The following is a 141,184-nucleotide window of genomic DNA, read 5'->3' on the forward strand; positions in this document are numbered from 1 at the left end:
ATAGATTCTTTGCGCAAGCATGCCAACAAATGTTAGCGTATGTCGGGTGAGCCTATAGACAGATACCCATAGCAATGCATACAAAGATATGAGGTTAGCAGCTACCCAACCCAATGTCCATGAAGGCAATTATCGAGCAGTTAAAAGATAGTTGTAAGAGCATCTCATATTTTCAAAGGACACTACAACTTTTCTATGAAAGATTTCTGAATTTGAATCAGCTGACCCACTTAGCCCCAGGTGAATCTGACCCTGCTTGCGCACAAATTCTTTTATAATTTCATTTTTATATGATAATTAATTGGGGATTTTGTAGTGAAACTAGACTATGGTAGGGAACAGGGGATATAACTGTGTATGAATACAAGTAGGAATCTTAGGCGGCCTTGACAGCTCCCACACCAATTTTTTTTAAATTTGAGCAACAAAATTGGGGTGGCCCATCAACCACACCATTGAGTAGGTGGACCACTCGCACAGTAAAGTGTGGGTCACAGTTTATATGGTCCATCCAGATGCTCCACTTCCATAATCCAACTCTCGTCTCCCATGAAAGCTTTTTCTTATAAAACTCCTCTTCATCTTTTATGTACCTGGAATTTAGGGTAGTTATTTCTAATTTTCTACGATCTCGTTTTCTCTTTCTGTATTCTTTTTCAGTTATTTCTTTTGTCAACCTCGCCTTTGATTTATTTGAATCGAGTGGTAAAAGAAATAAAAAAGAAGAAGAAGAGCTTAGAGTGAAAAAAATGTGAGTGTGTAGAATCACTTCCATGTAATAGATAATGCTTGTGTCTCCCATGGAGGAACTTACTTGTCCCCCTCACTTATGATTAACGAACTTTTATTGCTCGAACATCATAATCTCATCTGTTCATTCTTTTTATCAACATTTAAAGATCATATATCATTCTCTTTATCATCATCTAACGATCATATCTGCAAAAAAATCGTCCAATTTAGATATGTTTAGTCATTTATACGTGTTAAACCAATAAATGATTTTGATAACAAACAACATTCTCACTATGAAATGTCCATTTCTTTTATATATATGGATGAGCTTCTATCTATATATGAGACCAGACTTTCTAGCTAGATTAGGGTTTCTTTCTTTCTGAGTAGTCTTTATACGTTCCAACGGTGAGAGAAACAAATCTAATGCATGCAACTGTAAACTTCAAATAATCCTTTAAGTGTATCTGACGTGTTGGAAGCCTACCTAGGTTCTTCCAATCAATATTGATCCATGGGTTCCAAGCCCCGTTGCAAGCCTGAATACCAGAGGAGGAGAAGTGCATCAAATAATTGATACGATTACATGATTATAAATTCTAAATTTGTCAAATATATAAATTCTTTAGTGTGATATATGTATTATATATTTGTTTATAAATAAAAACTAAATAAAATTAAACAACAGCTAATTTTAGTTTCTTGGTAGAAACTTAATACTGTTACAATTGTCAAACTTTGTTTCAGAACTTGATTACGAGTGTCACTTTTCCTTTATTACTGTCTTTTATTTTTTCGACCAAAAGGACAATGTTAATCTAATTATCCCACAAAACTAAATAAAGATGATAAATTCAAATTTCATGACTCCATCCACCTTAATTAGAACATTATTTAGAAAAAAAAAAGAATGGAACTGTTATTAACACTCCAAAAATTTCATTTTACACTCCTCACAAGTGTATTTTTCTTTCTATTTATAAAAAGTTTGGAGTGTCAAATGAGATTTTTGGAGTGCTAATAACAATTCCCAAAAAGAATACCAAAATATATATTATATATGCACCAGAACTCCTAACTAATTCTGAAATCGAACATTTCAAAATTGACGACTTAGAAAAATTAGGTAGCATCCGCATCCATGTATATTTATTGAAATATAGATTATATGATGGTCCTGTGGGCATCATGTACATAACTTGCGTGGCTATAAAGATATCACTAATCATATAATTTTCACAAAGTATTTTGCTTAAAATTTTAAATTAATCATTTATACAAGGGACCCTATGCCTAACATACTGCCGATTGGGCATTCCAAATGATAGTTCTTACTCCAAAGGACTGGTGTCAGAATTCGTGTAGCCAGACAATTTTCCAGTGTGCCGGAAATATGGTCCGGCACACCAAGTGTCATAAAATTGATGGAATTTTTTTTTTGTTTCTAACTACTTGATTATTACATTTGGTATATCGGTAGAATTCTCGTTACATCGAAAAATCTCTCATTGCTTGGTTTTTGCGTTCTTTTGCGTGGATTGATTAACAATTGTAATTTGTAAATGGCGATGATGGACCCTCTCAGCTGCTAGATCTAGACTCGAAAGCGATCAACTTTGCATTTAGTGAAGGAAAAAAAATTATCCTCAAATGTGGACTGTTGACAAAGATGTATACATGCCATCATATCGCCCCAAAACTATATATATATATAATATTTTCCTACGGTACCTAGGGGTAGAATTTGACTATATATGCATGCATGTGGTTTTAGTTACAACACGGGTGGTAAATGATGAATTATCATGCATGTCTAATTCTGTTCACACTTTCTTTTGGCTAGCAAAACATAATAAAAAAACTGTGACCTGCTTATGCGATTTGCTGTTCAATTTTCAAGCTTTATTTTCCAGATCTATTTAATTTCCCTTGTTATTATCGTACGTGCATGCATGTTTGTCAATCGTAGTGTTTCAGATCACGGTTAAGCATCGATCTCTAATTTGAAAGATCGAAAGAATAATTAGCAACATTCGAGACATCTGTGATATTCCTTTGGTTCTTTCTTTTGGCAACCAAAGGTTAATTCTCGTACGAGTTTTAGGCTTTTTGCTTACAAGGCTAAGAATCCTATGATTAACAGCACTTAAGAAAGCAAATAAGAGAGAGAGAGAGAGAGAGAGAGAGAGAGAGAGAGAGGGAATCGACAGGAATTTAGGGTTTGTGATGGTAATGATGGTGGTTTGAGAGTGTTTGAAAATGTGGGACAGTATAAGCATGGCCCCTTCTTCTTTTGCTTTTGTTGCCTGCCTGCCTGCTATGCCGATCTGCTCTTTCACCCTCTCCTCCTTTAACTTTCTGCTCCTTCCATTTCTTTGGCTTTTAATAAAATTCCCCACAAGCTCCCACGCTCAACCCACGAACACATAATGTATAATTAATAATAATAATATTCTGGAAACCCTTTCATTTTTAGGCTCCTATCTGCTACCACTTGATTTACAACTCCAAGATTTAAAACGCATGTATATATGTACTTCATATGATAACTATATTATACGGTTAAAGCATTAACCGGTTAGTAAAGTTATATGACGTTATCTGTCATCTACTTTCACAATGTGATGATAAGGATTATCGTTAAAAATTTGCCTGAATTGAAAGTCGTTAGAAGTTTAATTGTTGTCATGAACTATAAGATAAGTGAATGCACTTGGTCAAGTTTCAACTTTCATGCGCAGGGCGCACTGATTCGTAGACGGTGAGCCTGCCTGCCCAAATTCAGATATCTTTCTTTGACTACTTGAACCGAAAGCAAAGAGGAAGCGGTTTTTGGTTATATGTTTACATTTCTTTCACGCATGCATATTGCATGATATATAACGTTACTGCTTTTTTTTTTTGAAAAAAAAAAAAAGTTTTAAGTTCTACCATAAATTCAATTGGCAATATGAGGAGTAGCCGAATTACTTATAAGCACATACAAGGTCCCTTTCTTTCTCCATTGTGAGATTCATACTCTCAACACTCCCGCATGTGTGGTAAATTTTCAAACCTAGCACGTGGTCACGCGGACAACACAAATCAAGTGACGTAGAGCACGTGTATCCATTGGGGTTCACACATGAGACAACTTTCTCTGATACCATAAAGAAATTTAAGATTCCACCATAAAAGCAATATGGGAATTATCTCAATTACTTATAAGCCCATGCAAGGTCCCATTTTATTCGATGTGAGATTGATACTCTCAACAGAACATTATTAATTTTTAGACTAATCACATCCATTGGCCAAAAAAGAAAATATGGAAGAAGATATCCTCTCCGGATCCACTTTGTGGAATCCTAGAGATCCCCATATCCAAGTCGTTCATCGTACATCGTGTGATTAGTTTTCATCATATACTATTTGTTTTTAATTTTAAATAAAAAAAATCAAATGATTTATGACCGCATTATACACGATGAATAGTTAATATGCGGGGATCTCTAGGATCCACATAAAGTGAATCCGAATGGGATCCAATTCCAGAAAATATGGCGGCACCTAACCAAAATTAAGCAGAAATCAATTTAACTTAGACCTTAGGCCATCTCCAACCGAAGGGTCCAGAGGGCCAGAGGGCTCTGGAATCTGGGAGGGCCCCATGGGATCAGAGAGGGCTGGAGGGCTGGAGGGTTGGCTATTTTTTTTTTAATGATTTCCTATTGGTGTCGGTTATAGCCGACAACATTAAAGATATTCTTTTTTTTTAATAGTTCTACTATTAGTGTCGGTTATAACCGACACTAATAGTTTGAAATGTTTTTTAATATAACGGCTAGTAGCCGTTGTATTATTAGGCCTCTTTTTTTTTCTTTTTTTTTTAATGAATGTAAACTTCTTTTTTTCCCCCTTTTTTTTCCTTTTCATATGAATCAAATTTTGTTTCATATTTTTTTTCCTATAACTTTTATTTCACAAAATTTGTTTCATATTTTTTTTCAATTCTATTTTTTTCGTATAACTTCCTAGGCCATTTATACAACATTAAATTGTAGTTTTTAAATAATAAATTATGTTTGGCCCTCAGTTGGAGACGGTTTTTTGTGACAGGGCTAAAACGAGCCATTTGGCCCTCTGGCCCTCTGGCCCTCGGTTGGAGACGGAGGCAAATATGGCCATGTACTGTTCATTAAAATATTAATATCTTGGGGAATCTTGGAGGGCTAGAGGGCTCAAACGAGCCCTCTGGCCAGCCTTCGGTTGGAGATGGCCTTAGTGGCAAAGTCATTAGTCAGCATCAAATACAACTCCAACCGACCATGAATTTGCTAAAATTGTGGATAAAGGAAAAGAAATTTCAAAGGATTATAACGGGGACATTATTAGGTATCCAACCAAAATAAAAAAGTCAAAAGGTCACCAATTAATAATAATTATACAATTCACCAGCAGCCTCTACTCTACTTATCTCTCTTATAAGGAAGGGGATCCTCTCTGAATTCTTTCCACCAAATCCACCAAATCACTTAATCCGGACCTTTGAAATTTGATCAAACGGTTAAAGTTATTATAACTTTTAAATGGGCTCCCTGTTTATAGCCGTTGGATCAAATTTCAAGGGTCTGAATTGATTGATTTGGTGGAAGGGATCCGGAGATGATCTATTTCCCTCTTATAAATTAGATAATACATGATTTACAAATCCCAAGCAACAGAGAATATTCAGTAAGACAACATGGTCGGAGAATATTCAATAAATAGCTTGACTAACCACTCTCGTAAGTTGTAATCGAGAATAACTTTCTTGAAACTAATATATAGTCCTAATGACATTACTGACGACAATCATAGTTGTCGTGTGATAATTGCTCAAAAGTGTATGTCTAATGCGCTTTGATTATACCCGTTACATGTTTTTCTAAAGTAATTTATCAAATTTGTGCTTTATCATGTATAACCGGTCAAATAGGTTTTATATCTAATTTGTTTTAATTTTTTACTGATGTTATATTAATGTTCATGTGCAAGACTATGAGAATGTTGCAAGGCAATTAAAGGGTGAGACATAAGACAATAAATTGGTGATTAACTCTATGTCAATTACCGAAAAGAAATGAAGAAAGGAGAAGGCAAAGAAGAAGAAAAAGAAACGAATAGCCATTACCATTTCAATATGGTATTAAGGCTTCTCAATGACCATTATTTAGAGGGTTATGAGGATTGGTGTCATAGCCTCGTACTAGGTAGGGATGAGAATATACATTTAAGGATCACTCCCCTGGGCGATGTGGGATGTTACAATCCACTCTCCTTAAGGGGCCCGACGACCTCGTCGGCACACCACGGCTAGGGTTAGGCTCTGATACTAATTTGTCACATCCCAGCCCGGGGTCCACCACATCCCCGGCTCACTCCACCACCATAGCACGATATTGTCCGCTTTGGGCCCCGACCATGCCCTCACGGTTTTGTTTCTGGGAACTTACGAGCAACTTCTCAATAGGTTACCCATCATGGGAGTGTTCTGGCCCCCTACTTGCTTAACTTCGGAGTTCCTACGGAACCCGAAGCCAGTGAGCTCCTCGTGCTAGGTAGAGATAGAAATATACATTTAAGGATCACTCCCCTGGGCAATGTGAAATGTTACAATTGGCATTCACATATTAATAATGGGTTGATGAATGACCATTATTCAAGAAGAATATGAAGGGAGGTTGGCTACGGCAGCAGCTTATATAATCTCATTTTGATTGTTTTCCAAAGGTGGTTGGCTCTTTCATAATTTTAGACCTTTCTTTTTCTATTTAGTTTATGGAGAACTAATCTCCTAGCTAAGGTTAGGGGGAAAACCTATATTACGATTATGTAGTTTTATTATTTCGATTCTATTTCAGAGTTTCAATGTCAATTTTACATTGTGGATTTTCAATGAAATTTCTTATTTATTCTATTTTCGGATTGATGAATGCTGGTTATGATTCATAAGTTTAATCATGTTTTTCTTATAGTTTTGTTTCACATCATGCTTTTAGTGAATTGAATAAATTAGTAGATTGGTATGATTTCGACGGAGTAATTTGTTAATATTTTGTTGCCGTAGGTACAAAATATATTTGGGATTATTTCTATAAGATATTGAATGGGCGTTTTGTTTTGAATATCTACAATGAAAATCACATTTCAAGAGGTTTTATATGAGGAAAACTTAATTGCTATATTTTTCGGTTGAGATCACTTGTTGTTGGTATCTTAGTCGAGTTATAAAAAGGAATCAAAATAGTGAAATTGCATAGTTGTATGCGGGTGGAACCCTGATGCTTTAGTGTTTTTATTTGTTGAACTTTTCTTCTATAAGTTACATCTCATTTGATATTGTTCTTTGTTTCAGTCTTGATAATTCTGCATTATTTTTCAACGTTCTCTGAGGAATACGACACTCGAACTTCGAGTTTATACTGCTACGCGACACCTGCACTTGAGTTTAGCAAGCAAATTTTTGACGCCGTTGCCGGGGATCGAACCCGGGTCACATGCGTGACAGGCGAGAATACTTACCACCATACTACAACAACAAAAGATAATACAGTATATATCTGTTAAATAATTATCACGTGGTGTCACCAGTTGCAAAAGATAATACATCCTCGTAAAGAGTGAGAGTTCATACATTTTAAGTTGTATCAACTTACAGCCGGATTGTACAGTCTCATGTATAATGGAACCCGTTCCCTTGTGAGAGTAAAAAATAATAAAGACACATGAGAAAAAGAGAGCTCCAAAAATACATTAACCTTTTCTTTTGATTTAAAGAAAATTACATGAATTTCTAAAATGTGTCAACTAATTATTACATTCTTCACTATTTACGGTGTTTATGTTCATGCCCAACACCGTCCATTCCCAAAAACCAAATACCAAAAACCCATATGTGCTATGCTCACCAAATACACCAAAACCAACTTCACTGCGTTGCGTGGATTAACACTATTTCAGATGATCAAACCATGTGTCCTCACAGAAGGCCAGTGCTTCCAAATGGATTGCTAGATTGCGGATGTGGAGCAGGACTTGCAGGAAATGTCCCAAACCCAGTAGTATCCCCGAAAGGATTTGTTGCACCCATCATCACATTCGGCTGTGGCTGCTGGTAGGTAGGTTGGAAAGGACCAAAGGGGTTGGACTGCTGCTGGGCCATTGACGCGATTTGAACTGCGGGTGGCGGAGCAATATTGTTTGAAAAAGCAAATGGGTCTTGGACCTCAAATGGATTTGGGGCTGGAGCTCCATAGACAGGCTGCTGAGACGCCCTATATGCTCCTTCATCGTATAAGCTGTTCAGAGTAAGTGAGTCTAACCCACCAGCCTGACAAGAACCAAAAACATGTATCAATCAAATTGCAAGCCACTAGCAGAAGGACAAAAATCCTACAAGGTGATGTATAAACCGAAGCCCAGTAATATCTTTGCATATTATGGAAGCAAATCAAATATAGAGAGAAAAATCGTTACTTCATACTGTTGGGGACGTGTACTTAATAGTAAAATGGTCATCGACAACAGGAATAGTAAACAATAAAAACTATAAATTCTGAAAGCATGGGATGGGCCTACCAATTGCCTCTCATTAGGTGCTGAAATGTCGGTACTTGGAGTGGAGACCAGGGCAAGTTCCCATCCAGTAGGATCAAAACCATTTGCTTGGGCTGCACCAGAATTGAATGTTGGGGCTGCATCTGCAAATAAAAGCAGAAGAGATTTAAGAGTAATGGAACTATGGAAGTCAGAAAATGCCAAATAATAAATAAATAATATAACAGAATGGTACCAGCTTCAGATGTAATTATAGCTAGAGCTAAAGCATTTCTGTCCTCAATCGCAGATACATCAGCTGCGCTATAATCCAATCCCTGAATCCACAGAAGGAGATTGGTTGGGGTGAAAAAAAATGGAAATCAGTGACACTGAGAGAATGTGTAGAATAAAAGAAACAAAAAGAGAGTGAAAATTCATAGAAAGCAGAACTGATAATCTACCAGTAAATCTCCAGTGGCCATGCTACTTTGAGGAGGTGGAGGTGGCGGTGGCAGAGGAGCTTCCGCCTCAACATTAGACACAGGCACAATGTCTAAAGCTGGTGGCTCAGATTCATCACCGGATAACTTTGCGTCTTCTGAGGGTTCTTCTGGTCTATATGTCAAAAGCTGTTCACAATGAGCAGATATAAATTATCTATACTAGTTTTTACAAAATAAAATTCCATTGGTAAAGAACTTAACTGATCAAAACTCAAAACACTTCGAAAATTCCATAACAAAAATAGAAAAAGAATAAGCACCAACCAATGTCTCATTTGGAACAGTTACAGCCCGAGGTGCCTCACTTATATACTCTTCCATCGTTATGAGGAAGGATTGCGGAGGCTGAAAAAGTTAAAATAAAGTACTTAGCATAAGCTGAGAAAACGGCAAGAAAGGAATATAAATAAATGCACTGGAAACCTATAAGACCTCTCTCAAGACTGGAAACTGGAAATTCCTAGCAAGTTCCAATCCTTTGCAAACATCATAAAAATCAGAAAGACCTGCAGCCTGCAGCGAATACCAAGATATCTTTAGCAGAGCAGCAAACTTAAACTAATAACTGATGCTATAGCAGTCAACTCATGAGAACCCAAAATGATTGCGGATGTCTACCTGCTGACCAGCTCGTTTATAAACATCAAGGGCTTTAACTGCTTCATGTCTTGGCATCTCAAAAAACTGCAGCAAAAACGGATTTGAGAAACATATAGCCATTGGTAACAAAGTATTAGCTTGAATGATATAATATATTTACCTTATCAACAAGATTTATGATTCCATCATTAATGGAACAATAAATTTTAAAGCTCTCTTTCAATACCTGAAAGTAGAGACTCAAAAGGTCAGATATGAAATATAGCCTTTATCTGTTATTTGCTAAACTGACTTTAATAGTATAAGGATTAAAGCTTGCTTTCAGCACTTGATACTCCATTTCTAATTTAAACAACATTGTCATATGTGAGAGAAAACAAAACTAAAATGAAGACGTGGGACATACCAGGGCCAGAGCATACTGTATAACGTAATTGATGGAAGCTGCTCCTTCTGGCTGCAAATTTAGAAGCAAAATCAATCATTTTGCACAAATGTATAAAAACGTTGTAATATTCTCTCTATATATAACTTTACAGAGATATAATAATGTATCACGAAATGAATATTTCATAATTTATACACATGTTTGAGTGCAACAGATAAACCACAAGTTCCAAATATGTTACCCGGCAACCAATAAGACGATACAGAAGCTGCTGTAAGGCAGGCAACTGCTCCAACAGTTCTTCACTATCCAGTTCTCGGGTTCTACTATATCCCTGTTAGTAGTTAAACACATGAAAGAAAAGATTGTGACTCCTCATAAAATAATAACTTATGTTTGAGGAAAAAGAAAGCATCTTTATCACCAAACCCTAACTAGTAATGAACCATGAAGATTTGGTAAAGTACCTTCTCCTGGCCCTGGGCAGGCCTTGGAAGACGTTCAGCTTCAATGTCATACTTCAGAACCCTAAAGCATTCGAGCCGTTCCTCCAAAAACAATGCATAAGTACGCACCCAGGCAGAGCAATCCCAAGCTGAGAAGAGGAAAAGGCAAACAGAAGGGAATATTATTTATCTTTATGTTACAGATGTGTTTGTTTTTCTTCAATTTTGAGTTCAAAATCAATGTCATAATTTCAATCAACTAATAGCTAGTAATGACAATTGACATGCAAAAGAAGAGAGAGAATTCAAGAGATTTAAGGCATTTGAAATTCACCAATGGGGCTGGATTCGTCTTTGAAATTAGAAAGCTGGAGAATTCGTCCCCTCTGCGAGAAATTTAGAAGTTCTTCTCTGAAAGTAGGATCGCCCTCCCTCAAGGTCCTATGGATAACTATCAATGTTTTTAAAGCTACCTGCCAATCTCAAACGCGAAAATAATACAATCTAAGTTTAACAGAAATCAAAAAATATGTGTACATATTACATACGCATATTAATCCATAAGAAAAATAATGAGCCATATACAGCCAAAAAGAAAACAATCAATTAAGTGTTGCATCATACAACGTAAACTGAGACAAAATTGAACCAGACCAGTAGAAGATCACTGATTTCACTTCAAAATAGTTAAAAACACATAAACTTACTTTGTTTGGGCATCAAAAGAAATCCTTTGCACAAAAAGATCAAAAAGCGGTATCTAGTGGAACAAATCGAAAAATGAAGAACATTTACGTAGGAACCTAATGTCAGTATTTCACTGTACTGTTATTGAGTAACACCACAATACTTTGAGTGATTAACTTAGACACATTTACGCAGTTTATTAAAGCAACCAACTGTATTTCCAAGCAAACTCAAATGATATAGTAGGCATGGTAAACAACAATATTAAGCAAACCCCACTTGAAATTCAAGGGAAATAGGTACAAATTAAGTCCAATAACCATCCAATACAAAATCGAAATTAAAATGTATGGCATTGCAAATTTGCAATTGAATGGGGAAGCACGGCATACCGTCCAATTATGGGTCTTGCTTAATCTTCTTGAAAGAGCATGAATGCAATAAGCAACATCCGCCCGCGGTCGCATTGACGATGTGGCAATCAGAATCTCTGCATCCAACAAAACAGCCCCAAATGTAAAAATCACATCTTTGGATCAAAATCCAACCACCCATTTGATAAAACAACGGATCTGAAAAATCTGAAAAATTAGAAACTGACTTCTGAGGTGTCTCTCTTTGGGCGGGCACTCGACGTGGTTGGTGGCTTTGACTATCGCAACATCCAAATCCTATTCTTAGAAAACAAACCCAAATCCAAAAATCAAAATCCAATTCCTCGGATTACCAAAATCTAATCTTTATGTTTTTGCTTCTATTTAATTAAATCAACGGAGATTAAAGAAAAGGAAAGGAATTGGCACCGCGTAATCGCTGTTGACGTGGGCAAGGCCGACTTTGGTGGAGTCTTTGAGAGCGCCGTAGGCTTTCCTCCACGTCTGAAGCGTCCCCATTTCTCTCTGCTGCTTCTTCTTCTGGACCACCCCAATTCCTCCACCGCTCAGATCGCTCTCTCTCTCTCTCTCTCACTACCACTTTCTCTCTCTAGAATAAGACACAGTGACCTGGCTTGCAGACCTTGTTTCTCTCTCTTCTCTCTCTGTGGCTCCGATGGGTTGGAGGAAGAGAGAGGAAAGCGAAGGACTTTGAAGAAATTATGCGAAGAGAAAAGAAAGAGAAGAACTCAAGAACGACAGGCTGCGAAGCAGAAACAATGAAACGGTGTCGTTGTGAATTCGATTTTCCGTTTTTATTTCATTTTTTCCTGAGGTGAGGAGTCACTTTTATTTTTTATTTTTTAATTTTTTTGCTCGAATTTAATTATTATTTATTGGTTGGAAATTATGAAATTATGACCTGCTTTTGGTGTGCGTCATATCACACATATAATATGATTAGTGTCCCGCGTTCACCACCATTACAAGCAAGGAACATATCCTCCTCCGAGTCTCGTAGGACACGGTCACAAAACTACCTAATTCCACCATATATCGTAAAGAATACTTCGTTTTGAGAATTTATGAATATCAAATTCATATTAATCATAAGATTATACTATTGTTTACCTCCTTAATTCCATAATCACGATGATTTTCTTTATTTTAAACTGTGCTACTTCATTAAGTTGTCAAATATTTTAAGATTTTAGATTCTAAACTAATATGATCGTATCACTGATATGAATTTGATCCTTACAAAAGAACTTTATACTATTGTTTTCCTCCTTAATTCCATAATCATGATGGTTTTCTTCATTTTAAGCTGTGCTGCTTCATTAAGTTGTCAAATATTTTAAGATTTTAGATTCTAAACTAATATGATCGTATCATTGATATGAATTTGATCCTTACAAAAGAACTTTATACTGTTGTTTTCCTCCTTAATTCCATAATCACGATGGTTTTCTTCATTTTAAGCTGTGCTGCTTTATTAAGTTGTCAAATATTTTAAGATTTTAGATTCTAAACTAATATGATCGTATCACTGATATGAATTTGATCCTTACAAAAGAACTTTATACTATTGTTTTCCTCCTTAATTCCATAATCACGATGGTTTTCTTCATTTTAAGCTGTGCTACTTCATTAAGTTGTCAAATATTTTAAGATTTTAGATTCTAAACTAATATGATCGTATTACTAATATGAATTTGATCCTTACAGATGAAGAACTTTATACTCTTGTTTTCCTCCTTAATTCCATAATCACGATGGTTTTCTTCATTTTAAGTTGTGATGCTTCATTAAGTTGTCAAATATTTTAATATTTTAGATTCTAAACTAATATGATCGTATCATTGATATGAATTTGATCCTTACAGATGAAGAACTTAAGAAAGTAGAACTGTGTAAAGAACTTTATTAAAAAAAATAGATATTCGTATACTGCACGTTCAGTTTAATAGACTTTTGGGCTTCGTTTCCAAAGATTCTGCATCCAGAAGTTTAGGACTGTTGAACAGAAAATTATCCAGTAAACAAAAAAATATTTGACCAAAAAAGTACTCAGGCAACAAGTTGATTTTTTCTATGTCAAAAGAAGAAGAAATGTTAATAACTGTATTAGGTATAAGCGTGTCCTGCCGCTTGCATCCAAATCCGAATATTTCTTTCCGTAAATTGAAGCAGTTTAGAATATCGCATTGTAAAATACAGAGCGAGAGCAATTGTAATGGAAGTAGAATTTAAGTGACAAGTTTACATGATGAGGTCATCAAGAAGTGGAGAGTTGAGCTTGATGGCCCCAGCGGCCACTAAGAGTGAGAAACTCCAGATTGGTAGTAACCAGAAGAACACAAACTTGAGAACGTTTTTGCCTGCAGCAGCAAGCAAACACACAAAAACCAATACACATATAAGTTCATCAATGATTTACAAGGTTGCAGCTAGCAGCAAATCATGCACAAATCAACAAGCAATCACATTGTATCAATCAGGACCTGAAGTTTATCAATGGCGGGCGGGATTCATGAATTCAGGACAATAATAACAATAATAATCAAGCCTTGTTCCACTAAGTGAGATCGGTTGTATGCATACACTGCATTTGATTTTGCGCCTCTACTAGTTATATCGGCAGATAAAATATAGTTCACTCTAATTGATAGATAGATGCATTTGGTAATTCACATCACATCCTTCATTTTGTGATGGCTATCTATTTTTCGACAGAAACAAACTGAAAGAAAACGAATATTACCATTTAAACGGAAACTCTTTTCAGTTTTATCGGTCACCCACTCTCCGGCCTCGCGGAGCTTCTTCTCCACCGGCCCTTCAAACTTGCTAGGAAAGTTCATCATAGACATGTCGAATTTCGCATTCTTCTGTTCTTCCAAGTCCCTGAATGTGGTACCACACAAGCCATATCAGGTTTATCAACTATTGACAAGAAAATGGAATTCGAAGAACGCAGCGGAAGTTAAACAAACAAAACATTGTAACCTTAAAACCAGCTAAAAAAATGGATAGCAAGTCGAGAAATTCAGCGAAGTACATATATGAACAAGACCAGTAGTACAACTGTCACATACTTTGGGTTTGCATCGCGGAACCTTCCGCCGCCAATGGCTCGTTCGATTTCAATGACAGAAGGCTGCCTCGGCTTGCGTTGTAGCTGGTTTTGCTGCTTCTTTCTTAGAATCGTTGGTGTATTGTTTCTGCTGGGAAGAGGAGGTTTGGTGGTATTGGATTGGAGAGATGGCGGCGGTGGTGGCCGCGGTGAATCGTTGTTGTCGCTGGAAAGAGAAGCATGGGCAAGGTTTTTGGTTAGGGAAAGGCAAGAGGATAAGCTACACATGGTGGGTGGTGGTGGAGCGTCTCAAATACTGTCTATTCTGCAGTTGGACGGTTACAAGTTAAAAAGTTGGCCGGGTCCAACTGATAAATATCTACAGAAAACTAAAATAATGTAGCAAGAAAACAATCCACAGTTTTACGAAAAGACCGACGAAATTTCATCTCGTGGTCATCTCGGGACAGAACTAAACAGGGTAGTGCAGAACGAGAAAAATGATGTCAAAAAATTATTTCCCATTTAACCACCAAAATTTTTACATTCCTGTGCTTGTACAGAAGGGCAAGGAGCTTGATTACAATCCGTACATATACTAACGGCATCAGCTGCCCCAGTACAAAAGTATGCTCTCCACGGGAGTTACCTCGCCCTTCAATTTAAGGGTAGATTCGTAGCTTTAAGTATGGCAAAAATGGAAAAATTATCTCATAACCATAAGGTTTGGCACCGTCTCCTTATGTAGGTAGAGTCCTCAGCAAATGAAGTGACCGGTTCCACTGTGGTCTTTGTGATAGGACAATTCTCCTCAAAACGGGAACTGCGCCGGCAACTACAATTGCTGAATGATTCTCACTGTCCATGCTCAGATTATACAGTATCGCCAAGCTTGCTTCAATGGCCCTCTCACTCCCTTCTTCAATCAGTTTGACCAACAGAAATATGCCTCCTTCGGAAGCAATGGCTCGAGTGGAATCAACCACCCCTTCAGAGATTATTCTGTTGAGTTCTACAACTGCAGCTTCCTTTTCTTCTGGAACGAATGAGGTTTTTAGCTGCTCCATGAGTCTTGGAATGGTCTGGTGGAGAGTTACTTCCATGTTGATTGGGTCCTCGAATTCTAGTCTGGGACGAGAAAGAGAACCAAGTTTCACCAAACAAGCAGCAAACCAATCTTTGTTGTGAAGGGGGATATTAGACTTCAGGATATCATCTACCGATAAAAAATGGAAGTAGAAGTCTCACCAATTTTGGTATAACACCTGCTTCAACCATAATGCTGTGACTAAAGTGACTTAATGCCAAATTTGCCAACACCCCTCCAGCTGCTTCCTTCACCTTTATGTCCTCATCATCCACGGACTTAACAAGTAATGGCAACACATCACTGTTTGCAATTTTCTCTCTGAACTTCTCATCAACGGACAAGTTCCACAAAGTACATATAGCTTGCTCCTTCACCTGCAGAAATGTTATAACAACCTACCTCACTTTTCTACATCAAGAAAAATGTGGAAAGCGATTCCACGAGCGAGATACCCATCCTATACCTCAGGATTCAAAGACGGTCGATTTAGCAAATCCGTTATCTCTTCAGTTGCTCCACTCTGTCTGTGCCAGCACATCTCTATACAAATTAACAAGGGATATCGATCTTAAAAGTCCAGCGGCAGCTTCACACGCAGAACTGGATTCCGACCTCAGCAAGTTTACAATCAGGTTTATGCAGCCAGGAAACTGCATAATGGCATCAACATATTGCTTCCCTCCAAGTGAGTATTTCCAGAGTGCCACTATAGCCTGCTCTCTATCAAGGGAATCATTGGCCAGACCGAGCATCCGAATAAACAAGCCGACATACCCGTCACCCAAAGAACTACTCTTTATCTCTTTAGTGTCCTACAAATCAAAAGTGGCGAGAATCAGATTATCAAAGTCCACATTTCATCCTCATGAAATATAATTTTGCGGGTTTTAATCCTTATGAAATATAATCTTCTGGGATGAATCTTAATGAAACATATTAACGACCAAAAAAGATTAATTCTTGATAATAAATGGACGAAATTGAAAACTTACAGTGGGTGGTTTATACTGTTGTGGGGTGGCATCAGCCGCACCGCCGCCGTCGCTACCGTTGACCCTTGTGAGAAATTGGCGGGGGGAGAATGATTTGAGCTTGAGGCATTGGGAACGAATTGAATGGAAGAATAGTGCTTTCCTTCTGTTTCTGGGTCTGGTGGGTTTAGCTGCAATGACTTCCATGTGGGTGTTTGAGATGCAGGGTGAGGACTGGTGGAGATGAGGCGGTTTCATCGTTAACGGCGGTTGGACTGCCGAGGCCAACATTTTTACCTGATTGAGGCAGAAATTGGAAAGTTGCAGAGTTGCAGTGAGCTTTTGGGGTTTAGAAGAAGCTTTTCCAGTTGTGGGTTCTATTCAAGACTCGATCTTTAAGAGTAAGACTGTCTGGGGTTTTGGGGTTTTTTTGTTTTTTTTTTGTTTTCTTTTCTGTTTTTTATATTCATTTCTCGTGGTAAAAGTAGAGCGAAGATTCTCGTTAGATTCTTTTTGTGAAGATTTTAAAGATCTTTCAATTACTTCTGTTTATCGTATATCATCGTACGATGTTCGATAAACAGATGTAATTGAAGGATCTCTATATCATCACAAAAAGAATCTAGCAAAGATTATCCTGGTTAAAAGTATAAATTATAAGTTTGATAATAAATTATTATTTATCATGTATTTTAACTTCATTCGTCAATAAATGCCATGCATTTTCTGCCAAGAAACTCAGACCTTAGGGATAAGAAAACAGAAAAACAAAGAAAGAGAGCTCTAAAATGAGCTGCTCATTCAGCTTCCAAATTCCTCCGGCGCTGCCTTCTCTCAGCCGTTCCCGGCGTTCTTCTTCTCTTCCAGTCACTTCCCAACACAGACATGCCATCAATGTCAAGCCTGAAAAGGTACAAGCTTTCTTTCTCAATCTCCAATTTCCATTCTAAAAAAATTATCCAGATCGTTAAAAGGATCCGAACTTTTGCCTTTTCAGATCAGTCAAAAGCCAACCGACTATTCCACCTGAAGAAATCTAGCTTGGCAATTCAAGTTGGAGAAGGTTTGGCCACTGTAAGCCACTCATCATCTCTGCTTCTCCTAATCTTGCTTATCCTTTAAACTTCAAAAGTATTTCCGTTCATAGAAACGCTTTTTGAAGAAGCATTCCCAACTGTAAATCTGGGAAGCATTTGGATTTTTTATATAAACTTGAATGTGTTTTTAATAAAAGCACTTTTAACGTATGTGCATGTGAGCGTAAGTGTTTTCTAAATAAGCGTTTCCAAATGGGCCTAATCATGAACTGTCTTAGCAGATTGAGCAGCCTGCGTTTGCTGTCACTGGTATAAACTACGAGGAAGATTTGACATGGGTTTTAATACAGTCAGGAGTTGTTGCCTTCGGTACTTCCATATCATGCCAGTAAGGACACGTCTCCTTATTTTTGTACTTTCTTTATGACATGCCACGGAGGTTTAAAGAAAAGCACTTTTGTGTGATTGCAGCCAATCATCATGAACTGGCTTCGGATTAGGTGGTACAAGAGAAATCTCCTAGAGATGTACTTTCAGTTCATGTTTTGTCTTCTTGTTCTTCCCTGCGCAAGTGCCCCTTTTTTAATCATCTCATTTGGTTTCTTCTTGATTATCCTAAACAAACCACCAAAATTTGGGGAAGTGATTCCGCACACTTCTGCTTATTTCTCGTCTTCGAAATGAAATCAAAAGTGAGTCGAAAAACAAAATGCTGAAAGAAAAATGAATTGTACGGAAATCATTTCTCCAAATTTGAGTTATTGAAAAGCAGACGTGGATGTGCTCCCTTATAAAAGCCGGACGTTCCTGACCAAATAAAAGCCGGGTTTCTAAAGTACCCATTTGCAGAACCTGAAGAGTCCTCATAGAAAATGCAGATCCTCTATAAGCTTCGCTTCTTGTAGTACATATGTATTTCCAAACGCTGCGGCGGATGCAGCTGAACATTTACAATGTTATACCTCAATGACACATTTGATACATATGAACTTAAATCCAGAACTCTAATGAATATGATGAAGAATCAAACCTTAAATTCAAAATTCCTTTTCAAATGAAACACTAATCCGAGAATACATGTTTCTATCGGTCTCTGACTTCTCATAAACATATTGCTGGTATTTGTAGATGTTAGCGGTGAATAACTTAAAACGGATCTAAATAAACATGAAAGCTGAACCGAAAACAAAAAACTCAAACCAAATCAAACCTTCAAGCAAGTATTGACCTTCAACTACGTCTAGTTCTGTATCCCGTCGGGATAAAAGTATAAATAGAGCTTCCTGTTCGTCGCCACCTTATTCTGGAGTAAATTAGCAGAACTTTTCTTCATCATACTCTATTTTGTAAGAGAAATAAAAGTCGGTACTTTGCACCATCGGCTTCTAAACCAGCTTCGCTCATCCAGCTAAGGAAAGATTCTCGGAACTGGAAATCACAGTTCATTCGAAGAAAGAGCTGATAGTCAAGCTGACAGTCGCTGTTAGTTTTTTCAACTCCGATTCCCAAGACTCTACGTTTGGGGACATGACAGCAGCACCAACAGCCAAGGCAACAACAGCAAGGGCCACAGTTTTCTTGCACCCGCTTCCCCGTGATATCTTCCCCAATAATGTCTTACAATACTTGTCTGCTTCCTTGTTGAGCTTTTCTTGGCGTGCATCCTCTGCCTCACCAGCCAATGCCTTCTCATTCTACAAGCATACAACAAGTTATAGTTTGCCCATAGCTAAATCATCTATAAGTTTTGGTAAGATAATGAAATCCAAAAAAAAAAATGTTACCTTGCGACTAAAACTTTTAAGAGCTTCCCTCATAGGATCAAAAGGAGAGAGATTTGCAGAATGTTCTTTCCATTGGTTAGAAAGTTTCTTCAGAACAGCAACACTCGCTTCTAAGTTTTCCTCATAAACCTTGTCCTGTTACCATTCGATGCACAGCACAGAAATCAGATTGATATATTCACTAACGGTGCAGTTTCAAACCCCAAAGATGAATGCAACGATGCTAATGAGAAGTAGAATATCTCACCCACTGCTTAAAGCAATCAGCATGTTGGGTCAAACACCAAATGAAAATTCCAGCTGCTTCATCAGATAGCTCTGGTATACCTGCGAGAGACAGAATTATCTCAATCCCATTTTATGAACCTACGATTTCTCCCTACTTAGGAAACAAAAACTTCAATACAAAGGAAGTCAAAACAAATTTACGTACTTTCTCCTGCAGCTTTGACAGCAAAACTCAACATCTGCTGTGAAACTTGTTTCATTGCTTTGCTTCCAGGGGCGCCAGCTAGAGCGACCGCTTTTAGGGTTGGATATATAGCCTCAAACCTTTCGGTAGCCTGTAAAAATATCGTGCTTAAGTACAGTGCAATAAAATAAATTAAGTGAATCTTCCCTTAAAACTAATTACCTTTACTCTAGCTGAATGTGCAGGAAAGGTAACTCCCATAAGTGTCTCCAATGCAGAAGGTGGCACCAAACGCTCCCCCTTCCTAACAGCACTATTTACTAAAATAGTACGAGCTTTGGGCATAGACAGAATTCTGCAACCAAAGTAACAAATTTCAGTGTTGAAGAATGTAAAGGCAACCAAAAATGTTCGAAGCGATAACCATCTTTTAATACCTCTCCACTAGCTGCAAAACAAGGTCTCGGGACTGTGGATTACTACTTTTTCCACAGACTAAAGGCAACACATTGCGTGCCCATGCATGCAACGCAACAGCGAGGTCCCCTTGACTAGCCTAAACAAGACATATTTGACATCGATTAAATTTAACATTAACATAAGAACTAATGTTCTTTTTTCCATGAAGAAAGATCGTTAAAACCAGTATTATATAGTTAACCACTTACTTGAACTATCATCCATATAGTTACTGGAAGCTTATCTTGTCCTTGATACTTTGAATTTTCTCTCAGTGTTGGCAATATACTAATCAAGACATCGGGTCTTCTTCGCAATACCATTGCTACAACCACAAATATTGCAACCTGAGATTTCAACAAAGTTCAAGTTTTTATCAGCAGTCAACAAGTACGTATTTGTGAAGGTACAATCGCAGATTGTACCTTAACATTCAGTGATTGTACCTTAACATTAACACTGAATTTATCAACCAATTCCTGGACAAGTAAAAGATGAAAGTGAGGAGAGGGGAAATACCTGAGATTTTGAAGACACATTCTGCACAGCCTTCTTGCCCTTCGTGCCAGAAACTTGGCTCGCTAGGTCTGCAAGAATGCTTTCTAAGGACCATAATATAAAAGACCCAAGGGCCTCAATGGAACGCTGGTTGATCCAGTCAACTGATGTCTTATAAACAGTTTCAGAAATATGAGAAAGGGGGATCTGTTAAAGAAAACAGCACTAAGTGATTAGGTCGTCCAGGAGCATGCACACTCAAATTGCTTCCACCAATAAGTTAATAAGCCCCATAAAATAGAGGTCACAAGCCAGAGACTAATTATCTATCTTGCAAATATCAACCTTATCATCACATGTATGTATATTAGAATAAAACGTTCTTTCAACAAATTATAACATTATCCACCAACCGATTCACCTTTGAGGCCATAAATACCACCTCTACCATTACCAGAAATAATACGCACAATTGTTTTCGGTAAGAAGTGAAATTATATTCAGAAGGAAGTATGCTGAAAATCGTAGGAACGATACGAAGAAACCCCAAAAACAACAGACAAACAGCTTTATTCGACTATATATCCAAAGAGAAAAGCTTTCCACGGAATTTTGATATCATTAATATAAATGCCATTAGTAATATTGAACAGAAAAAAGCCATTATGCACAATGGTAATGGTTCACAAGCAATTCAACCCCGAAAACAGATATTCGACTTTGTAATCAATGCATCAGGTATATAAATGAATAAATTTCAAAACTTACATCGGCAAGCTTGGCCACCGATGACTCCTTGAACATCTTCACCCATGGAAACTGAGAGGCAGACACCGCAGAGAATGCGCGGCCGAAATAGTCCGCAAAACGCATCAGCTGTATGTCCTCCTTCGACTCGTATGAAGCCTATTGCAATTCACAATCCCCAAATTAATTCAAAATTTTGGAAATTTAAATCGCATTCAATTGAAAACGAATAGATCAAGCTAGATCAGAGCATAAAACTCACCGAAATGTCAATGAGGAATGCCTCGAGATCGTTTGTCTCGTCGATCTTAGCGGCCGCCTCAGCCACCGTGACCTTAGGCTTCTTCGGCTTCTTAGGCTTGGATTTCTTCGCCTCCTCGGTCTTCACGTTCTGCGCCGCAGCTTCGTCATCGCTATTATCCCCATCCTCGTCGTCAGACCTGAGCTTCGATCTCGCCGGAGCAACATCGTCAAGGTCGACATTGGCCCTCTGAGCTTCGAGAATCCGCCGGCGCCGGTCCTCCGACTGTTTCTCCAGCGATCGGAAAACGCCGTTTCCGTTGGCGTTCGCGACGCCGGGGACCAGCTTGTTCTGATTGTTAATTGTTTCCGCGGTCGATTCCTTCTTCTTCCTCGGGCGCTTCGCGGTGACCTTCTGCCAACCGTGGTCGTTGTTGGTGGTGGTATGATGGGTACTGTAATCATTGACGGCGGTGGATGCGGCGTCGTAATGGTCGCCGTTCCCGATTGATTCGAAAGCTGCAGCTTGATCTTCTTCCATGATTTGATTTGGTTGTCGGTGTTGAATTTTCTCGGGAAAATTGACAGAAAGAAATCGGAACTGAGAAAATCGAGAGAGAGACGGAGAGAGGAATTGAAGTTCGGTTGGTGGTAGTGAATTTAAGGGCGTTGACTGGATGAATCTGACCCTTGTTTTATAAAGGAATTACATCATTACCAACCGTTTGGATTTTGTATTACCAATTTGAAAATAACCAGTAAATTATAAATCAATTAGTCCTAATCTTATTATTTGTCGGATCAAATTATCCCTAATCCGAAATTAATAAGAATTTGCATACCATACGAACTCTTGTTTGCAGTTGAAATTTTATGAGTTGTATGGTTTAATAATTTTTTTAAGTAAAACATATCTACGTAAATTACTTCCACGAAGTGTTCTTTTGAATGACAAAATCAAAGACGAATGGTAGTTTTCTGGTAAAGTATTTTTATCTTTTTGTACTGGTGAAATGATTTACATTACACAATTTTATATTTTTTAGCTGTAAGATTAAATCAACGAAAAAGATGAATTTATTGAAATAAACATAAATATGCGGAAAAAAAATAGGATTGTAATTGTGTAAGATGATTATTTTAGCAATATTGGGAAATGAAGGTGTTGTGCTGTCTCACTGTATGTAATTGATGGACGGTCCATGGCACAGTGCGATGCAATGCTTGTGGAGTAATTCATCATCTCTGAGTGACAGACCGTCACGTGACTAATTTGGAAATAAAACAATTTTCCAATTAAATGGAAATATGGGTTGGTATGCTAATTTTGGGTGGCGAGAATGACCGGAATGCTCGTAGCTTGTGACGTTCAGGAGTTCAAATGATCAAACTGAAGGGACTAGTGTGGGTCAAGTCAGTCTTTTAGTCAGATTGAACTATACCTTGGCCAGATCAAATTACGCCTCAGTCAGATCAGACTACACATTAGGGGGTGGGCACGGTGCCGTTCCACCCCTAAATCGGAACTGAAATCTCAAAATAGTAACGGTTTGGTTCGGTGTGGTTTCATTTAAATTTATTACTAGAACTGTACGGTTCGGTCTATACCGGTTTCGATTCAGTTATTGCCAGTTTACAGTTCTGAATACTAAATTATTTGAACACCAAATCATCATGTATTCAAATACATCTTCTAAAACTGATTCTATAAAGTTGCACCAAATCCAACACCAGTGACCACTTGCAAGTTCCAACATAACATTACCTACAAGAAGTAATCATTGGAATTGATATTTACCCCAAGACAATAAGACCCAAAAGTGAAAATGACAGCATTCGCATCCTTCACCATCTGATCCGTGTAGCTTCTTTGACTTGTCAATTGCTTCATGTTCACCCAGCCCTTCACAATCTACATAAAAAACAACTCAGTATTACCAATTACCTCATTAAACGAAAGTACCATCCAACCAAAGGGAAATGCAAGACTTCAAATCTATGGCGTGTAAATGACGACGATAATGATAAACATAAGCTAGGAGTCCCAAACGAAGAGACTTATTTTATTTTAGGTCACAGTTACACACAATTAACAGTAAGCACAAAACAACACCACATTGATAATGCTTTAAACCAACCCGCCAATTGCAATAAAATTTTACGTAATTTCCAATACCAGCAAATTACTAATTTTTCTCACATCCGACAATAGAACAGTGAACTATATATCTATACCTAATCAATGCGGCCAAGAACCTCTTCTCTCTTCACAACCTCGTCTTTGTTATCATAAAGTCCCGAATCAATCAAGAACTACCAAAATCAATACAAAACAGTCAACTATATATCTACCAAAATCATAAAGCCCCGAATCAATCAAGAACTACCAAGATCGATCGAGTCTAGAAACTTAGCATCATCAAACTTTGTCATAAGATAATTGGACACTAATACACAACATAAATTCCTAATTGATTCAACCTTTGATTCTGCTACATCACTACTTAACTAACAAAACATATGAAGCTCGAAATAAAACAGCAGTCAGAAAACAACAAATTGCAAACGAGCAAGTTCGCAATCAAAAACAGGGAAACTTATGTAATCCAAGGAGGGAGTACAGAGGACGAAGAGTCGTGAGTTGTCACGGATAAGGGATGACGATGGTCGTCGTAGAGAGCTAAGGTCATCTCTAACCGAGGGCTGGCCAGAGGGCTCGTTTTAGCCCTCTGGCCCTCCAAGATTCCCCAATATATTAATATTTTAATGAACAGTACAGGGCCATATTTGCCTCCATCTCCAACTGAGGGCCAAATGGCCAGATGACTCATTTTAGCCCTGTCACAAAAAACTGTCTCCAACGAGGGCCAAAGGGCCAAACATAATTTACTATTTAAAAACTACAATTTAAATTCAAATCCAACGGCTAAGTGACGTCAACTAGTCGTTGGTAGCTGACATCATGCTGACGTCAATAGCCATTGGATTTGAATTTTTTTTTTGCTATAAATAGGGTGGATATTGGGCTATAATTCACACAACTTTGAATTCAATCTATTTCAATTCAATCTCTTGCAATTCAATCTCTTTCAATTCAAGTTTGCAATGAATTCCAACTTTGGATCTTCATCCAATTCCAATTGGGGGTCCTCATCCAATTCCAAATTAGAAGCAAAATGGGCGCAAATGAGGCGAGAAGATTAGGAGTCTAATGAAGAAGTTCAAGTAAGGTGCAACAAACAAAACATGGCAGCAGTCATGGCTGCGGCCATGGTGTGTCAGCCAACTGAGGAACAACCTCAATAGGGTGGCTCTGTTGCTGGTTGCTCTTACAAACCACGAAACAGAGCGATGGCGCATGCCAATATGATGAACAACTACTTCAACCCCAACTCAATGTACACATAAGAGGATTTCAGACGTCGCTTCCGGATGAGGCATCATGTCTTTGAGCGTTTACTTCGTGATGTCCAGCAGGTCAATCCATACTTTCGACAGAAGCGGGACAGAGCAGGCCGCCCTGGTTTCTCACCTCATCAGAAGGTTACTGTTGCACTCCGAATGATGGCCTATGGCTCCTCAGCTGATTCGATGGATGAAACCCATAGTATGTATGAGTCTACATGCCTTAATACTCTTGAAGAATTTTGTAACACAATTGTTCAAGTTTACAAAGACGAGTACCTCCGAGAGCCAAATCAAGAAGATCTGAATCGGCTCCTTCGTAAAGCTGAAGACCGTGGGTTTATGGGCATGATAGGGTCATTAGACTGCATGCATTGGGATTGGAAGAACTGTCCCACCGGATGGCAATGAGGCTTTAGCAGAAGGTCGAGAAAGCCAACTGTTGTGTTAGAGGCAGTTGCCTCATATGACACATGGATCTGGCATGCTTTCTTTGGAGTCCCTGGATCCCAAAATGACATTACAATTCTGGGGCGTTCACCCCTCTTCAATAACTTGACGGAAGGTAAAGCACCTCAACTTGACTACTACATCAACGACTGTGAATACAGTATGGGGTATTACTTGGCAAATGACATCTACCCAAAGTGGGCGACACTTGTCCAAGCAATTCCAAACCCTAGGAATGACGCAGAAAAGTTGTTACCTTACACCAAGAGGCATACCAGAAAGATGTTGAGAGAGCTTTCGGTATTCTACAAGCACGGTGGAAGATCATCAGCGAACCGGCAAGAGGGTGGAGTCGAGAAAATTTGAACTCCATCATGATGTCTTGCATCATATTACACAATATGATAGTGGAGGATAAGCGAGATGGGTATATTGATGGAGAGTCCGATGACGACCAAGAAGATCCAAATAAGTTAAGAATGGCTCTAGCAAAAATATATGATGGGCCTAATTTGCCTTTCAATCCAAGAACTTGTAGTATCTCTATAAATGAGTACATGAGGCGCTATAGAATGATACGTTCTCATGCCACAAATAAGTACCTACAACAGGATCTTGTTGCACATCTTTGGGCCAAAAGAAGCATGGAGTAGGCTTTTAAGTTTTATGTTGTTAAATGTTTTTAAAAATGTTGTTTAAGTTTCATGTTGTTAAATGTTTTTTTATGTTGTGTAATTTGTATGTTGGTTAATGTTATTTAATGTTGTTTCATATTGTTTAATATTGTTTCATGTTACTTAATTTAATTTAATGTTGTATAAATGGCCTAGGAAGTTATAGGAAAAAAATAGAATTGAAAAAAAATATGAAACAAATTTTGTGAAATAGAAGTTATAGGAAAAAAAATGGAATTTAAAAAAATATGAAACAAATTTTGTAAAATAGAAGTTATATGAAAAAAATATGAATCAAATTTTGTAAAATAGAAGTTATAGGAAAAAATAGAATTTAAAAAAAAATTGAAACAAATTTTGTGAAATAGAAGTTATAGGAAAAAAATGGAATTTAAAAAAAATATGAAACAAATTTTGTGAAATAGAAGTTATAGGAAAAAAAAAATAGAATTTAAAAAAAAATTGAAACAAATTTTGTAAAATAGAATTGAAAAAAAATATGAAACAAAATTTGATTCATATGAAAAGGAAAAAAAGGGAAAAAAAGAAGTTTAAATTCATATAAAAAAAAGTTAATACAACGGCTACTAGTCATTATATTCAAAAAATTTCAAACTATTAGTGTCGGTTATAACCGATACTAATAGTAATTAACAAAAAAATTTGCCTTTGAATAACTATTAATGTCGGTTATAACCGACATTATTAAAAAATCTTTCTTTAATGATGTCGGTTATAACCGACAGCAATGGGAAAACTATAAAAAAAAAAAATAGCCAGCTCGAGGCTGGCTGGCTGGCCAAAAGCAACCAGCCCTTTGGCCCTTTGAAATTCCGTGGGGCCCTCCCAGATTCCCGAGCCCTCTGGCCTAGCTCTTGGTTGGAGACGATTTTAGGGCTATTTTCAGCCCTCTGGACCCTTCGGTTAGAGATGACCTAAGGTTGTGGGCTACCTGAGGAATCGTAGAAATTCTAGATGAAAGGCTGTGAGTAGGTAGTTGGCTGTGTGAAATGGGGGGTCTGATGTGAGGCCGTGAGACGTGAGTGAGGTGAGAGTGAGGTGGGTGAACCCTAATTGGGATGAGATATCTTGCTTTTCTTTAGTGAAACTAATTTTTTAGCCTATTATACCATGACATGTGTGTGTGTGTGTCTATATATATATATATATAATTTATTTATTTATTATTAATAAAACGGTTTGGTTCGGTTCCGATCGGTTCTTGTTCATTCGAAACCGGTTTGAACGGTCCGGTTCGGTTTTTGACTCAAAGTTGACTTTTTCAGTCAACACGGTTCATTTCAGTTTTTTTCCATACGGTTCAATGCGATTTTGCAGTTTGGCAGTTTTTATGCCCACCCCTACTACACATCATTCAAATCAGGCTTCGCCTTAGTCAAATCAAACTACTCAGGCTAGTCATACGAAGTCAAAATACCAAGCGAAGTCCGACATATTAGGCTGGAGTCCATTAAAGATGTTACTTGTCTCCAAAGTGAGGAACACTTAATTCAAGTCAAATTAGGATATTTTGGGGATTCAACGTAATCATAATCTCCTGATTTAATTGGAAATGCTCTCTCAATATATCTATAAATACTCCAACCTAGTATTTATCAGGGATCTCTGAGATCTTCTCTCTGAGTCTCTCATGGTGGATATACAATTCATATTCTCTACGCCTAACATAGGCTCACATATTATCTCTACACATTGTTCGTATACGCGTAGACATAGAAAAACATTTCTTACATGCCTAAGCCAATGCACCTTCGTCAAGAATGCATTATAATAAGGGAACTTTAACAAAAAGCTCCTGGTACTGTTCATTTTAACAAAAAATCACATTTTTACACTAAAAAGTCAATCATGGTAGTATTCACTTTACCCTTTATTTTGTCATTATATTTAAAACTCAAAATTTTCAAGCACTTTTTATTAGTTTTCCTTTATAATAATTGGAGTTTTAACGAAACACTCTTGGTATTGTTCACTTTTAACGAAAAATGACATTTTTACCTTTCTTGGTACTATTCACTTACACCTTTATTTGTTTTTTTTTCATTAAGACTAAAGTTTTTGATGATTTTTCGTTAGTTTTCCTTATAATATATTGCACATCATACATACTCATTCTCTATATATTGCACATCATACATACTCATTCTCTATATATTGCACATCATACATACTCATTCTCTATAATTACATCGGTGATTTGATTCTCTATCATCAGATACAGTTCGATTTGAATTCAATCACACACCCTCCAATCAATCCCATTCTCTCCTCGTTGGAGTTCTAAGTGATTCTAATTGGATTTTGCCTCCGCCTCCAAATGTGAGCGCATCTACTATTCTAAAAATGAACAACTTCTTAAATAGATTTAACTTATTTATTAATATTATCACACGTGGATGAGTGACGTAATATGACTACAGTACCTTAATACCCCATAACTTCTCAGAATTAACGAAGATTTTAAGGGATATGTGTTCGGTGTGATCAAATTGCGGAAGGTGATCAATTTGTAATGAATTTGGTGTATATATGTCGATTTTATCTTGGTAATTAATTTGCCAACAATAGCCGAATTTTGGAAAGTTGGATTGATGAAATGGGGGACAACCTTAGCTTAAGAGCCAAAACGGGTGGATACCCTCGCAAAGCAACTCTTGATTGACAACAATTAGGTAATCTTCCCTTTTTTGGTTATTGATTTACTAATTTTTGGACAAAATTTGTAAAATAGAATAAAAAAAGATATAACAATTTTAATTGAATAAAGTGCATCAATAACAAACAACACAAGTTAGAACTCCTAATTTGAGTTCAACTCTCACGAATGTATTTTTTGAGATCACCGACTCGACCAAATAATGAGTGGTCTGAAGTTACTGTATGCATATAAAAGTCGGAATCGGAGACTTTGAGTTGCTGTGCGACTTTGTTGTGTGCTATATGCTATGGCGGAATTGCGGGTTCGATGTTGTTTTTACTTGTGTTGTCCTCCTTTGTTGTTGTCGTTCGTTTTTAATAACTAAATTATTCATCTTTCGTTAGCAATGCAGCTCTCTGTTTAGTTGGTGAAAAATCGGGGAGAAATTGTTTGAATCAGTTGGTTTATATTATTTTCAGCTTTTAGGGTTTAGGGTTTAAGGTTTAGGAAAATGCTTGGTTGAACTAAGCCAAATTGTTGCCCTGCCCATTTGAGCTACAATTTATTCGTTTTTCGCCCCAACGCTGTGAATACGAAACAAGGCATTGCCGGTATCAGCTTCTGACTTTTTCTCCATTTGCTCGTCACGTCGCTTACGTTGTCTCCATCTGCATGGACAACCACCGAAAGCACGGACCTCCCAAAAAGTTCACCACCTACCTCCACAGGTCTTACCACGTACATGGGCATATAATTACTCCTGTTATGCTTTTTAGCTAATGGTTGAGTAAAGAAAACTTCGGAAGCCAAGAAAGAACAGTCCGAGTCTTCTGATGAAGAAGAGTTTGATGTGAGCAAATTCTTCTTGTACTATTTTTCCGTGATAATGGATGGGAAATTCTCGTAGTGCCCATTATTCATACTGTACGTGAATACGAGGATAACTGAAATACAAAAGTGATTACTCACTCATATCGTAACGTTTAGTATTTTTATTCTTATCTTGGAAGGGAACCGTCCAAGCAGATTTTGCTTTCTTTGATCCAAAACCTGATGACTGTCATGGAGTGAAGCCCTTGCTTCAGACATACCTCGATGATAGGCAAAGGCATAGTCCTTGTGGTGGTTAGCTTGCTACGCGATCTAGCGGTGCCATTTCGGTATAAATATCTAAAGAATAGGATTTGAGTGGTTTTGCAGACTTAATATTGGAACAGACCACTGTAGTCTGTAGGAACTGTTGTTAAAATAGAGGCTGATGAAGATAATGGAGTTTTCGCTCTTGCTACTGCCCTTAACTTGGAAAGATATAAGGCAAGTGATCCATATCTTGTATTCCAGTTATTCTGATATCGTTCTGCCATTTATCCATAGATTGGCGTGTTCTTATCTTTACATAGCTTTTTCTTTTTTTTATCTTATACAGTGAAAATTTATCTTTTTGCTCTTCCTCTTCCTACTATTTGGATCCTTCATTGTGTTTATTTGATTCTTATTGGGGCCATAAATGTATCACGGAGGTTAAGGAGTTTCTCCTTAAAGTTGTCAAGAGAAGGATGTGAAAGATGACCTGAGATCGCATTTGGGAAAGGAAGCAAAGAGTGTGGGTCATTTGGTCTCTCAACGGCTGACGAATTTGCCACTGCAGCTCTTGCCACCTCTTTATGATGCGGTCTTTGATGAAGTCTCTTGGGATACAGAAGATGACGTTAGATTCAATGATATGGGACTGATAACTTGTGTCTAATTTCATACATGCTCGGAACAAATTCTTCTACATAACTAACATTTATTGTTTCACCTTTTGTAGCCAGCTCCGGTATTTCTCTCGCTTACATCTATTTATTTTGTTTCTGATGCAAAATTACAGCTAAGGAATGCACACCAGAAAAAGGGTGTGAGTCAGTGACGAGGCAATAATATTTATAAAGCCAGAAGATGACATCTTTCACAAGGTACTGATCATTTGACATAAGCACTGTTCCATGTTTCTTGCGTTTCATTCGCTTACTGTTTTCTTAAATGCATTTCAGCTGAGCTCTTGGTCCTTCGAATTTCCTTTGCACACTGAGCAGCCAACTCTTGAGGCAAGTAGTAGTATTGGCAACCTGTTCTGATTTTTGAAATAGATTCCTATTCATCGTAAAACCAATCCACTAACGCTTTCACTAGCTCACCACTAAAGAAAGGGATTGGACATTTCAAAATATATTCTGAAGTTACGGAAGATATCCCACGGCCAGTTAATCCAATGAAGGGGAAGGGAATGAGCTGGTGGAGAGAATGCCCTTAGCTATTTCATCTGTTACCCTCTTGCTGAAATAACCGGTCATACTGAATGTCTAAGCGCCGTTCTTGTTCGAGAATCAACTGTGATGCAATTGAATCACCAAGCGCTCGATCAAGGACTGGTGGATAATGGACCAACTCAACTTACTTGTTGACATGATGGCGGACATTTCAAAATATATTCTGAAGTTACCATACGATATGTAACGAGGATCGGAAAGAAAAGGAGGAAAACTACCTCGTTGCTATTATGTCCACACTTCGCTCAAATGGGTCTTGGCATTTCACGACACCTATACTAAAGTACCTTATTCTGTAGACATTCAAACTCTACCGCAAATATGTCTAGCTATTGGTGGTGCAATTAAGGTTGATTGCGTGGTTGCATTGTAGCTAAGAAACTATCAGCGAATGGGGTTAGTCATGGATGTTAAAGCAGACCAGATCCCAACGTTCCGACAACAGTTAAAATCTGTAGTAGATGAATCATGATTCTAACCGAAAGGTTAAGCAAATTCTTTAAGTAAGTGCCTTATTTATCATCTCTAAACTCGTCTTTAACGGATGCATGGTTACTGAGATCATCCTAACTGCATTATGTCGTTGCATGTGTTGCAGGTGCCAAATTTTGATGTCTTTCCGCGGGTGCCTGAGACAGTTCCTCGCCAGGTTTATCAAGAAAAGGTGAAGCAATGAAAGGTAGACATGCATTGAGGAACTTGTCATAGACTTATCTTCGAGATTCTGTATGAATCGAAAAGGAAATGGCAAAACTACGAAACCATCTGCATTTTCTTGGAAGTGGAACTTAGGTATAAGGCCAAAGATGAGCACCATTTTCCTACAAGTATTGTGTTAGTTTAAAATCTATTGGCGATAAGAACAATATACATGGATTGTTTTGTCTGAAGTTCTATCCACATAGATAGCACATAATTACATACACAATGTAGTCGATGCCTTCTGACCGAAAAAAAAAAAAAAAAAAAAACCCCTTACTCAATTATTTTTTCAAATTTAATTTAATTTTTGATATTATTATTCGAAGCTAGATTAAGAAGTTGAATATGGTTTGAACTCGGAATACAGTGAATGAATGATGGATAAAGATTAAGTAAAAAGTTTATTAACTAAAAATAGAAAGCACCCTCATCAATTATGAGCACTCGAATGCAATAATTTATTTTGAAAAGGGTAGTGCTTCACATGGATGCTCAATTGATTTTAGTGTATGATATTGTATACATGAGTACTCATCAAATGATTAAAACTTTATGTTATGTCATTGGTTTAATGAATAACGTATGTAATCATAAAATGATTTTTTTTTCTTCTTACTTTCGTCTTGTTTTTTATGTAAACAGAAAAAAAATGTACTTAAGGAATCGATCCTTAATTTTCACATTTACTTGCAAAGTTAACTCAAATGGTCAACGCTTAGTGTATACGACAATTTGTGTCAATCAGTAAGTCGAATTGAGACCTCAAATTAAATAGTGACAATTATCACTAGGTCAAATGCTTGATACTATTTTACGAGCATAACTTATATGAATTCAGTGTAAATTATCTTATTATTAAAAAAAAAAACAAGTCTAAATAAATTATAATTTTACAATCAATAATTGAGTTTTCTCTGCTGTGCCTGCATTATTTGGGCATATGTGTCGTCCCTTCTTCTTGTTTTTTGGCCGTAATTCAATCCATGCGTTTCTTACTCAATAATTGACCACTGGCAGTTGAAGGAATTCATAATTTTCTTTGCTGGGCCTCTTAATTTTCTGAAGTTTATACTTATTGGAGTGATAATTTAATGTAATTAAACAACATTTTTTAACAAAGAGACTTAAATTTGAATCTTGAGACATGGCACACTGTCTTAGCCCAACTTATCTACGCTCAGATCTTCACGTATCACAAGATTTAAGTTTTCGTCTTTCTTAATCGTAGTTTTAATAACCAAAATCACCCATAAATGATAAAACATCTCACATTGACGCAAAAACTAGTTTCCAGATGATTGAAACTTTGTCATCTCTAATAAAACCAAGGCAAAGAAAAACGAAAGATTTGGATCAGTACACATTTATGAGAAATTTTTCATTGTGACCGGAACACAAGAGGTACACCACGTGTTTTTACATAAGTGTTGAAATTTTTTATTTTTTAAGTTATTAACTTTTTAACACACATATCCTATTATTTGTATAATGACACGTCATATATCAACCTGTGTATCAATCACATTAAAAAATATCTCCACATTTATTGGACCTCATTGGCTGCACGATTTCAAAGCTCAACAGCATTTTAGTGATCTGGCTTAAGCATTATTAAGTGTTATTAATTCTAAAGTAACCATAATTTTACCTAAATTTATGTTCCATACATCTGATTGTATCCGATTTGGCCACATTAATTATGAAAATTAATAGAAATTTTTAGTGTGTCGGGGGGGGGGGGAACACCAAGTGATAATACAATTGGTTAGAAATTTTTTTTTCTCCAAGTTTTCAACCATTTGTATTATTATACCAAGTGTAATCGAACCGTATTTTCGGCAAATTGAACAATATTTAGTTAATTAATAGCAAACCATGACCATAATTAAGATATGCATTAACTTTCCAACGCGGCAATCACTTATCTTAATCCGCGTAATCTCATCATGTTTACATCTTAATTCACTTAATTAAGTGCACATCAAGCCACCAAGACAATAATCAACAGCTTTAATAATAATACTTAATGGACGTGTCCTTGTTAAATGAACAGTGCTCTCTTCCTTTGACCTTTAGCTTAGTAAAAGTAAATCCCTGTAATCAACTAATCTTTTAACTCCAATGACATCACGTGTCTTTTCTTTTTGATGTAACAATTGCAAGTTGCAACTAGAGAGAAAGTCCTAAGCAAAAGATAAACGATTAAGCGAGTTGGGCTACATATCATAATTTAATCGTCAAAATGGTAGGGTAATTTATCATTTTTCTACACAAAGTGATTAGAAAAACCATACCCTAATAGAATGCTCCATGCCTGCTTAAACAGAATGATCAAAATGATAACAATACCCTCAATTTAATAGTTTAAACATTCTACACAACGAAATAGAAAAACCAAAACGATAAAAGTACTCTAAATTTAATAAATAATGGATTCAAATACTTTTGACAAAAGTTGCAAGTATTTTTGTCGATTTATCATCATATAATGGAAGCCTTTCACAAGAGGATCAAAATGATTGATAGTTGACAAACTTAAAGATCACTTCTATTAATTTTAAATCTCATGAACTAAAATGAGAATTTATATATACATGGCTTTCATGGTTTCTATCAGTTTGATTTTCTTTTGACTTGTTCTGTTGAAACGTCAAAGTAGTAAAAAAGTAAGCCCAAAAATTACTTTCTTAATAAGAACATCATATCTAAGATGGGAGGATCCTTGGACCAAGGAAATTTTGAAACTGCCCCCAAATCACGTGCCTGTAGAAGTAAAAACGAATCAAAGGCAGCAGGGGATCACTAGAATAATACGAGGCTGCAGAGCCTGTGATCACTTTTTTATTTTATTTTGCTCAATAAATAAATAAAAATAAAAATTAATAAAAATGATTTGAAAATTTTAAGTTTTAACGATAAAAATAAAATAAAAAATAAAATGAATAATATTAGGATTGAGTTTTTAATGTACAAAAAATTTGATTTTTCGTTAAAATAAACAGTATCAGAAGTTTTTCGTTAAAATTTTTTAAATAAAAAAAAAAGTAAAATAATGTTGTTTAAGTTTATCTTTTTGTGTTTGAGGTTGTTGTTTGCCCGCGTACTTCATTGGAGCTCGCGCCCCCGTCACGGAGCACCTTTTTTTAATATTTATTTTTCTAATTTTATATTTATTTCAACATTCAAAAAATAAGAAAAAATGAGAAAATTAAAATATTATAACTGGCAAAGAGGGCTAGCTGGTAGTGGTGGTAGTGAAAAACCAAGCGAACGCCCTCCTTCTTCCCCAATCCCCAATGCTCAGATTCCTCACCCATTCCTAGCGCTCTTTCATTTCCGAGCCCTCCATTTCTCGACTCGGAATTTGTTGCAAACCCAATTCAACAAAATTGGAAATTGATTCAGAAAAATGAAAGGGGAGCATCAGATTCATCAGCTGAATCAGTATCCGCTGCCGCAGCAGCATCCAGACCCGTCCATGGCTTCCGCCTCTGCCGGGGGCGGCTTCGGCAAGGCCAAGATGTGGGAGGACGAATCCCAGAGAATGGACGGCGGGATGGACGAGCTTCTGGCGGTGTTGGGGTACAAGGTTCGGTCTTCGGACATGGCGGATGTTGCTCAGAAGCTTGAGCAGCTTGAAGAATTTATGGGTTGTGCTCAGGAAGATGGACTCTCTCAGCTCGCTTCTGACACCGTTCACTATAACCCGTCGGATCTGTCGACGTGGCTCGAGACCATGATCTCCGAGATTAACGTCCCGCCGCCTAATTTCGATCCTTTAATGGGCGGCGCCGTCGCTGGGATACAGCTTAGTCAGCAGCAAGTCCAGCTCGTTGACGACCCGTTTTTAGCTCCGGCGGAGTCGTCCATCACCACTGTCGATTTCCCAGATCATCGGAAGAGCAAATCCATGAGCACATCACCCACCCAAAATGTATTCGAAGACTGCAACTCTTCTTCCAGCTACTACGACTTCAAATCCATCCCCGGAAACGCCGTGTTCACCAAAACCCGCCTCGATTCTTCCTCGCGGGAGCCCAAGCGTCTCAAATCCTCATCCGGGTCTTCTCCCTCTGACCTCCTCTTCAACCGCCCCGCCGCCTCCTCCCTTCCACAACCACAACAACCCATCTCCCTCCCCGCCCCCGCCGAGTCATCATCAACCCGCCCAGCCCTCCTGGTTGACTCCCAGGAAAACGGAGTCCGACTCGTCCACGGCCTCATGGCCTGCGCGGAAGCCGTCCAGCAGAACAACTTCAACCTTGCCAAAGCCCTGGTGACCCAGATCGGCTACCTGGCAGGTTCACAAGCAGGTGCCATGCGTAAAGTCGCCACCTTCTTCGCCGAAGCCCTGGCCCATCGAATCTTCAGAGTCTACCCTCAGCCGCCGATCGACCACTCCTTCTCCGACATGCTGCAGATGCACTTCTACGAGACCTGCCCCTACCTGAAATTCGCCCACTTCACCGCCAATCAAGCCATCCTCGAATCCCTACAAGGCAAAACCAGAGTCCACGTCATCGATTTCTCCATGAACCAGGGGATGCAGTGGCCCGCTCTGATGCAGGCGTTGGCGCTCCGACCCGGCGGCCCGCCCGCTTTTCGGCTCACGGGTATAGGGCCGCCGGCTTCGGATAACTCCGACCACCTTCAGGAAGTGGGATGGAAACTCGCCCAATTGGCTGAAACCATCCACGTTGAGTTTGAATACAGAGGATTTGTGGCAAACAGCTTGGCCGATCTGGACGCTTCGATGCTCGAACTCAGACCGAGTGAGGCTGAATCTGTGGCGGTCAACTCGGTCTTCGAGTTGCACAAGCTGCTAGCCCGACCCGGCGCGATTGAGAAGGTGCTATCAGTGGTGAAGCAAATGAAACCGGAGATCCTGACCGTGGTGGAGCAGGAGGCGAACCACAACGGTCCTGTTTTTATGGACCGGTTCAACGAGTCGCTCCACTACTACTCGACCCTGTTTGACTCGCTGGAGGGGTCGGCGAACAGCCAGGATAAGGTGATGTCGGAGGTTTACTTGGGGAAGCAAATCTGCAACGTGGTGGCGTGCGAAGGGTTGGACCGGGTGGAGAGGCACGAGACGTTGACCCAGTGGAGAGCCCGGTTCGACTCGGCAGATTTCGTCCCCGTTCATCTCGGGTCGAACGCTTTCAAGCAAGCGAGTATGCTGCTGGCGTTGTTTGCCGGCGGAGATGGATATCGGGTGGAGGAGAACGACGGGTGTCTGATGTTGGGCTGGCACACTCGCCCGCTCATTGCCACCTCGGCTTGGAAACCCTCTTTCAACTCGGTCATCGCTCACTGAGTCGAGTAGCGAGTTAGGTCAACTTTTCAAAAACTTGGATCTTTTTTTTTTGGGTGCCCACCAAACAAACCCTGGTGATGGTGGTGGGGTTACCAAATGTGACATATGTGTGTGGTACTGAGCTGGATGCGATTAGGAGATTGAGATTGGGACACCCAAAGAGGCCCACCATTTACACCATCAGCAAAATGTTTGGCTGCGAACACCATCAGCCTCTTTTTTTAACCTTTTTACTTCAATTTGTTAGGGGTTGTTTCTGTGTAGCAAGAGGTGGATGTGTACGAATGTTTATATTTCATACATAAGTTGGTGGTAAAAATAAATTCGATTACTCTTTTTTGACAACTATTGCCTCATGTGGGCACGTCAAAGTGGTGAAGAGTGTTTAGCTTGTATTTGAAGTCAGTGTGTTTGAAACAAGCTTCGTTGACATTGTATGTGTTGATTTGGCGAGGCCACGAGACTTATAATTGAAGTAGTTAAGCGTGTTTAGTCTGAATCTTTCCAAAGTCCTATGTTTGAATCAAGCTCGATGAAGTGACGGCAAATGACTTACAACTCAAGCGATTAAGAGTCCTTATCTTGCATTTGAAATTTTGTCTTGACTTAGGGTTAGGTCGCTTGTGGCATGGTGATGGAACTAAAACGGAAAAAGGTAGAAGAGCAAAACACTAATCCAACCCTGAGATTATGATCTATCTAGGCTGGATTCCACCATCCACTGCCTATTGTTGTAGGGTGGGATACGGTTGTACCCAAACTGTCAAATGTGCTTTGATTTCGTACTAGGCTACTGTCGCACTTCATGTTATATGTTTGGTGCTTCAGTAGCTGTGGCGAATTTCAGATCTGTATTTTACACGGTTTATTCTGAGTTCGATTTCTAACATTGATGAATTATAAAAAAAATTGAAATACCTATATGAATCTTTTCAATTAAAAAATAAAGGATTAACGTAGCTTTGCCACCGATTGATCTTAAAAAAGAAAGATGATATACATGTGCGTGTGTGTGATCTTTTCTATTAAAAAAAAAGGATTAACGTAGCTTTGCCACCGATTGATCCGAAAAAAAAGAAAGATGATATATATATATATGTGTGTGTGTGAATTTAATGAAGTGTTGCGGTAACTTTTTACATTTGTGGAAAATCAGTGTTGAAGAATCCTGTTTTATTAGCTCATGCAGGGAACGGGGAAGAAAGCACTATCATGAGAAAGTGAAAAGGTCGGCGTTTACCACCAAAAAAAAAAAAAATAAATGTGAAAAGGCAGGCCAATTTCAATGTCAAACTTTTCTTCTTTTTTGTGACCACTTTTCTCGAAAAACAGTTCGCTTTTATTTATGTTCTTTGCCGCGATCTATCTCACTTTTTCTCCAACTTTACCTGAATTAATATTCCCTTTCTCTTCGGTTTTCCTCAAGTAACAAGTGCAATAATTCCATCTCCCCTTTTGTTAGGTTACTTCCATTAGGGGAATACGTATATACATATATATATATATATATATAATATTGACATGAGAATTGACGTTAAATTATAAAGTGACAGAGAATTCATAAAGAGTTTTATTTTTAAGAAACCCCTTAGCATTTCTTTTTTTCTTTTTACAAATTGTTGCATCTGTGAGCTAAATAGGTGATGGCAATAGCATTAAAGTTAGCCTGCCAATAGACATAGTTCCACTCTACCGAAGCAAAAGAGGAAGCAAGCCATTTAACGTCCTCCGCACAATAGTTCTAATTCTCCATAAGATCTCACGTCTTCCAGTGATAACATATAACAACCTTCCAGTCCCCTTCCACCATGGTTCTCCCGAGTTTGCGTTGTTTTGCTAGATTTAAGGCATTTCGAAGCCCCATAGCTTCGGTCAACGTGATAATATAAACTATAGTACACGGGATGAATCATGATGTTATAGAACTCTAACTTTTTTATTCCCAAACTCTTACTTCCATGGGGTGAAAACAATACCATGTGCATGTGCATGTGCTCACTTATCAAAGAGATCATAGATAAATTTATTTTTATTTTATATTTAAATTAAAAAAACAGAACGAGTTCGGCTCTGAAGTGCAGAGAATATCTTCGATAAAGGGAACCGTGTGAGTTTGGATGAAATTAACATTTAAAGATGTCATATAATTCTGTAAAAAGTGTCGTACAAAATTACGAATGATATGGTTCGAGAATTCTTACACAAATTTCTCTCGTGTATTACTTCTACCAAGAAGGTACGAGGGTGTGTGTTCCGACCAATGGATGAAGTTTGGGGAGTGCTTTAACTTTACTATCTCCTTCTCTTTCAAATCATTAATACTACTGAGCAAAAGTCACCATGAGTTAGTAAACCCTAAAGCAAATGCAACAAATCTATATCTTTTTTTACTTGCATACTTTAATAATTAATTACTAGCTTCAAAGTATATGGACTGCACAATAATTTACTATTTAATTAATTTGTTTTAATTATTCACACTCTAATGAGTTGAAGACATGAAGTTAGAGAGATTTTTCAGTGTACCGAAAATACAGTTTAATATATCAAGTGTCATGATACAATTGGTAGAATTTTTTTCTTCAAGTTTTTAGCCAATTGTTATGATATTTAGTATACTGCGTCGTATGCCCAGCACACTGAAAAATCTCTCATGAAGTTGAAGGAGTTTACGACTACCTTTTCAACTTGAGATTCTAAATTTTGTAAAGGTACAGTTAACATAATATTCTCTGTAGTCTAATTGTTGTCTGTAATGGCCAGGCCAACTAATAGTATATGAGTCATTGAGTATAACTAAGCTCGATTGCCTTGGAATATCAGATGAAGTATGACATAATTCAAATTTAATTTGCATCTCTTTCTCAAATGGTATGATATACATAATATATACAAGATTTCATGTAGTATATTACTAATATTTTGTGTCCCAAAAGGAACCCACCAATAATTACATAGAATACAACTTTTTTTTTTAAAAGGATAAATTGGTGACTTCGTCATGGTAGTCGATCCTTTTAGAGGCCGGGAAGACTCATAGAAGCATTTCAGCCACTTCCTGCCACCTCGTGCGATTTACCGGCGCTAAAATCGAACTCAACACGTGCAGTATAGAATACGTGCATGAAATTCTGCCCTAACCACTGAGTCATCCCCTAGTGATTTCATAGAATACAACTTTAGAGCTCTCTTTAATTTGAAAAACTGCAATAGCGTCACATGTAGAATACCGCTTATATAAGTACAATACTATTTGGGTTTTGGTCACTTCATACTAATCATATACAATGTGAGAGTTGCTCTAATCATGTTATATGCCCAAATTTCTCTTTAAAATGTTAGCTGGATTAAGCTTGCCCACGTTGAAATTTAAAAAGAAACATATCAGAAATTATGACTGGGGAATTGGTATAGCACCTAAATTTCCTTTCATTTGTGCATTATATCGTATTATATTTTAGCCACCTAGATTGGACTTAAAAGTTTTGTAATTATATGCATGTCACTAATGCTGCATGATAAATAAATAAATAAAACAAAATATCCCCTGCCCTATCAGTATCATGTAAGATACAATCAGAACATAAAAAAAAAAAAAATCCAGATGCCCACAAAACAATATGTCATGGGTTGTGGAAACAAAAAATAGTGACACGGATCCGCTTATTTGTTATTTGTTAATTAACATTTAAATCATAATTTGATTAAGGGAAATGGTCAAAAGCTTTTGGTTTTGGGGTGTAAAAAGGAGGAGATTAGTGAGAGAATAAGAGGGAAGCACTGATGGCCGCCCGAGCCATCTTAGTCGTAGGGCATTGGACCAGATAATTACGTACATTATGTGACAAACCCACGTACATTTTTAATAATCTGTGATGTTTAAATTACATGCAATAATATATAATGGTGCGCTTATAATTTTTTTTAATATCAACTTGTTCGAATTTAACCAAGGACTTTTTTTTTAATTATAATTTTATTTTATTTTATATTTTTTGGAAAACTTAAATTATAATTTTATTGACCCCTTGTACTAGAGCTTTACTTTTATTCGAAACCTTTCATGCTCTTTTCTCCATCCCATACTCCCGTTACTTTGTCCCCATTCCGCAAAGAATCACTAAGATCAGTTTTTTTAGTTAAACTGGTGTATGAGATTGACATAACTTCTCATATTAGTCTCTAATAATGAAAATCGATATGAATGATACCTGAGTTTATCCATCGTAAATTGTTTTGGTCATTCCGTCATTCTGTGAAAAATTTGTCAATATCCTCGTAAAGTGAAGGAGTTGGTTTGACGAAAATACCTGTAAAAAGATGGTCACATGGCCGTTCAGTTACAATTTAATAAGGATATTGACATATTATTTACGGAAAGACCAAATTTACGATGGACAAACTCTGAGACCATCTCTATCAATTTCATTGTTAAGGACCACACTAAGGAGTAATATCAATTTCAAAGACTGTTTTGATTAAAAAGTCTCAATACTATGGGGGCCGAAAATATTAATCTAGCAAAATACAGACGTGAGACTTTAGCTTCTTCTTCTTCTTCTTCCTTTTTCCTTAAAACAAAAGTATTTGTGCAGGAAGTTGGTATTGTCGATCATTTTAAATTCTCATAATGGAAAATTTTATAAAATAGAATGCAATATATAATAAATTGTTCGTCCTACCATACATTGCAGCGAGATATTTTGTTAAGAGAAAAATTACTTATAAAAATTGATTGATCTCCTGCACACTCCTTACTTCTTTTTTTTCTTAATCAATTGATTGAACAAATCAAGGGAGAATCAACAACTAAAATCAAGGGAAGCAGGCAAAAGGTAAAATAAAGTGTGTTGAAATTACTTTATATTGAGATAGAACGTTGTATATGTTCAATGTTTTAGTAGGTAAGAATACGCAAGTTAAAGACAATGTCGGTGCTAGTGAGCTATTGTTTCAGTCACCTAAAATATTGATGAGTAACAGTTATTTATTTTACGAGGAAGCCAAGTCAGACTAAAATAGCTAGCAACTTTGGGTTAAGAAGTCAAGTGAGAGTAATAATGGAAGCTTGGAGGAAGTGATTTGTTGCCATCAAATTCTGCAGGGTTAGCCGCATTTTTCAACAGTCACCAGCAAACTTGCTTCACAAACATCTATCAAATTCCATGGATAATGAATTAATGGATGAGATTTTATACATGTCGTTGTTAAATAGTCGGAATCACTCGTGCGTTTGGGAACAGTTGTTTGCATGTCGGGACATCCTGAATACGACGTGCTGCATGTCTTAATTCCTGCCTCTTTAAGCATGGTTTCGAGAGATCTTTGACCATTTTGCTCCTCTCCTTCCCTCCTTTCCAACTTGCCAATTTCTTCACGTTTTTCCTTCTTCCAATCTCCTTCTTGGAAATGCACCACTTGGATGTTGTGAATTGATTGAGACCAAGTAAAATTACTAATCTAAGAGTAATTTCAACTCCATAATCTTACTTAAAAATTGACCCAAAGATCAAAGAAGAAGAAACTTTCTAAAAAGGAAGCGGCTTTGGCCTAAAGACTAAACCATAATGGAAATTGAAGTGACAAAAGTTTGAAAACAAGAGAACTTAACTGTAAAAAGGACATTCAAAGTTGATTGGGCTCTAGTCAATTTGACTAAACTCAGGTTTGTTTTATCCACGTTCATGCTTTCAAAAAAGGTCGTTCTATTCATACACTCATTTTTACCTCTCACACACCTTTGTTAATTTTGTTCATTGATCTTCAATTCATTCAATCTGACGGTCGAAAATTGAGAGGGGAGTGTGGATGGCACCACCCTTTCAAAAAACATAGAGGAGTGTGGTTTATGAAATTTTATGCAAAATAAGTTGTCCTTATATCGCACTATAGATGATTGCATTTCAAAAGAAGCCATCATTTGGAGACTTTGCCTTAAATCTTCTGTAAGGCTGTTCTATTAGAACAACTCTCACATTTAGTAAGATTATATGGGGTCTAGAGTTCCATACTTGTGTTAAAAAAAACTTCCGATTTAACATGGTCAGACAATCCTACACAAAATTTTCCCAAATATAAACTTTGGGCTACAACCACAAGTAGTTTGGGCTTCGGTTTTGTTAGTGATGTGTACTATTTCTACGTCATTACCTACCTTGTGAGCCCAATTTTATACACTTGTAAGCTGTGGCCCCAATTCAAATTTGAGCTCCTTAAATGTACAGTAGTAATGATCAAAGAAATTGGTGGGGTTGATTGCACCGCGTGTTGAAAGTTGAAGCAGAGAAAGGAGCACAGCCAAAACTGCGATTTTAAAAACATCTTACATTGGACAGATACACCGTCATATATTATTAGACTAAGATGTTTAAAAGATAATGAACTCGTTACATGTAAATCATTCTTCAACAGGACTAGATTCTTCCACTTTCTTGTTGATTAAGATTTGATTATCAAAGAGAGACACCATAACCATAAATTGCAAATCATCTGAGTCTGGAAGACTCAAAGCAGACAGAAAATTCTGGACCCAGATGCCCGGTAAAGGAACAGAGGTTCGTGGCTTTTAAAATTGATGGGACAAGGAAATTGTACGACCAACATGTACCGTCATGAACACAACACGCACATGTGCCTGCCAGTGGTGCTCAGTTTGACAACTGTACCACAAATTTAGGATAGGTACTATGAGAGATGATTGTTGCTGTCAGATCGGAATAATGTGAGAGCTCCTTTATTTTATGGCCGTATAAATTGATTATCTTTTCTCTTAATCTCTTTCTCTCTCGGTTTTTGTTATTTAAACAGTTACGATTAAAATTTCCATCAGCATCTTATATTAATATAGAGACAAAAGACAAAAAATAAAATATTAGAGAAGGAGAGGGAAGAGGAAGGGAATAGAAAGGGATAAAATCATACTCTATTGAAATACATCACGACAAATATAGATGATGCTTCTGGTATCAGTGGTATGGTGGGGAAATTATATTCTGTAATTGATCACGTGGTGTAGAGGAATACTTAAGAAGACTTTATAAGAGACTGTAAGAAAAAATATAGAATACTTGAAATTAACAGAAGATTTGGCACAAAAACGAGAGCAATGACATTTATGATTCAAACCGACGACCTTACTTACTGAGATAAAACTTGATTCTTGTTGTAACTGATTACATGGTGTGAGAACGGAAAATTGAGAAGGTACTTGGTGGAATATGTTTATTAACGTTTCAGTCTAGTTGGGTACATCTCTATGTAAACATGTAAGTGTCCCGTTGGAAAATTGTCCTACCAGGTTCGGATGATCAACCTGATCAAGATGAGTAAAATTGCTCATGGAACTTCCCAACCAATCTGTCCTAGCTCTGTGTCGAATTCAGTGGAAGATTCGCGCTGCCCTTTTTCGTCTGTTTTCTTCAACTGTTTAGAGAATGGGGCGGGAGCCGTAGTCGCATTCGGCAAAGAAGCACAAGGCCTTTTTACCTTCGCTGATAGTTTAACGGCAACGTTTGGTTGGTAAGAAGTGTCGCACTGCTGTGTAGTCTGTTGTTTGCTATACACCTCCTTGGGCCTGACCCATTGATTTTTTTGTCCTACATTCAACTATGTTGTGCATTTAACTTTTCATTCATTGTTTATATTCTTGTCACATTGCTGTGTAGTCTATTGTCTGCTATACACCTCCTTGGGCCTGACCCTAGACATGTAAACGGATCAGATTTATTAGGTTTGAGTCGGGTTCAAGCCGATCCGTTAAGTTAACGGGTCATCCGAACCCAACCCGTTATGCTAACGGATCATCCGAACCCGACCTGTTTAACCCATTAACAATTATTATTATTATTTTTTTTGCATAAAGTTTATTTTTTGTTATTAAAACTTTACTAAAATTACTAAAATATCCTCAACTAACGGGTGCTAACGGGTCTAACGGGTTGATTCAAAGTGACCCGTTATTTAACGGGTTGTTAATGGGTTCATCTGTTAGTGACCCGACCCGTTAAACATCCATCAAAATACAAATATTAACAGGTTGGGTCGGATTGGGTTAACGGGTTGGGTCCAAAATACCAGGCCTACGTGACCCGTTGATTTTGTTGTCCTACATTCAACTCATGTCGTACATTTAACTTTTCATTCATTGTTTCTATTCTTGTCACACTGTTGTGTAGTCTATTGTTTGCTATACACCTCTTTGGGCCTGACCCGTGGAATTTTTTGCCCTACATTCATCTTTTCATTCATTGATTCTATTCTTGGAAAAAAAAATTACTTTTCATTCATTGATCCGATATATGCCGTATACCAAATAATAATATAATTTTCAAGAAAAAGAATGGGAAATAGCATAATTCGCATGTTCCTGGAGTGGAGAATCAGAAACCGTTCAAACTCGGCAGGAAAGCAGTTTCAACTTTCAATCGCGTTGATACTCTGCAGTCACTAAATCCTCCACACATGCCCATAATTCAGCAGCTTTCACATGCATCAATTATCGTATGATGGCTGTGGTAGCATAACCTTAACACTTTATTCGGAAGAGATGTGATATTCACACACCCCATTTTATTTCTCACACATCTTTTTAATTTTCGACCGTCGGATCGGATGAATTGAAGAAGATAAGCAGACAAAAATTATCAAGGGATGTGTGAGAAGTAAAATGGGGTGTGTGAATAGCACACCCCTATTCGGAATTGGATCCCATCCGGAGAATAACAAAAACTGACTGCACGATATACGATAAACAGCTAACATATGAAGATCCACAAAATGGATCCCAAGAGGATCCCTTTCCTTTTCCCCCAAATTTGTTTTAAAATGCTTAAAAAATAAGGAAAAATAATGAAAAGGGCTTGAAAACTTTGAGTTTTAATGATAAGGACAAAATAAAGGGTAAAGTGAATAGTACCAGGATTGACTTTTTAGTGTAAAAATATGGTTTTTCGTTAAAGTGAACAGTATCAAGAGCTTTTCGTTAAAGTTCCCTAAAAAATATGGTATGTACACCCTTGTATTTTAATCTCAACCGACCCCACACATCCTTCCCGTCAATGCGTGCGTGCCACCTAATCAAACCCCACCCGCACATTAAATGTCAGAGCCATTCTAATCAGGCAGTCCTACCGAATATCATCACATGAAGATGATAGGTTTGTGATCTTGCAAAAAGAACAAAGAAACGAGAGTTTAACAGCAACATTAAGCCGGACAAGGATCCTCTCCTGAGCAATTCTCTAGGGATCCTAAGGATCCCGCAATCTTGTCCGTTCATCGTATATCGTGTGGTCAGAAATCATTTAAAATTTAAATTTTAAAATTCAAGTATGAATAGTACCTAACGAAAACTGACCGCACGATATAAAATGAACGGACAAGATTGCGGGATTCCTAGGATCCCTAAGGAATTGCTCGGGAGAGGATCCTGGTCCCATTAAGCCTACCTACTTAATTGCCACCTTGAACGCATTATGTCAGAAAATACAGACTGCCCCAGCTACAACAATCGTTTTAATCACGAAAAAAAGAACTACCATTGATTAATGCAACCGAACCAAATCAAAGTTTCATCTAATGCACACTGAAGGAAATGAAAGAAACAAAACATTACAACCAAGCTGTAATTTATTCGAAAAACAAAAACTTGACGGAAAAAAAACAGGTTGCAGCCAGAAACGATGACTCTGCAACTAATGAACAAAGACACCAAATAACTCAAACAAAAGCTAGACAAACCACAAATTGCTCTCCTTTTTTCCCCGTTAACTGAGAAAATAATTTAGTGGGAAGAGACCTTGAGATTGAGGGACTTATTGATCCATGCCTTCCAGCTCCCACTACCCTTGCGAGTAATTGCAGCTGCTGGTATCTCATCCTTCTCCATCTTCACTGGCTGAGGCTTCTTGCACAGCATAAAGTTACGAGCTCCTTGCGCTCCGATTGTGTCCCACAGGCTCAGAGCTGCAATCAAATTTACAAACGCGACCAGAATTCAATCACGGAGAATCACGTTGAAAAAGAATGCATAAACACAGAACCAATTTCAACTAAGAACACCGTGATACTATTCAATTTCATAAATTTATGTCAATACTGAGATACGGGTTTTGAAATTGGAATGGTAAGAAAAAAAGGGTAAGATTCAATTCTTAAAATTGGGTTGACATGAATCAAGAACAGGAATTTTTAAGTGATTAGATTGGTGAATTCAAAAGTGATTAAGGATTGGTTACCTTCAGGTCCTACGGCGGGGCAGTAGAGCAGGAAGTCATTGAGATCGGCGCCGAGAACCGGGAAGCGGCCCTCACGCGCATAGGATTTCAAGGCGGTGTCCATGACCGCGGCGATGACCTCCTGCTCATTGACAACAAAGCGGATCGGGCCGGCACTGCCGAGCACAGTGATGCTGATCAAGAGCCTGTTGCCCTTGGCGGTGCTCTGGTTCTTCTTCTGCTTGTACAGCAACATCTTGGTCGTTTCGTAATCAAAATCAAATCAATCAATCGAACAGCAAAAAGCCAGCCAACAGAAAATCTAAATTTGTTTTTTTTTTCTTTCAGAGTTCCCTCTTTCCCAACAAGTTACTGATTCAATTCAACAAAATAATCAAAAAATCGACGGACGGCGGCGGCGATTAGTGAAAATCCGGGTGCGATAATCGAAAACGGACGATGAGAAAGAGGAAGATAGAGGGAGAGAGAGCTCTGGACGTAGATTTACGGGTCGACGCCGAGGCAGCGGTAGTACCAGCCTTCCTTGCAGGAGCCGAAAGCGAATGCGGACGCGGCTGAGATCGGGAGAATAGCGCTCGCCCTTGATTGTTTCAGGGAGCGCATGAAATTACTGCCGCTTAAGATTTCTACCATCAACAACTTGCTTGCTTCGAATCGTGATGAAGTTTTGAGAAAGGGAAGAACACCGTGAGTTTCTGGAGAGGATCAATCGGAACGGAAACAGGAAATCCGATCGAAAGGGGGAAGAAAATTGGGAATTTAGGGTTAGGGTTTCGCGGCGGCTCTCTCTCGAATCAAATCCTCTGTTTCGCTTTGAGTTTTTTGAGATGAAATTATGCGAAGAGGAGCCCCCTGCTTTTATATTGCTTATTTCGTTCTGGAAATGTTTGGGCCGGTTGGGGTAAATTTCACTGCCACCACCTTCCCCTGATTTACCGCTTCCTCCTCTTCTGGTTGGCGCGTCTTCGTACCTGTCAGTTTTTCACTGCTGTTAATTAGTAAAAGTATATACCCTTCAAGGATACATTTTTAATTGTGACAGAGTGGTATAACACGTGTTTTTATGTAAGTGGTGAAAATTTTTATTTTTTAAGTTACTAATTTTTTAACACACATATCTCATCATTTGTATAGTGACACGTAATGTATCATCTCGTTGCTGATCACACTAAAAAATCTCTCCCATTCAAGATCGATATTAAAAAGAGGTGAAATATAAATTTCATCTCAATTATTAAATATCAAAGACATTTATCGATTTATTTTAAAAATTTTGTCACAACCCAGCTTGGATTTCAAAATTTTGAATTTTTTTGAAAATTATTTATTTAATTTAGACTAAAACTGATGAATTGATAATCCATTTTATGACAAATTTCATAATTTTCATCAACAATTGATGTTTGATATATTATCGATATTTTCATAAATTTATATGTTGACATTTTAAACACTATTTTGAACCAACCAACATGTATCGGCTTTTCATTCCACTTCATTAGGAGAATCAGTTTAGTTCTAAAAATAAAAACTGCGTTTGTTGGTCTAATTAGAGAGAAATTCCTGGATCTGGTATTTGTATAGGAAAATGACATTATTATATATTCCTATAGAAAAATGCTTACTTTTGAATGCCGGAAAACCCGCCAGCGTGCCTTGGTTGGTAAGAGAGAGAGGGATGCTGATTTGTTGTGTTTAATACTAATTTGTTTGGGACATTAGGTGGGACGGGCTGTTACATTTGACATAAAAAGCATAATCTCGTCGGGTCATGTGTCTTTGGCTTTTGTGTTAATATTGGTCGAGTTAAGATTTTATACAGTGAAGTTATAGTGAATCGGATTCTATCGTGCTCTTATGTATTAAAATTGGTCTTGTGAAATTTTTTTATTGTTGTTGATGATTTAGCTTGTTTTGATTTGTCATGCAGTTTGGATCCAGTATTTTCTTCAGCAAGTTCTTCCTAATCGTCGATTACTAGTTGCAAATATAGCTGGGTCTTATGGCATGATGATATTCTTGTGTAATATTTTCTCTTCTATCGAGCTTATGCCTCGTTGTTAATAAAAAAAAGCATAATCTGTTTTGACCCCAACTAAATAAAGACTTAACATGATCAAGTGGCATTTGTTTTAGAGTGAAATTTAGGTGTACAAAATCTTTGTTTCTGGTCATTTGGTGATCAATAATTTAGAGTAATTCATTGTTGAGTCTAATATTAAAGGTAGAGATCGAAACACTAAAAACACATTCAATTATCCAAGATGAGTGATCATGTACTTTATGATTGTCTGATGACTATATAACTTTTTTATCAGTGTGTAATTTTTGGTAAATGGTGTATTTTTTTAAGTGTTTCTCTCGTGACAATAAACAAAATAAATAAATATAAGATTGGACTCAGATTATTTAGCCATTTGTTAGCTTGGAAGTTGGCTGGTCAAGTTCAAGAGCATAATCCAGTCATCTCAGCCAAAAAGTAGATGCTTAAAATTTTCTTCTCAATTTTTTTTCCGACTAATAGCCTATGATATCTATGGTGCGTGGCAGACCAAAGGACATAAAGCTAAAAAGGATCCATGAAATTTCAGAGTTTTTGGGTCCCTTTTGAAGGAATCGAGATATTTTTTAAATTGCTGTTGTTGGAGTTGATGGACCCGAAGATTCGGTTCACTCATTGTAAATCGTAAGGTCCTCATTAGTCTCATTCTACTAGCCCACCTCATATAAACAAAAAATTTAGATCTCTCTCTTCAATGGTTCAAAATTCTCGGCTTAAACGTCGTGATGCATAAAGGATCTGAATTCCTTTGAAGTAGAGTAATCACAAAAGCAAGTAAAGCATATTCTATGCATATTGGTAGTGCGTGCATTTGGATGCATGGATTAAGGAAGTAAACGCATTGATCATGCCACAAAATTGCATTGAGTTGAGATTATATATATGCGTATATGAAACATAACTGAGGTAGGATAGATGTGAGGTAGGATGGATTTGATCAGATATTTCCTCGACGTTGCTAAAACGGCGACATCACAACATCAGATAATTTAAAGGCACCGTGGATGTGCATACAACATAGTAAATTAGTAAATAGCATACCGTATACGTGGTCCCTCTGAGGAAGAGAATGCATGCATGGGTTAACATCTCGACTTTTTCCACACGTCTTGAACAATTTCCACGTGACTCTTCAGACTTCAAAGTATAATGAAGCCAACCTTTTTCCACTCTAGTTCGAATCTCCTTTATTTATATTAAGTTAGTTGATCAGAGCAACGACATATTCATTTGAAATCTAATTTGAACCCTCCTCATGCAAATTAAAGTCTCAATTAGAAATGCTTTTTCAGATAACACTTTTTGCTTATTAACGTTTTTTCTTTTAAGTGTTTCTTCTTTTGGAAGCATGTCGAAAGTTTTAATAAAACTACTTATGGACTTGAAGTGCTTTCTAAAAGACATATCTAATGGGATGTGTTGTGAGTATGAATCCCACATGAAGATTCTCCATATTACCAATTTGTTTTACGGTTGGAACCCCATCTTTTTGCAAGCTAAACCCTACAATAATTATGAAGGTTTTCTTTTCAGGCTAAACCCCAACTTTCATCGATTACCCATTTTCCTTGTACTAATTAAGAAGGCTTTATTTTTAATTTAACAATTTCCGGTGATGACATAATTCTTTATTCTATATGTGACTGTAACAAAACTTGAGTGTACAACGAACCACTCTATTACTTAATACAAAACTGCAACTTGAGAAGGGTCGTGTGATCCCTATAAGCCTATATTGTTTCCCGCCAACCGAGCCGACCCAGGCCCGTGATCCAATTGAATAGGTGGATGGGTCAATCCAAACCCAAATGTACACAAAACCATAGCCCGGTCCTATCCAAAACCCAATAGTGCCTTACATAAATTAGGGGTGGCAAAGCGACAGGGGCGGCGGACCACTTCCATCCCTAAAGTCGATGGAGTGGTGATCGGTTATTGTGTGGTCTTTCTGTGAATGGTTGCCCTATTGACATTTGCACCACTTCCTTGCCCTTCAAAAAGTGACCGTCTTATCATTTTATATACCTGAGTTCCTCAGCCCACATTTTTTCCATTCCATGCATCCTCCTACATATCTTCTAATCCAGAACTAGAAAAACCAGAAAGTTATTATAGTTATTGTTTCAATAAATTACGATGAACAACATCCTCGGACTTCTCAGGCTTCGGATCAAGCGAGGAGTCAACCTTGCCATCCGCGACGTCAAGACGAGTGATCCCTACCTGACGCTCACCATGGGATCGCAGAAACTGAAGACGAAAGTGATAAAAAGGAACTGCAACCCTGAGTGGAACGAGGAGCTGACGCTTTCGATCACCAACTTGGAAGAACCGATCCATCTACAAGTGTACGACAAAGACACGTTAACCGTGGACGACAAGATGGGTGATGCAGACATAGACATCAAACCCTACGTCGAGTGTCTGAAGATGGGGTTAGACGCGGACGCCCTCCCGAAGGGCTGCGCCCTCAAGAAAGTTCAGCCCAACAGGACCAACTGCCTCTCCACCGAGAGCTGTTGCGTTTGGGAAAATGGCAAGATTGTTCAGGACATGATTCTCAAACTGCGAAACGTCGAGTGTGGCGAAATCGTGCTGCAGATTGAGTGGATCAACCTTCCTGGTTCTAAAGGTTTAGCAGGAGTCTAGGTACAACATAATTTATTTGCTCTCTTGTGTAACTTGTGTTTTCCCTTTGTTTAATGTATTCTCTTCCATGTGAAATTATATGAATCATGTGACTAAAATAATTTTTCTTTTTGTGTGGACAAATGAGGAAAATGTTACAAGGATTTTGGAACTGGTCAAATCTTTTATTAAGCCATATGAGCACCTTCCATTGAATTTTTAAGCTGCAAACTAAAAAAACCAAAGAAAAATTATTGGCAAGGACCAAATTCTGGCCTCAATTATCATAATTTTCCAAAGGCTCAAACGTTTCTGAAACGTCTAGCATGAATTTTAAGAAGCTTAGGCCATTTCTAATCGAGGGCTGGCCAGAGGGCTCGTTTTAGCCCTCTGGCCCTCCAAGATTCCCTAAGATATTAATATTTTAATGAACAACAGGTCCATATTTGCCTCCGTCTCCAACCGAGGGCCAAAGGGCCAAATGGCTCGTTTTAGCCCTGTCACAAAAAACCATCTCCAACCGAGGGCCAAACATAATTTATTATTTAAAAACTACAATTTAAATTCAAATCCAAAGGCTAAGTGATGTCAACATGACGTCAGCTAGCCGTTGGATTTGAATTTTTTTTTATATAAATAGGGTGGATTTTGGGCTATAATTCACACAACTTTGAATTCAATCTATTTCAATTCAATCTCTTGCAATTCAATCTCTTTCAATTCAAGTTTGCAATGAATTCCAACTTTGGATCCTCATCCAATTCCAATTGGGGGTCCTCATCTAATTCCAAATTGGAAGCAAAATGGGTGCAAATGAGATGAGAAGATGATGAGTCTGATGAAGAAGGTCAAGTAAGGCGCAACAAACAAAACATGGCAGCAGCCATGGCTGCGGCCATGGTGTGTCAGCCAACTGAGGAACAACCTCAATGGGGTGGCTCTGTTGCTGGTCGCTCTTACAAACCACGAAACAGAGCGATGTCGCATGCCAATCTGATGAACAACTACTTCAACCCCAACTCGGTGTACACAGAAGAGGATTTCAGACGTCGCTTCCGGATGAGGCGTCATGTCTTCGAGCGTTTACTTCGTGATGTCTAACAGGTCAATCCATACTTTCAACAGAAGCGGGACAGAGCAGGTCGCCCTGGTTTCTCACCTCATCAGAAGGTTACTGTTGCACTCCAAATGATGGCCTATGGCTCCTCAACTGATTCGATGGATGAAACCCATGGTATGTCTGAGTCTACATGCCTTAATACTCTTGAAGAATTTTGTAACACAATTGTTCAGGTTTACAAAGACGAGTACCTCCGAGAGCCAAATCAAGAAGATCTGAATTGGCTCCTTCGCAAAGCTGAAGACCGTGGGTTTCTGGGCATGATAGGGTCATTGGACTGCATGCATTGGGATTGGAAGAACTGTCCCACTGGATGGCAATGAGGCTTTAGTGGAAGGTCGAGAAAGCCAACTGTTGTGTTAGAGGCAGTTGCCTCATATGACACATGGATCTGGCATGCTTTCTTTGGAGTCCTTGGATCCCAAAATGACATTACAGTTCTTGGGCGTTCACCCCTCTTCAATAAGTTGACTGAAGGTAAAGCACCTCAACTTGACTACTACATCAACGGCCGTGAATACAGTATGTGGTATTACTTGGCAGATGACATCTACCCAAAGTGGGCGACACTTGTCCAAGCAATTCCAAACCCTAGGAATGACGCAGAAAAGTTGTTTACCTTACACCAAGAGGCATATCGGAAAGATGTTGAGAGAGCTTTCGGTATTCTACAAGCACGGTGGAAGATCATCAGCGAACCGGCAAGAGGGTGGAGTCGCGAAAATTTGAACTCCATCATGATGACTTGCATCATATTACACAATATGATAGTGGAGGATGAGCGAGATGGGTATATTGATGGAGAGTCCGATGACGACCAAGAAGATCCAAATAGGTCAAGAAGGGCTCTAGCAAAAATATATGATGGGCCTAATTTGCCTTTCAATCCAAGAACTAGTAATATCTCTATAAATGAGTATATGAGGCGCTATAGAATGATACGTTCTTGTGCCACAAATAAATACCTACAACAGGATCTTGTTGCACATCTTTGGGCCAAAAGAAGCATGGAGTAGGCTTTTAAGTTTTATGTTGTTAAATGTTTTTAAAAATGTTGTTTAAGTTTCATGTTGTTAAATGTTTTTTTATGTTGTATAATTTGTATGTTGGTTAATGTTATTTAATGTTGTTTCATATTGTTTAATATTGTTTTATGTTACTTAATTTAATTTAATGTTGTATAAATGGCCTAGGAAGTTATAGAAAAAAATAGAATTGAAAAAAAATATGAAACAAATTTTGTGAAATAGAAGGTATAGGAAAAAAAATGGAATTTAAAAAAATATGAAACAAATTTTGTAAAATAGAAGTTATATGAAAAAGAAAATATGAATCAAATTTTGTAAAATAGAAGTTATAGGAAAAAAATAGAATTTAAAAAAAAATTGAAACAAATTTTGTGAAATAGAAGTTATAGGAAAAAAATGGAATTTAAAAAAAATATGAAACAAATTTTGTAAAATAGAAGTTATAGGAAAAAAAAAAAGAATTTAAAAAAAAATTGAAACAAATTTTGTAAAATAGAATTGAAAAAAAATATGAAACAAAATTTGATTCATATGAAAAGGAAAAAAAAGGGAAAAAAAGAAGTTTAAATTCATATATAAACAAAAGTTAATACAACAGCTACTAGCCGTTATATTAAAAAAATTTCAAACTATTAGTGTCGGTTATAACCGACACTAATAGTAATTAAAAAAAATGCCTTTGAATAACTATTATTGTCGGTTATAACCGATAGTATTAAAAAATCCTTCTTTAATGCTATCGGTTATAACCGACAGCAATGGGAAAACTATAAAAAAAAAAAAAAGCCAGTCCGAGGCTGGTTGGCTGGCCGAAAGCAGCCAGCCCTTTGGCCCTTTGAAATTCTGTGGGGGCCTCCCAGATTCCTGAGCCCTCTGGCCTAGCCCTCGATTGGAGACGGTTTTAGGGCTATTTTCAGCCATCTGGCCCTCTGGACCCTTCGGTTAGAGATGACCTTATAATGAGGCCAAACTGCCACAACATGCAAAGTTATATGATGAGAGATTCAATGGTTTGTTTGGTTCAATTTGTTTTAACTCGTTGTGGTTCACATTCAACTAGTTAAGAATTGTGAATTGAGCCATGTTTAGCTAGTCTGGTTCTGCTTTTGGAGGCTTTAACTAGGGATCTTTTGATATAGGCGCCTCAGTTTTGAATTTTTTAGATAAAAAATCCATGCCTTTTAGTGATTTGATTAACATTTTTTTGTCATAATTTTGGTGCTATATGCACATTATATCGTAACAAATTTCCTATAATCTAGCATTTTGATTACACTTTCTTCCTTCAGAGATAATTGTAAAAAAAAAAGTTGGTTAGATTCAATTTATTTTCACAATAATGCTACAATTTAGCAATAATTATTTACGATTTAAGATATTTTCTTTCCAAAATAGTTTAAAATATTTTTAAATCCCACAAAATCAAACGTACTGAAATAAGTTTTTCTTTTAGTATGTTAAGAGAAAATAGGATTGAGAATAATATAAACGTACCAATACACAATGTGTACAAAATAAAACGTACCAAAATAAAAATAATGTACCAATATTAACAAAATAAAACGTACCAAAATAAAAATAATGTACCAATATTAACAATATGTATCAAATCAAACGTACCAAAATTGCAAATAAACGTACCAATTAATGATTTTTGTAAATTCAAACGTACCCGCATATAATATATACGTAATGTATTGTACTTAATAATAATTCGTCAACAACTATACTTAAAAAAACAGCAAATATATATATAATTTCACAAAAAAATTGAAAAAATTACACGAAGCTTTTATGTTGATAACCAACCATTTGGAAAAAGAAATAATATTAAATGTTTGCATAACAAAAAAAAAAAAAGTTATCGAAAAAACATATCTGAAAGAAAAGAAAATATAGTTTAATTACTAATATCTCCACTAAATAAGGAAAATTGCATCATGTAGATAAAATGATAAATTCAAAATTTGTTTTAATTTAAAAAAAAATATAATAATGACATGTAATTTAGCTTGAGGTGACTATTGGTCAAAACACTTTAATCAAATTTTAAAAAGGCACAGATGTTTAATCTAAATGATATAGAAAAACTGTAGGGGATTCTAATTTTCTCTTTTAACTATTTTTCGTCAACAAGCAATTGATTTAGACTGGTATGTTCCGGTTCACCAGTTTCCCCCAAACCCTACGTTTATACCTTTGCTTCTTATGGACTTGGAGAGAATCATCATCTATAGCACATCTTGAAGAAGGGGCATTGCCTTAAGGCGTTTTAGCCAAAATGATCTCTAAGATTTGCATAACACATCACTTTGGTCATTGAGATTGAAAATCAATAGAAATGGTCCCTGAGATTTGAATAACACATCACCTTGGTCCCTGAAATTGAAAATCAATAGAAATGGTCCCTGAGATTGTCCACCATCCATTATTTTGGTCATTTCATTAAAAACTCTGTTAAGTGTCCCATAGCTCTTGGCCGAAAGTTTGGGCAATTTTTAAAACTTCGTAACTCAATCGTTTATTAACCAAATTCGACCTATAATATATAAAAATGAAGATAGGAAAGTGTAGAACAAGATTATACCTATTTAGAAGTCCAATGGTTGCCAGAGATGGCTGGAAAATAGCCTGATAGGTGACTAGTCAGTGGGAAAATTGGAAAACTTGCCAAAAACTGGATAAACTTTAAACGTTCATAACTTCTTCAATACTCAACGAAATCTAGTGATTCCAAAATGAAAATCATACTTCTCGATAAGACAAAGTGAATGTACCTTTCTCGCCGGCTAAATCTCGGTGGTTTTGCTGGAAGACGGCTCGAAAGTGGCTGTCTTGGTCTCGAGTTAGCCACTTTCGAGCCATTTTCGGCCAAACCACAATGAATTATCCATTGAGAAAGGTACCATTCTCTTTGTCTTGTTGAGAAGTATGATTTTTGTTTTTGAATCACTCGATTTCATTGAGTATTGAAGAAGTTATGAACATTTAAAGTTCACCCAGTTTCCGGCGAGTTTTCCAGTTTTCCCTCGAACCAGTCACATTTTAGGCTATTTTCTAGCTATCTCCGGCAACCATTGGGCTTTCAAATAGATATAATGTTATTTTATACTTTTATATCTTCATTTTGATATATTATGGGTCGAATTTAGTTAAGAAACGATTGAGTTACAAAGCTTTGAAAATTTTCCAAACTTCCAGCCAAGAGCTCCGGGACATTTAACAAAGTTTTTACCGGAAGGACCAAAATAATGGATGGTGGACAATTTAAGGGACCAAAGTGATGTGTTATGCAAATCTCAGTGACTATTTTGACTAAAAAGCCTTGCCTTAAATAAAACAAGCAAAAAAAAAGAAAAAAATTATATATATATATATATATATATGGGCATTTGGAATTTTGGTCAAAGATATTATTTTTTCTTCCAAGTTTTGTATAGATATCGAAATGTAGGGTAATAGATTATTGAGATACCTTATCTTCCAAACTTGTTTGTTTGGTCCAAAAATCCCCCTCTTCAAAACAAGCATTTGAACAAAAGAACCAAGGTCGCCAAATTGAACACTAATCTGAAACTTCTTTAATTTAACCAATATGGCTTCCACTTCAACTTCTTCAACAATTTATTTGCAAACCATTGCTCAAAAAACATCCTTCTCCTCAAAGCCAGCAACCAAAACATCCCACACAAACCTTAGCTTTCTGTACTCGTTGCGGTTCGCTACTAAATTTGTAATTGTGAAGTACGCTAAGAGTGGAATTGTAGGCTGAGCTGCTATAATCTATGATGAAGTAGCTAGCTAGGTATACAAGTAGATGAATTAGGTTACAAAACTTATGTATAATGTATAAATGTGCAACTTACAATGCGTGCCATGTCGATTTATCTTTCATATTCACAGAAAATATACATGCCAATCTCATCATGCCAAAATCATCACACAACAAAATCAAGCTGTTATTTGTGAAGATTTTGATTTCCCCCACCACATTTCCTTGTATCCATTTAAAGATGATGGAGATTTCGCTTCAGGACGCGAGTACTCATGTTTATTATAATCTGTTGAGATTCGTTGTTCTTGATGGTCGTCTTCATCTTGCGTGGACAAGGAGTTCGCGTTACTGCTACGCGAGGAAGTCGAGCCAGTAAACACAGTGTCATCAATCACTTCCTTTCCCTTGCATATGATCTTAATATTGCAGCTTGTTTCGGGCGCATTTTGTAGGATCTGACTTGCTATTCCACTCCCTTTCTTGGACCTCAGTTTCCTCAGACTAGATTTGGTGGTTCCAACTACTAGGTTTCTTATGTTTTGAGTAGGAATAAGTTCTAGGATTGCCTTGGCAACTGTATCACTCTCAATAAGCATAATCTCCGTCTTAACCTGTTCCGTTAACATCATATTAATCGTCATACGGAGGTTAATTAGTACTAATAAACTTGCAATTAAATAACCATAGAGTGTCTGTACTTCGGAAATCTGGTAATACCTTGGCAGATGAGCAGGCATTAACGTATTTGTCAAGGAGTTTCCTCCTTCTGTCTCTTTCTAGGGCCATCCAATTCTCCATCATAATTGTATTCACACTATTTTTTGGAAGCATTCCTACTGCATATCAGAAGAACCAAGACAAACAGAAACATCTCTCACTAATCATGAATTAATATATACGTTAAAAAAATCAGTTAGTTAATTGAATGCAGTCATAACCCTAATGTTAATCGTCTTTACAGCTTTGGTCAAACAAAAAAATAAAATAAAATAGAAAACTAGATTTTAATCCTTAATTAAGATGAAGTTTAAAAAAATGTCTTATACAAGATTAAAAATTGGTTTTAGTCTCTAGACTCTATTTAATTTCAGCATATGTATTAAATGTCTCTCTTTTTTTCTTTATAATTTTATGGTGTTCATAAATTAAATTGTATGAAAATATTATAAATTTTAATTCCCATTATGGTAAGTATCTTTTGTAAGAAAATATTTTCGTAGAGATTTTTTGGTACACTTATGTTTTTGCATATTTTCTTATGTGCCACTAATTCATTACAATATATTTAGGTACGAACATTTCAGTATACTAGGATAGTATAATATGTTTAGGTGCAGACATTTTGGTACACTAGTTTATTATAATATATTTAGGTATCGACATTTCGGTTCCCTAGTTTAGTATTATATATTTAGGTACACAATTTTTCGGTACACTTGTGTTTTTGCATATTTTCTTATGTTCCACTAATTCACTACAATATATTTAGGTACGGATATTTTGGTATGCTAATTTAGTAAAATATATAATGATACGGACGTTTAGGTACACTAATTAGATGAAATAAAATAAAATAAAATAATTAAAATGTGTATAATAATAAATTTTAATTTTAATGTAATATCTATTAAATAGTAAACAAAAATATAATATGAATTTGAATTAAGTACATATTAGATGACTAAAATCAATATTCAATCTAACACAAGATTTTTATTAAATTTTAATCTTCTTCAAAGATTAAAGTTCAAAAATCCCAAATCGTCTTTACAGCTAGAAAATCAGGTTAATCTGAAATATGTGTTGAACTCCTGTAGTTAGTGTAAGGCTTTGATGGATTCAACTCAAATCAACAACTCGTACAATTTATATATATGCGTTATGAGATATGTCAACCCCGTACCTTCAACTTTGAAAATTATATTGTACTAAATTATAAAAAGAAAAAAGATATATATTATGCATATACGATAATATAGATGAAAAGTATGAGTCATGACATAGACTATACATCATCCAGGTTCAATGTATTAGACTCTTACAATTTGGGACTGTTTCAATAAATGTTCTATTCGTTTTTTGACAACCAAAAACGGTTTTTATTTTGTTTGACAAAAAACCTTTAAATGTTTCAAGATCTCTAAAACTTGAGCAATTAAACATTTACTAACAATTTCGCCGTGTTTCTAATAAAAGAAAACCAAAAGGGTTAATGAACAAAACGGCTTACAAACAAGCCTTCAAAATTTGACCTTGCTCCAACTCACCGGCGGGCGCGTTGACGAAGACACGCGCAAACACAAACACAAATAATGATGAGAATTTGAATTAGATTAACTGAACTTACAAGGAGAAGGAACGTATCGGATCGGTGCAAAGACATGGACGAGGACTAGTATTACTGAAGATTGATCATGATCATGAGTCACCGCCGTGTGACTCAGTGCCCAGAGAAGCGCATCCATGCTAGACTCGCTCTTCTGCCCCCCAACAGCTACGTGATAATAATAAGGAACGGCCTCTTCCTTTTCCTTAAAACTATCCTTGAAGTTAAAATTAAAATCAATGGAAAACAGACTTTCATCATCATCATCGTCATCAAAAGCAGCTTCTAATTCTTCTTCAATTGACGTCAAGGGCAAGAGCAAGGGCGAGGGCATCTTCGTCTCTTCCCTTGTCATCGTCGTGCTTACAATAAAAGCCTTGTTAAACTGCTGGCAGGCGTCGTCTTATCCACCGGCAACCAAGCCCAATGGTTCCAATCTCTGATGCCAATAACGACAGAACTCTGCAAATAGTTTGACTATACTCTGCGCTATGCTTCGAGTGTCTGGAGATTTTGAAAGAGGCCGAAGAAAAAACTGGGAAGTGAAGCAGCCTAGCTAGCGGGCAAGGTTGGCACTAAAAGGAAGCTGCTAAATTACACGTTCTAGTCAACTTGTCCGCACCGCAAGCAAGATCATCAACGTCGTCGTCACTATCACCTCCTCTATTAATCTCTAGGCGTCATATCTTATTTGCATATCGATGTATAAGATACTTTGCATTTTAGTTGACTTATATATATTTTTCAAACTACACGTATAAAACATACATACTATTCTTTAGCGCACATCCAACCGTTAAAATTAGCAATGCATGTTATACAATAATATATTATAAAACATACATACTTTTGTTTGCAAGATATTCGCCACAAAGCCTAATTGGTACAATCTCAATATTAACATGCTCCAAGAGATTAATAATATTATTTTTACGTTGTATTTTTTTTTTTTTCCAAAAATAACTTAAAATTGTTTGAAAAGTCTCAGTTTTGAAACTAGAGGGATTCGAACCCCTCACATTTAACTCCTTAACACCTTAACCACCATATCACTTAGGTTGTTATTTTTACGTTGTATTTGGAAACGTAGTTTTCATGCCTTTTTGTCTTTGCTGGTAAGCCGGCTAGTTGGAATTTGTCAGCGGTGAAGTTTCTCACTTCATTCCTCTTCTTTATTTGTTTCGAAAGTATTTTTTGCTTAATTATATACCAAAGAAAGAGACTGAAACAGTATAGAAAACGGATCCATTTGGCACCTAAGAATCTAATCATATGAAATTGCAAATTGTAACGTACGTAACACTGATGAGAAAATTATTGAGGGGCAACATTTGAAGATTAACTTTTAATATTTTTTATACAATTCTAATTTTTAATTCAGTAAATATAGTTTGGATAACTCGAGGTGAGGGAGGCAGATTCTCTGCCCTTTCACCTCCCGTGTCTTCATGTTTGTGTGGTCACGGTTAAGCTACGTCAACATTTTATATTACTATTTCTTTTTATCTTATTATTACTATAAAAAAATATAAAATGTTGACGTAACTTAACCGTGACCACACAAAACAGGAGGGCACAGGAATGGAAGGGCAGAGAATCTGCCTCTCGAGGTGAGAGTCCTCCATTCCATTGTCTGGTAGCCCAGACCAAGGCTTACATCTGGAAAATTTATATATACTAAAACCCAAATTCAAGAGTTATTGTTCTATAACAGTAAAATGTCGAAAATGCCCTCATATTTTTTAGTTGGTAGCGCTTTGTTTCAACTTATGTACAGTGAAAGGACGATTATGCCCTTCTGCTCCACCTGTCGACCATCGCTGCATCTTCTGGCATCTTCCCTTGATTTTCACTCTTTTTGCTTCTGTTGCTTTTCATTCTTTCTCCTCCGATTTCCGTTCGATTGTTTGGGTTTTGTGGTTTTTGTTTTCTTTGCTCTCTCTCTCTCCCTATTACCTCTGTTGGTTTCTGTTGTTGTTGATCTTTGTTCTCTCATGTTCTATTTGAACACAGAAAAACAACCACACAGGCCTTGGCCTTTTGCATTGAGTATTTTGCTATTTTTTTTGGTGCTGTAGTTGTTTGATCTGATTTCATTTTTTTTTTCAGGAAACGTTGCTGATTGAATTTTAGGGGTTTTGTATAGAAGTTTGCATGCCCGTTTTGATTAAGGTATATAATTTATGTTTTTCCTCTTAAATCTTTTCTTGAACAAAAGTTTAAAATTTTGTGGGTCTTATTTCGTTTGCATATCTTAATTAATTTTTGGGGTTTTGTTTCTGTGTTTGGATTTTTAGTGTGGGTATATGATTTGGTTTTTTTAATTTTTTAATTTTGAGGAAGCAATTGTCATCATTTTTTGCCGCTTTTATGTGTAGGGTTCCATACGCTTGAGGTTCCTCTCTCTCTCTCTCTCTCTCTCTCTCTCTCTCTCACTTTTTTTATTCAATTCATGATCGAATTTCATTTGTATGAATGTTGGATCTATTGCTTTCGACAAATTGTGCACTTTGTTTACTGCGATTAATTTTTTTGTGGTTTTTTAATTTTTTGTGGTTTGATTTGGTGAATTTTTGGGAAAATCCAAGTTCAATCCCGTTCTATTTGCAGCATGCCAGAGATGATTTAAAACATTTTATGGTGGACAATCAATTGGAAACAGCTTCAAATGGGAAGTTTTCGCAAGGGACGCATGTAAGTGGGGTTATGCCTGATGCTGATGGAGAATGCTTTTTGGAATTCCATTAAGGGAAATTTTGGGTCTTATTGAAGAAATTTTAAACCCAGAAAGCTTGGGTTTCCTGGTGAGTTCTCTGACATTTTTTGGTAGGGTTTAGTTCTTGGGTTCTCTTTTAGTTGTTCAAATTTTTGTGATTTTAATTTTAAAAATCTGGGTTAAAGAATTTTTTCTGAGTTAATTCATGATATTGTATGAAGTATGGCTTATTCTATTCTCTTTTTATTGAGGTATGAATTTACTTGGAAATGTTTATATGCAGGTGGACTATGCCATTTGAGAAACTATGGTATTCATATGTTATGTAATTATTTTCATTTTATTTTGGATTTGTTCAAGTTCCAGTTTGCACCATTGTAAGATGTTTATCTAATTCCAATTATCTAATTCGTTTTGTCCCAATATACAGTACTCAAACGCTCTCAACGAATACCCGCTATCTCCCTCTCTCTCATGATAATTGATGCGGAGTACCAGACCCAGAGAAGTTGAGAATCTAGACCTCCCAAACTTGGTCTCCCTTCTCGGCTGTGGAGTATCAACCGTTACACTTGAACTTCCCAAATTATGTTGAAATATTTGAGAAATGTAGAGTAAACAAAAGAGAAAAGGAATTTTAGAGAGAGTGATATAATAGTTGCTCTGTAATTGTAAGAATGAATTAACTATTCAACAGAGAGAGAGTTAACAATTTATACAACAACTAATCACCTTGCTTGGCTCTCATGGCACATACTTAACAGACTAACAAACACTAACAATCTCTAAACTGATCTGCTAAGCTAGACCATTAACCTTTGTTTATAACCCAGTCACTCATCTTTCGGCACTTATCATTATTTGCAAAATCTAGAGCTGCAGAAACCCCATTCTTAATGAATATTATTTTTTGTTGATAATTAATTGATGATTAATCTATTCCATTGTTATTATTTTATCGCCAAATGCTTTGAATATTCATTAGCAAAAGATATAGGGTTAACTATTTAATGAATACAATTTTGATGGTTGATTGCATTTCGCTAGTTATAAATATGGTGAATCCATTATTCAATACTAGCTGAATAATTATAATGCTTTGGCCACTTATTTTGAATTCTGTTCAAATTGATGAAGTCGCATGTTTCTTAAATGGAAACCTGTGTTCTTTGAATTTGGCCACTTATTTTGAATTCTGTTTAAATTGTTGGGCCATGGACTCGAAAAAATATTGTTAGACCAGCTAGGCTCAAAATTTTTGGGCTGGTCCATTTTCTTGTAAATTAGGAAGGGTTTTATTTATTTATTTTTAATATAACATACCGAAAGGTTTTAGGTTATATATAACTTGCTATTTGCTTTTTACATACCAATTCTGATAATATAAAAGTACCAGTAGATTGGTAGGTATCTAAACAAAAAATAAATAACATATCAAAATACTAATTTGTACACAAATTTAGATTACATAAAGTACCAATAATGTATTGGTAAGCTATTTTTTAATATATGGGCCTACATGTATATCATGTATGTAATGTATTATCATTTGGAGTACATTGGTACATTTAAAATATCACCCGTTTGATTTTTCTTTTGTTAAAAAAACATTCTTTTTTTGCACCCACAATTCAACTTTTTTTTGTTATTATTGAAATTTGATTGTCTTTTCTGTTTTTTTTGTTTGTTGGACAAACGATATCATTTACTCTAAGGGAGGGGGGAGGGGGATAAACTAGTAATAATATGGTTTAAATTCGTTTTTGGCCAGAACGAACCTAAGAACTCTTACTTACAAGCGAAGAGGAATAACATTAGATCGTAATACTAAGTGGCTAGCAATATTGTTTTTTTTCTCTTTTGAAATCATTTGAATTAATGAGACATAAATTAACAATATCTTTTTTTTGTAAGTAAGGGGTCTTAGGTTTGGTTCTCGCCAAAGGTGAATTTGAACCACATTATTGATTTACTTGCATTTTTACTAAGGATTGGTTCCAATAATATTTTCATCAAAAGCGCTTTCAGTCATTTTAAAAGCACATCCAAACGAGCTAGATGTTTGGTCTAAAAAATTAAAAAACCAAGCATTTAGATCAAAATGCCCCCTTAATACTTTGTAATCAGGAAGTTAATTTCATGGTTTCTAATTAAAAGTTTAACGTGTTTATGATACAAGTATTTCTAGCAAAAACACTTGTACTTGCCAAAAATGAAATTCCAAACCACAGTATCACCATGAATGTGACTGGCCATAAAAAACAACCTTACTCTATTTTTTAATATATGCCGCATAATAATACTATGTGTCTAGTGATTTTTTTTTTTTTACATGCAAGTTTGATACTAATTTATTCTTTCATTTTTAATGTAACTCTATTTTTCAATATATTTTGCACACCAAACCGAGGGGTGGCCAGGGTGTGCACTACAAAATGACCTACCTTATACCTCCTCGTAAACTACTATTCTCCCACAGTCCCACTACCTTTAACCTACTCTTAAACGGAGTAGGATTCTCTCCTCTCCTAGTTTACATCCCCTTCCCTCCCCTCATATTTGAATGGTTATAGTTAAGCCGCGTCAACGTTTTGTGTTAATTTTTTAATAGTCAGAAAAAGACAAAAAACATTTTGTGAGAGGAAGGAAGAGAAGGGGATGAGAATAGGAGGGAAGAGAATTCTACCTCCTCTTAAACTACTATCCTCCTACTTATATGGCTCATCCCTACGTACCCTAGATTTGGTCCTGAATCCGTCCCTTGTTATATTAAACAGTTGTAAGAAAAGAAAAAGAGGTTGATCAATGATCAACTACACAATTATTTCATTTTAGCATAGGCTAAATCGTCAAAATGATCCCTGAGATTTGCATAACTTATCACTTTGGTCCCTGAGATTCCAAATCGATAAAAGTGGTCCCTGAGATTGTCCACTATCCATCATTTTGGTCATTCCGTTAAAAAGTCCGTTCAGTGTCCCGGAGCTCTTGGCCGAAAGTTTGGGCAATTTTCAAAGCTTCGTAACTCAATCATTTCTTAACCAAATTCGATTCATAATATATCAAAATGAAGATAGGAAAGTGTAGAATACAATTATACCTATTTCGAAGCCCAATGGTTGCCGAAGATAGCTGGAAAATAGCTTCAAAGTTGACTGGTCCGAGTGAAAACTTGAAAACTCGCCAAAAACTGGGTAAACTTTAAACGTTCATAACTTCTTCAATACTCAACGAAATCAAGTGATTCAACAACGAAAATCATTCTTCTCGACGAGACGAAGAGAATGATCCCTTTTTAGAAGGCTAACACATCATGGTTTGGCCGGAAAATGGCTCGAAAGTGGCTGTCTTGGTCTCGAGTTAGCCACTTTCGAGCCGTTTTCTGGCCAAACCACGGCGATCTAGCAGTCTAAAAAGGACATACAGAATCTTATATAAACACACAAAGTGTGCAAAAGATAACATAATCCATGAAATAAAGGACATACATATCTTATATAAACACACAAAAACATGATTTGATACGAACGAAACAGCCATCATATCAAATATTTTTGTTGATCACACACATGCAGATAGATCGTGATTGCAGCACACAGATTAATCACAGACCATATATAATAAAGCCGTAAGCCTTCTGTGCTTGTTATGCGTCGGTGCTTGTAAGGTGAGCATCAATATCTTTGGAGAGCTCAACTAATAACTGGAGCAATGTATGTGGATCTTCAATATCGTCGTGGTGGTGCTTCTCATACTCCAAAGTCCAGTGCACGTTGCATCCCTCGCCTTTCGGAGTTGCGTGGATGGTGAACTTGAAGCTCTTGTAATGCTCCAAAAGATCTCCTTCAATCACTTTGAAAGTGATCAGATTATTTTCAGCATCTATGGCTTCAACCAAGTCCTTAGCAACTTTGGCTTTTCCATCTGTATACATGAAAAACTCACATAATTAATATGAAATCACAAGTAGCTTAGTTAAGTTGACTAGAACAATGTAAGTTCAAATCCATTTATAAATTAGATAAATTTAGTATAAAATGTTGCTTGTGTATTTTAGGATGGTACATATATATAAAAGAGCACCAATGATGGAGCCACCCACAAGACTAAGGTGGGATATAGCCCATGGAGGTTTTCTGTAAGGGTAGTGTCATTCATGCACTTATTTTTTCTTCTCACACACTTCTCTCAATTTTCAGCTATCAAATAGAATGAATTGAAGATGACCAATGGCAAAAAATTAATAAAGGTGTGTTGGAAGTAAAAATAGGTATGAATAACACTATTCTTTTGTAATCTCATGCTTATAGCCCATTCAATTTCAATACAAGTTATTATTTAATGTATATTTAGTAAAAGATAGGTAATAAATAATAAGTTTTATGCTAAAAATTATAAATTAGTTTCATCTCCCGTCCCCCTTTATCCTATTTGTAAAAGAAAAAAAACCATTTACCTTATGCGATTTAGCCTATGTGCTTCTCACTCGAAAAAAAAATCATTTTTTTTAAATCCACAAGTCAATCCCTATCTCTGCAATTCCTTACTTTCCGTTGTGATTTTCCGATGGAGTCACCTTTGGTACTTTCTTAATCTCTTTATTTACTTATTCTTGATTTAATTAATATGTTTGTTTATACCATATTTAGGGCCTCGTATTTAGATCTCGTACAAATACTCAGGGGACTTAAATGTAATTATGGGATAAAGGAAGGGGCAAATATGTAATAAGTGAGGAGTCCTTATTCTATAAAAGGACCCCTCACCCTCACAATTGAGGAGGCCTCACTCTCACTCTCAGAGGCCATTTCTGAAGCCTCTCACCCCCTCTCAAAGCTTCCTCACACCCCCTAAGCTCTAAGCTCTCTCTCTCCCTCTTCATCAGAGAAATACAATACAATCAGTGTGGACGTAGCCCAAACCTTGGGGTGAACCACGATACATCTTGTGTTATTTACATTTCTTGCAGATTCACGGTCGGATTTACGTTGTTCCAAGACATCCAGTTTTGTGCATCAACATTTGGCGCCGTCTGTGGGAAACGACACAAAAAACTATGTCGGTTTTCTTTCATTTTTTCACTTCCATCGTGAATCTGCAGAATATGCAAATCTGCAAAATCTGCAAAATCCGTTTCAAATCTCCAAACACCACTCAACTCAGCTCAAGAAAACCTCAACTCATCATTGTTTATTTCACAATGAGCTTCTCTGCTACTTCAATCTATGCCGTCCATCACAACATCATTACGGTAATAAACACAAACCCAACAACCTCCTCAATTAGGCATCGACTTCTTCTTCCCCAGAAAGAGACCAAAAATGGCTGTGCTCATTATTCTGTCTGTTGCCGGAGCTAGTATTGGATACCGGCTCTCCGACGACCTCCAAAAGCTGGGTTGTCTCCAACCTAGCCTCTGATTCTCCATAATTTCATGGATCTCGGGATCCGAAACCTGTAATCCCCCATCGAAATTACCCACGCCAGAAAAAGTCCAATTATTTACAGATAAGGAAACGCAACTTCGTCTTCCAAAAACCTTCTTTTCAGCCGCGAGCTCCGAGCTTCCATTTTTCAAATGGCCGTTGGGGTCGGCAACTGCTGCTTCTCTGCGCTCACCTCACCTCCACTGTTAAAATTTGCTCTTCCGTCTCTGTCCAACCCTTCTTCGACACGTGGCTCTGTTCCGGTAGCTACCAGTACCAAGCTCTTAAGCCCGTCAGCCAGGGCATGAGAGAACGAGCTTCCAGTTCGAGAAAAGGCTCACCGTCGTCGCATCTGTCGTCCGCTGATAAATATCAACCGGAGGGAGAAAGCGTTCCTAATAAGTTTAGCAGAAATGGTAGAGGGAAGAAGGAGCAATCCCAATCGGTGGCGTACAGAGGTTCGGAGTGCAACGAAAAGAGCAGAAGAAGTCTGTACTTAATCAGAAAGAGCAGCAGGTTGAATCGAAAAGTCTCCAGGATGCCGATTTTCTCAATGCCGTTGTTAAGGTTTACTGCACCCATACCGCGCCCAACTACTCCCTTCCTTGGCAAAAACGAAGACAATATACAAGTACAGGCAGTGCTTTTATGATTGGTGATGGGTGTTGATGCAGTGTTTTCTCGAACCTGACAGAGGAGACGCGTCATTTGATTACAGGCTCCGAATGCGAAGAGGCGAGAAACCATTGTGATTCCGAGTTTCTAATGCCGCAATCGAAACGTGGAGGAACCGTGGACGACAGTGAGACGGTGAAGGGACCTGTTCTCGATAAGAATGCGAGCCACGCTGCTGGTGGGCCGACAAAGATGGAGAAGATGATGAAGTTACTGTGATGGTGGAGTCTCGTTTGTGTTATTCTCTTTTGTTCTCCTTTGTGTTGTCTGCCACATGCCTAAAGGAATAAGATAAAAAGAAACAGAAACAAAAGCAAAAGTGAAAAGAAAAAAAAAAAAGAAAAGGGAAAGTAAAAGCAAAAGCAAGTGAGTGTGTCTGGAAGTGGAGAGATCAAAGAGGGAACAGAAAAGAAAAAGGGAGAATCATGGGGAACACATGGTGGGCAACACAAAAAGAGAAAAGAAAAAGGAAGGCTCCCTCGGGAGCACATAGCAAAGCAAAAAAAGAGAAGAAAAGCAGAAAAGCAATGGGGAACAAAGCAGAAAAGAGAAAGCAAAAAGAAAGTAAAAGTGAGGAATAAACATCCCATCAAAATAATGTGATTTACTTTTGTTATTTCTGAATGATGTAATTTATCTTTCGGAGACATATGTATAAACCCCATCAGAGGGTAATATGTATAAACCCCATCAGAGGGTCAAAAAAAAAAAAAAAAAAAAAAAAGAAAGTGGAAAGCAAAAGCAAAGCAAAGTAAAAGAGCAAAGCAGAAAGCATGGCTACCCTTTCAACATGAGATTTGCGGTGGAAAAGAGCAAAGCAGAAAGCATGGCTACCCTTTCAACATGAGATTTGCGGTGGAAAAGAGCAAAGCAGAAAATATGGCTACCCACTGAGATAATTACAAAAGTAGAAAAGAAAGAGAAAAACAAAAGTAAGGAATAAACATTCCACCAGAATGATATAAACATCTGTATAAACCCCATCAGAGGGTAATAATACAAAAAAAAAAAAAAAAAAAAAAAACGGCAAAGCCCAAAATTAATGGGCTGGAATGTTGTGGAGGGCGAAGGCCCATAAGCCCAAAATAACACCAACCAGGTGATCAAAAGTACACCTAGTACTCCAAATCATACATGAGCACTACTCATGTCATTCATACATAAACATTCATGAGCATCACTCATGACAATCATACATAAACATTCATGACCATCATTCATGTCAACATTCATGAGCATCACTCATGTTAACATTCATGAGCATCACTCATGACAACATCCATGAGCATCACTCATGTCAATCAACATAAACATTCATGAGCATCACTCATGTCAATCAGCTTCAAAAGCTTCATTTACAGAGCTCTAGCTTCAAAAGCTTCATTTACAAAAGCTCCAGTTTCGAAAGCTTCATTTACAGAGCTCTAGCTTCAAAGCTTCACTTGCAAAGCTTCACTTACAAAGCTTCAGTGCAGGGTATACAAATACCACATCCGAACAACCGCCACTTCGGCCCATACATGGATTCAATTTGAAGTCTCCAGCCAACAGACTCTATTGACCGAAGACTTGGGGGACTACATTATGTACCATATATTGGGCCTCAACTGGGCCTCATAAAAAATACTTGGGAGACTCTAGCCCATCACTTATGTATTGAGGAGCGAGCCCTTATTCTATAAAAGGGACTCCTTCACTTTTAGAGAGCACTCATGAAAAATACTTGGGGGACTCTAGCCCATCACTTATGTATTGAGGAGTGAGCCCTTATTCTATAAAAGGGACTCCCTCACCTTCATTAGAGAGAAACGCCGCCAGCTGAGCAACCGCCTCGCCGCGAGCATCAACTCTAGCCCATCATTTATGTATTGAGGAACGAGCCCTTATTCTATAAAAGGGACTCCCTCACCTTCAACACCACAAGCCGAGCCAACCAAGGCAATATAAGCCACAAGCCGAGCAACCTCGCAACATGTGACAGTTGAGCATCATTTCAGATTGGGCACCGCCTCATATCGAGCATCAGTTCTAGACGACATCTAGTTACTTCGGCCCACACATGGACTGAATTTCAAGTCTCCAGCCAAAAGACTCTCTTGACTGAAGACTTGGGGGACTACTGTTTATACCATATTTAGGGCCTCGTATTTAGATCTCGTACAAATACTCAGGGGACTTAAATGTAATTATGGGATAAAGGAATGGGCAAATATGTAATAAGTGAGGAGTCCTTATTCTATAAAAGGACCCCTCACCCTCACAATTGAGGAGGCCTCACTCTCACTCTCAGAGGCCATTTCTGAAGCCTCTCACCCCCTCTCAAAGCTTCCTCACACCCCCTAAGCTCTAAGCTCTCTCTCTCCCTCTTCATCAGAGAAATACAATACAATCAGTGTGGACGTAGCCCAAACCTTGGGGTGAACCACGATACATCTTGTGTTATTTACATTTCTTGCAGATTCACGGTCGGATTTACGTTGTTCCAAGACATCCAGTTTTGTGCATCAACAATGTTAATTATTTATATGGTCCTTGAATTAATCGGCTAGGTTATGATTTTGAGAATAATTTATATTCTATTGTTGTTCTTTTATATTGATTACCATATAATTTTATATAAGCAAAAAAATAAACATATGATTTTATGGCATTAATTTCAGTTAGCCAACTCAAGAAAAAATTCCTTACTCTGCCCTTGAAGAGTATTGTAGTCGATATTAATTGAAGCAAGGTAGTTAGGGTTTTTCCTTAGAAATAAGGGAACTTTAACGAAAAGCACCTGGTACTGTTCACTTTAACGAAAAACCACATTTTTACACTAAAAAGTCAATCCTGGTACTATTCACTTTACCCTTTATTTTGTCCTTATCATTAAAACTCAAAGTTTTCAAACCCTTTTCATTAGTTTTCCTTAGAAATAATTCCAGTAGACCACAGATCCGACGGTTCCCCAATCACCTTCATGTAGGTCACTGCCCTGAATGATTCTGTTGCTGGCATTGGAGATGTGGTGTGGTTTGTGTGTGAACATTTCATGGAACTTGGCAGCGGAAGCCTTGATTTCAACAACGGTCTCCAGCTTGGACAAGGATCGTTTGCCCTCCCACTTCTCGTGCCCTCCCGTGCCCTCCTATTTTGTAAGGTCATGGTTAAGCCACGTCAACGTTTTATATTGTTTTTTTTATAGAGATAATAAGACAAAAATAAATAGTAATATAAAATATTGATGTGGCTTAACCGTGACCTTACAAACAGAAAGGCACAGAAGGGCACGAAAAATGGGAGAGCAAACAATCATTGTCCCTTCAGCTTACCACAATCGCTAGACATTTTCACCAAAAGAGGGTATTTTCCAAATATTATAGGAGTGTAGAGTTATATAGCCTATATATAGGGTACTTCTTATTTGAATAAAACTGATTGGAACCTTGCACTTATATAGGAACCTGCATTGTCTGCCTTCCCAGTTTCCATACACTCTAATCCTCTCCTATTTTATACGATCACGGTTAAACTACGTTAACAATTTATACTGATTTTTTTATAAAGATAATAAGACAAAAAATAATAATGATATAAAATGTTGATGTGACTTAATCGTGATCACACAAATAAAATTAAATATGAGTGTATGAGAACTGGAACAGAGAAGTCAGGTCCCTTATATAGGCGGAGAAGGTGACTGCATTATAGCAACGAATAAAACACATGTTTAATGAGCGAGCTGAAATAATTGCCTCCACTCAGATTATGTTATTGATTTAAATTATAGAACGTAATAAAAGGATTGATTGGACATGTCTAATATAACATATCATATATAATGTGGGATATATGCACACTCATTTTTACTTTTCACACATCTCTCTCAATTTTCGATTTTCAAATCGAATGAATCGAAGAAGATTAAATGACAAAATTAAAAAAGAATATGTGAGAAGTGAAAAATGATGTGTAGATAGCATAACCCTCATATATATATATATATAAATAGTTGAAGATAGAGATAAGATAGTGTAAGAAGTGAAATATGATGTGTAGATAGCACACCCTCATATATATATATTTGAAGATAGAGATAAGATAATATAATTTTGCAAAATGAATTGTTATTAGTACTTCAAAAATCTTATTTTATACTCTTCTGAAATGTATTTTTCTTTCTAATTATAGAAAGTTTAGAGTGCAAAATGAAATTTTTGAAATGCTAATAACAATTCCCTTTAGTAAATTCAATAATTCAAAGATGGTAACGGACGAGCTAACTCTCCAAATACAGTTGGAATTCCTATAACAGAATATAAATCTTCAATATGGCAGTTGTGACCGCATAATTTGTAGAAAAGCTTCTACAAGCAACAAGGAGAACTTCCGCATTTGGAATAAGATACTGCTCTACCAAAAATTTTAACCTCCAACACATGAGGTGAACATACCGTATTGGCCACAAAGTAAAATTTTTTGTTCCCCGACAGTTACGGGTAAATGTTCATCTCATACGAAAATACGAGGTTCTGCCAAGGACATGCTGGTAATATCGACCCCATGTCCAGTTACCTATCTGAATCCAAGGGTGAATGAAACTAGAGCTGTGATGATTGTTGTTAATCTAACCATAAGTCACTACTCATTACAATATAAATTACATTTCACATGATAACATCTATACTTTTCCAAAATAAAAAAAAATAAAAAAAACAACATACAGAGGATCCGTGCTAATTTCGCTATTAAACTAGGAAAATGCTAATCCGACTCGTCCAATAAGTCATAGCATATCAAAAGGATAAACTGCTTGCAGAGTCTTTCCATTATCCTGCGATGCCTTAGCTAATTAATTAGCATATGCTGATGGTGGTTTGCTCCATAGTTTTTAAAAGATTTGCTGGATAACAGTTTATTTTAAGGAAAAATAATGAAAATAATTTGAAAATTTTGAATTTTAACGATAAAGAAAAAATAAAGAGTAAAGTGAAAAGTATTAGAATTTACTTTTTAATGTACAAATATAATTTTTCTTTAAAGTAAATAGTACCAGAAACTTTTTGTTAAAGTTCGTTTTATTTGATTAGATTATCAATCCTATTTAGAAGACTTGCTTCTTTGTTTTGATAAACATATAAATATAAAAAAAAAAAAGACATCTGTCACTTTCTTAGACATCGTCTTACGAAAACACAATCTTGACAGAATCACATGTATCACATGAAACACAATCTTGACAGAATCACATGTATCACATGAAAGGGGAAAAGGTCTATGCATACTTAGCTTTATCAAAACCAACAAAATCCTCACCGGATTCTTTTGTCGAGTATCCAAGAGATTTATGAATTGTGTATATTCTTGTCAAGTATTATTTATATTTAATTTTAAATAAAAATATTTAAAATAATTTATGACCGCATAATGTACGATGAAATGATAAGATTGACGGATCCTGAAATCCTCACAAAGAGAATCCGACGAGGATATAGATTCTCGAAAGGGTTATAGTACTTTCCCGTGATATGGGTAATGCTAGGAAAACTAAATTTGCAAACTAAATTATGTGTCACTAATAGAAATTAGTATGTTTATCAACGCTTAAGTAATAAATCAATCATCAACTTCCATGTCATTTAGTTTTTAAATTTTTTTCTATAAATTGAGTCTCTCTAGCATTTTACCCGTGATATTATCTTATAGGGTAATGTTAGGAAAACTAAGTTTGTAGACAAAATTTTGGAAACTAAATGACATGAAAGTTGATGATTGAATTGTTACTTAAGTGTTAATAAACGTGTTCATTCCTATTGGTGACACATTATTTAGTTTGCAAATTTTATTTTCCTAGCATTATCCTATCTCATATCCAATGATCTGAAAACTAGGTGTTTTTCCTCGATCAATTCGGGTACTTTTTGCATCTTCCCAAGCTGATCTTGAGATTGTATTAAATGTGGATGGCAGTGGCATTGCGGATAACAAAGGCAACCCCATCCATGGTGGCAAGCTGATTGCTTTGATTTCTGCTATTGTATTGAGGGAACACCCCGGAACCACCATAGTGACCGATGCGCGCACAAGTATGGTGCTTACATGATTCATCACGAATCGAGGGGGTCACCATTGCTTGTAACGTCTTGGTTATCGAAAAGTGATTGATAAGGGAGGGCAGCTTAATAAGGCAGGCATTGAAACTCATCTCATGATGGAAACATCTGGACGTGGTGCTCTTAAAGAGAACCGTTTCCTTGATGATGGTAATTAGCATTGTGGTTTTTGCATGTTCTGTTTCTGCTTCCTTAATTTTGTTCTAATTTAAATTCCACTGTAGCTTATTTATCGTGTTTGGGATTGAATAATTGTTCATAGGGGCTTACATGGTGGTAAAGATCAACATCGAAATGGTACGCCTGAAGCTTGCAGGATGGGACAAAGGGGTTGGAAGCATCATAAAAGACCTTGAAGAACCATCAGAGTCCATAGAGCTAAGGATGGACGGAGTTTCTGAGCCTAGATATGCAAAAGAAAAAGCGGTTGAGGCCATTGAAACGTTCCGAGAGTACGTTGAGGTAACTGTTTTGAGCCCAAATAATTATAAGTCCATGCAAGGTTCATTTAACTTACTGACATGCGACAACTCTCCACATCCTCAAATTTTTTATACAGTATGTACATTGACTTTTGGGAGGGACGACTTGAAGGGTGGGAGTTAGATTTGTGTGGCGATTGTTGGGTCAGCGAAGAGTGTTTGGTAGACTCAAATGTTGCAGCTGCTGCAGTTGATGCTCACATGTACAGGTGCTGTACAGAATAGAGTTGAATTTGCAATTGATCGAGTTAACCATGGCAACATTTCTTCATGTTTTAATTAAAACTTGTATGTTTCAGAGCAAAACTATAGGATGAAGAACATGGACAGCATGGTTGGGTACACATTAGGCAGAGCATTCACAATCCGAACATTGCACTAAACATGCAATCAACTGCGCCTGGCTGTTGCCGAACGATGACAAGAGTTCTTTTATTACTTAAACGTTGATAAATATGTTCATTTATATTGGTGTCAGGTGACACATGATTTAGTTTGTAAATTTTGTTTATAAATTTAGTCTCCCTAGTATTACCCTTTAGATAAGTAATCCCGTTGATGTTCACCCTGCCATGTATGCAAATTCGTAGAATGGTGAAAAATATAGTTCTTAAATGATTGATTCAACTGAGGGTTCGTTTTCTTTGAAGATTCCTCATAGCAAGTGGAATGGATAAAATCCTTGATTAGCCAGATTGATAAGTACGCCAATAGTGGATTGTAGGCTGAGCTTCTATAATCTATGGTGAAGTAGCTAGCTAGGTATTCAAGTAACCAAGCCCAATCGTTCCGATCTCTATTCCAATAACGAAATAGCTCTGCAAATAGTTTGACTACTCTGCCCTATGCTTCGAGTGTCTGGCGATTTTGAAAGAGGCAGCAGAAAAAACTGGGAAGTGAAGCAGCCGAGTTAGCTAGCAAGGTTGGAACCAAAAGGAAGCTGCTAAATTACACGTTCTTGTCAACTTGTCCGCACCGCAAGCAAGATCATCAACGTTGTCGTCATCACCAACTCATCTATTAATCTCTAGCAGTCATATTTTATTTGTACATCAATGTATAGGCCTTGCATTTTAAGTGATTCATATCTACTTACTAAACTATACATTAAATTCTTTATCGCACATTCAACATTGAAATCAACAATGCATCACAGACATTAATATACTATAAAATTTTAACCATACATAATATTGTTTGCAAGCCATTCGCCACAAAGCCTATTTGGTACAGTCTCAATATTAACATGCTTCTAAGAGATTAATAATATTATTTTTATGTAAGTATTTGGAAGGGAAGTTTTCATGCCTTCTTGTCTTTTGCTTGTATGCCTAGGAATTTGTCAGCAATGAGGTTTCTCACTTCATTCTTCTCCTTTATTTGTTTGGAAAGGTATTTTTCCTTTAGGGTAGTGCTACAGCAAGAGGTAGAGTTTGCTAACATATATGGGTCTCATCTTTATTGGAAATATGGTACAAATTAGGGGTGGATTTTTTTGCCAAATTGCCGTGCCAACCGAATTGCCAACCGTGCCATACCGATTTTGTGCCAAATTTTTTGTATCAATCGGTAATGGTACGGTATTGTACCGTACCGAAATTTCATGGTACGGTATTGGTAATGGATACCATTACCATGGTATTACCGTACCATACCAAAAATACAATATAATATATCATTTATAAATTATATAATGGATAATTATATAACACATATTTATAATATTCCAATAATTTGAAAATAAAACCCTACTTATTTTAGCATTGTTGTTGGTGACTTTGATATCTTGAAATTGTGGAAATCAAACACAAAAGAGTTCTTAATTCTTTCACAAATAGCCAAAATATCTTTGTAACCCCCACTTCTATTGTTGCTATTGAAAATGCATTTAGTCTATGGAGGAGGGTTGTGGACCCTTTAGGGTATCCTTGACTCCTAAAATAATGGAGGCACTAGTGTGTACTAGTAGCTGGCTTAGGGCAGATGAAGTAAACTTCTACAAGGAACTAACAGAAGATATGCTTTAATTTTACAAGGAAATGGAAGAAGAGAAAACAAAAAAGATATGCTTTAATTTTTTCAATAAATTTGTTATTAAATGGTTTGCAACTTTAATTCTTCTTGGTACTAATTAATATGTTTTCTCTGTTTGTAATGTAGGCTCGACATCTCAAGCTTGAATAACTGATCAATGAATTCTCCTTTTTGAAGTTTACTTCCAATTTTCATTTGGTTTGAAACTTTAATTTCTATTTGGATTGTTAACTTCTATTTGTTTTGGTTCGTAACTTTTATTTGGATTGTAAGCTTAATTTTCATGATGAATCTTGATGCATCATTTGAATTATTATGTGTGTGAATTGTGAATGATGAATTTAATCTATAATGTATGAGATAAAGGTACAAAAAAAAAAAAGTTTTGCCCTCGAATTGGGTTAAAAAAACAAAAACATATTTTGTCCCAAAACAAAATGGCAATTACCATTGCCATACCATGCCAACCGAACTTTTGGCAATACCGAACTTTGGTATACCGAAAGTTTGGTATGGTAATGGTAATAGATTTTACCAAACCGAAAGTTTGGTACGGTAATTGGTACAAGGGTTTTGGTACGGTAACCGTACCGAACCCACCCCTAGTACAAATAGATGATAAGGATAACATTTTTTATTTTCTTAAATATAACGAAAGAAAGAGACTGAAACAGTATAAAAAGCGGATCCATGTGGAACCTATGAATATATTCTTTTATTTTTTTTATTTTTTTAAAGGAGCAAGCTGGTGGCTTCGCCATAGTAGTTCACCCTTTCAAAGATGGGAAGACTCAGAGACATTTCAGCTTTCCCTGGCCACCTTTCGTGATTCACTAGCGTAAAAAATTGAGCTGAAGACGTGCCTTGTGAAAAACGGACCTAAAATTTTCCTAATCACTAGGCCATCCCGTGGTGGTTCTATAAAACATATCACTTATTTGTACATTATTTGTGTTTGTACCATACTTGACCAATCCCGAAACTACTGAGTACTGGTCAACGTTATACCGTCAAAGACCCAGAAGAGTTTCCCTCCAACCAGGAGGCCAATCACAGCGCGACACGTGTTGACATCAGAAGCCAATCATAGCGCGACATGTGTCAACATCAGAAGTCAATCACTACACGACACATGTTAATTTTAGAATGAAACTAGAAACTCTCTTCTATAAATAGAGATCATTCTCTCACAATATTTCCTAATGTCATTTGTACTAAATCATTCACTAGTACTCACTAAAGGAGAGCTTGAATCTATGTACTTGTGTAAACCCTTTACAATTAATGAGAACTCCCCTACTCCGTGAACGTAGCCAATTTGGGTGAACCACGTATATCTTGTGTTTGCTTCCCTGTCTCTATCCATTTACATACTTATCCACACTAGTGACCGGAGCAATCTAGCGAAGGTCACAAACTTAACACTTTCTGTTGTACCAAAGTCCTCACTGATTTTATGCATCAACAATTTGTATCATCTCTCTAATAGAGGTAGGGCTCGTCAACGCATATAAGTTCCATTTCAATTAGGAGAATTCTCTCCCCTCCTAATCTCTCTCTCATTCCCTCCCCTCCTATTTGAATGATTACGATTAAATCACGTCAACATCTTATATTGATTTTTTATAGAGACAAAAAGATAAAAAGTAAAATATGAGATGAGGAGAGGAAAGAGGAGAGAAATAAAATGGGAGAAACTCCTACTCCCGTAAGATTAACATTTTTGGAAAAATTATTGAGACTCCACCTTTGAAGATAACTTTTAATTTTTTTAATACATAAAAAAGACTACGATTGCTAATTTTTAATTCAGGAAAAATATTTGGGAGATTTAACAAAACACTCCCGGTACTGTTCACTTTTAACGAAAAACCACATTTATACATTTCCCTAGTACTATTCACTATACTTTTAAAAAGAGCTTTTCATTAAAAATGAAGTTTTTTTGAACTTTTCGTTAGTTTTCCTGACTCGAGGTAAGAGTCCTCCATTCCATTGTCTGGTAGCCCTGACCAATCTGAGGGCCAATTTAGAATTTCCGATCCAGGCTTGCATCTAGAAAATGGGTTTTGAAATTGTTCGCCCATCAGACTCGAAAAAAATTTGTTAGACCGGCTAGGCCTTAAATTGTTGGGCCGGTCCATTTTCTTGTATATCAGATCAGGAATGTTTTTCTTTTTAGTACATTGTAATCAAGAAGTTGATTTCATGGTTTGTTAAAAGTTTTGACATGTTTATAATAAAAGGATGTCTTGTAGAAACACTTGTGAGTATAAGGCCTCGTTTGGTACGACGTATAAAGTACTGGTTAGGACTAATAAGATGGAGCAGGTGTTTGGTGTCTGTATTTATTAAATAGTCATTGGATTAAATAATCTGGCTCTACCAATTTTATACAGCTTACACCCGCTTAGTTGTACTATGCAAAACTACGATATTATTTAGTTGGGTTGCTCAGTCCTCACTCGCCATCCGCTCTCTCCGTCCCTCGATCCACCTCACCCACCGCCAAATCTCGACGACATGTCCTTAGCGAACCACAAGGCATCGCTAAAGACCAGCCGATGCCTCGCTGACGATCATATCACTAATGAAGTGATGCCCTGATTACAAATCTGAAAAGGATGGTGAAAGAGATGATGAGTAGGCTCTTTGTCTCTACATCGGCTTCATTTCATCCTAAAAAAAAATGTTTTACAAACGCACCTATCTTTTTGTGCTTAGAGTTTCTTTCGATTTGGAAATAAGAGCAAAATTGTGAGAAATTGCAAACCACAGTATCACCAATGTGACTGGCCATGAAAAACAACATAACTCTATTTTTTAATATATACCACATAGTATTACGGTCTAATAATATTTCTCTTTGCTTGCAAGCGAGTTTGATATCAATTTATTTCTCTATTTTTTAATGTAAATATTGTATAAAAAACTCTACTTTTCAATATATTTTGCACACCAAACCGAGGGGTGGCTAGGATGTGCTCCAGCCCATCCCAACCTACAAAATGTCCTACCTTTAACCTACTCTTAAACAACCATCCTCCCACTTAAATGGCTCATCCCTACCCCAGATTTGGGGCTGAATCCGCGCCTCACTATATCAAACAATTGAAAGAAAAGAAAAAGAGGTTGATCAACTTGTTGACCCTAAAAACTACTAAACCTACGTGGCGTGCATGCCGAGTAATTACTAAGCTAAGTACGTCTTTCGGTTGTTTGCGGGCGTGCCAACTCATCGGCAGAGGAGTAAAATTTGTTGATGTTGCATTGAGTGCGCTGCTGACTTCTGAATCTCGCGACTGCGGCCGAGGAAGGAACACTCTCGGCCTTCGGGTTCTAGAACCTGAAGACAAGGCTGCTAGTTCTGCGAAGTTCAATATCAAATTCGACTTTCAATGTGCCAAATGTAATAATTTGTAACACCCCACTTCGCCGAAAAGGCTAATGAGATGACCTCTGCCAATAAAGATTCGAAAATCCTTCTCGACCGAGACTTGGATAGATAACCAATCGGCCTTGTCGCAGTGCTGTTTATCCAAACTGAAGTTGCTTCACGATCGGCTGATTCTACGGCAACAGTGCTGTTTATCCAAACTGAAGATGTTCGCCGGTTGCCTTCACAATGCTGTTTATCCAAACTAAAGATGTGTTGGCGAAAAAGAAAATAAAAAATCTCAAGATGTTTGAGAGGTTGTAGAGCGAGGATTTGCGCAGGGCAGTTTGTGTGTTGAGTTGGTGGTGGTCTCAATGTTGCATGCGACTTTGTATTTATAGTGGCTGAATTCTGATTTGATGCACTTGGCTAGAAACAAAGGAACCAAATAATATGGAAATAATATCCCACTCGTTAACTCATCCCCATATTGTGATTTATCGCCCAGTTGAATATCGACTTTATCGGCTTCACCAATCAGAGGCTTCGATTGTCACCGAGTATAAGTTTCAAGTTAACAAAAGAAGCCCGCCGATACAGCAAGGTGTCGGCCGTTGCAATCTATCTAAATGATCAACCATCACCAATAATCAAAAGACTGAACAACCAACAAGACTTGGTCGTATGTGAGATTCGACCGAGCTATATGACTGAGGACATTAAAACCTGAGAATACACTGCCGATATTAACCACCACTATTGACCACCCTTATTTGGAATGGAAAGTGTTTACCACCAATATAGATACAGCTTCGCTTGGTGAAATAAACGGCGAAGGCAAGCCTCAGTAGCCACTTGGTGCAGAAAAAAAAATCATGATGTTACAACACAGGTGGCTTTCCTTGTTGAATTAAGCATGTAGCAAATCAGCAAATAATCTTTCTCAATCAATATTTGCTCGTCGAGCACAAAAAATAACTCAGAGAAAACGAATCACCAGTAAGCCATTGCACCATCAAATCTTATCGTCCATGCTAAGTGGCATTGGCATATATACAAATCCCCCACCGAATGCTAATCTTTTTAAGTAAGCATGCCGAGACCTCTTGATTCTTGGTAGCTTGGCCTGCCATCCATTCTCAATCATTTGTGGAAATACTTTCGAAAAATGTATGTCTCTACATGTGAAACATGATCACGGATGACTGTCAATGAAATTCCCCTGAAGCTATACGACCGAATTACGACCGAAGATAACTTTTGGAGAAGAACTACTAATCCACGACGTTGACTGGTGAGCAAACGACGAAATCCACACCACTAAATCAACAAAAATTTTGTTCCACTGAAGCCGAATACTGGACATGTTTCTAGAAAAAACAAATATCTCGGCAATAATCAAATCACACCCAAACAACGCCATGGTTTTCTTAGCTAATACAATATCAAATGAATTCCATCACTAAATCTTTGCATGCCATGGTCCCGATGACAAGGCCTCGGCCGAGAGACAACAGTTGTCCTGGCTGAGGGCCTCGAAACCAAATTGAATCAGTTCACCACCATTCCAATTCTTGTTATACTGAATAGTCAAAGGCATGCTAGGCTAACATAACTCCACCAAATTAACAGCAGCACCCTGAGACTTATACTTGGTCTGATACTTGACTTCAAATTGAAGAATCCCTGAATGATTTATTGGATAAAGCATTATTCGTTTTCTTTGATTCCAGAAACCAAAGGTATCGAGTGAGGATTAGATTGCCACAATCCATCTGTCTTGGCAGCTCGGCCTGCCTATATATAAGTATATATATTAAACCCATTGCATCAATCATGATTGTGATACTACTAAGCCAGCAATGCAGCAAATAATCCTACTTGGCCCTAATCGTGACAAACCAACTTCGGCCAACAAAACGCCCCACAATGTTTCTCGCCGAGCTCGCCAATCTTTTATTTAGACAAAGAATTGTATTCGGCCACTCGACAAATGATGCATGATTTCTGTCCAACATCAAAACTCTATAACTATATGTATAATATGTAGTCTCGACAAGACTAAAGTTTTGATCGTCGAGCATACAGTCTGCACCCTTATTTTTTCTAGATTCCTCATTTTTATTTCTCTTCTGCACCGACTATCAAATATTACCAAGCAGCTTCTATACTCATTCTCACTTGTTATTTGCCGAATAAACGTGGTGGTCGTTGATTAGCTTTCCTAATTTTCTCGGTCGAGATGTACAGACCGAAAATATTGTTGAGCTCGATGAACACACCACTGCAATTTCTCTGCCGAGATTATTGAACAGGAAGTACCCCCAAAACGCTACATGCATGCATTGAATGGTCTCGGCAAAAGATGGCCCATCCTAGTCGTTTACTCTTGATGCAAGGTACTGAGGTGATTATATATATATATATATATATATATATATATATATATATATATATATATATATATATATATATATTTGATGAACTCAGCTATCAAACTCCCGATCCTCTTTGATCCTTAAATACCTCAACCGAGTGTGAATTTGGCTTGGTACTCGACTCAAAAAGAGCTCCCACGACGGGTGGCCTTCTGCACACACCTTCATCGGCTCGGCTAATGTATTTAAAAAACAACTATCTAAGCTGAGCACCCCATCTTTTGGGTTGCCGCCCCAAATGTTGCCCCCTTGATTTTCTTATGCATCGGCTTAAAAGCCCGAATGGTTAAGAAAATAATTTATTCTTTTTTTTAGCAAAAGAAATTGAAAACGGTTAAATCGTAATCAGGAGGAGGCCAACGATGCTTTATTCCAAGCCGAGATCTTTTTACATCAAAGTTTTCACTTTGAGATTTTCCAAAGCCGAATAAAAGATCATCTGCAAATATGTTCGACTTGACGAAAGATTTTTTATCATCGGCCACTGAATGTATTGAACAATTATTATGCCTATTATGCCCCCCTGGCATAATAATTTTGCCAATTTCGGCTTTTAACTCGAACAACTTAGCCGAACGAGATTTCTCCATATCGGCTTTATCACCAATAATCATATCAATTGGGGTGATTTTTTCGGCTATGCCTATATCCTCAATTACCATATCAATCGATGTGATTTGATGGTTTGAAGCCGTGTATCGGTCTTATTCGTCATTGGAACACTCCTCTGACGAATCATTTTCTGAGACAATTTCTAGCTCAGAAACTTGAACATTTCCTTCTAGGCCTACCACACTTTCAGTCTCGACCGAACAAACAAGTGTGCTAGGTTCTTCTTCGGCCGTCTTCACAATTTTCCTAGGCCGAATTTTGATTGTTGCTGGAGAGGAAAATAACCCCCATCTTCTTGACAACTTCTCAAGGAGTTTTGCTTTCTCCTTGTAGCAATGCTTTACTTGGCGCCAAATCTCCAAAGAAACCCGGTTGAAATCTTGATCTATCATGTGAACTTCGTAGTTTTAGCACTGGGTCCCACCGGGCGTGCCAAAATGTTGACCCTAAAAACTACTAAACCTACGTGGTGCGCAGGCCGAATAATTAGTAAGCTAACTACGTCATTCGATTGTTTGCGGGCGTGCCAACTCGTCGGCCGAGCTCGGCCTAGGAGTAAAATTTGTTGATGTTGCGTTAAGTGCGCTGCTGACTTCTAAATCTTGCGACTGCGGCCGAGGAAGGAACACTTTCGGCCTTCGGGTTCTAGAACCTGAAGACAAGGCTGCTAGTTTTGCAAAATTCAATATCAAATTCGGCTTTCAATGTGCCGAATGTAATAATTTGTAACACCACACTTCGCCGAAAAGGCTAATGAGATGACCTCTGCCAATAAAGATTCGAAAATCCTTCTCGACCGAGACTTGGATAGATAACCAGTCGGCCATGTCGCAATGCTGTTTATCCAAACTGAAGGTGTTTCACGGTCAGCTGATTCTACGGCAACAGTGCTATTTATCCAAACTGAAAATGTTCGCTGGTTGCCTTCACAGTGCTGTTTATCCAAACTGAAGATGTGTTGGCGAAAAAGAAAATAAAAAATCTCAAGATGTTTGAGAGGTTTCGCGTAGAGCGAGGGTTTGCGCATGACAGTTTGTGTGTTGAGTTGAAGGTGGTCTCAATGTTGCATGTGACTCTGTATTTATGGTGGCTGAATTTTGATTCGATGCACTTTAATAGAATCTGACTAGCAGAATAATAACTGATGCCCTAATGCTGGCCGAATCAATAGACTGACCTTTTTCCATACGTTCCTAAAATGCATGCCTTTAAAACTACCGTTTCAGGTAATCTTCTTGTGTTCGTAGTAAACTTCCACGTGGAGACCATAGAAATCTCCATTTTTTCATGCTTGTCTTATCCATTTGCAAATCAATTGCAGACATTATCACAAACTAACCCTGACCCTAATCACCATCAAATCACCTTTATCCAATACATGATCCTGGTCCTGATGGATTGATTCTTCTCTGCCATTTGTAAATCGTTGGCCTCTGCTGCACCATATTCACCTTTATCCAATACATGCATTAACTTAAAATGCAATCTAATCCATTCGTAGTTGCATTCCCGCGTAAGTCATACCAAACATTCCAAACCCATTCGAACTGTACTTCTAAGTTGGAAATATGATTTGCCTCATCACTTATCTTAAAACAACCAGCCGGATACAACCAATATTAGGCTTAGATAATCTAATATAAATTAAGAGATAATATTATGCTTAAAGTCACAATATTAGTTCTTAATAATAATTGAAAATTATCTCAACCACTTTATCATCCAACGGTCTAGAACTTTACTCATCTAACGGCCTTGATTGCACAGGTCGATAGTGTAAATTTGGATCCAAACACAACCATATAATTTTTCCATTATAGCATTTATGATTGATGCTGATGGGTACATAAAAAAGCCACAAATTTTGCAGAAGATAACATAATCACATGAAATAAGGGACATACACCAATAAGTAAAAGTTCGATGAGGTAGCACATGAAATAAAGGACATACACCAATAAGTAAAAGTTCGATAAGGTAACCCTAGCCCACGCACATCTTATATATATAAACACACAAACGTGATTTGATACGAACGAAACAGTCGTCATATCAAATGTTTTTATTAATTACACACATGCAGATAGATCGTGATTGCAGCACACAGATTAATCACAGATCATATAATTAAGCCTTAAGCCTTCTGTGTTTATTTTGCATCGGTGCTTGTAAGGTGAGCATCAATATCTTTGGAGAGCTCAACTACAAACTGGAGCAATGTATGTGGATCTTCAATATCGTCATGGTGCTTCTCATACTCCATAGTCCAGTGCACGTTGCATCCCTCGTCTTTCGGAGTTGCGTGGATGGTGATCTTGAAGCTCTTGTAATGCTCCATAAGATCTCCTTCAATCACTTTGAAAGTGATCAGATTATTTTCAGCGTCTATGGCTTCAATCAACTCCTTAGCAACTTTGGCTTTTCCATCTGCATGCATGAAAATCTCACGTAATTAATATGATATCACAAACTTGAGCTTAGTTAATTTGGTTAGAACAATGTAAGTTCAAATCCACTCCTCATAAATTAGATAAATTTAGTATAAAATGTCGCTTGTGTATTTTAGGGTGGTACATATATATAAAAGAGTACTATAGTCGATATTAAATGAAGCAAGGTAGTTAGGATCTTACCATGGAAATAATTCCAGTAGACCACAGATCCGACGGTTCCCCAATCACCTTCATGTAGGTCACAGCCCTGAATGTTTCTATTGCTGGCGTTGGAGATGTGGTGTGGTTTGTGTGTGAACATTTCATGGAACTTGGCAGCAGAATCCTTGATTTCAACATCGGTCTCCAGCTTACCGCAATCGCTAGACATTTTCACCAAAAAACGGGTATTTTCCAAATATTATAGGAGGAAGTGTAGAGTTATTTAGCCTATATATAGAGTACTTATTTGAATAAAACTGATTGGAATCTTGCACTTATATAGACGGAGAAGGTGACCGCATTATAGCAACAAATAAGACACATGCTTAATAATTGAGCTGAAATAATTGCCTCCACTCAGATTATGTTATTAATTTAGAATATAGCAGGTAATAAAAGGATTGATTGGACATGTCTAATATAACAGATCATATCGAACTTTAACGAAAAACTCATGATACTGTTCACTTTAACGAAAAATCACATTTTTACACTAAAAAGTCAATTCTAGTACTATTCACTTTACCTTTTATTTTGTCCTTATCTTTAAAACTCAAAGTTTTCAAGCTCTTTTCATTAATATATATGGGGTATATACACATCCATTTTCACTTTTCACACACCCTTCCTAATTTTCGGTCTTCAAATCGAATGAATTGAAAATGATCAAATGACTAAGCTTAACAAAAGGTGTGTGAGAAGTGAAAAATGAGTATGTGGATAGCACATCCCTATATATATATAGGGATGTGCTATTCGCACACTCTTTTTACTTCCCACACATCATTTGTTAGTTTCTATCCGTTGATTTTCTTTAATTCATCCGATCCGACGGCCAAAAATTAGAAGAATGTATGAGAAGTAAAAAGAGGTGTGTGGATATCACACCCCATATATATATATATATATATATATATATGTGTGTGTGTGTGTGTGTGTGAAGATAGAGATAAAATAATATAATTTAGCAAATTCAATAATTCAAAGATCGAGACGGACGAGCTAACTCTCCAAATTCCGTTGAAATTCCTATAACAAAATATAAATCTTCAATATGGCAATTGTGACCGCATAATTTGTAAAAAGGGTAAAAGATTGTTTACTACTCTCATGTTTCGTAGTTTTCAACATTTAGTACATCAAGTTTTTTTCGTCTCATAGTCATACCTAAAGTGTAAATTTTGGGACAGTCTCATACATCCGTTAGTCAAACTGTTAAGTCTCTTGTTAACTGTGACGTGGCGCCCATGTGGACACTGACTGGGCGCCACGTGTCATCCACGTGGAAATTTAAAATAAATTATTTATAAAATAAATAAATAAATATATAAAATTATATATATATATATTAAAAAAATTAAAAAAAAACCTTCATCTTCCCCAGATTCGGAGGAAGAAGAAGAAGGAGAAGAAGGATAAGAAGAAAGAGAAGAATGGGAAGGAAGAAGGAGGAAGGAAGAAGGAAGAAGGAGAAGAAGGAGGAAGAAAAAAAAAAGTTGCACTCGGAGTAAGAAGAAGGAAGAAGAAGGAGGAAGAAGGAGGAAGGAGAAGGAAGAAAGAGGAAGAAGAAAAAAAAAATCTTCCCCAGATTCGGAGGAAGGAGAAGGAAGAAGGAGGAAGAAGAAAAAAAAAATCTTCCCCAGATTCGGAGGAAGAAGAAGAAGAAGAAGAAGAATAAGAAGAAGGAAGAAGGAGAAGAAGGAGGAAGGAAGAAGAAGAAAGAGGAAGAAAAAAAAAGTTGCAATCCGAGGAAGAAGAAGGAAGAAGAAGGAGGAAGAAGAAGAAAAAAGAAAAAAGAAAAAAAGAAAAAACTGAATCTACAACCCAGATTCGGAGGAAGAAGAAGAAGAAGAAGAAGAAGAAGAGGAAGGAAGAAGGAGGAAGGAGAAGGAAGAAGGAGGAAGAAGGAGGAAGAAGAAAAAAAAATCTTCTTAAGAAGAAGAAGAAGGAAGAAGGAGGAAGAAGAAGAAAGAAGAAAAAAAAAAATCTTCCCCAGATTCGGAGGAAGAAGAAGAAGAAGAAGGAGAAGGAAGAAGAAGGAAGAAGGAGAAGGAGGAAGGAAAAAAAAAGTTGTAGTAAGAAGAAAAAGAAGAAGAAAAAGAAAGAAAAAAAAAACGTGGATGACACGTGGCGCCCAATCAGTGTCCACATGGGCGCCACGTCACAGTTAACGGGAGACTTAACAGTTTGACTAACGGATGTATAAGACTGTCCCAAAATTTACACTTTAGGTATGACTCTGAGACGAAAAAAATTTGATGTACTAAATGTTGAAAACCACGAAACATGAGGGTAGTAAACAGTAAAAAAATCTTCTACAAGCAACAAGGAGAACTTTTGCATTTGGAGCAAGATACTGCTCTACTAAAGATTTTAACCTCCAACACATGAGGTGAATATACCGTATTGTTCATAAAGTAAAAACCTTTGTTCCCTGAGGTACCGTTTGGTACGCAGACGGGACGGAACAAAGATTTCGTGTCATGTTTGGTACTAGCAAGATGGAACAAAACGGAACGGGGTTAAATGACTAACTTACCCTTTTTATTTGACTCTCCCTCTCTCTCCTGTTTCTCTGCTTTCTCTTCTTCCATCCGTTTCGTGTTCTTCGCATGCCCAGATTGATCCTAGTAAAAATCAATCTCAGTAAATCAAACCCATACTTTCTCTTCATTTCATTTTCTTTCTCTTCAATTCAAACCCATATTTCTCTTTTTTTTTTAATTTCTTTCTCTTCAAACCAGACACAGAAAAATCCCAAATTATTATTTTAGGGAAAAACTAATGAAATCTTGAAAGTTCGTATTCAAACAACCATTTTTACTATAAAACTTACAAAATTAAACTAAAAAAGGTGAAATTGAACAAAATGCCCCGTTCTTAGCCTCCACCGGATGCTCCTCATTGATGTGGCAGCAAAGCCCAACAACATCAAAATCCTCGGCGCAGAAAGGGCACAAAAACTCGGCCTTTAACTCATCGTCTTCGTCAGTCTCTTCGTGCGAAAACAGATATGCAAGACACCAGAGAAGAAGGTGGAGCGCGGAGAAGAAGGTGGAGCGTCGGAGAAGAAGGTGGAGCGCGGAGGTGATGGCGCCAGAGAAGAAGGTTGAGCGCGGAGGTGACGGCGCCGGAGAAGAAGGTAGAGCGCGAAGGGAGTGAACCGGAAGCCATGGTTTGGGTTCAGATGGATTTGCTGGGATCGAATTCAAAGAAAGGGAGGCTACGGGAGAGAGACAGTGGAATTAATGAAAAAGATGAGGGGTATTGTTGTCCAAAAAATTATAAATTTGTGTTCCACGGGATGGAACAACCCGTTCCAGGGGGTATGTGGAATCAAAATTTAACCCATTTTCGTTCCGTGGGACAGGCGTTCCACACAATTTAAGCGCACCAAACGTGGGACGGAACGCGTCCGTCTCACTTTGTTCCGTCCTGTCCCACATACCAAACGCACCTTGACAGATACTGGTACATGTTCATCTCATATAATTGAGCAAATTAAATAATTTCAGTGGGGAGACAACAATCATGACGGGCGAGCTAAATCTCCAAATCGCATTGAAATTCATATAACAAAAGATAAATCTTCAATAAGGCAGCCTCACCACATAATTTGTAGAAAAGCTACTACAAACGAAGAGGAACTTCTGCATTTGGAGTAAGATAACGCTCTACTAAAGATTTTAACCTCCAATAAATGAAGTGAACTATACCGTATTGTTCACAATTAAAAATCTTTGCTCCCTGATATGGGTACGTATATGTACTCATATATGAAATTACTGGGGACTGAAAATTAAATACAAGGTCCTGCCATAGACAGCCTTGTGATATTCAACCCATGTCCAGCGGCCTATCTGAATTCAAGGGTGAATGAAACTAGAGTGGGAGAGTAATGGCTCTGTCTCCTATGGCCAAAGTATTAAACACAATTCGGTACATAATAGGCTGTGATGATTAATTGTTGTTGATCTAACCACAAGTCACTACTCATTACTGTTGAAGATAGAAACCATATCAGCAGAAGATTGTTTGTTAGAAATGCTGTTAGTAGCTGTTAGAGTTTGTAAGAGTTTGTTAAGTCAGTTAACTCCAGCTTAAGACACAAGAAAGCCCATGAGAGCTATATAAAGTTGTAGTAGTATCTATGTAATTCGTTCAGAAGTAATGCACTCAAATAGTATCTCTCTCATCAATTCCTTTCTTTTCTGCTTTCTCATTCATTTAATCTTTCTCTGAGTTCTTCATGTTCATCTGTTAACAATTATAATACTAATTACATTTCACATAATAACATCTATGTGTTAATGTAGAGAGAGTAAGATCGAAGGAGAAGATCAGAGAACAAGAAATAGAGAGAGAGAGAAGTTTTAGAAAGAGAAGTTGTAATATTGATATTTCTTAGTATTCAAGTAATTACAACAATGTACTTATATAAACGTCTAACTGTCTAACTAACTATCTAACTAAGATTTACACCCTTTGGACATATGGCATAATCCTAGCCACTGTCTATGCCTTACATGCCCCCGCAAACTCATGAGGGGATGAACCAAGCATGAGGTTGAAACAATGAGACTGAAAAAGATGAGTACTAAGACCCTTAGTCAGAATATCTGCAAACTGTTCGCGAGATGAGACAAACTGAACACAAAGTTTCGTCTGAGCAACCCGTTCACGCACAAAATGTACATCGATCTCAATGTGCTTCGTGCGTTGATGTTGGACCTGATTAAAGGACAAGGCGATAGCAGAAAGGTTGTCACAAAAGAGAATTGGAGGACGAGCAGGCTAGACATGCAGAAATTCCAGCAGTTGCTGAATCCAATCAAGCTCAGCGGAGGTAGTAGACATAGCCCTGTACTCTGCTTCCGTTGAGGAACGAGAAACAGTTTGTTGTTTCTTGAAGGACCAGGAGATAGGGTTATTTCCCAAGAAGACAACCAAACCAGTAGTTGAACGGCGATCATTGGGATCACCAGCCCAATCGGCATCACTAAATGCTTTCAGTAGTAAATCCCCGCGAGTATAAGACATGCCAACAGATAATGTGCCTTTGAGATACCTCAAAATCCTCTTGACTGCTGTAAAATGGGACAACATTGGAGATTGCATGAATTAACAGACTTGATGAACTGAGAAGGCAATGTCCGGGCGAGTGAAAGTGAGGTATTGAAGGGCACCCACAATGCTCCGGTATGCAGTTGGATTATTATAGGGAGTGCCATCATCTTTAACCAACCGATTGTAGGGTAAACATGGTGTGTCACAAGGTTTACAATTAACCATCTCAACTTTCTGCAACAAATCCAGTATATATTTGGACTGAGACAAGAACAGTCCCGTAGCAGTTTTGATAACCTGAATGCCCAAAAAATAATGAAGCTCCCCCAAGTCCTTGATGTCAAATTCAGATGTTAAAGAGTTGATCACCTGTTGAATAACGGAATGAGAGCTGCCAGTAAGAATAATATCATCAACATAGAGGAGGAGGACCACAATGTCACTGCCAACAAGCTTAACAAATAAGGAAGAATCAGCATAGGTGGACTGAAACCCAAGAGTGGGAAGAAAACTTGTAAATCGTTCATTCCAGGCTCTAGGTGCCTGTTTCAATCCATAGAGTGACTTGTGTAAATGACAAACCAATTCAGGATGTGCCGGATCTCCAAAACCAGGAGGCTGAGACATGTACACTTCTTCATTTAACAAACCATGCAAAAAGGCATTCTTGACATCCAATTGACGAAGAGTCCAATTGAAGTGAGCAGCCAAGGCTAGAACTATCCGCACAGTGGTTGGTTTAACCACGGGACTAAATGTTTCACCATAATCCAATCCAGGCTCTTGACTAAACCCCTTAGCAACAAGGCGAGCCTTATGCCTAGCCACTGTCCCATCTGAGTTCCTTTTGAGTTTGAAAACCCACTTACAACCAACAAGGTTCTTGTGAGGAGGCAAATGTACAAGACTCCAAGTATGTTGTTTATGCAAAGCATCAACCTCTTCCTGCATCGCTTTATACCAAACAGGAACCTTCATTGCAGATTTATATGTTGCAGGTTCCACCAAAGTTAAATCCACATCAGGAGATTCAGTCACTTGAGTGAAAAAAGCCTTCTTCTTGATGATGCCATTCTTACTTCTAGTTTGCATAGGATGCATATTAAGTGGAGCAAGTGGTAACACCACTTGAAGTAAATTTGGACTGAAATTAGAGTCCACAGGGAGTTGAGAATGAGAATTTGCAGTAGCAGTAATGGACTGAGAAGAAGGGCTAGCTAGTGAAACTGATGAAGACGACAGTATGTCATTAGGTGGAGAGGTGGATGGGAGAGGTGATTGGGGGGAGTGTGGTGGAGATGAAACTAAGATATTATTCATATTAGAAACTGAAAGTGATGACTAGGACGGAGAAGAAGAGGATGTGACAGGTTTGGGCTTAGACAATGCAGACAAGTGAGGGTAGGGAAATCTAGTCTCATCAAACACAACATGTCTAGAAATGTAGAACCGACCTTTTAACACATCAAAACAAATGAACCCTTTATACTTTGAGGCATACCCAAGAAAGACACACTCTGTAGTTTTGGCTTGCAACTTGGTCTGAACATAAGGTCTTAATAGAGGAAAACAGGAACACCCAAACACCTTAAGATGTGTCAAAATAGGAGGAGTGCGAAAAAGTATTTCAAAAGGTGAACAATTATTCAACACTGGTGTAGGCATTCGATTTATAAGATACACAGCAGCTTGACAAGCAAAGGTCCAGAAAGAAGAGGGTAATTTGGCATATTGTAACAATGTGACAGTAGTTTCAACAATGTGTCTATGTTTTCTCTCGGCCAAACCATTTTGTTCGGGAGTATGTGGACAAGATTTATGATGAAGGATACCTTGATTGGTAAGAAAAGTTTGAAGTTTATTGTTACAATATTCACCACCACCATCAGTTTGTAAAATTTTAATACAAGTAGAAAATTGGGTTTGCACAAAGGAGGAGAAGGCAACAAAGATGTCAAAGAAATCAGATTTATTGACAAGAGGAAACAACCAACAGTATCTAGTGCAATCATCAATGAGAGTTACATAATACTTGTAACCATCAATAGAATTACACGGAGAAGGACCCCAAAGGTCACTGTGTATAGTTTCGAAAGGAATTACAGAGTTGTGCACACGAGACTGAAACGGCAATTTAGTAAATTTGCCCTCTAAACAACTATGACATAGCCTAGGAACACTGTCCTTTGTACAAGAGATATGAGACTTAGTAAGCATGATAGAAGCAATGGTATTTGAAGGATGCCCTAACCTACTGTGCCAAAGATTAGAGCTAACAAGCTGTCCAAGTAAGCAGAAGCTTTAGAATTGCCTGGAGAGGGAAATGATTGATGATTGGAAAGTGAAGGAATGGGGTATAGTCCATTACTGCATGGTCCTTTGTACAAGATCCTCCCTGTGACTTTGTCCTGAATCCAGAAACAATAAGCATCAAAGACTAACCAGCAATTATTATCAAGACACATGCGATGAACTGATAACAAATTGTGAGATAGCCGAGGCACATAGAGGATGGAATTCAATTTTAGTGGCTGCACAGGTGTAGGAATAATAGAACGACCAATATGTGAAATTTGCAAACCTTCACCATTAGCAGTTTGCACTGTCTCATTAGAGGGATAAGGCGTTACCATGGACAAATTACTGAAATCAGCAGTCATATGGTTTGTAGCCCCCGAATCAGTAAGCCAAATCTGTGATGTAGGAGTTGAAGAAGACTGAGAAGATACTGTGTGCAGAGCCTGGATATTGGATTGAGGAGAGAAAGTTGGTGCTGAAGGAGTATATGCACTAGTAGGCATCGGAGAGTAGTGTGGACCACCAAAGTTAGGACCTTTATCATTGAAGAAACAATACCAGGTAGTATGATTTGCCTTGCCACAAATGTGGCAGCCGTGTCGTTCTAACTGTTTTGAATGACAAAATGGAGCAGTGTGACCAAACTGATTACACAATTGACAAGGCACTTGCTGGAAAGAGGAACCAACAGACTGTGATGGAGAAGGTCCAAGCACTCCAGAGAAAACAGGTGTTGAAGGAGAACCTCGATTGGGAAACTGCTGTCTGGGACTAGGATTAGAATACCTATATTCCTGATTAGTTTTGCCTTTACCCTTCTTAGTGAAATGAAAAGATCGATACCCACCAGCAGAACCCGGATGAGGACCTGAAAACCCCGGATGATCACCAACAGATTGATGGGATTTAGGGCCAGAGGTATTAGCCACCATGGCAGACAAAAACTGAGAATTAACAGTACTGTCCACAATCAGTTCTTCAGCAAGAAGCTGCACCCTAAATTCTTGGAGAGAGATTACATTCTCACAACCCCTTATAACACTACGAAACGTATTGTACTCGGGAGGTAATCCATTGAGAGCAAGGATAACAATATCCTCATCAGCAAAAGCAACTCCAGCTGTGGACAAGTAGTCTCGAGCTTCCTTAATTCGTTGCAGATATTGAGATACAGAATCAGTCCCTTTCTTGATTGTTTGAAGATTCGACTTGAGTTGAAAAACACTAGTCCGAGAGACAACAGAGAATTGTTCCTTTAACCGGGTCCAAAGATCACAAGCATTTGTACTGCCAATAGCACAGGAAATCGCAACCGGTGACAGAGTTGCAGTAATCAAATGCATAAGAGCCCGATCATGCATCTTCCAAACAATGTATTCTTCATTCTCAGAAGGAGTGGACGAATTGGAAGCATCAACACCAGAACACACAACATATCGAGATGGACAGAGACTAGAGCCATCAACAAACTTCATAATCCCGTGTCCCTCAAGTAGCATTTGCATTTGGAAATGCCAATTCAAGTAATTAGACTCATCAAGCTTCACATTCACAGATGTAGAAATCGTAGAAATAAGACCAGTAATAGGCGATTGGAGAATTTGTAATTGAGATGCAGTAACCATATTTGCAGAATGGAGATAGAAATGTGAAAGAAGCAATATCACAAACACCTGGTGTGCACAAACTGATAGACACAGAACGAAAGTAGTCGGGAAGTGTAGAAGCCCGAGAAAATACAGAGGAAGATAATACCAGAAATCAACCAAGAATACAGCAATACACGATCAACAAAGGAAAAACAAATCACACACCAAGAAGATGAGCGGAAGCAGTCGAAGGATCGACGAACACAGCGTAAGCAACAATGGCGATTGATACCATGTTAATGTAGAGAGAGTAAGATCGAAGGAGAAGATCAGAGAACAAGAAATAGAGAGAGAGAGAGAAGTTTTAGAAAGAGAAGTTGTAATATTGATATTTCTTAGTATTCAAGTAATTACAACAATGTACTTATATAAACGTCTAACTGTCTAACTAACTATCTAACTAAGATTTACACCCTTTGGACAGATGGCATAATCCTAGCCACTGTCTATGCCTTACACTATGGAGAGGTTATGTTCTAATTTAGGTATTAAACCAAGGAAAATGCTAATCCGACTCGCCAGATAACAGCATGTCAAAGAAGAAAAAACCACTTGCAGAGACTTTCCATTATCGTGCATGCCTTAGCTAATTAATTATCATATCCTGATGGTGGTTTGTTCCATAATTTTCAAAGATTTGCTGGATAATCCAATTCCATTTAATATTAAAATTGTCATCCAATACTTGTTTCTTTGTTTAGATAAGACAAATTAAAATTGACGTGCACTACATACGTTTGCAATAATTTATAGAGTAATATGTTATAGAGATCATATTTTGTAGATTACATGATGTGATTGTTGATAATTAAATTTCTTATTTAAATCACTAAGAAAGAAATCCAACAATCAAGTGGTTTATAAATGGACAAGGATTGCCTGCCCTCCCACTTCCGGTACCCTCCCTTCTGTTTTGTGTGGTCACGGTTAAGCCACTTCAACATTTTATATTGTTTTTTTATAGAGATAATAAGACAAAAATGAATAGTAATATAAAATGTTGACGTGGTTTAACTGTGACCACACAAACAGGAGGGCACGGAAGGACACCGGAAGTGTGAGGGCAGACAATCCTTGTCCTTTATAAATATGATTTTAAAAGGTGGTCTCCGTAGCATTTTCCTAATGAAAACACAAGTGTGTTGTGGATGTAAATTTCTTCATCCTTGCTCTTGGACAAAATTGCACTTACAAAACAAATAACACCTTAGGTCAAGGTCAAGAGCCTCACGCGCCCACGATAAATGTGGGGGGCTTTGGCCGAAGAACCTCCGATGTCAAAGTTAGAATTTTGAGGGAAAATTGTTTAGAGAATTTAATAAGAAAATTAGAATTTGGTTTTGGAGAGAATGAGGATGTTTATATAGGGGTTTGGCCGACTCCTTTGGATAGAGATGGACCGGCCACTTGGATAGCTTTGTGGGTGAAGTTCATGATTTGTGGTTAATTAGCAAATTAATTGGATAATAAATCAATTAATTAGCTAATTAATATAATAAAAAAATAATGATTTGACGGTTACCTTGTGGAGAAGATTTGATGAGGATAGATGAAATAGATTATAAATTTTGGGCACTTTTTGACTTAATTGAGGAATAATTGCCCACTACTCATGCGTAGAAATCCTGATGTGCTTTGAAGGTAATTTTATCTTTTTACCTAAAAATTCATGTGTCGCCTCTTGATTATTTTGACTCCACTTGTATCACTTTCTTAGCTAACTCGGCTGCTTTACTTCCCAGATTTTTCTGCTGCCTCTTTCAAAATCGCCAGACACTCGAAGCATAGCGCAGAGTAATCAAACTATTTGCAGATTCCTCATAGCAAGTGGAATGGATAAAATCCTTGACATTATCCAGATCGGAACCAAAAGGAAGGTGCTAATTACACGTTCTTGTCAACTTGTCCGCACCGCAAGCAAGATCTTCATCGTCGTCGTCATCACCAACTCATCTATTAATCTCTAGGAGGCATAGTTTATTTGTACATCAATGTATAGGCTTTGCATTTTAAGTGACTCATATCTACTTACTAAAGTACACGTTAAATTCTTTATTGCACATTCAACTATTGAAATCAGCAATGCATCACCAACATTAATATATTATAAAATTTTAACCACACATAAAATTGTTTGCAAGCCATTCGCCACAAAGCCTATTTGGTACAATCTCAATATTAACATGCTCTAAGAGATTAATAATATTATTTTGGGAGACTTTGGATGCGGTCCCTAGTTATGAATAATCTTTGACTGAAACTTTGTTGGTTTTCAATTTTTGATCCAAGTCCCTAAAATTAATTGATAATTTATTTCTATGTACGTTACTATATTTTTTAAATTAAAAATTAAAATTTATAGTTGTTTATAGTAATGAGATTTTAAATAAAAAACATAATTTGTGGGATTACAAATATTAAAATATAAATATACTATTGTGTGTGTGTGTGTAAACATGGGTACATTCATAAAAAATAACCAAAAAATTATTGTATCAAAACATGGGTACATTCTTCAAAATGGGTACATTTAGCAAAAATAAAAATGGGTACAAATAAATAAAAAAATATGGGTACAATACAAATAAAACTTTCAAAAATATGGGCACAAAAAGAAATTAATATATGGGTACAAATTAAAATTGAAAGGAAAATTGGTACAAATTAAAAAAGGGTTGCAAATTAAAAATGGGTACAAACTAAAAATAAAAATATATGATAAAAAATTTAGCCATAAATATAAATATACTAATTGTAACATTTTTAATATTAAATGAATATATTTAGAAATAAAAAATATTTTATTATTGAAATAATTAATGATATTATTAATACAAAGGACCTTGATCAAAAATTGAAAAGTAATAAGGTTTTAATCAATAGAGTAGTAAAAATAAGGATGAAAACCTAATTACTCCTATTATTTTTATGTAAGTATTTGGAAGGGAAGTTTTCATGCCTTCTTGTCTTTTGCTTTTATGCCTAGGAATTTGTCAGCGGTGAGGTTTCTTACTTCATTCCTCTTCTTTATTTGTTTGGAAAGGTATTTTTCCTTAAGGGTAGTGTTACACTAAGAGGTATAGCCTGCTAACGTATATGGGTCTCATCTCTATTGAAGATATGATATAAATAGATGGTAAGAATAATATTTTTTGTATTCTTAAATATATATGAAAGAAGGAGACTGAAATAGTATAAAAAATGGATCCATATGGAACCTATGAATATATCCTTTTAAAAAAAAGAGTAAGCTAGTAGCTTTGCCACAGTAGCTCACCCTTTCAGAGATAGGAAGACTCAAATGCATTTCAGCCTCTCCTTGCCACCATTTGTGATTCACTAGCGTAAAAATTTGAACTGAAGACGTGCCTTGTGAAAAACGGACCTAAAATTTTCCCAATGACTAGGCCACCCCGTGGTGGTTCTATAAAATATATTCATATAAAATTATAAATTGTAACATACGTAGCACAAATGATTTTGAATTAATGCTACACTTATCACTTATTTGTACATTATTTGTATCATCTCTCTAATAGAGGTATGGCTCCTCAACAGATGTGAGTTCTATTTCTATTAAGAGAATTCTCTCACCCACCTAATCTCTCTCTCATTTCCTCTCCTCCTATTTGAACGGTTATGATTAAGTTACGTCAACATTTTATATTGATCTTTTTATAGAGACAAAAGGATAAAAAGCAAAATATGAGAGGATGTGAGGAAAGATAAGAGAAATAAAAGGGAAAAGACTCCTACTCCAATAAGATTAGCATTTTTGGGAAAATTTTGAGACTCCATCTTTGAAGATAATTTTTTTTTAATACATAAAAAAGACTATGATTGCTAATTTTTAATTCAGTAAAAATATTTTGGATGACTCGAGGTGAGAGTCCTCCATTCCATTGTCTGGTAGCCCAGACCCATCTGAGGGCCATTTCGAATTTCCGATCCAGGCTTGCATCTAGAAAGTGGGTTTTGAATTGTTGGCCTATCTGACTCGAAAAAAATATGTTAGACCGGCTAGGCCTTAAATTGTTGGGCCGGTCCATTTTCTTGTATATCAGGAATGTTTTTCTTTTTAGTACATTGTAATCAAGAAGTTGATTTCATGGTTTGTTAAAAGTTTTGACAAGTTTATAATAAAAGCATGTCTTGCAGAAACATTTGTGAGTATAAGGCCTCGTTTGGTACGCCGTATAGAGCATCGGCTATGACTAATAAGATGGAGCAGGTGTTTGGTGTCTGTATGTATTAAATAATTATCGGATTAAATAATCTGGCCCTACCAATTTTAAACAGCTCATCCGCTTAGTTGTACTCTCCAAAACTACGATATTATTTAGTCGGGTTGCTCAGTCCTCTCTCGCGATCCGCTCTCTCTGTCCCTCAATCCACCACACCCACCACCAAATCTCGACACCATGTCCTTAGTGAACCACAAGGCATCGCTAAAGACCAGCCGATGCCTCGCCGACGATCGTATCACTGATGAAGTGATGCCCTGATAATAGATTTGAAGAGGATGGTGAAAGAGATGATGAGTAGACTCTTTGTCTCTACATCGGCTTCATTTCATCCTCCAAAAAAAGGTTTTATAGACTTACCTATGTTTTTGCGTTTAGAGTTTTTTCGATTTGGAAATGTGAGTAAAATTGTGAGAAATTCCAAACCACAGTATCACCAATGTGACTGGCCATAAAAAACAACATAACTCTATTTTTTAGTATATACCACATAGTATTATAGTCTAATAATATTTCTATTTACTTGCAAGCGAGTTTGATATCAATTTATTCCTCTATTTTTTAATGTAAATATTGTATCAAAAACTCTACTTTTTAATATATTTTGCACACCAAACCTAGGGGTGGCTAGGGTGTGCTGGAGCCCATCCCAACCTACAAAATGTCCTACCTTTAACCTACTCTTAAACTACCATCCTCCCACTTAAATGGCTCATCCCTAACCCAGATTTTGGGCTGAATCCGCGCCTCACTATATCAAACAATTGAAAGAAAAGAAAAAGAGGTTGATCAACTATATAATTTTTTCATTTTAGCATTTATGATTGAGGCTGATGGGTACATAAAAAGGCCACAAATTTTGCAGAAGATAAAATAATCACATGAAATAAAGGTCATACACCAATGAGTAAATTTTCGATGAGGTAGCCCTAGCCCACGCACATCTTATATATGTAAACACACAAACATGATTTGATACGAACGAAACAGTCGTCATATCAAATGTTTTTATTAATCACACACACATGCAGATAGATCGTGATTGCAGCACACAGATTAATCACAGATCATATAATTAAGCCTTAAGCCTTCTGTGTTTATTTTGCATCGGTGCTTGTAAGGTGAGCATCAATATCTTTGGAGACCTCAACTGCAAACTGGAGCAATGTATGTGGATCTTCAATGTCGTCATGGTGCTTCTCATACTCCATAGTCCAGTGCACGTTGCATCCCTCGCCTTTCGGAGTTGCGTGGATGGTGATCTTGAAGCTCTTGTAATGCTCCATAAGATCTCCTTCAATCACTTTGAAAGTGATCAGATTATTTTCAGCGTCTATGGCTTCAATCAACTCCTTAGCAACTTTGGCTTTTCCATCTGCATGCATGAAAATCTCACGTAATCAATATAATATCACAAGTTTGAGCTTAGTTAAGTTTGCTAGAACAGTGTATTTCTCCCACTGCACTTAAGTTCAAAACCCCTCTCCATAATTTAGATAAATTTAGTATAAAATGTTGTTTGTATATTTTAGGAATACAGTCGATATTAATTGAAGCAAGGTAGTTAGGGTTTTACCATGGAAATAATTCCAGTAGACCACAGATCCGACGGTTCCCCAATCACCTTCATGTAGATCACAGCCCTGAATGTTGCTATTGCTGACATTGGAGATGTGGTGTGGCTTGTGTGTGAACATTTCATGGAACTTGGCAGCAGAAGCCTTGATTTCAACATCGGCCTCCACCTTACCACAATCGCTAGACATTTTCACCAAAAAAACGTGTTTGCAAATTATAGGAGGTGTGTAGTGCTTTACCCTATAGAGTACTTCTTAGTTTGAATAATACTTACTGAAGCCATGCACTTATATGGATGGAGAAGTTGACTGCATGTGGTCAAATATTCTTATGAATAGGGTATTGAGTTTTCAATCATGCGTCCAAAGTTCGAAACTTCATCTCCTCTAAATTATTATAATAATTTCGAGTCTTTTTCCACTCAAAATATGTTATTAATTGATAGTAGGTAATAGATAGGGCCCACCACCAACACATGTGAATCTCATTGCTTTTAGAGAGATGATAGAAATGATGGTGTAAATATGTAGTAAAGAGTATTATTTTTGGGTAATAAAAGGATTGATTGTATATATCTAATATAGCATATCATTAAGTGTAATTCTAGAGTGACTAATTTTTTTTTTAACTAAATGACATGAGAGATATTATTATTATTATTATTATATATTTGAAAGATAGAGATGAGATGATATAATTGACCAAATTAAATAAGTTCAGTGGGGAGGCAACAATTGTGATTGGCGAGCTAACTCTCCAAGTAAGTGTGTGTGTGTATATATATATATATATGATGATGAGATCATACAATTGAGCAAATTAAATAATTTCAGTGGAAAGGCAACAATCGTGACAGGCGAGCTAACTCTTCAAATTGCATTGAAATTCATATAACAAAAGATAAATCTTCAATAAGGCAGCCTCACCACATAATTTTTAAAGAGATGATATAAATGATGGTGTAAATATGTAGTAAAGAGTATTATTTTTGGGTAATAAAATGATTGATTGTATATATCTCATATAGCATATCATTAAGTGTAATTCTAGAGTGACTATTTTTTTTTTTTAACTAAATGACATGAGAGATATTATTATTATTGTCACATCCCGGTCCGGGCCCTCACCACATCCCGGGCTCGACTTCACCGTAACACGATATTGTCTGCTTTGGGCCCTGAGCACGCCCTCACGGTTTTGTTTATGGGAACTCACACGAGAACTTCCCAGCGGGTCACCCATCCTGGAATTGCTCTCGCGCGAACTTGTTTTTTTCCGGAGTTCCGATGGAACCCGAAGTTAGTGAGTTCCCAAAAAGCCTCGTGCTAGGTAGAGATGAGAATATACATATAAGGCTTCTTATTAATAATAATAATAATAATAATAATAATAATAATATTATTATTATTATTATTATTATTGTCACATCCCAGCCTGGGGCGGACCACTTCTCGGGCTCGCTCCACCACCGTAGCACGATATTGTCCGCCCACCGTAGCACTATATTGTCCACTTTGGGCTTACCATTCCTTCACGGTTTTGTTTTTGGGAACTCACGAGCAACTTCCTAGTGGGTCACCCATCCTAGGAGTGCTCTGGCCCTCTTCTCGCTTAACTTCGGAGTTCCTATGGAACTCGAAGCTAGTGAACTCCCAAAAGGCCTCGTGGTAGATAGGGATGAGAATATAGATTTAAGGATCACTCCCCTGAGCGATGTGGGATGTTACAATTATTATTCTCATTATTATTATGATGATGATTATTATTATTATTATTATTATTATTATTCTTATTCTTATTTTGATTATTATTATTGTTATTATTATTGTTGTTATTATTATTGTTGTTATTATTATTATTATTATTGTTGTTGTTGTTGTTGTTATTCTTATTGTTATTATTATTGTTATTATTATTATTATTATTATTATTATTATTATTATTGTTATTATTATTGTTATTCTTATTGTTATTGTTATTATTATTGTTATTGTTATTGTTATTGTTATTGTTATTGTTATTGTTATTGTTATTGTTATTGTTGTTATTATTTATTATTATTATTATTATTATTATTATTATTATTATTATTATTATTATTATTATTCTTATTATTGTTATTCTTATTTTGATTATTATTATTGTTATTTTTATTGTTGTTGTTATTATTATTATTATTATTATTATTATTATTATTATTATTATTATTCTTATTGTTATTACTATTATTATTATTATTATTATTATTATTGTTATTATTATTGTTATTCTTATTGTTATTGTTATTATTATTGTTATTCTTCTTCTTATTATTATTATTGTTTTCTTATTGTTATTGTTATTATTATTGTTATTATTTTTTTTTTATTGTGACGACCCGTCCCTAATTTTATGTTTTTACAAATTTTAAAAGCATGACTTTACGAAAATACCCTTAGAGGCGAAGGTCTTGACTTTCGTTGACCAACGTTTAGTGAGACTTACGACTTATTCTTTTAGCGTATTTGCGTAGTATTTGGTGATACGAACGTATAGACTCAAGAGGAAGTGAATTTGGAGTTATGGTTAAAGTTTTACGAAGCTACAAATCTGAAAAGTACGTTTCTAAAGTTTTCCATTTATTATTTTATATATTTCATAAGTATTATTATATTAGTTTAGGGTTATTTAGAGAAAAAAAGATTGGGTAGAACTGCCCAATCGAAGATAGAGGGAGAGACAGAAGGAACAAATCAGAAGAAAGAAGGAAGAGGGAATAACCAACCAGAGAAGAGAGAAATGAGGGAAAGGAGAGAGGGAGGGGATCCAAACCCCCTCAACCCGATGAGTCCTTAGACCCGCGTGCCGGCCCTGTTTTTGGGCAAAGAAATCCGACGAGTTTTCGATGAAATTTCAACAAATTAAGTCGAGTTTCCACCTGGAAACCTCTCACCATCGTTCCACCTTCCTTTATCATACAAAAATGGGGTTGTTTGGGCTCGGTTTTGGAAGAATCGAAGTTATGGGCTTAGAGGACACCCAGCGGCGAATCCGCCATTCCTACGACCATTTCCTTCGATTACCACCACAGTTAGCCTTCCCTTGGACCCAGGAATAAGACCCAACTGGTGGTTAGAGCGATGGAGCTTCGGAGACGATGAATCGATAACCACCATTTTCTAGGGTTCCAGTGGGTTTAAGCAAAATTAGAGCTTTTCCCGGCCAAATTAGACTTGGCTGCAGGTATAAAGTTTACTCTACTCATTGAGATCTTCATTCCTATAAATTTTGGTAATTTTTGGAAATAGTTGGATTTTCAGGAGAGTCGGGGCGGCCGACTACCACCCACGGCGGCGCGTGGCCGAGGGACCGTCGATGTTATTCTTAGGCTAAATTAGATGCCTTGAGCTCATTTTTGGTAATTGTATATCGTAGGTTGATCGTTTGGACCTAAATTCATTAAGATACGTTACTTGGTAAAGATATGAATCGACGATCCGACCGTTGGATCGTCACCAAACTTTAATATGTTATAGTACATAATATTTGAGGACCATAGGAACTTATGGATCAGGAATCCGAGTTACGGATTTTCCCGAATTGGATTTGTAAGTTCTTAAAATAAAATGTTAACCGCCACTTGGTTTTGGCAATTGGCGAAGATCCGACCGTTGGATCGTAATAGAACTTTATGATGTTGTTTTAGAAGTATAATTGGATATTTGGATGTAAGGGATCGGAAATCCATGATGCGGATCTTCCAAATCGAACTACGTAGGGATGTGTGTTATGTAAGTTACATATTTTATTGATAAGAATTCTGAGTTGCGATTTGATAATTGTTCTAGGCGCCAATCGTTCATGACGCCTCTATGATTGTCCTAGGGAGTTGTAGCGTGAACTCCAGGTGAGTGGGGTTTTGTTTTTGGTATATATGTGTATGCTTGGTATTTTTCCCAGAAAATGCATTTAAATGGAATTATGTTTTGAAATGCCATGCCTCATGATTTATACTTAGATTATGAGTTAGTATAGTATGCATATTGTGATTTTATGCTATGGACGCTTAGTTAAGTACTAGGTAAGTTATAGATTGTTAATGTGAGTTGATGAGTATGTTGAGATGAATTGAGAGCTCATAAACCTGCACCCCGGTGTTAGTGCTCCGCCAGATGACAGGGCCTAGCCTTTATGTGATTGTTCACCTCCCGCACCACACGCTCACCTTGGATCCAAGGCAGGTGCTAGCCTGTCATACAGACCACACTAGGTGGTTCCGACTCGTAGGTGACTTGCGATAATTCACACAGTCTTCACGCGATCGTAGCAATTGAATGTATTTATTTACACCTAACCTGTCGTACAGACCACATTAGGTGGTTTCGACTCGTGTGCAGGATTTGATTGATGAGTTGTGGACCCAGCAGTACAGGTCACTTTGGGTGACTCCGGCTGACATTCTATTTCATATTGGTTTATTTCACCTGGCTTACTTATTTCTTATTGAGCTATTTGACATGGCATATAAGTGGATTTTGCTATTTCGAGTATGGTTTCGATATATGTATATATTCTATTTTCTGGGAAATTATACAGGTTTTATGGCGATGGGTTACTACCTTTGATAATTGAAATGGTTTTTGAAAAGCTTTGTTTTTGCCCACTCACACTTTCTGTTTTGCGCCTCTCTAGGTTTAATTTGCTGAAAGTTCGTATCGACGAGGATTCTTGGCAAATCTCAGAATAGTTGGTTACTTTTGAGGGTATAATCCTTATCCACTCCACTGTACTTACTTGTGCTCTAATGTCATGTGTGACGTGGGTTCATTTCTGCTCACTAGCGCACTCTGGTATTTAGGCACTCTTAGGTTTAAATTTATTCACATTTTTTATCATTATCACACTTTATGGCTTCATCACCTTCCAGGTGTCGGCCAGCACAGCTCGATTTAGAGTCCTAGTGGACATTCCGGGTCGGGGTGTGTCAATTATTATTATTATTATTATTATTATTATTATTATTATTATTATATATTTGAAAGATAGAGATGAGATGATATAATTGAGCAAATTAAATAAGTTCAGTGGGGAGGCAGCAATTGTGATGGGCGAGCTAACTCTCCAAATATGTATATATATATATGGGATAGGATCAAGGGACAAAGATTTTGACAAATATTTTTACACTCTATTGTAACCTTTAGATCTTATAACATTGAACGGTGTTAATTAAGAGTTATGTGGAGACTTTTAAACATTAAATGAATTGAATGATGGTTTGGAATATATAAATTAAAAAAAAATCTGATAAAAAATTTGATTTAAAAAAAAAAGGTTAAAATCTGATACAGAAAAAATGTGAAACTAAAACTGCAGTGAAGAAGCCTAAATCCAAAATCTTCATTCTTGGATCTTGGGTTGTTAGAGTTTTGCTATGGATGTGACAAAGTGGTTGAGTTGTTCGTCTAAACTTAGAGTGCTTAAACCTTCTCAAGATAAAACCCTAATTTGTTTTTCTTAAAGCAAAACTCTCTCTTTGCTTAGTAGCATGTTTTATTGTTCACTAGGGTTCATTGTTTGAAAAGGCAAGAAGAGTATACATTTTCAGACAAAAAAAGAAGGAGAAGACTGCCTCATCGGCAAACAAAGAGGAAGATGGAGGGTAAGAGTATTTTTAGGGTTCTGTTTTTTTTTTTTTTAATTCTATTATTTTATCATATATATATATATTTTTTTTTTAAATTAAATTAGTGTTTTCCTTATTAGTTATAATCCAAATCATCATCCAATTCATTTAATGTTTAAAAGTCTTCACATAACTCTTAATCAACACTGTTGGATGTTATAAGATCTAAAGGTTACAAAAGAGTGTAAAAATGTTTGTCAAAATATTTGTCCCTTGATCCTATCCCATATATATATATATATACACACACACACATACTTACTTGGAGAGTTAGCTCGCCCATCACAATTGTTGCCTTCCCACTGAACTTATTTAATTTGCTCAATTATATCATCTCATCTCTATCTTTCAAATATATAATAATAATAATAATAATAATAATAATTGACACACCCCGACCCGGAATTTCCACTAGGACTCCAAATCGAGCTATGTTGGCCGACACCTGGAAGGTGATGAAGCCATAAAGTGTGATGATGATGAAAAATGTGAATAAATTTAAACCTAAGAGTGCCTAAATACCAGAGTGCGCTAGTGAGCAGAAATGAACCCACTTCACACATGACATTAGAGCATAAGTAAGTATAGTGGAGTGGATAAAGATTAAACCCTCAAAAGTAACCAACTATTTTGAGATTTGCCAAGAATCCTCGTCGATACGAACTTTCAGCAAATTAAACCTGGAGGGGCGCAAAACAGAAAGTGTGAGTGGGCAAAAACAAAGTTTTTCAAAAACCATTTCAATTATCAAAGGTAGTAACCCCTTGCCGTAAAACCTGTATAATTTCCCAGAAAATAGAATATATACATATATCGAAACCATACTCGAAATAGCAAAATCCACTTATATGCCATGTCAAATAACTCAGTAAAAAATAAGTAAGCCAGGTGAAATAAACCAATATGAAATAGAATGCCAAATTACAAAAGAGTGTAAAAATGTTTGTCAAAATGTTAATCAACACCGTTGTGTGTGTGTGTATATATATATATATGATGAGATCATACAATTGAGCAAATTAAATAATTTCAGTAGAAAGGCAACAATCATGACGGGCGAGCTAACTCTCCAAATTGCATTGAAATTCATATAACAAAAGATAAATCTTCAATAAGGCAGCCTCACCACATAATTTGTGAGGAAATTCTGCATTGGAGTAAGATAACGCTCTACTAAAGATTTTAACCTCCAATAAATGAAGTGAACCATACCGTATTGTTCACAATTAAAAATCTTTGCTCCCTGACAGATATGGGTATATGTACTCATATATGAAATTATTGGGGACAGAAAATTAAATACAAGGTCCTGCCATAGACAGCCTTGTGATATTCAACCCATGTCTAGCGGCCTATCTGAATTCAAGGGTGAATGAAACTAGAGTGGGAGAGTAATGGCTCTGTCTTCTATGGCCAAAGTGTTAAACACAATTTAGCACATAACAGGCTGTGATGATTAATTGTTGTTGATCTAAACACAAGTCACTACTCATTACTGTTGAAGATAGAAACCATATCAGCAGAAGAATGTCTGTTAGAAATGCTGTTAGTAGCTGTTAGAGTTTGTTAAGTCAGTTAACTCCAGCTTAAGACACAAGAAAGCTCATGAGAGCTATATAAAGTTGTAGTAGTATCTATGTAATTCATTCAGAAGTAATGCACTCAAATAGTATCTCTCTCATCAATTCCTTTCTTTTCTGCTTTCTCGTTCATTTAATCTTTCTCTTAGTTCTTCATGTTCATCTGTTAACAGTTATAATATTAATTACATTTCACATAATAACATCTATAGAGAGGTTCTGTTCTCATTTAGGTATTAAACCAAGGAAAATGCTAATCCGACTCGCCCAAAAGATAATAGCATGTCAAAGATGAAAAAACCACTTGCAGAGACTTTCCATTATCGTGCACGCCTTAGCTAATTAATTAGCATATCCTGATGGTGGTTTGCTCCATAATTTTCAAAGATTTGATGGATAATGGTTTATTTTATTGGATTATCAAGTTTACTATCCGGATCTCACTTCCATTGTTCATGTATTTATATGTCTGTGGATCTTCAACTAACCTACCAGCTGGTAGCTGTTAAATGGAAAGTCTCACAGGATATGCTAATAATGGTTTATTTAAATTTAGTAGCTGTTAAATGATAATGATGTGTCTGTAGATCTTCAACTAACATACCACATTTAATAGTACCGGCAAACTTGATGAGACATACCAGAATTCAATCGGATCGTGTTGAAAGAAACATTAATGATTGATACCTACATAGCATTATTGGAGTGAATGATTGTATATGATATTAAGCCGTTAAGATCTTTGGATACGAAGTGTGTGTATATATATTACATCACGATAAAACTAATTTAGTTTTATATTATTTTAATTAGTGATAAGATTAAAGAAATCAATGATTTATGTTATCTTGCCGTAACCTAAGGGCCGGTTTTGAAATGTTAGAGGTCTTGTGCGGAAGATAGTAGATGAGTCTTTGTATAAAAATTCATGCTACAAAGCTAAATTATATGTCTATAGTTGTACTAATAGTAGAATATTAAAGTGCGCAACGAACAAAACTACAAAATAATAAGAATATTATTAAACAAACTGAGAATGTCGAAACGGCTACAAAACCCTAAGAGGCTACATTGTGACTAACTTGTTTCTCAAACTAAATTACAAGCAATATTTATAGAGAACTAAACCTAAGAAACCCTAACTAGGATGAGCTAAGCCCAATTCCTAAACTAACAAGGAAAATCCAAATACTAAAATAAACATAAATACTAATATTTTCCAACACCCCCGTCAAACTCATAGCAGTACACGACATGGGTTTGCCAAAGTAGATGTGGATGCAAAACTTTAAATTCCAGTGCCAATGCCAATACCAATGCCGATGCCGATGCCAATACCTATGTCAATGCCGATTCCAACTTCCAAACAAAGTTGAACAAAAAACAAAAAATCCAACTTTCGCAACGATTGCTCGAGTGGCCTAAAACCTCCAACTTTTATCCTTTGCCCGTGTGGGCCTCAAACAAGCAATCAATTTTACCTTTTTTTTTTTCTTTTTTCTTTTTTTTTTTTTTAATCCCCCTCCTTTTTCTTATTCCTTTTTTATTTTCTCCCTTTCCTTCTTCCTTCTTCCTTTTTCCTTTTTTTGTTCCTTTTGTGCGAACAAACAACATATCTTTCTATTTGCCTATTTTTTCCTTCTGTGCAAACCAACAACATCATCCTTTTTTTTCTTTTTTTTTTCTGCGGGTGTACGGTTGTGGACAGATCCAGATGCAGATGTAAGACTACACAATTTCAAACTTTTTCCTTGCAAACAATCAATACCAACTAACAAATCTAAAACGAAAACACAAACAGCGGAAAATGACTAAAACAAAACTGATACAAACAAATTGGCACCCATCAACAACAGATTAAATCTTGAAGGATCCAACCAGCTATGATACCAAGTTGACACAACCCGACCCGGAATGTCCGCTAGGACTCCGAATCGAGCTGTGTTGGTCGACACCTGGAAGGTAACGAAGTCATAAAGTGTAGTGATGTGAAAAATATGAATAAATTTAAACCCAAATTGTCACATCCTGACTCGGGCCCCCACCACATCTCGGGCTCGACTCTACCGTAGCACGATATTGTTCGCTTTGGGCCCCAACCACGCCCCCACGGTTTTGTTTCTGGGAACTCACATGAGAACTTCCCAGAAACAAAACTGTGAGGGCGTGGTCGGCGTTTATAGCGGACAATATCATGCTACAGTTGAGTCGAGCATGGGATGTGGTGGGGCCTGGGCTGGGATGTGACAATTTGGTATCAGAGCCAATCCCTGATCGGAAGTGTGTCGACGAGGACGTCGGGCCCCTAAGGGGGTGGATTGTAACATCCCACATCGCCTAGAGGTGTGGATCTTGTAAGCCTTATATATATATTCTCATCTCTGCCTAGCACGAGGCATTTTGGGAGCTCACTGGCTTCGAGTTCTGTAGGAACTCCGAAGTTAAGTGAGTTCGCGCGAGAGCAATCCCATGATGGGTGACCCACTGGGAAGTTCTCGTGTGAGTTTCCAGAAACAAAACCGTGAGGGCGTGGTCGGGGCTCATAGCGGACAATATCATGTTACGGTGGAGTCAAGTCCGTGATGTGACAATTCTAATAAGTGATCTAAATGGAGTACCATTACTTGAGTTATAATTGAAATCAAGAAAGCTAATATATACGTCTATAGTTGTACTAATATGGAGATTGGGTTTTCCCTATTGATATAACTGCTAGTGCTGCCCTTTCTGCTATATTCGTAATAATGCAATTTGTAGGATATCATTGCTAGAGTGGAAGTGACATTATTGTTTTAATTAAAAAAATTCAACAAAATCAAGAAAATAAATAAATAAAAACAAAAGAGAGAGGTTATATTGGCATACAAAATAAAATTGTGACACGTAAACAAATAATTGCCCATAAAATTGCTAAATTTGATCACAATCTATTGATTAGTCTCTTGGGTTAGCTGTCCGATCTTTAGATATTGAACAACGTTGAGGTTATACTATAAATTTAATTGACAATATAAGAAATAGCTCAACTTACTTATAAGCCCATGCAAAATCACTCATCCATTAATGTGAGATTCATTCTCAACAAGTGTTGATGATTTGTCCGGAGTTGCAACATCCTTAGTTAATTTCTCAAATTCATTCGACAATTTTGCAAGTGGGTGAAGGAGCCTCGAACCCAGATGAGGAGAGATGCTTTATTTCCACTTGGGTAGTGTTATTCACACTTTTTTTTTTACTTCCCACACACACTTGTTAATTTTTGTCAATTGATCTTCTTCAATTCATTCGATATGATGCTACAAATTGAGAGATGTGTGTGAGAGGTAAAAATGAGTGTGTGAATAGCACCACCCTTTCCATTACGACAACTCTCCTTTTATGTTGGTTAAGTTCAGCAAAAGAAAATTGTAATTGTCCTTTAATGACCAATTTCCCTTGTTCTTAGTTAATTTTATGCTGATTCAAATATGAAAATTAATTGACTTTTTCTTCCAAGTGCGTGTAACATGTATTGTGAGAATGAATGACTCGAATTTGTTTGTCCACAATATCTTTTTTGTCAAGTGTCCTTCTACTTATTTAATGACATATGACGTATGTGCTAGTGTTATGGATACACTAAAAAATATCTCTTTTTATGTTCAAATTCTCCATCCCTTAATTTAGAGAATTCAGGTTATTCTATAGCTTGTCAAAACAAAAGATTGTTCAACAGCAACCACCATTATATTAGACATTACGGACTGTCCACAATCCACATCCTGGAACCATAAACTCGTGGTAGGATGAGGAGGAAAAATTCATCCTTACGCATTTTTTAAGAGAATTATCGGTAATTGTTGTATATACAATCTTCCATCCACTTTCTCCAATCTTCCACGTAACGATTTCTTGTATATACAAGTCTTCATACACTGTGGCAGCGTGGTGCAACTTTAAATAATTGATATTATTTATAGACAATATTTTTTTATGGTCTGAATAGACTATATCTATAAATAATGCAAGTCAGGGATGATCCATTGGCAATGAAAATCTTCAAAGATGTAAAAATATAATTTTTTAACAAATGATATTATCTACATTAAGAGAAAGGGATGTGCTTAGCTTCACAATGAACTATCAATAACGTGATTTAAATTCGTCTTTGGCGAGAATCAGACCAAAAATCTCTCACTTACAAATAAAGAAGAATATCATTAAACCGTAGTATTAAGTGACATAGATCTAAAAACATTAATTTAGCGAGATTTTGTGAATCTAACATTTATGGATACCCTTACCTCATCAGTCATCCCCCTACTTTTTTTATCATTTCTATTTTGTTTTATTAGATAGTCGGAGTTGGTAATGACTTTTTAGCAAAAAAAAAAAGATAGTGAGAAATGATTCTCTCTCATTCCATTTCCCTGCTCCGGTTTTCTCCTCTTTCTCTTTCCTTTTTTTTGTTCTTTTCCACAATACAAGATGTTGACGTGATTTAATCGTAATCATTCAACTAGAAAAATACTGAAGAGTAGAAAAAAAAATAGAAAAAAGAGAATCCTGATAAAAAAAATAGACGCATTACAAATCAATCTATCCAAAAAAATAAATAATGATAATAAACTTATGTACACACAATATTTTACTAGTGTGATGGTCAACTACACACAATTTTATTTGTGAATTGATAACATATACTGTCCTATTGTGAATTGGTAACATATACTGTCCTATTGTGAATTGGTAACATATACTGTCCTATTGTGAATTGGCAACATATACTTTCCTATTGTGAATTGATAACATATAACTTTGCCATTGTATAAAACTGAGAAGACACTATAAAACGGAGATAAATAAACAAACCTTTTATCTATCAATGCATATTGTGAACTTGTCTTCATAGGATTCCAATTAGAGAAATACCAAGGAGACTCTCAAAAGTGGAACTCTCTTAATGGATTCTTTGCCACCTCATATTTTTGGCACAATATTTTACAATGTTAATACGAGACTTGATGTTAAACTGTGAGATGATAGATAATTTATAAAGAGTCTCACTTTTAGAGAGTTGATTTTGCATTCGAGAAGTATGATTTTAAAAATATATGACTTACTGTCTATCATGTGTTTCATGATTTAAATGCTTCTTAAATTGGATGACCCACTATTAAAATATTATGCAATTTAACTCTAGTCACTTGTATTTAAGGAGGTAGGAGCCGAAATTATACACACACTTTAACATTCTTCCCTTATAATTTCTGAGTAGCATCCATCAAAACTGCCCATAAGCATGGTTCTGCATGGTAAAATTGGGACTGAAATAGAAATTAAGGCACCAGCTGACAAGTTGTATAACATCTTCAAGAGCGCCCACCTCATCCCAAACATTTCTACTGCCCATATCAAAGGAGTTGATGTTCATGAAGGAGACTGGGAAACACACGGCTCTATTAAGATTTGGAAATATGAACTAGGCAAGTACAAATTCAATTGTTATTCATGTTTAATTATTAACTATATACGTACGTATGACCTTAATAGATGTGCTCAACGTCATCATACGTTCATAGCATGAGTTTGCATGTTTGTATATATACACCATAGTGTTGAGAGTTGTCCCACATTCGTGAGGGACAAGGTTTGCTATGTGCATATATGGTCTTGGGCTACTTCCCATATTGCCAATTGGTTTTATGGTGGAACCCCAATTTCATCATGGTATCAGAGCGGGTTGTCCTCGTGTGAAGCCAAATGACCACACGCTCTCCACGTCACCTAGTTGTTGTCCACGTGTAGGCTTAAAAATCCGCCACACGTGCGGAGGCATGTTGAGAGTTGTCCCACATTGGTGAGAGACAAGGTTTGCTATGTGCATATATGGTCTTGGGCTACTCCCCATATTGCCAATTGGTTTTATGGTGGAACCCCAATTTCATCACATAGAACCTCTTAGTTATGTTACTGTTTCCTTCAAATTTTGCTCCGGGCTATGAGTTTCCAATACGGTAAATACATGTTCCCTAAGTACATGCAGTCATGTTGTCCTGTTTTTGCCAATGGAGCAAGATCCTGATCACTGGAAGGGGCTTCGATCTATGTATATACATACACACACACACACACACACACCACATACAGAGAGAGTGAGAAAGATTATTTATTTTGGTGTGGTGAAATTAACCATGAATGTTTTTGCCAGTGGAGCAAGATCCTGATCACTGGAAGGGGCTTCGATCTATGTATACACACACACACACACACACACACACACACACACACACACACACACACACACACACACCACACATACAGAGAGAGTGAGAAAGATTATTTATTTTGGTGTGGTGAAATTAACCATGAATGCGTGCATGCATATATAGGGGACCATGTCGGAATATTCAAGGAACAGGTGGAGCTAGACGATGCGAACAAGGCCGCAACTCTGATTGGATTGGAAGGAGAAATGTTCAAGTATTATAAGAGATTCAAGGCTGTCTATCAATTCACTCAAAAAGATGAAGGCACGGGTATTGCCAACCTGTGGATCGAATACGAGAAACTGAACGAAGATGTTGAAGCTCCAGATAGATATATCGGTTTGATGGTTAACCTCGTCCAGGATCTTGATGCTCACTTTCTCGGGGCATAAATGAATTAATTAATGAATAAAACCGGGTAGCATATGCAACGGTTGGAAGGAGCTTTTACTGGTCTTGTTAAACGTAATTATATGTAATCATGCATGCATTTGTTCATCAATGCGTACGTGCATATATAAAATGGTTTTCTTAATTATGTATGTGTGTATTGTGAGAAATATACGAAGGGATGTCCTATGTATGGCATAGTTATGTGATAGATTATGGTTATGGATCATTTCTATGAAATAGAGAAGTCTTTGTTGATTTCTCCCTGAATTTGTAGAGTTCGGCCAATTTTTTCTTTGAACTTTAAGTCAATTTCTCCATCAACTCTTATAATTATTCAGTTTTGTCCCCTGCTGTTAAGGTTTTTGAATTTTTCATCCAACATGTCATTAACGTTTGCCTAGTTTGCAGCTTCAAAGAGTAGAAAAGTCATTTTCCTTAATTTATATATATATATATATATATTTTTTTTTTTTTTTTTTTTTTTTTTCTTCTTTAAATTTTTATTCTCTCTCTGAAACTCTCCTACACGGCCAGGCCATGTAGGAGACCTCCATCATTTCCAAACTTGAACGCTCCTCTCCCAACAATCAACGAGATCGGTGAGATCGAACCCTAGATTTCTGCCATGTGTGGAAAAAGAGGGTGGTGATTGGGAGTTTGGGCCTCTGGATGATAAAAAAGACCATAACCACCAATGCAATCCCCTTGCATATATAGCCTTAATTGTACTCAACAACTAACATGTGTGAGTACCTCAACCTCACCTGCCCATTTAATCATTTCTTTCTTATTGTGCAATCCTTAACAACCTAGAATATAAGTCGAAAAGATGTCAGTTTAATTTTCAGAATTTGGCCTTTTCTTGATTTTAAAATTTTCCGGTCGTTTAAATTTTAGTATTATATTATATATGTGGAACTTCTAAGTTTTTTTTGTAACTAAGTATCTTTATCCCGTGGAGGCAAGATCTCCCATAGTGCATAGACGCATATATTTTCTCACATTTTTTATTTATGTCATTCATATTGATTGAATTAAAAGAGAATTCAAAAAATTAAATTAACTTAGAATGTGTAAAAGGAGAAATGGGTGTGCAAATGGAGATCTTATTCTAAATTTATCCAACTAGATACGTATGAACAATTTACTACACAACTTGCCAATTCTCTTTAGCGCATGCGTTAAGGTATTGTGAGTAACCTAACTGTGATATCAGTTTCTTTGTATAACTTTTGACAATCATGTTGTTCAGGATGTATTCTTACTGTTAATTACACAATGAATTTTGAGTTTTTCTTTCGATAGTTCTCCAATATATATGTATTGTGAGCAAGGTATAAAATATCGATGATATCGGAAATATCGGTAGTCCAAAAACACAGAAATTTCGATGGAAATATCGGGATATTATTGATATCGATAAAAATTGAATAAAAACCACGGAAATTGTAAGAAAAATTTGGAAATTTTTATTGAAACTTTGCAGGATGTTTATTTAGTCAATTATCTATTAGTTTATCACAAAAAAATTGGAAGGAAATGCATTGCATGATAGATATAACTGATTTAAGTTGATTATATAGCAAGCTGACAAACATTGTGAGTGTTGAAAATATGTAGTAATTAATGAAAGAAGTTTAAACACACCATAATCATTTATATATAATGAATTAATACAATATTTTACACTTTATACATAGCATGGTAAGATACATGAGTGACTTAGCAAGGTCTAAAATATCGATGATATCGGAAATATCGGTAGTCCAAAAAAATATCGATAGTCCAAAAACACGGAAATTTCGATGGAAATATCAAGATATTATGGATATTTTAGACCATGACTGTGAGAATGTAAGGACAAAGTTCCACATCGGTGAGAGATCAAACCATGCAAGGGTATATTAGAGGTTACGCTGCTTCCTGTATTGTCAATTGATTTTATGATGGAACATGAAGTTTCTTCATGGTATATATCGAAGCAATGTGTGAAGCCCAAGTGCCCAACAGCCACTCAACGTCATCCTATTTGTGTTGTTCATGTGTCCGGCTTGAAAATCATCACACGTGAAGGGCGTGTGAAAATGTGAGGTCAAAGCCTCAAGTCAGTAAGGGACCAAATGTAAAAACTTATAAGAGATTGAGCTACTCTTTATATTGTCACTTGATTTTATTGTGAATCCCAACTTTTTTTCATTGCACCTGATTAATTACACAGCTTTTAAAAATGGGGAGTTCGTTTTCCTTGATAAAAAAATAATCGGGCAAGGGAGTCGGTGATGACTTATCAACAAAAGAACAAACTTAATAGGGCAAGGGAGCCGGTCATGACTTCTCAACAAAAAAACAAACTTAATACCTAAATTTTAATCTATCCAGAAGGGACAAAAATGTGATAATTGATTGAAAGGGTAAAATATAATATTGTAAAAAAAAATCCAATGATTGGTTAATTTGGGTACTGCCACTTGTACTAATATTTTAGATTACAATAATTTCACAATGACTCGCTTGGACCTTATCTGTTCGAAAGTATGAAATAATCACATCATTTAATACCTAAAAGCTGGGTAAAATAGTGAGTGACTTTAATATTAGGGTGATATTATTGATATTTAAAAAAAGGGTTTTTGAATTTTAATCTTTGAAGAAGATTAAAATTTAATAAAAACTTGATGTTAGATTAGATATTGATTTTAGTTCTATAATGTGTGCTTAATTCAAATTTATATTATTATTTTTAATATTTAATAGATATCTTATTTAATTTCATTATATTAAAATTAAAATTATTTATTATTTAATTCATTATATTTATTTTACTTCTTCTAATTAGTGTACCTACACGTCCGTATCATAATATATTTTATTAAATTAGTGTACCGAAATGTCCTTACCTCAATATATTGTAGTGAATTAGTGGCACATAAGAAAATATGCAAAATCATAAGTGTACCGAAAAATTCCGTACCTAAATATATGATATTAAACTAATGTACCGAAATGTTGGTACCTAAATATATTATAATAAACTAGTGTACCGAAATGTCCGTACCTAAACATATTATATTAATGTATCAAAATGTTTGTACCTAAATATACTGTAATAAATTAATGGCACATAAGAAAATATGCAAAAACATGTGTACCGAAAAATCTTTAAGAAAATATTTTCTTATATAAGATACTTACCATAAAGAAAATTAAAATTTATAATACTTTCATAAAATTTAATTTATGAACGCCATAAAATTATAAATATAAAAGAGAAAAATTTTAATATGCTGGCATTACTAAAATCAATTTTTAATCTTGTATAAGACATTTTTCTAAACTTCATCTTATTTAAGAATTAAAATCTAGTTTTCTATTTAAAGGATCTTATTTAAGCACTTTTTACAAGTGCATTTTTCATTATAAATATAAAAAAAATTATGTGCACAATAATTTTTTAAGATATTAACAATAGCATCCTAGAATTATTATTGATCCAAATCATGTACTTAACCGAAAGTTATTACGACATTTGTCTGATTTCCTTTATCTGAAATTTTTTTTAATAAATAAATGTGTTTCACGTTTCCTCAAAAAAAAAAATGTGTTTCATGAAATTCATGTGATCCTTTGAAGCATTACATTTTCAAAGTTATCCAATAAATTAATATTACACAATTAAATATTGTAGCAGTAAGGGCTGCCCTTAAGTTTCTATAAGAGCCTGCCTTGTACGAATCTCTGAGTACCATAACAACGGATCATCATAAACATGGCTCTGCGCAAGGTTGAGACTGAGATTGAAATTAAGGCACCCGCTGAGAAGTTCTACAATATCTTCAAGAGACAGGCTCACCACGTCCCAAACATTTCTTCTGGCAGTATCCAGGGAGTTCAGGTGCATGAAGGAGACTGGGAAACTCATGGCTCTATTAAAAGTTGGAATTACAGTGTAGGTAAGGCCATCTGTACATAATATATAAATATGTACATGTATTTGGTGTGTATCTTTTTTCTCGAAGACGAGAACAATTATATGTTAATCATAATTCAACAATATCAGCAGGATCGCAATTAACGGAACCCTAATTCACAAGTGAACAACTAACCCATGAGTGAAAAATACATACTGATATAATGGATAATTAAAACAATATATCATATGTAAGAATTGGAACTGATTTTGAATTCAATACTCAAATGTTGGTAAAGAATCTAGGTGTGCCACAATAATGCAGTTGGTTCAACTCAAATTTGAAACTTAGACTCCATTTTGACAACCATTTCATGTTTAGTTTTCAAAAAATGAAAATTAAAATCAAGATAAATCTACAAAAACTCACAAAAATAACTTCAGTTTTCATTTTTGTGAAAACTTAAAACAAATTGTTTATCAAATGTCCATTTTAGTGTTTCTTTGGTTAATATATAGATTGCTTTCTTGTGAATACATAGGGGACGAAGTTGGAGTATTCAAGGAAAAAGTGGAGTATAACGACGAGAAAAAATCCATAACACTGAATGGTTTGGAAGGAGATGTTTTCCAGTATTATAAGAGCTTCAAGCCAGTCTATCAATTCACTCAAAAGGATGAAGGCAACATTGCGAACTTGTCGATTGAATATGAGAAACTGACTGAGGATGTTGCAGCTCCGGACAAATACGTCGGTCTGATGGTTAACATCGTCAAGGATCTTGATGCTCACTTTATCAAGGCGTGATTAATTAAGGAAAGGAAAAGCATGCAATGGTGAAACGCGACATCCATCGTTAATATGTATTATGTGTGTTAATAATGCGTGCTTTGCTTGATAAAAATGCTTTGCTATGTGAGTTTGCCTTATAATAAATGTACGTGAGGGGATATCAGATATAGGATTGTGATGCATAAACTATGATGTGGGATTGTGATGTTTAAACTATGGTTTATATGTAAAATAAAACGTGCAGTGTAACATCTCCATTTTGTTGCTCATCATCACATAAAATGGCCTTAATTAGTCTTCTTTAAAGAAAAAATAGTCTTCTTCTTCTTCTTTTTTTACAATGGGGATATGATCCTGGAAGATATAAAATGGTAAAAAAGAATATCCTCATTGTTTAAAAAATTATACGGTGAATTAACGTTGAAAAAAATGATTTACATCATATAAATTACAACCAATCACTCCAACAATGCTAAGAGCGGAATCGTTGAAGTTTCTTTCAATATGATCCGCTTAAATTCTGCTATTATTGGATACTTTTTTCTTTCCACTTATTGTTGATGTCTCATCATCAAGTTCGCTATTACATATTAAAATTGAAATATATTGAGCATGCAATGCACCTTAGGGTTTACACACCTCATGATGAATAACGGGATGGGATCATCGGTGGATGCATAATTGTAATTTTTCATGTGAATAATACGTGTAGGTGGAAAGGCCGAGACATTGAAGGAAAAGGTGGAAATGGACGAAGCAAACAAGTAGGTGATGAGTCTTACAGCTTTGGAGGGATCAGATGTCCTGGACCAAAGCATTAAGATAATTCTCCAGGTCACTCCAAAGAGTGAAGGAAGTTCCACGAAAATTGCTAAAGAATATGCAAAACTTAACAAGACCGATTCGTCTCCACATAAGTACCTCAGCTTTCTGGTGTCATTCAAGATATTGATGCCCATCTTCTCGAGGAATAAGCGCCAAGAAAAAGGTTTATACATGCATGGAACTTTGAGTAATCTTCAAGAATAAAGACTGGAAGAAGAGCAAGCTAGCCTCCTTGTTTAGTTCCGACTTGGATTGTCTTTAATCCATAGGCGATGAAGTCACGAAGTCGGGGGATGTTCAAGGAAAAATTAAAGGAGTAATTAGGTTTTCATCCTTATTTTTACTACTCTATTGATTAAAACCTTATTACTTTTCAATTTTTGATCAAGGTCCTTTGTATTAATAATATCATTAATTATTTCAATAATAAAATATTTTTTATTTATAAATATATTCATTTAATATTAAAAATGTTACAATTAGTATATTTATATTTATGGCTAAATTTTTTATCATATATTTTTATTTTTAGTTTGTACCCATTTTTAATTTGCAACCCTTTTTAATTTGTACCAATTTTCCTTTCAATTTTAATTTGTACCCATATATTAATTTCTTTTTGTGCCCATATTTTTTAAAGTTTTATTTGTATTGTACCCATATTTTTTTATTTATTTGTACCCATTTTTATTTTTGCTAAATGTACCCATTTTGAAGAATGTACCCATGTTTTGATACAATAATTTTTTGGTTATTTTTTATGAATGTACCCATGTTTACACACACACACACACACAATAGTATATTTATATTTTAATATTTTTAATCCCACAAATTATGTTTTTTATTTAAAATCTCATTAATATAAACAACTATAAATTTTAACTTTTAATTTAAAAAATATAGTAACGTACATAGAAATAAATTATCAATTAATTTTAGGGACTTGGATCAAAAATTGAAAACCAACAAAGTTTCAGTCAAAGATTGTTCATAACTAGGGACCGCATCCAAAGTCTCTCAAAATTAAACGATGAGAAAAAGTCCATAACTATGAGGGCACGTTTATGCACTTGGAATCGGAATGAACAATAAACGAATTATGAATGAATCAAAGTCAACGTGAAATGGAAAGATGAATTTCCATTAAAATGTACCAATTAACTCCCAGGAATCAGAATGATGGTGTGAAGGCAGTTTTAGTATAAAAAGTTTATTCACATCCCCCCTCCTATCTCAAATCTCACCTCCTCTCTCTATGCAATCCTCAAAATTGGACATCTAATGCGGGACTCGTGCATATTTTGATTCCTCTAAAATTAGTAAACAAGGAAATATTATAAAATGGGAATGACATTCCTTGCATTTCCTTTCCCTATGAAATGGATTGAAAGAGATGTCTTCCAGTATTACAAGAGCTTTTAAGCCAGACTATCAATTCACTCAATTGATGAAGGCAGCACTGCAAAACAAAAGAAATGTTAAACTTTATGGTTTATAATAGAGATTATTTTATTGTGAAACCATAGGCCATGAAGTCACGAAGTCAGGATGTTCAAGGAAAAATTAAACGATAAGAAAAAGTCCATAACTACGAGGGCACGTTTATGCACTTGGAATCGGAATGAACAATAATCGGATTATCAATGAATCAAAGTCAGCGTGAAATGGAAAGATGGATTTCCATTAAAATGTACCAATTAACTCGCAGGAATCATAATGATGGGTGTGAACGTAGTTTGGGGGCGTTTGTTGCGCCGGACTATTTCGGACTGGACTAGCTTCAAGGACTAAGCTGGACTGGCTTAGACTAGACTAAGCTGGACTAACTTAGTGAAGCGTTTGGTGCAGTGTTGGACTAAGAAGCTGAATAATAACAAATTCTAATATTATATTATTTAATATATAAATTATTAATATTTTATTATGATCTAGGTGACCGGAGATGACGAGGAGTCTATCGGAAGTGGTTGTTGAGCATGACGAGGACGAGAGATGATAGTCTTAGCTAGTCCCATGGTTATTGGGGGGTCTCGCTAAGACCTCTTAGTGAAGGGTTTTGTCCATGCTAGTCCCCTTTAGTCTCATTAATGTTAGTCCCAGCATGGAATAAACACAGTATTGGACTAACAGCTAGTCTAGTTCAGTCCAGTCCCACTTAGTGAAGTTAAACAAACGCCCCCTTTTAGTATAAAAAGTTTATTCACATCCCCCTCCTAGCTCAAATCTCACCTCCTCTCTCAATGCAATCCTCAAAATTGAACCATCTAATGCGGGACTCGTGCATATTTTGATTCCTCTAAAATTAGTAAACAAGGGAATATTAAAAATTGGGAATGACATTCCGTGCATTTCCTTTCCGTATGAAATGGATTGAAAGAGATGTCTTCCAGTATTACAAGAGCTTTTAAGACAGACTATCAATTCACTCAATTGATGAAGGCAGAACCCTTTCCCCCTCAAAGCATCACCTAACTAATGACAAAAAAACATGTCCAACATAAGTTGTGACACATTTCATGTCTCAAATTCCCATGCATACATACCGCATAGAACACCACGATCGATTTTCTTACTATTGTTTTCATTTTTGTAAGACTTTGCAGGAGATTGTGATCCAAATATCTGCACTGTTAGGCTTCCACCTCCAGAGAAACAATAAGCAAACATGAAGAATGCATATCGAAAACAAACAAGTATACATCAACCTACAAGATGCTTGGGGATATGCTAAAGTGCAGGGGAAAGGATAAAGCGTTAGTCTGAAATTGGATTAAACTTTGCTGCTGACAGTATGCTAAATTCGAAGCATTGCGTTTATTGAGCAAGGGCGTGTGGTTTTTTTTTGGACTCGCTGTACTGACTTCTAGGGCGAGTCTGTCGGAATACCTCAGAGTCCCTCATACCTTCATGTTCCTCTGGGACCTGTCTTTCCTTCCCAAGATTGACAGATGACCTGGGTCGTGGGAGGTGACCGAGTCTTTCAGAAACCTTTGGGTCATTGATCTTCGAGCATATGTGGAAGGGATTCTCTCGACGTTGCTTTAGGAAGTCTCGGCAGTTATGATAAACGGCTTTCGATCCTTCCAACCCTTCTGCAAGGAGGTGTATTCCTCCACTTCTTCTACTTCGGGTCGAAGCATCTGGGTTGAGAGAAGTTTCATGTTGATCAATGTTTTGATGATTAGCTCGCTCCTCATCAGGGATACCCATGTCGAAAGGAGGTGACCCTCTGTGTTGAGGGCACCCAGATGATGGTTGATGTCCACAGGGGCAACGAGCTCGCGTGTTTGAGTACGCCTAGTTTCGTGGAGCATCTCAAAGAGCTTCTCATACTGCTCTTGGAGGACCTCATTCTTCATTGCTATCTTGTTGTTCTGAGCTTCTAGCTCATCGACTTTAGCTTGAAGAGTAACCCTCTTTCCTTCCTTCTTTCGTTGCTTCGCACTAGGTGCAAGAGGGGTGTCATTCTGTGTGATGTGGCTTCCTTCGCACCCCATGTTGGAGAGGGATGCCTGGTCAAAAGAAAGTGTATGAATGGTGGAAACCAGCTTGGCAAAGCTGAATAGAGTGGGAATTAGTGTCGTTCCCATAGACGGCGCCAAATGTTGATGCACAAAATCAGCGAGGACTTTGGTACAACAGAAAGTGTTAAGTTTGTGACCTTCGCTAGATTGCTCCGGTCACTAGTATGGATAAGTAAGTAAATGGATAGGGACAGGGAAGCAAACACAAGATGTACGTGGTTCACCCAGATTGGCTACGTCCACGGAGTAGAGGAGTTCTCATTAATTGTGAAGGGTTTACACAAGTACATAGGTTCAAACTCTCCTTTAGTGAGTACTAGTGAATGATTTAGTACAAATGACATTAGGAAATATTGTGAGAGAATGATCTCTATTTATAGAAGAGAGTTTCTAGTTTCATTCTGACATTGGCACGTGTCGTGTTGTGATTGGCTTCTGATGTTGACACGTGTCGTGCTATGATTGGCTTCTGATGTCGACACGTGTCGCGCTGTGATTGACCTTCTGGTTGGAGGGAAACTCTTCTAGGTCCTTGCGGTATAACGTTGATCGGTGCTCAGTAGTTTCGGGATTGATCAAATATGGTACAAATAGAGTTAAGTTTGAAACTTGTAGCGAGAAATATTACTAGACGAAGAATTAGTGATACTAGTTCAATAAATTTAAAAGGCTTTTGTTTTATGTCCCCAACTAATGTTTGACGAAAAGATTTGTCCAATCCAGAACAAAACTGGTTCGGCCCAAAACAGACCCGGTCCACTCCACCGGTCTTCCAGTTAGACACGTGATACCCCTAACGCAAATTGGGGAAGAACGATGAGGTTTCAAGTCATCCTCTTGGGAAATACTAACGACGACGACTTGACAAGGCAAATGCAGATACCATGGTCGCCGGAAGCCGCTCCATCATGATCATGGCGAAGCTTTGCTTCCCTCTCCCGCTCAAACCATCTCTGCCATTCTCCTCTCTCGTCCAAATCCAAAACCCCGCCAACCCACCAGTTGGTTTGACCAAGCAAGCGTTGACCGCCCTCCTGCAATCATGCTCTGCGCACCCAAACCAACTCAAACAAATCCACGCCGTCGTCCTCACGACCGGCCTCTCGATCAAGAACAGCCTGCTCACCCAACTCCTCACCAATATCGCACTCTTAGGTGACATGTCGTATGCCCGCCAACTGTTCGACCAAATGCACAAGCCACGGGTTTTTCTCTGGAATACCCTTATCAGAGCGTATGTGAAAAACCGTATCTTTACGGAGGCTGCGTTAGTTTACAGGCAAATGCACCTTCTGGGTGTTCGTCCTGACCAGTTTACTTACACATTTGTGGTGAAGGCATGCTCCGAACTGCCCGAATTGTGGGCTGGATCGGCTGTTCTTGCCCATGTGGTGAAATATGGGTTGGAGTTTGTTTCCATGGTGAGGACTGAGTTGGTTGCAATGTGTGTGAAATTTGGGGAATATGGTGCGGCGGATTTTCTGTTTGAAACTATGGTTGAGAGAGATTTTATTGCTTGGAATGCTTTCATTGCGACTTGTGTGCAGAATGGACATGCCGGTAAGGCTCTTGCATTGTTCCGCCTGATGGATGCGGCTAGGATTAAGCCTGATGCTATTAGTGTTGTGAGTGCCTATTCGGCTTGTGGGCAATTGGGGTGTTTGGAGACCGGGGAAGAAATCTACGGGATCATGAAAAAATATGGGATCGGATGCAATATAATTGTCGCCAATGCACGGCTTGATATGTATGTGAAATGTGGTAGCATAGGAATGGCTGAGACTTTGTTTAAGGACATGTCTCAGAGAAATGTTATTTCCTGGAGCACTATGATAGTAGGATATGCCATAAACGGGGAGAGTGAAAAGGCGTTGGATATGTTTTCGAGGATGCGAAAAGCAGGTGTGCAACCAAACCATGTCACCTATCTGGGAGTTTTATCTGCATGTAGCCATGCTGGGCTAGTGAATGAAGGCAAGGCGTATTTCAGTAACATGGTTCAATCTGGTGACAAGAGCATCCGACCGAAACTTGAGCACTATGCTTGTATGGTAGACCTTCTTGGACGGTCAGGACATCTTGAGGAGGCCCATAATTTTATAAGAACTATGCCAATTGAACCAGATTCTGGATTATGGGGAGCTTTATTGGGTGCCTGTACAATCCACCAAAATGTTGAACTGGGCCAGCATGCGGCTGATATGCTTTTCAAATTAGCTCCTGATATTGGTTCATATCATGTCTTGATGTCAAACATGTATGCGGCTGCTGGAAGGTGGGATTTCGTCGACAAGTTGAGGCTCAGAATGAGAAAACGAGGTGTCAAGAAAGTGGCTGCCTACAGCTCGGTTGAATGTAATGGAAATTTCCATATCTTCTATGGTGGAGACAGGTTGCACCCGGAGTCAGCAGAAATATATGAGAAGTTGAAGGACTTACTGAAACAAGTGAGAGTGTAGGTTACGTTCCAAATACCAGTTATGTGTTTCATGATGTGGACATAGAGGAAAAGGAAGCCACGGTAAGCACCCACAGTGAAAAGCTTGCCGTCGCATATAGTCTCATAAATTTAAGGCCCGAAAGCCCCATTAGGGTGGTGAAGAATTTGAGAATGTGTGACGACTGCCATAGTTTTTGTAAGTTTGTCTCTAAAGCTACCAAAAGGGAGATTGTCATGAGAGATAAAATCCGTTTTCATCATTTTAGAAATGGAGATTGTTCGTGCAACAACTTTTGGTGATCGCAAGAAATAGTGATGACTTTGAGGTGATAAAGGTACGGAGATGTATTTTGGTTGTTGGTTTCCTCTTAATTTTCAGGTGTCTGATTCGAGAAGAACCACTGATGAGCTCACAACGGATACTAACTATTGGCTACGTAAATAATACTTGCACCAGCTTTTGCACTTGTACTGACATATGAAAGGAAGGACAAAGTATCGACGCCAGCAGATATCTCATCTTTGGCAAATGCCAAAAAGTTGGAGTTCCAGCATGAACATCTGCACAGCACATTGGTTTGTAACGTTTCAGTTAAACTCATTTACAGCACCCAAGAATTTTGGCTTTGAATGTGAAACTTGTGTGCAATGTTATCCCCCAACATTAATAAAAAAACGTTTCCAGCTGTTCTAGTTTTCTTCCTGATTCTTTAGCATGCCTAAGGGAAGCATTGAGAAATGGCTTCAGTCCCACAACTGATAGATTGCAGAAGCTAAACGCGGTGGCGGGTGTTGCCTAGGCATTTTAACATCTCTATCATGGTTATTCATCATATTCGGTTCACTGTGATACAATGCCAACTATTGTCCTGCTTGATCAAGATACGGTTGCACATTCATCTGACTTTGGCTTTCCAAACTCTAGGGAAAAGGGGCATCTACTAACCAAGACCCTTGCTACGGTTGGACATACGGCATCATGTAACGTTTCTAACTACTTGATTAATTTTCTTTTTCTGTTTTCGTTGAAATTCTGTTCATTATATATTATCGTGAAGGAAATCAAATTTGATTGATAAAAACTAGTCAAAGTTGTGATTTTTCTTGCTAGGTAGTGAAGAGAAATGTAACATGCTGTGCATCGCGTATTGCGGTAACAGAGTCCAGAAAATAAGTGAGATTTCTAGCAAATGTAGCAAGGCCAAAATGTGTAGCTTGATCACTTTAAATGTACAATAAAAGATCAACAAAAATGCATATCTGCCAACATTAAAAGTTTTCATCTGCCATGAGAGCCTCCCTTTTTGGGGAATCTCTTAACGAATAAAGACTTACATGCAATCTCAGAACGTCTCTCTCTTTCTTTCTGCTCTTGGGGTACCCCCAAGCCCCTTCTCAGCTTATGCCTTTTTCTTTTCTCATCCTCTCCCAAGTCCTTTCTGATACCAGACTATAATTAGCTCCTTAAAATAATAAGCTATATGTTATTATGCAAGCCGAGAGAAGTTTTTTTTCAAATATCTCTCCACTTATTTAATAACATATCGCGCGTGTCCGTGTTTTGGACACATATCTCGATGTTTTGGTAGAAGGAACTCCGTTTTGGCAATCTTATGGCCCTGCTAGTGTTTTTTTTATTATTAATGTTTAACTTTTTCCAGCATAAAAAAAATCAATAAAAAAATAGTTATATGACTTGATAAATTGTAAGGCTGGTTTTAAATGACTTGTAACGTAATCCATACAGCCACAGGCAAAAAAATCTTAAGAAAACTCATGATTTTTTTTCACAAAAACCGCGAGCTATACTTATGATATTAAAGTACATAAATTATGAGTAGGAAAAATCTGTAGATGTTATTGTGTTGTTAAAACGAATATAATAATTTAAAATACAAGAGGAGAAGAACAAAACAAAACTGATGATATACAATGAATGAAAACAGTATCTCAAATTCTGGCATTTTTCTGGGATTCTCTGTAAAAACTCAAAGTATCCTGCTCTCTTTTGAAGCTGTCACAAAACCCAACTTGGACGTTCCTTATTACCGTTCTTCCAAGAAACATGTCTGTCGTTAAACGAAAGGAAATGCCAATAACCCCCTCCATTCACTATTTGTTCAATCAGTAAGTACTACGACTCCCCCAAGGTCTTAATCTACTTGTTTGGTGGGTGCATATTATCTTATATTATTACGCTGCTATTTGGGCTTTGAGTTTTGAGATTAACTTACATGGCGTAGTATATTGTTACGGTGATGTTTTATGTCATTTAATAAAGAGAAACTTACGCTAATGAGAGTAATATTGACACAAAACATAACGACAATACTGTCTTGTATCGTGCAAAAGCAAGACCTTCTCAGGTGTTTCTTACCACCACTTGTTTAAATTTACCGAGGATTGAAGAAGATCCATTTGGTAGGATATATCAATCCTTGAAACCAATTATCATTACCTATATCATCAAGTTGTAATGATGCTGAATGCGACCTACATTGATAGCATATATGATGAATTATATATATATATATATATATATTTTTTTTTTTTTCGCTTGCTAATTTTGTGATAAACTGGGCCTTCCAGCCAACTTGTCCGCCAGTACCTTTTGTATTTAGTCTCATTTATCTCTACGCAGTCCCACATAACTAAATGTATTGCCCTCTACAAATGTCCGCTCACACAGGCTATAAATGTATATCTCTTCTCTCTACATTGTTCATCAAGTAATACATTATGTGTCATTAAGATACAGAGAAAATGGTGATTAACAGATGATTTAGTGAAGGTGTTGATTGAAGGACCCACAAATAAAAATAAAAATGTCTTCGAAAAGACAAAAACAAAAGACCTAGCAAGCAATAGAATGCAAAACCTTGGGGGGTGGGTGGAAGCAATAAACGGGTTTTATGGGAGTTGACATAGAGAGAGATGGGTGGTTGCATTTCGATCAGAGCCTCTTTAACTCTTTCATCACACATTTATGAACGACTCCAGGCAAACATTCATTTCATGGGGAAAGACCCACTTTAATTAACTAAGTAATTTCCACAAACAAATTATTAACGTAATTAATTGACACCAAAATGCGAGTATGAGACGATGGTTTAGAGTACAAAGAGTAGATGATAGTTTAGAAAAACTTGGAAATAGACTTTTAAAAGAAGAAAAATATGAAATATTTAGAACTAATAAAAGACATTACACAGTGACATTTTAAAATTTATACATGCAAACCCATTCAATGCGATAAGGTACAATTGTTGTTTTGTTTATTATTAGGTGTCGACCAGCCCAGAATCTTTTGATTTTTGAACTCTAATTAATTAAGTACTCAAAAACTACTTGATTAGGTTAGCTGAAATAAATACCTTTTTCTGTCCTCTGGCCAATTTTGGGTTTGCGGGCTCCTAGTTATATATATATTTTTATAGGATTCACATATATTAATTCAGTTTCTACACAACTCAATTCCAAGGAAGTTTCCATGGCTTTGTTTAATTGTGGATCAAACCTTGAGAGCTTGAACTTTGTTTTGTCCGCAGGTGACATTGAAAACATTGAGGGACAACTAATCTCTATTATGTAAAGCTTAATTTTTTTTTTAAATGCATATCCTCCTCCTCTCTTAGTTTCATCTTCTTCTTTCTCTATCTACAAAGAAAGTAAAACAAAAAGATGATGATGTGGTTTAATCTTGAGCATTTAAATAAGTGGGAATTGGGGTAGGAAGAGAAAAATGAGACAGGAGAGAATCCAGATTCCTAAAGGACCGCAAGTTGTGGCTGCCCTCAATTTTAATCTAACAAGAGCAACCCTACTAAAACAAGGCAAGAAGAGTTGTCCTAATACCCTAGAGTTGTCGTTTCTAGGATTTTGGGACAATCCTCACATAAACTAAGACAAATATGAGGTTGGATAAACAAAAATACAGAGGGTCTCAAGTTTTTATGAAATTACGTACTTTACAAATTATGGAAGTTACAATTAGAAAAGTAACTTAACTTATTTTGCCCATGCACAATGTTTTTTAAACTTTCCGAAGATCTAAAACATTAACTTCGTATCTTAAAAAAAAATGACGTGGTCCGAAATTCTCTTTGTAAGTTTCTTTCCGAGGAATGGGAGGTGGCTTTTTGAAGTGTAAAAAATGGGGGAGTGCCCGATGAGTGCTCCATGCAAGAAAACCTTTAGCACCATTAGTACATGTTGGGAGAAATGCACCCTAAATCCTGAGGAAGCGTGTTGGCCCATAGGGACGGGCATCCTCTTTGAGAGCAAAAGAAAATGATGCATTCAAGTCAAATGCAGATCTAGGAACAATCAATCAAAAATAGTCCAATTCCCAGCCAATATTTATTTCAGAGGACTTACAACCACATGAGCCATGCCCTACTTGCCCACGTGGCTCATTAATAGACGTTCATGTTTTACCCTAATAGGTTGAATGCTAGATGTACCTTAGACCAGTGGTCATGATCATTTGCTTTGAATCAGCGCTGTGTGATTAGGTCTAATTGCACTGTTGGGGAAGAAGCACTAATCGCACGGTTGGATCTGCCTAACAGTAAACTATACACAGTCCAATTTATACTGTTTTTAGCCTTGTTCATGCGAAGCCCTGCAGTATGTCACATGATGTATCGGACGGACGCAATAGTTTATCAAGGATTTAATAATTCTTGCATAGAAAAACAAGAAACCCTAAATCCAACACTTTAGACTTAGATCCAAAGGCATTTACAGTCTAGCTAAGATTGATTCTGTAGCTATACATTCTGTGCTGCAAAGCAACAATGTGAATGTGTAGGGTTATGGGGGAGCTCTGAACCATGACATGAACAAAATTAAAGAGGAGAAGAATATATAATGACTAGGTTTAGCAATGATTTGAAGCTCTCTCACAAATTAAAAAAAAAATTCTAAACATACAGAGAGAAAGGGTAAGTAAGAGCAATTTTATGAGTCACTGCAAAAAGAAAACAAGAGCATTAACTAGCCTTTCCAATTTTTTTCCTTCCTCTTACTAGTCTCTGCATTTGCTCCTCTGCCCGTAACCCTAATCGTCAAACCCTACTGGAAAAGGCTAAAGCCATGCTCTCATTCTTTCTACCTCAAAAACAACAAAAAGAAAAGAAAAACTGATGACATAAAGATGTTACAGTCATATTTCACTTGAAAATTCTAGCTAGCTAACTGTAGCTAAGCTAGCAGTAGTACGTACTGGAATACACAGGAGAAACAGCAGAAGCGGCCGTGCAGTAACATAGTAAACCCTAATCACAACCACTGATATCGAAATCAGAACATTAATTGAGTTCGATATTAGTTAGTTGTGAAGAGGGTTTGGACCTGTATGAACTATTCTCTTGTCATCTCCGTATGGCTTGCCTGGGTCACCGTTGATCGCCGGAAGACGATGAACATGGTGAGATGGACTACTCGAAGGTGCGTAAAACGATACCTTGCCCAAAAATCGTGCTTTCCTCTGCGGCGATGACCTCATTATCCGACCGGTCCACCCATTGTCGTGACTGGTACTAGTAGTAGGAGTACTGGCAAAAACCATCAAATTACTCGTTTGAGCAAATATTAAAACGACACAGAAGATGAAAATCGCAATGCTTCTAGCTTCTCTACGACCATTTCTGCTTCCTTTTCTTGTTCCACCTTCTCCAGCAGCTCTCATTGCACCAACTAAAATTTTTGTATAAATGCCAAAGACTAACAAAGCTCATAAAACTAAAAATGTAGTGTGAGTAATAGTACTACTTCTGGGAAAAGTTGCTTTTTTTGGCAGTGATTATCAGTGAAGAGAAGATAGAAACAAAAAAAAGCTTAAAACCTTTTGCTGCTTGTTGGATTTTCCTCGTCTTGTGGGTCTGAAGGCACATGAGCTTGACCCTTGATCCCTGGAACCTTCTTATATTTTTTTATTTCATCACTTCTGAGAGACTTGGGAGTCTGCACCTTTTACTCACCCCACCACCACTCACCACTGCTTTGCTTTGCTCTTCGGTATCTGTTTGGTTTTTTGTGTGCTTTGATGTTTTTTTATATATAATATACATATTTATAATGTTTCTCATATAGTCATATATGCTGCTGGCTTGGACTTGGAGACGGTGTGGGACTGTCCAGTATTAATAGCCGTTGTCCCCGGAACATTTTCAAATCTAATCTAGCAATGTGGAAAGAAAAAAATATGGAGCCTTATACTAAACCAACTACCTCTTACGATATGTTTACTAAATCGTAATCGGAACTCAAATAAAAAGTTAGATCTTAATTATGAATCATTCTTGTGTTTATAAATCATAGGATGAATTGTCAATTTAGTTCCTGAATTATCACTTCAGTGAAAATTAGATTTATGAACTATTTTCTTCAAAAAAAATAGGTCATTGAATTATAAAAATCTAACAATTACATTCATAATAGGGTAAACTACATAATACCCCCTCAGGTTTGGGTCCAATTACAACCTCATACAACATCTTTAAAACATCTTTAAAACATTTCAATCTCATACATTTACTATTTATTTTTTTCAATTTCATACAACCGTCTCTTTTCCTGTTAGTCCTTCTGTTAACTGCCTACGTGGCTGAAGCAAGTAGGACATGTGGATTAAAAAATTAAATTTTTATTATGTTTAAAATTAATTAGAAATTCAACTAAAATTTTGAAAAGATAATTGAATAATTAAAAAATAGAAAAAAGTTTCAAACACCCATAAATTCATCTCTTCTTGTTCTTCCATCTCCACTTGGTCCACTCAAGGACCAGAAGTCCCAGCAGAAGCTCAACCTCAAATTCAACGAAGCCGCATTGAACTTAAAGCTGAAATCCCTAAAACCTAGATTTCGCTGCCCTTCGATTTTGTTGCAAGCGACCAGTCGAATACCAAAATCCCCACACTCCCCTTCAATTTTGTTGCTGGCTGCGTCTCACGATTCCGATCGACGCCAATTCGAGGTTAGAGTGAGAGAATGAGGAAGAGAAAGAGATGGAGGAGGTCGCCAAGATCAAGTGGAAAGGCAGCAATGGTGTTTGTAGGGGAGGGGAAATAGGTTCCATCTTTCCTTCTTTTTTTTTTTATGGGTAATATGTTTAAGATCTTATATATATTTTTTGGTTGATTCTTGTATTGAAAACTGTTTATACCATATTTAGGGCCTCGTATATTTGGGCCTTGGGCCTTGTATTTGGGCCTCACACTAAAGCCCATACTTTGTAAAAGAGGAGGAGCCCCTTATTCTATAAAAGGGGACTCCTTCCCTCATTCTAAGGGAGGCAAAGAGCCAAGCCTAAGAAGGCTAAGAGAAGCTCTCATTACATTCAGGAGAGACCTCACACCACCGAGGCTCTCCTCTCCCTTCTCTTCTTTCTCTGGGGGACTTCCCCAAACACTTGTATCCATACACTTACAGAGAAACAGAATCAACTACAGTGTGGACGTAGCCCAAAGATTGGGGTGAACCACGATAAAATCCTTGTGTTCTTTGTGTTCTTCGTGTTCTTGAGCGTTCTTGCAGATTCACGGTCGGATTTACGTTGTTCCAAGACCGCTCCGGTTTTGTGCATCAACATTTGGCGCCGTCTGTGGGAATCGATACAAAAAGTTATGTCGGTTCTCTCTCAATTGTTCACCTTTATCGTGAATCTGTAAAATCACAAGAACCCATAATCTCCCTCCTGGGGCTTTTCTAGAAAACCTTCTTTTGTCTCTCTCTCTCCCTCTTTTCCCCTCTCTATAGCCAAACTTGAAACCCAACAGGCAAAGAGAGAAAGCAGAGGAATTTGAACGCTGGTGGAGTCAGATTTCCATCAATTTATTCTAGCTTTTCCTACAAACTAAAGAAGAAAACCTATATAAATATGGGAAGAGGATAGAAAACCGCCCCAACGCAAAACATCAAAAGCTGAAGGATGCAGTCGTCAGATCATCAAAAGCTTTTGTTGGCAGAATCAGTGCTTGTCGGGGTTGTTGGCAGAGTCACTACAGACATCAAAAGCTGGGACCGTTCAGGCAAGCTTTTCCGATATGCAGTCATCAGATCTAGACCCGGATCCGACCCGCCAGCGGAACGGCACTGACAGCTTTGACTATTGGGTAACCTCCAGATCTCCACAAACCGACGCGACCTTTCCCTCCATACCATCCTTTATTCCCGCAATTTGGGCTGTTTCGAAATGAGAAAATCGGACGGCTGTCGTCTCCAAATCGCCGAAGGTGACTATAGGGCAGACGTCTGTCGTCTCTGTCCTTCAAGCTCCAGCTTCAGTCCCATATTTCCACCAAGTTCTAGAATCCACACTCACAAACCCAAACAACTTCCCTCTCGTTCCTTACTAGTCAAAAGCCAAAAGCCAAAAGTTGTTTAATTAGTCACAGAAGCCATGGCAAAAGATATTGAGGGAGCTGAGCACGGTGAGTTTGCAACCAAAGAGCAGGCAGGAACTCCGAGTACTTCGCTGAGAACCCCGTCTCAGAGCAAGAAGAAAAAGAGAAATGGAAAGATCAATATCTTTTCGGGTTTTAGCTACGGCCGGATCAAATAAACCGACCCCGATCCTAAATGGGTCATGGAGAAAATGCCCATGCCCCGTGTCATGTCCGGTATGCTACTCTTGCCCACGGGTGACGTCCTCATAATCAACGGCGCATTGAACGGGACGGCAGACTGGGAGAACGCGAAAAATCCAGTTTTCAACCCGGTCTTGTACTGAACCTATGAATCCAACCCAGAACGGAGAATCGTGGTGCTGAAGCCAGCCGGCATTCCAAAAATGTACCACTCATCCGTTGTTCTTGTGCCAGATGGCAGAGTATTGGTAGGCGAGAGCAACCTACACGAGATGGACAACTTCAGGAGAACTTTCCCTACCGATCTCAACCTGGAGGTGTTTCATCCACCGTACCTGGCCCCACTCTTCGCTTCCCTACGACCGTCGATCCTGACCGTCGAAACGAGGGATGATACCGTATGTTGTCATCAGAGCCACCCAGGAAACGAGGGATGATACCGTATGTTGTCATTCAGCGTATCTTCCAAATCATCTATGTGAAGAGGCTCTGTTTGGGGAGAATGAACATGTAGTTGTGAGATTTCGTTACAACGACCGGTACAAATATTCACACCATTCGTTAATCATAATGCTTGGCTAGAATGATAGAAATCTTCGTTCAAAAGACAGAAAAAATTAGCAGCTCCGTATACAGTGGAAGTAGCTGCCAGAGCGAGGTGTCTATCGCCGGCGATTCGAGCTTGGAAACAAAGCGCGTCGGAGAAGAGATATCCGAGATGTTTCAGTGGCTTGCAGGGGTATGATTGGTAAATTCAATAAAAGGACTGCATCAGACAGGGATGGGGAACATGGGGGGCAGAGAAAGAGTGGAGAGATAAAGAAAGGCATATGGGTGGTGTCTGTCCAAGCAGCTGTCATCCTAGAGAAAAGCAAGGAAAGCAATGGCAATTAAAAACTTAAAATCAGATGGTCTCCAAAGGCCATAAAACATGGGTGGACAGATATAATTGCGAAAGACCAGAGATAATTGCGGGGGACTCAAGATCATGCAGAAAGGAAAAGAAAAAGTAAAAGCAAAAGCTTATGCAGCCATCTGCCATTCCACTACCTAGCCTTCAATTATGCAAATACTATCTCATTATCAAACCATCTACCATACTCACCTTCAAAAGCAGTATTTTTGAATGATGTGATTTATTTTTATTATCTTTCGGAGATATCTGTATAAACTCCATCAGAGGGTAATATGTATAAACCCCATCAGAGGGTAAAAAAAAAAAAAAAAAAAAAGAACGGTAAAGCCCAAAATAAATGGGCTGGAATGTTGTGAAGGGCAAAGACCCATAAGCCCAAAATAGCACCAACCAGGTGATCAAAAGTACGCCGAGTACTTCAAGTCATACATGAGCATTACTCATGTCAATCATACATAAACATTCATGAGCATCACTCATGTCAACATTCATGAGCATCACTCATGTCAACATCCATGAGCATCACTCATGTCAATCAACATAAACATCCATAAGCATCACTCATGTCAACATCCATGAGCATCACTCATGTCAATCAACATAAACATGCATAAGCATCACTCATGTCAAATCAGCTTCAAAGACTTCATTTACAGAGCTCTAGCTTCAAGAGCTTCATTTACAGAGCTCTAGCTTCAAAAGCTTCATTTACAAGAGCTCTAGCTTCAAAGACTTCATTTACAGAGCTCTAGCTTCAAAAGCTTCATTTACAAGAGCTCTAGCTTCAAAGACTTCATTTACAGAGCTCTAGCTTCAAAGCTTCACTTGCAAAGCTTCACCTACAAAGCTTCAGTGCAGGGTATACAAATACCACCTCCGAACAACCGCCACTTCGGCCCATACATGGATTCAATTTGAAGTCTCCAGCCAACAGACTCTATTGACTGAAGACTTAGGGGACTACATTATGTACCATATATTGGGCCTCAATTGGGCCTCATGAAAAATACTTGGGGGACTCTAGCCCATTATTTATGTATTAAGGAGTGAACCCTTATTCTATAAAAGGGACTCCCTCACTTTCATTGAAAGATCACCCATGATTTATGTATTGAGGAGCGAGCCCTTATTCTATAAAAGGGACTCCCTCACCACCATTAGAGAGCATCGCCGCCTACTGAGCAACCGGCTCGCCGTGAGCATCAACTCTAGCCCATCATTTATGTATTGAGGAGCGAGCCCTTATTTTATAAAAGGGACTCCTTCACCTTCAAACGCCACAAGCCAAGCCAACCAAGGCAACATAAGCTACAAGCAAAGCGGCCTCACAACATGTGACAGTTGAGCATCATTTCAGATTGAGCACCGCCTCATATCGAGCATCAGTTCAAGATAACATCTAGTTACTTCGGCCCACACATGGACTGAATTTCAAGTCTCCAGCCAAAAGACTCTCTTGACTGAAGACTTGGGGGACTACTGTTTATACCATATTTAGGGCCTCGTATATTTGGGCCTTGGGCCTTGTATTTGGGCCTCACACTAAAGCCCATACTTTGTAAAAGAGGAGGAGCCCCTTATTCTATAAAAGGGGACTCCTTCCCTCATTCTAAGGGAGGCAAAGAGACAAGCCTAAGAAGGCTAAGAGAAGCTCTCATTACATTCAGGAGAGACCTCACACCACCGAGGCTCTCCTCTCCCTTCTCTTCTTTCTCTGGGGGACTTCCCCAAACACTTGTATCCATACACTTACAGAGAAACAGAATCAACTACAGTGTGGACGTAGCCCAAAGATTGGGGTGAACCACGATAAAATCCTTGTGTTCTTTGTGTTCTTCGTGTTCTTGAGCGTTCTTGCAGATTCACGGTCGGATTTACGTTGTTCCAAGACCGCTCCGGTTTTGTGCATCAACAAAAACAAATATGGGTATTTTTTTTATGGGGGAAGGGTTGTTGTTTGATCATGTTGCTGGTTGTTGTTTGGGTTGCAGATGGGCGAAGAAATGGGTAGCAAGTGAGGACATGACTTGGAAGAAGAAATCGAGGCAAAGGTTTGAGGTGGTGAGGAAGGTGGGGCAAAATTCATAGTGAGGCCTTGGGGTTTTCTGGGTTGCTCAGGGCTTTGCAGATGAGGAAATTGATGGTGGTGGTTCTAGAGGAAGAAGCTTTGTTGGTGCAGAAGTGATGGGGAATGGGGGTGGTTATGGTAGTGTCACATCTTGGCCCGGGCCCCCATCACATCCCGAGCTCGATTCCACCGTAGCACAATATTGTCCACTTTGAGCCACGACCATGCCCTCACGGTTTTGTTTCTGGGAACTCAAACGAGAACTTCCCAGTGGGTCACCCATCCTGGGATTGCTCTCGCGCGAACTCGCTTAACTTCGGAGTTCCGATAGAACCTGAAGCCAGTGAGCTCCCAAAAGGCCTCGTGCTAGGTAGAGATGAGAATATACATATACATATAAGGCTTAGAAGATCCACTCCCCTGGACAATGTGGGATGTTACAATCCACCCCCCTTAGAGGCCCGATGTCCTCGTCGGCACACATCTGGTCAGGGATTGGCTCTGATACCAAATTGTCACATCCTGGCCTGGGCCCCTACCACATCCCGGGCTCGACTCCACTGTAACACGATATTGTCCGCTTTGGGCCCTAACCACGCCCTCACGGTTTTGTTTCTGGGAACTCAAACGAGAACTTCCTAGTGGGTCACCCATCCTGGGATTGCTCTCGCGCGAACTCACTTAACTTCGGAGTTCCGATGGAACCCGAAGCCAGTGAGCTCCCAAAAGGCCTTGTGCTAGGTAGAGATGAAAATATACATATAAGGATTAGAAGATCCACTTCCCTGAGCGATGTGGAATGTTACAGGTAAAAGGGTGACTCGGGTGGGGAAAAGGGTGGTGGTGGTAGTGGGAGAATGGGTGGCTTAAGTGGGGAAGAAGAAGAAGAAGATTTGTGTTTTTTTTTTCTTTAATTAATTATTTAATGTTTTAAATTTTTTTTATTAAGTGTTTAACCACATGGCACAAATGTGGCAGCCACGTCAGCACAAATGGGGACCCTATATATGCCATGTCATCACTTAATGGTCAACTTAACAGATTTTTTAACGGTTGTATGAAATTGAAAAAAAAAATAATAGTAAATGTATGAGATTGAAATGTTTTAAAGATGTTGTATGAGGTTGTAAGTGCACCCAAACCTGAAGGGGTATTATGTAATTTACCCTTCATAATATTATATTCAAAACTATTATATTCAATTTTCTGTCAATTTAAGTTACATTACTTGCATGTGATAAACATTGGAGGGTAGATTAGTAGTTTTTCATAAAAAAATGTTGGAGTTAACTTTGGAGGGTAAATTGAGAGTTTTTCATAAGAAATAGTGTAAGTTAACTTTGAATGGTAGTTTAGACTTTATATTCGCAACCTATATGAAATGTTAAGGGCTAAATTGACACTTCACCTTAAAGCATATAAGAATGAAAGTAAGAATGGAGCCTATAGTTCAATATAATAAATTTAAATTAATTATTGATTTTGGAGAAAATTCGACTTTTGCTCGGATAGGAAGTGGCATTCTAACTTCTAGATAGACAACACATTAGAATTCATTTTTTATCCAGTTTATCCTCGCATCATTTCTAAACTTTCAAGCTTGCCTAAGAAAATAATTTTTTTTTCAGAACAAGAGCATCTTAGTAATTAAAATAGTTTTAAATTTGATTGAGAGAAATCAATAAACAACTTATATGGAATCAAATATTATTTTTCCAATTAGAGGTATCTTAAGTAAACAACTCTAATGCAAGTTCCAATTTTGACTCATCCTCAATCCAATTCATAATTGCTGACTTATCAATAAGCATGTCATCAGTATAGTAGTACTTCTCTCCTTAACGTACATGACGTTTCAAGTTAAAATCCCACATTACAATCATTAAAGAAATAGTAAAACTCAATCGTTGTACCGTCTTATGGTTTATCCATTGATTGTGACACCAATAATTTTTTCCTTTTGGTATGTAGCTAGGGATGTACTATAATTTACCTGAATCTCTCTCTCTGTCTAATTTCATGGATTTTACTATTCTTTTACCATGCTTCAACTCTTTTGTCCTCACTAGCTAGGTAGGTACAATATGAAGATTTTGTTTTTGTATTGCACAGCTAATACAAAAACGTCTTGATCTTCATCTGATTGTTCATTGTTCCTTATGTTACAGACACTTGATCATTTTGATTTTAATTTAATTAATTAACACTTACCCAAACTCAGATCGAGCCAATGCTTAGCGGGCCTACGGCCTGCAGTCTGAATATGGGCCGTCAAATGCATCCCGTCTGAGGAGAAAGGCCCACTATTTTGACGTGGGGTTAAACTCTGGTCTCTGTAGATATCTAAGATTTTTAGTTTTCTGTATGTTCTGACATCCTTGACTTGGAATGAAAATTCTCAGTTTACCAAAAAAATAAAAAATAAAAGATTTTTAGTTTTTAATTTTCAATTTTCGACCAATAGAAGAAAGTTTTCAACTGAAAATTAAAAACATAATATTTGTTTGATAATTTTTTTTTAGTTTTCTAATTGAATGAATTATCAAATAGATTTTAGAAGAAGTATCTTTTAGACGAGAGAAATAAAT

General features: G+C 37.0%; 13 protein-coding genes, 3 long non-coding RNA genes and 3 pseudogenes across 17 annotated transcripts; 9 read left to right on the forward strand and 10 right to left on the reverse strand.

Annotated features, from left to right (window-relative positions):
* Window positions 1–7,505: 7,505 nt before the first annotated feature.
* LOC126596936 (putative clathrin assembly protein At2g01600) lies at window positions 7,506–12,085 on the reverse strand. Its single transcript, XM_050263646.1, has 15 exons — window positions 11,723–12,085; window positions 11,521–11,590; window positions 11,312–11,409; window positions 10,567–10,705; window positions 10,254–10,381; window positions 10,028–10,120; window positions 9,805–9,855; window positions 9,559–9,624; window positions 9,417–9,482; window positions 9,231–9,311; window positions 9,063–9,143; window positions 8,757–8,924; window positions 8,549–8,630; window positions 8,335–8,456; window positions 7,506–8,086 (listed from the first exon to the last, which is right to left on the reverse strand). The coding sequence occupies exons 1-15, from the start codon at window positions 11,810–11,812 to the stop codon at window positions 7,736–7,738; spliced, it is 1,686 nt and encodes a 561-aa protein (XP_050119603.1). The 5' UTR covers window positions 11,813–12,085; the 3' UTR covers window positions 7,506–7,735.
* Window positions 12,086–13,463: 1,378 nt separating this feature from the next.
* LOC126594806 (probable NAD(P)H dehydrogenase subunit CRR3, chloroplastic) lies at window positions 13,464–14,727 on the reverse strand. Its single transcript, XM_050261061.1, has 3 exons — window positions 14,392–14,727; window positions 14,058–14,200; window positions 13,464–13,674 (listed from the first exon to the last, which is right to left on the reverse strand). Exons 1-3 carry the CDS (start codon window positions 14,655–14,657, stop codon window positions 13,556–13,558), a joined length of 528 nt encoding a protein of 175 aa, XP_050117018.1. The 5' UTR covers window positions 14,658–14,727; the 3' UTR covers window positions 13,464–13,555.
* Window positions 14,728–14,870: 143 nt separating this feature from the next.
* LOC126594807 (uncharacterized) lies at window positions 14,871–17,018 on the reverse strand (annotated as a pseudogene).
* Window positions 17,019–17,168: 150 nt separating this feature from the next.
* LOC126596879 (NAD(P)H-quinone oxidoreductase subunit L, chloroplastic-like) lies at window positions 17,169–18,448 on the forward strand (annotated as a pseudogene).
* A 50-nt stretch (window positions 18,449–18,498) lies between these two features.
* Window positions 18,499–22,270, reverse strand: LOC126596878 (uncharacterized). The gene is made up of 10 exons (XM_050263558.1): window positions 21,630–22,270; window positions 21,389–21,526; window positions 20,642–20,827; window positions 20,332–20,469; window positions 20,101–20,219; window positions 19,886–20,018; window positions 19,685–19,814; window positions 19,499–19,578; window positions 19,252–19,386; window positions 18,499–19,161 (listed from the first exon to the last, which is right to left on the reverse strand). The coding sequence occupies exons 1-10, from the start codon at window positions 22,146–22,148 to the stop codon at window positions 18,910–18,912; spliced, it is 1,830 nt and encodes a 609-aa protein (XP_050119515.1). The 5' UTR covers window positions 22,149–22,270; the 3' UTR covers window positions 18,499–18,909.
* Window positions 22,271–29,015: 6,745 nt separating this feature from the next.
* LOC126596709 (protein BCCIP homolog) lies at window positions 29,016–31,576 on the forward strand (annotated as a pseudogene).
* A 3,373-nt stretch (window positions 31,577–34,949) lies between these two features.
* LOC126596099 (DELLA protein GAIP-B) lies at window positions 34,950–37,622 on the forward strand. Its single transcript, XM_050262573.1, has one exon. It carries the CDS (start codon window positions 35,216–35,218, stop codon window positions 37,121–37,123), a length of 1,908 nt encoding a protein of 635 aa, XP_050118530.1. The 5' UTR covers window positions 34,950–35,215; the 3' UTR covers window positions 37,124–37,622.
* Window positions 37,623–46,634: 9,012 nt separating this feature from the next.
* On the reverse strand, window positions 46,635–48,200 carry LOC126596101 (uncharacterized protein At4g22758-like). The gene is made up of 2 exons (XM_050262576.1): window positions 47,359–48,200; window positions 46,635–47,086 (listed from the first exon to the last, which is right to left on the reverse strand). Exons 1-2 carry the CDS (start codon window positions 47,591–47,593, stop codon window positions 46,905–46,907), a joined length of 417 nt encoding a protein of 138 aa, XP_050118533.1. The 5' UTR covers window positions 47,594–48,200; the 3' UTR covers window positions 46,635–46,904.
* A 3,184-nt stretch (window positions 48,201–51,384) lies between these two features.
* Window positions 51,385–52,220, forward strand: LOC126596100 (protein C2-DOMAIN ABA-RELATED 7-like). The gene has a single exon (XM_050262575.1). The coding sequence runs from the start codon at window positions 51,557–51,559 to the stop codon at window positions 52,067–52,069; it is 513 nt and encodes a 170-aa protein (XP_050118532.1). The 5' UTR covers window positions 51,385–51,556; the 3' UTR covers window positions 52,070–52,220.
* A 5,798-nt stretch (window positions 52,221–58,018) lies between these two features.
* Window positions 58,019–61,179, reverse strand: LOC126596544 (U-box domain-containing protein 37-like). Its single transcript, XM_050263165.1, has 3 exons — window positions 60,319–61,179; window positions 58,689–58,807; window positions 58,019–58,582 (listed from the first exon to the last, which is right to left on the reverse strand). The coding sequence occupies exons 1-3, from the start codon at window positions 60,650–60,652 to the stop codon at window positions 58,148–58,150; spliced, it is 888 nt and encodes a 295-aa protein (XP_050119122.1). The 5' UTR covers window positions 60,653–61,179; the 3' UTR covers window positions 58,019–58,147.
* A 991-nt stretch (window positions 61,180–62,170) lies between these two features.
* On the forward strand, window positions 62,171–63,737 carry LOC126596551 (uncharacterized). 2 transcript variants are annotated; one of them, XR_007613990.1, is made up of 4 exons: window positions 62,171–62,469; window positions 62,908–63,101; window positions 63,297–63,338; window positions 63,444–63,737. It is a non-coding gene; the product is annotated as an uncharacterized LOC126596551 (long non-coding RNA). The 2 variants fall into 2 exon arrangements; XR_007613989.1 differs by having other exon boundaries at window positions 63,297–63,323.
* Window positions 63,738–66,659: 2,922 nt separating this feature from the next.
* Window positions 66,660–68,441, reverse strand: LOC126596710 (MLP-like protein 34). Its single transcript, XM_050263377.1, has 2 exons — window positions 68,330–68,441; window positions 66,660–66,937 (listed from the first exon to the last, which is right to left on the reverse strand). Exons 1-2 carry the CDS (start codon window positions 68,439–68,441, stop codon window positions 66,660–66,662), a joined length of 390 nt encoding a protein of 129 aa, XP_050119334.1.
* A 6,412-nt stretch (window positions 68,442–74,853) lies between these two features.
* On the forward strand, window positions 74,854–76,318 carry LOC126596550 (uncharacterized). The gene is made up of 4 exons (XR_007613988.1): window positions 74,854–75,359; window positions 75,472–75,671; window positions 75,769–75,900; window positions 75,991–76,318. It is a non-coding gene; the product is annotated as an uncharacterized LOC126596550 (long non-coding RNA).
* Window positions 76,319–86,038: 9,720 nt separating this feature from the next.
* Window positions 86,039–87,045, reverse strand: LOC126596546 (MLP-like protein 28). The gene is made up of 2 exons (XM_050263168.1): window positions 86,785–87,045; window positions 86,039–86,578 (listed from the first exon to the last, which is right to left on the reverse strand). Exons 1-2 carry the CDS (start codon window positions 86,972–86,974, stop codon window positions 86,301–86,303), a joined length of 468 nt encoding a protein of 155 aa, XP_050119125.1. The 5' UTR covers window positions 86,975–87,045; the 3' UTR covers window positions 86,039–86,300.
* Window positions 87,046–100,848: 13,803 nt separating this feature from the next.
* LOC126596545 (MLP-like protein 28) lies at window positions 100,849–101,909 on the reverse strand. The gene is made up of 2 exons (XM_050263167.1): window positions 101,640–101,909; window positions 100,849–101,438 (listed from the first exon to the last, which is right to left on the reverse strand). The coding sequence occupies exons 1-2, from the start codon at window positions 101,827–101,829 to the stop codon at window positions 101,161–101,163; spliced, it is 468 nt and encodes a 155-aa protein (XP_050119124.1). The 5' UTR covers window positions 101,830–101,909; the 3' UTR covers window positions 100,849–101,160.
* Window positions 101,910–114,103: 12,194 nt separating this feature from the next.
* On the forward strand, window positions 114,104–115,802 carry LOC126596547 (MLP-like protein 328). The gene is made up of 2 exons (XM_050263169.1): window positions 114,104–114,351; window positions 115,258–115,802. Exons 1-2 carry the CDS (start codon window positions 114,168–114,170, stop codon window positions 115,524–115,526), a joined length of 453 nt encoding a protein of 150 aa, XP_050119126.1. The 5' UTR covers window positions 114,104–114,167; the 3' UTR covers window positions 115,527–115,802.
* A 3,459-nt stretch (window positions 115,803–119,261) lies between these two features.
* LOC126596548 (MLP-like protein 28) lies at window positions 119,262–120,478 on the forward strand. The gene is made up of 2 exons (XM_050263170.1): window positions 119,262–119,477; window positions 119,977–120,478. Exons 1-2 carry the CDS (start codon window positions 119,294–119,296, stop codon window positions 120,240–120,242), a joined length of 450 nt encoding a protein of 149 aa, XP_050119127.1. The 5' UTR covers window positions 119,262–119,293; the 3' UTR covers window positions 120,243–120,478.
* Window positions 120,479–125,358: 4,880 nt separating this feature from the next.
* Window positions 125,359–128,297, forward strand: LOC126596543 (pentatricopeptide repeat-containing protein At2g01510, mitochondrial-like). The gene is given in 3 exon segments (XM_050263164.1): window positions 125,359–127,030; window positions 127,033–127,354; window positions 127,477–128,297. Coding segments are annotated over 2 exon segments (1,854 nt in total). The 5' UTR covers window positions 125,359–125,463; the 3' UTR covers window positions 127,320–127,354; window positions 127,477–128,297.
* Window positions 128,298–131,908: 3,611 nt separating this feature from the next.
* LOC126596549 (uncharacterized) lies at window positions 131,909–133,131 on the reverse strand. Its single transcript, XR_007613987.1, has 2 exons — window positions 132,868–133,131; window positions 131,909–132,719 (listed from the first exon to the last, which is right to left on the reverse strand). It is a non-coding gene; the product is annotated as an uncharacterized LOC126596549 (long non-coding RNA).
* Between the last annotated feature and the right edge of the window lie 8,053 nt (window positions 133,132–141,184).

This window comes from Malus sylvestris, chromosome 13 (genome assembly GCF_916048215.2).
Source record: "Malus sylvestris chromosome 13, drMalSylv7.2, whole genome shotgun sequence".
Lineage (NCBI taxonomy): Eukaryota > Viridiplantae > Streptophyta > Magnoliopsida > Rosales > Rosaceae > Malus > Malus sylvestris.

Excerpts from the sequence above, each read along its gene's own strand:
- LOC126596936 (XM_050263646.1), bottom strand. The coding sequence starts at position 11,812 with ATGGGGACGCTTCAGACGTGGAGGAAAGCCTACGGCGCTCTCAAAGAC. Across the intron at positions 9,312-9,416 it reads ATAAACGAGCTGGTCAGCAG|GCTGCAGGTCTTTCTGATTT; the intron begins GTAGACATCCGC and ends TATTCGCTGCAG. Across the intron at positions 8,087-8,334 it reads CACCTAATGAGAGGCAATTG|GCTGGTGGGTTAGACTCACT; the intron begins GTAGGCCCATCC and ends GGTTCTTGTCAG.
- LOC126594806 (XM_050261061.1), bottom strand. The coding sequence starts at position 14,657 with ATGTGTAGCTTATCCTCTTGCCTTTCCCTAACCAAAAACCTTGCCCAT. Across the intron at positions 14,201-14,391 it reads TTCCGCGATGCAAACCCAAA|GGACTTGGAAGAACAGAAGA; the intron begins GTATGTGACAGT and ends TACCACATTCAG. Across the intron at positions 13,675-14,057 it reads AAAGAGTTTCCGTTTAAATG|GCAAAAACGTTCTCAAGTTT; the intron begins GTAATATTCGTT and ends TTGCTGCTGCAG.
- LOC126596878 (XM_050263558.1), bottom strand. The coding sequence starts at position 22,148 with ATGGAAGAAGATCAAGCTGCAGCTTTCGAATCAATCGGGAACGGCGAC. Across the intron at positions 20,470-20,641 it reads ATGTGTCTTCAAAATCTCAG|GTTGCAATATTTGTGGTTGT; the intron begins GTATTTCCCCTC and ends TTGAAATCTCAG. Across the intron at positions 20,220-20,331 it reads CTATATGGATGATAGTTCAA|GCTAGTCAAGGGGACCTCGC; the intron begins GTAAGTGGTTAA and ends TGTCTTGTTTAG.
- LOC126596099 (XM_050262573.1), top strand. The coding sequence starts at position 35,216 with ATGAAAGGGGAGCATCAGATTCATCAGCTGAATCAGTATCCGCTGCCG.
- LOC126596101 (XM_050262576.1), bottom strand. The coding sequence starts at position 47,593 with ATGTTGCTGTACAAGCAGAAGAAGAACCAGAGCACCGCCAAGGGCAAC. Across the intron at positions 47,087-47,358 it reads CCCCGCCGTAGGACCTGAAG|CTCTGAGCCTGTGGGACACA; the intron begins GTAACCAATCCT and ends ATTTGATTGCAG.
- LOC126596100 (XM_050262575.1), top strand. The coding sequence starts at position 51,557 with ATGAACAACATCCTCGGACTTCTCAGGCTTCGGATCAAGCGAGGAGTC.
- LOC126596544 (XM_050263165.1), bottom strand. The coding sequence starts at position 60,652 with ATGACAAGGGAAGAGACGAAGATGCCCTCGCCCTTGCTCTTGCCCTTG. Across the intron at positions 58,808-60,318 it reads CCGATACGTTCCTTCTCCTT|TAGGAATGCTTCCAAAAAAT; the intron begins GTAAGTTCAGTT and ends TCTGATATGCAG. Across the intron at positions 58,583-58,688 it reads ATGCCTGCTCATCTGCCAAG|GTTAAGACGGAGATTATGCT; the intron begins GTATTACCAGAT and ends TTAACGGAACAG.
- LOC126596710 (XM_050263377.1), bottom strand. The coding sequence starts at position 68,441 with ATGGAGAATCAGAGGCTAGGTTGGAGACAACCCAGCTTTTGGAGGTCG. Across the intron at positions 66,938-68,329 it reads AATGAGCACAGCCATTTTTG|ATGGAAAAGCCAAAGTTGCT; the intron begins GTCTCTTTCTGG and ends TCATGTATACAG.
- LOC126596546 (XM_050263168.1), bottom strand. The coding sequence starts at position 86,974 with ATGTCTAGCGATTGCGGTAAGCTGGAGACCGATGTTGAAATCAAGGAT. Across the intron at positions 86,579-86,784 it reads CTACTGGAATTATTTCCATG|ATGGAAAAGCCAAAGTTGCT; the intron begins GTAAGATCCTAA and ends TCATGCATGCAG.
- LOC126596545 (XM_050263167.1), bottom strand. The coding sequence starts at position 101,829 with ATGTCTAGCGATTGTGGTAAGGTGGAGGCCGATGTTGAAATCAAGGCT. Across the intron at positions 101,439-101,639 it reads CTACTGGAATTATTTCCATG|ATGGAAAAGCCAAAGTTGCT; the intron begins GTAAAACCCTAA and ends TCATGCATGCAG.
- LOC126596547 (XM_050263169.1), top strand. The coding sequence starts at position 114,168 with ATGGTTCTGCATGGTAAAATTGGGACTGAAATAGAAATTAAGGCACCA. Across the intron at positions 114,352-115,257 it reads GATTTGGAAATATGAACTAG|GGGACCATGTCGGAATATTC; the intron begins GCAAGTACAAAT and ends ATGCATATATAG.
- LOC126596548 (XM_050263170.1), top strand. The coding sequence starts at position 119,294 with ATGGCTCTGCGCAAGGTTGAGACTGAGATTGAAATTAAGGCACCCGCT. Across the intron at positions 119,478-119,976 it reads AAGTTGGAATTACAGTGTAG|GGGACGAAGTTGGAGTATTC; the intron begins GTAAGGCCATCT and ends GTGAATACATAG.